Source organism: Mytilus edulis, chromosome 2, assembly GCF_963676685.1.
Source record: "Mytilus edulis chromosome 2, xbMytEdul2.2, whole genome shotgun sequence".
Classification (NCBI taxonomy): domain Eukaryota; kingdom Metazoa; phylum Mollusca; class Bivalvia; order Mytilida; family Mytilidae; genus Mytilus; species Mytilus edulis.
Window position 1 is genome coordinate 100096428 of NC_092345.1, and position 108666 is coordinate 100205093.

The window sequence follows — 108666 nt, forward strand, 5'->3', positions numbered from 1 at the left end:
CAAGATCTCAATATTGACGACTTTAAGTCTAAACCTCCTGATTGCACTTGTGCTAGTTCAAAATTCACATATAATCCTGCTGGCCACGTTATTACCGGTGTCCTCAACATTGTCAATAACACTTCCCTCCGAAATGTGTTATCGAAATGTCCGAAATATCGTGAGCCTAAATTTATCAATTGAAAATACAAGTTCAAAATTTTAATGGATTCAGTCGAGAATTATGCCAGGCAATGGGCTAAGCGCGAGAAGGCAGACATAGACACTCTTTCTGGATGTATTAAGGCTGTTAGGTCGTTGATACAAATCAGAATTCAGAAATTGAATGGGTTTATCAATGCCCATGCTACGTCAATCTCTAGAGAACCAAATGTTGCAAAACACTTATCCTATCTCCATGACAAATATGTTGTTTTCCCCGCAGATAAAGCCTCAAACAACATCGTGTTTGTGTGTAAAACTCATTATATTAACTGCTTGATAAACTAATTAGGTATTGACAATTCATTTGGAAACTCAACATTTACCCTCACGACACTTACGAAAGAGGACATCATGGATAATCACAGGTCTGTTCTCTGTTCCTTTGGAATTTAACCAAAGATGAAGACCTGGATCTTCCATCACTGTATCGGATTCCTAAACTTCATAAGTATCCTTAACAAACAACGGTATATTGCTGGGTCTTCCAAGTGTTCCTTGAAATCTCTTTCTAAATTATTTTAAAACATCTAATTTATCAACAATCAAAGCCGGGCTTCAAAGTTATTGTGAAACTTCCTATTCTACAGGTGGCGTGAATCAAATGTGGATACTAAAAAATTCCAAAGATCTTTTAGAGTACAAGTATAAACAATCTAGCTCTCTTTCATCTTGCAATAGTATTAAAAATTGACTTTTCTACACTTTACACAAGTATTCCACATTCCAGCTTAAAAGACAAATTGAAAGAGTTGTAATTGCTTTGTTTCATAAAAAGAATGGCCAACGTAGATACAAGTATCTTGTCTTAGGGAGGGATAAATCCTCACTCTGATTTAAACAAAAAATGCTCTAAAACTGAAATTATTAAGATGCTTGATTTTTTGATTTACAACATATTTGTTATCCCCCAATTGATACGATATTCCCGTGCGTGCTTCTCCTATCATGACTTTCTTGATAGAGGGTTGCTGCTCACAAGGATGCTATTGAACCAACAGTTTCAAATGGTGAAGTTGAAACCATCCTTTCGTAAATTTTACGGACACCATCACGAGTTGGTTGACCATTATAGAATAACCGTTTCACAAATTATATCGGATATGTTACTTACGTCAAATACAAACCCCTTCCCTTTCATGAATGTGACCTACCGAATTAGACTATTTGCCGGATTTGTAATAACATAAGCAACACGACGGGTTCCACATGTGGAGCAGGATCTGCTTACCCTTCCGGAGCACCTGAGATCACCTCTAGTTTTTTGGTGGGGTTCGTGTTGTTTATTCTTTAGTTTTCTATGTTGTGTCGTGTGTGCTCTTGTTTGTTTGTCCTTTTCATTTTTAGCCATGACGGTGTCAGTTTGTTTTAGATTTATGAGTTTGACTGTCCCTTTGGTATCTTTCGTCCCTCTTTTATAACCACTGGGTCGATGTCTCTGCTAGTGGACATTTTGTCCCCGAGGACATCATCCGCCCAGTAGCAAAACTACAATTGCATGAATTTACGAAGATCAAACAGGAAACTGGCTCGGACGTCGCCCAGTATAAAAAGGTCCGAAACAGACGTCACCATGGACACGGTGTCGTCTGATACGGCAGGTGTCCCCTCATCACCAGATATGACAAATATCACAAACATGACTCATTCAGATCATCGACCTAGTGACAACAGCAATATTACACACATACAGCCATGTTCAGTTCTCCTTAAAGACATTTTGGTTTTTGATGACATAGTACAACACTGTCGCATTTCGAAATGTGAGACCAAAGGCTGCAAAACTTGTGCAATTTTAATTACAGATGCTGAATTCACTAGCAATTTGACCAGGCAGTCATATTTCACCAGAAGTTACGATGATCTGAATTGTAAATCGATAAATGTCGTCTACGGATTTGAGTGCAACCTTTGGGGATTGGTATACGTCGGTGAAACGAAAGGAAGGATAAAGAAACGTATGTGCGGTCATAGATCAGACATTAACCTCAATGCTAACGACATTCTATACCAGCATTTCAATCAGCCCGATCATTCCATCGTTTCCATGACAGTTCGCATTATCGAAAAGATATACCATAGCTCTAACAATCCTAATCTTTCAACGACTCTCCGTAGACAAAAAGAGGACTATTGGATTAGACAATTGGGAACTGCGACACCTTATGGTTGCAATGACAAAATTGATGGTGTAGGTATTCTATCTAGTCCTTCGTGTAACTCGGTGAATGTGATGAATATTTTCAACTCGACTCATCGACGTAGACGCAGTCATGGTCATCGTCATTATACATCACCTTCTCTGCATGATGTATCTATTAATGACTTGCTGCCATTTATACAAAAGCCGTTAGGTATTCATCACATTCGCACGAAACTTTATTCATTACCCCTTTCAAAACTTCATTCTCTGTTCAATTTATGTTTGGAATCCACTGTACAAACCCTCATTCAAACCAATACAAAATTACAGCTATAATTTCGGATATTGCAAGTCACAGACTTTTCAAGCCAGTCCGCATTGGCAAAGATGAAAAAGAGAAAAGATCTTTCCTTAATCTTTCCTGTGCCAACAAAGGTATCGATGGCGTCAACTTATGCAATATCCTTCATCATAAATTAGTTCAATCGAAAATACCTCCTTATTTCAAAGACCAGTCTGTACCAATCATTTCTTATACCTATACCAAACCTATTGCAACTAAAATTTTCAATTACAAACACGTTTTGCAGGATCTCGATATTGACGACTTCAAGTCTAAACCTCCTTATTGCACTTATGCTAGTTCCCAATTCACATATAATCCTGGTGGCCACGTTATTACCGGTAACCTCAACATTGTTAATAACACTTCTCTACGAAATTTGTTATCGAAAGGTCCGAAATATCGTGAGCCTAAATTCATCAATTGGAAATACAACTTTAAAATTTTGATGGACTCAGTTGAGGATTATGCCAGGCAATTGGCTAAGCGCGAGAAGGAAGACGTAGACACTCTTTCCGAATGGATTAAGGCAGTGAGGTCGTTGATACAAATCAGAATTAAGAAACTGAATGGGTCTATCAATGCCCATGCTACGTCAATCATTAAAGACCCAAATGTTGCAAAGCACCTATCCTACCTCCATGACAAATATGTTGTTGTTCCCGCATATCAAGCCCCAAACAACATCGTTTTGGTGTGTAAAACTCATTACATTAACTGCTTGATAAACGAATTAGGTATTTACAACTCACTTGGAAACTCAACATATACCCTCACGACACTTACCAAAGAGGAAATCCTGGATAATCATAGGTCTGCTCTGTGTTCCTTTGGAATTTCAACCAAAGATGAAGAACTGGATCTGCCATCACTATATTGGATACCTAAACTCCATAAGTGTCCTTACAAACAACGGTATATTGCTGGGTCTTCCAAGTGCTCCACGAAACCTCTTTCGAAATTATTAACATCTATTTTATCAGCAATCAAAGACGGGCTTCAAAGTTATTGTGAAACTGCCCATTCTAGAGGGGGCGTGAATCAGATGCGGATACTTAAAAATTCCAAAGATCTTTTAGAGTACATACAATCTAACTCTCTTTCATCGTGTAACAGTATTAAAACATTTGACTTTTCTACTCTTTACACTAGTATTACACATTCCAAACTAAAAGAGAAATTGAAAGAGTTGGTATTGCTTTGCTTCGTAAAAATGAAAGGCCAACGTAGATACAAGTATCTTGTCTTAGGGAGGGATAAATCCTACTTTGTAAAGGATCACTCTGATTCGAACAAAAAATTCTCTGAAAATGATATTATCAAGATGCTTGATTTCTTGATCGACAACATATTTGTTACGTTCGGAGGACGTGTTTTTCAACAGACTGTCGGCATTCCAATGGGAACAAACTGTGCCCCTCTACTTGCCGACTTGTTTCTTTATTATTATGAGGCTGACTTCTTGCAGGAACTTCTTAGGAAGAAAGATAAGAAGTTAACAATATCCTTTAACTCTACTTTTCGCTACATAGATGATGTTCTTTCACTAAATAATTCAAAATTTGGTGACTATGTGGAACGCATCTATCCAAACGAGCTAGATATAAAGGATACTACAGATACAGTTAAGTTGGCCTCATATCTTGACTTACATCTAGAAATTGACAATGAGGGTCGGTTGAAAACAAAACTTTACGACAAAAGAGATGATTTCAGCTTTCCAATTGTGAACTTTCCATTTCTAAGTAGCAACATTCCAGCAGCACCTGCATACGGGGTGTATATCTCCCAACTGATACGATATTCCCGTACTTGCATTTCCTATCATGATTTTCTTGATAGAGAGTTGCTGCTCACAAGGAAGCTATTAAACCAAGAGTTCCAAGAGACCGTTATGGAATAACCGTTTCACAAATGATATCGGATATGTTCCTTACGTCGTAACTACAATCCCCTTCCCTTTCATGAATGTGACCTACCGAATTAGACTATTTACCGGATTTGATATCACATTAGCAAACACGACGGGTGCCACATGTGGAGCAGGATCTGCTTACCCTTCCGGAGCACCTGAGATCATCCCTAGTGTTTTGGTGGGGTTCGTGTTGTTTATTCTTTAGTTTTCTATGTTGTGTCGTGTGTGCTCTTGTTTGTTTGTCCTTTTCATTTTTAGCCATGGCGTTGTCAGTTTGTTTTAGATTTATGAGTTTGACTGTCCCTTTGGTATCTTTCGTCCCTCTTTTTAGAATATCTTGAACATATTTGATCCATTTGATGCTTTCATTTTTCACACTGTGTTGATATTGTGCGATCTTGTAAATTAATGACGACAGTTTGTTTTCGTCTCAGCATAATTTGCACCAGAACGAAATAGTCATGCATTTAATGATGATGTCACATTAACTTTTAATTTTCAAATTTGACTGTATCACTTAGTAAATCTAGTTGGTTTTGAAGATCGCCTTTATTCTCTAACATAATGACGGTATCATCGGCATAAAGTAGTAAACACAATCGTAAGTACACATTCAGATCATTTTTCAAACATTCGGATATGGAGAATAAGCCATTGATATTTGCTATTTAAAATAAACCGTTTGATCATTCATATATATTAAGAAAATAAAAATGACGATAGGTTTTCACCCTGTCTAAAAGATTGAAGATTCATTGTTATATGTTATCCGTGATTTGATACCATTGTACGTTTTTACAAGATACATTTTACCATTGATGTCATTCAGGTTCATTTCATACCCGAGTCCGTTTCCCGAGTTTATCGAATGCCTTCGCGAAGTCGTTCAATAAAAGTGGATAATATTTCATTTAAGACAAACGTGAATAATTTCCCAAAACAGCAAAAGACCGTTATTGGTCTTAAATTATTCGGATCCTCCACATCTCCAATGTTTTATACATAGGATTTATATTTCCAAGTAGTCAACTTTCCGGTATAATCCCAGTATTAAAAAAGTAAATTGAACAATTTCACATATACATTTATCATTTTGTCAGCAGATGATTTTATGTATTCATTAATAATACGGTTATCACCACTAGCTTTATAGTTTTTAACCGGATTTTTGTGACAAAAATGTCGGTTATTGATTTGGGGATGTACGGCGGGCGGCCGGGCATTTGGGCAGTCGGGCAGTCGGGCGGCCGGGCGGTCGGGCGGGCGGCAATCAAATGTTGTCCGTGCATTAACTCATGAACCGTTCAACCAAAGCTTTTAAAATTTTAATATGTTGTTACTGACAACTAAATGAAGGTCAAGTTCGATAATGGCGATTTTGACTTTTACCGTTCTGGAGTTATGGTTCTTGAAAGATTGAAAAATGGAGTTTCCAGTCGTGTCCGTGCATTTACGCATGAACTGTTCGACCAAAGCTTATCAAATTTAATATGTTGTTACTGATGACAAAATGGAGGTCAAGTTCAATAATGACGATTTTGGCTTTTACCGTTCAGGAGTTATGGTTCTTGAAAGATTGAAAAATGGAGTTTCCAGTTGTGTCCGTGCATTTACGCATGAACTGTTCTACCAAAGCTTCCCAAATTTTAATATGTTGTTACTGATGACAAAATAGAGGTCAAGTTCAATAATGACGATTTTGATTTTTACCGTTCAGGAGTTATGGTTCTTGAAAGATTGAAAAATGGTGTTTCCAGTCGTGTCCGTGCATTTTCTCATGAACCATTCAACCAAAGCTTTTGAAATTTTTATATGTTGTTTTGATGACAAAATAGAGGTCAAGTTCAATAATGACGATTTTGACTTTTACCGTTCAGGCGTTATGGTTCTTGAAAGATTGTAAAATGGCGTTTCCATTCACGTTGTTGCATTTTCTCATGAACCATTCAATCTAGAAGCTTTTCAAATTTTAATATGTTGATACTGATGACAAAATGGAGGTCAAATTTGATATTGACGATTTTCACTTTCACCATTCATCAGTAATGGTTCTTGTGATATTGCCAGGACACAAATAAATAATAATAAATCCGGTTTGCTGTCGTTGTGACAGCCTCTTGTTAAGATTTTTTTATACATTTCAAAATCTCTTCAGCTGTAATAATATCATTAATAATACCGTTCGACTCGTTCTGTACATTGGTATCATCATGATCATAATGTTGTGTGTTTCCATTTTCATCGATGCTAGTTGTTTCGTTTAATTCCTTAATGAAATCATTTAAAATTTGTATAGGTATATTCGGCTGTTTTTGTTTATGTCCACCGTTCAGTAATTTCCAAGACTCCGTTTGGTTTTTCGTTTACATATTTTTCATTTTATTTCTCATTTCGATCCTATATTTTTTAATACATTTGTTTAAGGTTGTTATATATTTGTTTTCGCTTTGGTTTTTAATTTTTTTATTTTCTTCTGATTTATATAGTCTGTATAATCTTTGGGTGCTCCTTGTCTTTTTTTGTCTGCATTCGTTGTCAAATATATAAAAGAAGATGTGGTATTATTGCCAATGAGACAACTCTCCACATGAGACCAAAATGACACAGATATTTACAACTATATGTCACCGTACGGCATTTAACAATGAGCAAAGCCCATACCATGGTTTATTCGATTTCCCTTTTATGCGGATCTTTTATCAGAATTTTTTGGATTGTAAGTTATAAACGTATGTTTTGCGGCATTGACAAATATATCCTTTACAGTATCATTAATGTCATTCAGGTTAACATGGTAATCTGTTAGTAGATCCAAAGCATTAGCAATAGTTGCAATTTTAGCAAGATCTAAGTTTTCATTAAATTCAGCCGTTTTAGCTACTAAATTCCATTTCTTAATCTGTTCTGTTGGTTGTTTATCCGTTCGAGGGTGACATGCAATTTAGGTACATGTAGTGTTAATGTTTATAGAAACGTCCAAAGAGCAGTGGGTGTCGGGAAATAACTTACTAAAATGTAGCACATCAGAGTTTGAAATAATATTAAGGAGGTCAAGTGTGGCTTAAAATTGTCAACCGTAGCCGCATTTTGGCTTGTGATTTTACCGGTAATGTTATAATATATTCTTCCGTTAACAATGTACATGTATACACCAGTGTATCTACATAGATCTAGGAGTAATCTGCCGTAATTATGTTTTGTTTTATCAATATTTTCACTAGAAGCAGGACATTTAAGATTGTCAGGTATGTGCAGACTATATTCTCGATTCGGTGAAATATCGTCAAAGTCGTTGTGATCACTTGATACATAATGTTCGAGTTTTCATTATCATTTTTTTTCTTTCAATGCTCGATACTTTACTCGTTAGCTCGGTAAGTTTTCTATCAATGCCTTCTTTTTTATCCGTCCTTTCTTCAATCACACTTAATCGATAATCAAGTTTAATAAGTAGCTCAACGATATCTTCTTCCATATTCTGATTACCAGTATTGAACTCCATCATTTTATTCTAACGTTATAACAATATTTCAGGTTTTTGCAAAATTGAATCAGATTGTCTTACGTTGCTTAGAAAGTTTTAAAGACCAAAAACAAAAATGGCGACGTTGTCGGCTTGAAAAATACTTTTAATAATTCGATAGAAATAGGGAAAAAATGTCACAAAAAACAATCAAATTGATAAATGCTTACTTTAAATTCCTTCTGGCTCTTTCCTGAATCTTCGTTTATCAGTTTTAATACTAATTTTCGGCAGAGCAAATTTTACGCGGCTGCTTTGTTATCTCTCTCCCAATAAAGGACATGGGCTTCCTCTTCTAACAAATCCGTTCATCTATCACAGACTCGATCCTATAAAAGTATTTTTTTAAATCTCCCCGTTTCGTGTCTTATTGGTGCTAATCCACATCGAAATTTGGGAAAATTATTTCTTTGTGAAATTTGATTTGTAAAACAAGTTCTGTTTCAAAACTGTCTTCAAATAAATTATACGTTCGAAGTTTTTTTTCTCACCTTTACCAGATAAAGCTGTCTCTATTTGTAAATTGCATTTCAATTGTTCAAGATATTTACAGAACATTTTATACATAATAGTATTGACAAATGAAGTATCAACATATTCTTTAGTATTACACAAATGTTCTGCATTACACTCAGAAAGTGATTTCCTTAATACATAAAAATTCAAATCTTTATACACATGTTTTTTTCTCATAAATTCTGCCCATATGAAACCTTTGCTGTTTTGTATCTTAGATATCATTTTTGTAAATCAGATTACTCTTAAATAAGTTCTCGAAGATAATTGGATTATTTCCCAACTTTAAAAATTTATCTCCGTACATTTTTTAGTTAAAAAATTAGTACACGATATCCAGTTTTCTTCAGTGATGTTAGGGATATATTTAAAAAAAGAAATATTATATCAACCAAGATCAGATATATTATATATTGTTTTGCCATTTTAACTTAAAAAAGATATATTATACTATTTTTGGCCTTTTTAACTTTTTTGGATTCGAGCGTCACTGATGAGTCTTTTGTAGACGAAACGTGCGTCTGGCGTGTATACAAAATTTAGTCCTGGTATCTATGATGAGTTAATACCAACCGAAAAAGATATATCCTATAAATCAAGTAATCAATTAGTTCTTGGTAATCTTTAATTTGTAATACTTGAAATTATTGATTCTCCGATACCCATTTCCCCTTTCCGACAGCCCTGACCTACAAATTTTAGAAATAAACTTTGACGATCAGTACACTCTTTAACTGTAGGTTTAAATTTATAAAATTCTATTAGAGGTAAAATTTCCGACCCTCTTCAAATCATGTTTGCGTGCCTTGTGGTTTATGTTTTCTGAGACAAGTCAATTGCTGTTAATTTATTTGAGATCTCCAAACTTTTGTTTTGTTTTGCTGAGACTATAACTTTTTGTGTAGTGTTTTGAGTATTATTGTTGATCTTTTCTACACTTTTCTTTATGGCTGTGGTTTTGTCTTGTTAATTTTCAAATGATGATTTTTTATTTCAAAATGGTATTTTCTGTCTCGTTTTTCTGGTAAGCTTGCCTTATAATAAGCTTTTTATGCCATCAAGATACTATTAACCGCTGTTGAATATATGTTTCACAGATGTACACAATTACTGTCCAGTTGTCGTTACCTTGATCCTATCTTCTTGTAGTTGAAATATTGAAGTTTTTATAGAAGGGAGACAATATTTACATATGCATTTGCGTGTTACTTAATAAACTTTATAAACTTATCACCATAAGAATAAGGATGTCATTTCCCACAGACATATATAAAGCTATTTCAAAACAAATTCAGATCATAACATTTTTTCCTGATTTAAATCAATTACAACAAGTATTATCAAATAGTTCGTTTCTATGTATTTTGTTGTTTGATTTTTGTTGTTTTGTTGCAGTTTAGATTTGCTGTTGTTCTGCTGTTTTCCTCATAGTTGATGTGTCCCACTGTTTGTTTGTAACCTGATTTCTTTTCTCTGAACCGATTTGCGACTAAAAAATTTAAAACAGCGGTATAATACTGTGGTCCTTATTATACTACAACAGTTGTCCAGTTACACACAGATAATGTTCCTCCACTAGAAAAATAGACTTTAGGGAAACTACCGCTAAGGAAAGGTAAAATGGCAATCGGAATCGAAATATTTGGGTTTTTTTTTTAATTCAGTACATACCGTATTTCATTTGATATCCATAATCACGGAAACGACAAACTACATTGTCCATGATATATAAAACTTAAGTTAATCCTCATTTAACATTTTGTAGTATTATCACTGTTTACCGATAACAGCTGTTTACTTATGTCGTGTTGATACTTTTATACTTGTTTGCTTTCTGACTATTTTGATCTAAGCGTCTCTGTTGAGTCTTATGTAGATGAAACGCGAGTCTTGCGTATCAAATTATAAGCCTGGTACCTTTGATAACTAAGATAAACTGTTTAATATTTATTTCTCTGTCCTGAATTTTCTTGCATTTATTAGTACTGTAGTCCTGTCATATAATGTTGTCATGTAAGTGTTATATTTAACATTGCTATAAATGTGCGAGGTTAGGCTAGCCACAAAATCAGTTTCAACCCACTATTTTTTTCTTAAAATGTCCTGTACAAAGTCAGGAAAATGGCAGTTGTGATCTTATAGTTCGTTTCTGTGTGTATATATTATCGTTTGGTTTATTGTCGTCTGGCGTTCTAAATTATAATCCTGGTACCTTTGATAACTATTTACATCACTTCGTCCCCTATGGGAATCACCAGCCCAGTAGTCAACACTTCGGTGTTGACATAAATATCAATAATGTGGTCATTTTTATAAATTTCCTGTTTACAAAACTTTTAATTTTTTTTTAAAATAAGGATTTTCTTATCCCAGGCATAGATTACCTTAGCCGTATTTGGCACAACCTTTCGGAATTTTGAATCCTCAATGCTCTTCAAGTTTGTGCTTGTTTAGTTTTATAAATATTTTGAAATGAGCGTGACTGGTGAGCCTTATGTAGACGAAACGCACGTCTGGCGTATTAAATTATAATCCTGGTACCTTTGATAACTATTTAGTGTTTCTGTAATTTCGTTGTTTTCCTCATAAAGGTGATGTGTTTCCCTAACCTGGATTTGTTTTCTCTCAATCGATTTAAGACTTTCGACAGCGGTATACTACTGTTGCCTTTATTTAATACTAATCAACGATTAGTTTCTGAACCGTAAAAAGGAAATGGCTTAAATTGACAATTAACAGACGGATGACATAAATTGGTATTTGTTTTCAAATTATAATAGGATCTACAACATGGTAGAAAATGGGATTTCTTTGTGGGAAACTAAGATCTTTCCTGTTTCTGTTTGTGTAGTTCAGTTTTTAAGTTTCTATTTTGTGTTTCTTACATTGTTGTTTGCATTTTTGGTCGTTTTCGGTTTTTACCATGGAGTTGTCTGTTTTTAGCAGAATTATAAGTTGAATATCCATTTGTTAACCACTCTAGTTTGTGTATATTCAACACAAAACATGACTCGATGTATGTTCTCTAGGACTTATTGTGGAATTGTCTGATATTAATTTCACATTGATACTTGATTTTCTTCACATTTAAAAAAAATGTTTGATGTATTCACGGGGTGAATCATGAACGTCTTTTAAATATATCTTCTACAATAATTATGTATTATGAAACAGAAGAAAAAGAAAACATGGTTCTTGTTCAGATGTTTCTTGCTAGTTACAGTGAAACTACCTTATTTATGAACTTTCGTCTTTTAAGCATATAAGTAAGTACGTTAATAATGTGCAACCAAATACACATTTAAATATAGATGTCCAATTTACTTCTCAATACGAAACAACACGGAATTATATGTAATTAATTGATATTTGCATTCGTCGAATTTTGATGCCCTTAAAATAAATGCGAATTATAATTAACAGTCAATGTATCGTACAAAAAATCATATGATCGATTTCAGCATTTAACAAATGTGGAATAATATATCCACATTCGATTAGGTTCATTGCATTTGTCCGTATATAGTTTAAACAGTTTGATTTTTTTAAGATTTGTGGTTAAACCCCAAAATCAAATCCCGAAACTTTGGTCATGGTCGATGAAGTGAACACTAATATAAAAGCGGCTGTAAATTACTTCTGATGGGTAACTACTTCGTTGGTAGACTCAATTTTCACTTGACCAATGTTAAACTATATAGTATATAAACTATTTCAAAAACTTTTTGATTCAGGTCCGTAAAATTAACTCAGCTTTATAAATCCATGTCAGTTGTGCACATTCAGATGTTGATGTCCTGATTCTATTCCGTATGGACGTAAATGGTATATGTAAAACTCTAATGCGTACATTTTTTGTGGAGGCACATAATGAAAAGATATGGCATAGTCACTTATACTCTCTGTTCCCTGTAAAAGACCAGATAGATTATTAAAACCTCATATTATACATTTTTAAGTGACAATTTTTGTTAGGCAGTTTTATGTCATTACATTTTTCAAGTCTACTTGCCACAGAGAAGGAATCAGGATACGTACATGTATTTGACGATCGCTTATTAGTTGCTTTCCCTAGAGGAATGGACGAGATATTGATTGATACATAGTTTGTTGGTTGCTCCCGTAAATTCAGGAGAGAAGTGAATGATATACTTTAAATGACCGTACTAGACCTTATTATGAAGTCAAAGTCGTTAAACACCTACTTGTAGAAGCACTATACCTGATAGGTTATTAGTTTTCTACTGTTGAGTAATGAAAATGAAACTTATTACTAGATCGTTGATTGGGTGCTCACTAATTACTTGATAGTTAGTTTGTAGGCTTTAATATTAAACATGTGTCTTAGTTGTTTTGTCTGATACGTGACCATTAGCCTTGACAATTTGGCCAACTAAACAAGGTATTTTTTAGTAAGAATGATAAATATTCAAATGTAGCAATAACAGAAGAAATAATGTCGAACTTCGGTTATACTTTTAACTTTCGGGACACACTCATCCGTCCTTTAACAATATCATTGTCTTACTAGCATAACAAATGTCAAAGTAATTACTATTTAGCATATGATTACAATAATATCAGTACTCGATAAAATCAACAATATGGTGCCCTTTTCATTAATCGAAGAAATGGAGAAATAGTTAGTTCTAATTTATATGACCGATGATGCGACTAATTGACGCGACTGTCATACAAGTGAGAGGTTTAGCGCTATAAAACCAGGTTCAATCCACCATTTTCTGCATTTAAAAATGCCTATACCAAGTCAGGAATAAGGGAGTTGTTGTCCATTCGTTCGATGTGTTTTATCATTTGATTTTCCGTTTTGAATTTTCCTTGGAGTTCAGTATTTTTGTGATTTTACTTTTAAATACATGTTTAGGAAAAATGAAAACAATTATTGAAGTGTGGAATTTTACTAATAAGGCAACAGAAGTATACATCTGTTCAATAGTCATAATTCGATAAAGCAAATACAAATCCGGGGATCAAATCATAACCGATGGAAATACATCAACCATAATAGGAAAACAACCGAACACCAGAAATACTACAAGAAAAGCACACGCAAACAGACATAGAAACAGACTGTAGGTAACAACTGCCACATTCATGACTTGGAACAGGATATTTGTTTAGAAAAAATGATGGGTTAAACTTGGTTTTACGGCTAGCAAAACCTCCCGTCAATAAGGTAATGTTAACATAACTGCTAAAATGAAAACACCATCTGACAGGAATACAGTAAACACAAACGCATGAACACTCGGCACACCGGAATACATAAGTAAATAAAATAATAGTACATTACAACATGTAAACCTTAGAATAACAACGAACAACATAACATTACAAACGAAATATAAACTGCGCGTCATATGAATTGATCAACGCCACAAAACTTGGCGTATTTTTCTGACGTTTTTATTATCACAGGAAAATTTCTAAAAATAAAATAGATTTGCTTTATTTATAGTCACAATAATATTAAATTTGGATTTAGTTTGTAATGGTGTTATTAGATGTATTTTATATCCATGAGATGAAAATTAAAATGCAGCTGTGCTTGTTATGGTGATATTATTTATGTTTTATAACCTTGTCGGATTTTCATCTAAATCGAAACTGTGTATAAACAATATAATCCTATGCTAAATTTGCTTTAAACATATAATCAGAAACCTTTCCTTGATTGGTAAACTGTGATTCTAAAATAAATTGCAATATCTTATCTAATTAATGTCATTTCAACTTCCATGTACTAACATCACTATGTAAATCCTAATTATTTTTAGTCGAATAATAACATTGTCATGTTTTATTTACTTATATTTTGTGACAATGTATGTATGCAAAGCAGTATGAACACGAAAAAATCGTTAAATCTAAAAAAAAGAATATTTGAATACGACAAAGTACAACAAATTAAAACATATTAAGTTCTTACAAGGTTCCTACATAAATTAAAAGGTATACATTACTATTAGGATAAAACGCTCCATGGAGTGCAGCTTGACGCAGCCGCAGAAGTCGAACTTTTAACAGTTTGGGCAAGTATAAAAACTTTACGCATTCAAGAAAGACACAGCACTGAATTTGGATTGTGATTAAAAATATGACACAGAATAGATTTCAGCCACAGAATGAGTGTGAACAAGTATTTGGGGGAGGGGGATCTGATATTGGACTAATACCTAATATGGTCCAATATCCAAAATATAAATACACGATCAGATTCGGCATATCTGAGTTCACCAAAAAATTATTTAATTCATTAATAGACAATTTATTGTAAGCTGTTATTAGAAGGAAACCTTTTATTAAATTAATCAATAGTATGTTGGTGTTTGAATATTGCTACAATAGTTATCAAAGGTACCAGGATTATAATTTAGTACGCCAGACGCGCGTTTCGTCTACATAAAGACTCATCAGTGACGCTCATATCGAAATATTTATAAAGCCAAACAAGAACAAAGTTGAAGAGCATTTAAAATCCAAAATTCCAAAAAGTTGTGCCAAATACGTCTAAGGTAATCTATGCCTGGGATAAGAAAATCCTTAGTTTTTCGAAAAATTCAAAGTTTTATAAACAGGAAATTTATAAAAATGACCACATTATTGATATTCATGTCAATTAACACCGAAGTGTTGACTACTGGGCTGGTGATACCCTCGGGGATGAAACGTCTACAAGTGTGGGGTACAGATGGATGTGTATGGTAGTTCATGTTTATTTCTCATCAGGTAGTTATGGCAGTTTAAAACATATTGTGACTTTGGTTTACGGGAAAGGGGAGATAATTCTTTTTTCGTTGTCAAACTTTTTACCTGAAAATTGAAAACTTTGAAATGAAATTGGGTATGAATTGCATATTTTGGTTAATGTGATTTTAATTATATAAGTGTTATGGGTGCTATTTAAATAAGATTTGTGGTTATAGTTAAGATTTGTTGTTAAAATTGTTGCGAACAGTAATATTTATAGGGGTTTCATCCCGCTTTTTCCACTTTTAATTACATGCATTTTTGATTGAAAATTGATTCAATATTGAGATTTAAAAACATAAAATATAATATCAAAAACTATAAATATAATCGAAAAAGAAACAAATGATATAAGAATGTTTATATTTAGATTTTAAACGGACAAAATCTTATAATGAAAACTATAAGTATAATTAAAAAGGAATTAAATGTCATAACAACTATGATAACTGCATAGATTGTATACCTCATTGTAAAGAGGACATTAAAACTATCTGTAAAACATTTCTGAAAAATTCATGGCAAAAAGTTTAGGAAGCAAACACAGACCAAGCATTATTTAAAGTTATTGATAAATTTAATTTCAAATTACTTTTCCCAAATTATCAAGGGACAAAGAAAGATTACTTTTTAAACTGAGAATAGAATATATTTTACATAATAACCATCCAAAAGAATGAGAGTACTTATTTCAAATCTCGGCACAAACTGCTGTCAGTTAGAAAATGTAGAACAGTATATGTTTAATTTTAAATTGTTTAATTTAGAAAGGGTAATTTTATATAGTTCGTTTATGTGTATGTTGACGTTTATTTTTTTATGCACTTCAGTATTTTTGTTGTTCCGTCGTTTTCGTCTGATAGTTGATGTGTTTCTCTCGGTTTTAGTTTGTGACCCGGACTTGTTTTCTCTCAATCGATATATGACTTTTGAACAGCGGTATACTTCTGTTGCCTTTATTAATTTGAAAAACTAAGAAAATTAAATGTTTATGATTTTAATTTACTTAAAGGATATAATCTTATTTCCATTTATGAATGTATATTTACTTCTTAAATGCTAACTTATGTCAACAATTCTGTATAATACTAAGTGCTGTGCAGTTTTGTTTTATTTTTTATTATTTTTATCTTAAGTCATATGAAACATAAAATAAAAAAAATTATGTCCTGTTTTATAAGTAAATGGCTTGTTTTTATTATAAAACTTACGTACATATACTTTTTTTCTTAAAAAAATCTATAATACGTCAAAATTTACTTTTAATTGTTTGCTACAAGTAAACAATTCGCCGATATGTTTTCCGTATGCAGTGAACTCACCGTGTCCCATATGAGGGAAGAATTTATTTGCTGTCCTTGAACAAAACCATTAATGATTTAACATATAAATTTAGCAAAAATAAATTACTATTGTATTTTGTTTAATTTTATATACATATATAGAGAGAGATTATACAAGAATGTGTCCTCAGTACACGAATGCCCCACTTGCACTATCATTTTCTATGTTCAGTGGACCGTGAAATTGGGGTAAAATCTCTAATTTTGCATTAAAATTAGAAAGATCATATCATAGGGAACATGTGTACCAAGTTTGAAGTCGATTGGACTTCAACTTCATCAAAAACTACCTCGACCAAAAACTTTAACCTGAAGCGGGACAGACGGACGAACGAACGAACAGACGGACGGACAGACGCACAGACCAGAAAACATAATGCCCCTCTACTATCGTAGGTGGGGCATAAAAATAGGGGACTACTTATATTAGGACGAATTCATTCATAATATGTGTTTATAGATACTTTTATGTGTTAAAGATTTTTATCATTTAATGTCCTCCTCCATTAATATTTCATATAGGCTGCCTTTACACCATTTCAACTTTACCAAATCAAACAGCACAACAACTTTTTGCCGAAGATATGGACGTAATACTCACCACTGTACATTAAACAGACCACATTAAACAAATTCAACGAAATATTATAACTTTATCTTCAAAGTTTCCTTTTGCCTAAGGTTAATCATTCACCTTTAACGTACAACTACATAACAATTTGTAATTCCACTGAATTTTCGAAACAACGGCTAATTTATATAACACTTCTTCAGTTATGAGTCTACTTCATAATAAGTCTCATTACATATAGACATGTAGATAAGCTGTGCCAACCAGTGGTCGCCCCTGACATGGTAGTCGTGATATACAGGGTATGCAATTGTGTTAAAGTTTTAACCAGTTTGTCAGTGCGTAGCTTGTTAAACAGTGTCTCTTATTTTATAATATCAATAAAAGAGGGACGAAAGATACCAAAGGGACATATAATAAATAAATAAATTACTAGTAATAGTTTTATGTATTTATTTGTATTTATCATTTTTGTCTTTAAACAATTTGGATTTTTGTTTAGGGGGAATATCATAAAACAGTTTTTGCATTGTGTGAGTCAGACATAGGCATGTTTTCTGCCGGACTGATCACCAGTCAGATCACATGTCAATGCCTAGGTCCAGAGTGCAGTTAACCAACACTATCACTGTTAGTATATTCAGTGGGATAGTGCGCATACACTTTCTCCCACGGGACCACTGGTTGGGGCAACTGATCAAACGTTAGTTACATTCATATTTAACCAATACAATAGTTGCATCTGATAATGATAAAAATAAACACAAATAAGCCACACAATATGCCATTTATCATAAAACTCACAACCAATTTCGGATAACACTGCATTTAAATGGAGTTTTGAATTAGGTGGGTTTTTTTCTGTACTTTTGTACTATTCGAACATTTACTGATTTCAGCAAGTCAACATGGCGTCTACTTAGTTACAAAATGGCGGCTACTTAGTTACAAAATGTCAACAGTGGAGTTGACGGTAGCTTACAAGAAAAATTGTAAATTAGAAATGGCAAATGTTGGGTTTTTCTAGCAGTTATTTAAGAAATAGTCTATGCAAGCAACAGATTTATAAGAATTTTTTTAGGTCGTTTGTAAAATTTCCAACAAATCTATGTTCACTGGAAAAAGTAAAATGTACGGAAACTTCGCCATGGGATGTCCACAAAAAGTCATCTCTGAAAAATGTCTAAATAAAATAAGTAACCCGCAATCCTTTCCAAAAAAATGAATAGTAAGCATGAATAAATGTCAAATTGATCTAAAATAAAACAAAAGATCTGTTATTTAATTTCTAAGGATGTGAATTTTAACATGAATGCAATTTAGGTACTCCTCATTACAGAATCATGGATCGTTTTGAGGTCTGTTCAAATTCATTTTTTCTACGAGTCAATAAGGATTGAAAAAGAGCCATATAATTAATAATGATACATCTACAAAACAATCACAGAATGGAAACTTCTATCTACATCATAGATAGATGTAGGTGAAAAAAATCGTCAAAATGGGTGAAATTAGGCTACCCTCACGATATATGTAACTGTGAATTATTCAACATTGCATAAAATCTGCTTTTTGCTTCCTTCGTCAATATAAGTACAAGATCAACGAAAAAATCGAACAACACAATTCGAATAAGTTAGGAATTGCATGTGTATGATAACTTACCTTTTTAGCGCCATTGGCGTCATATTGGTAATACCAATCAGGATATCCACCGAATAAATGAGTTTCTGGATCAAAGCAATGGAATCGGCTTCTTCCTAATGCATCCGTGGAATTGACAGTTTTAACACCAAGATTCTCCATACATTTCCCAAGTTCTGCGTCCTCTGCTCCACCGTCTTGACGACATACGCGTGGGTTGTTGCCCTTAGTTACTAATCTTGTTAAAGCTTCTTTACTCAATACATAACCGGCACCGCCGCTATAATAACCTTGTTTTACAATTGTTTTAAAATGATGCCCAAAATAAACTGGTTCACTAGGTTTGTAATCATTCAAAAAATATCTAAGATTTTCTAATATGACATATGTATCATCGTCTGCTTTCATAAACCAGTCAGCCTGGTCTTTATAATGTTCATATACATATCGAAAAGCTTGCATAGTTTTACCAGTTAGATGTTCCCGTCCCTCTGATATATTCAAACCAATAGTAGGGAAACTAGTATTTGTTACAGAACTTATAAAAATAAGAATGTTGCATCTTTTAGCCCATGTTTTTTTTACATGAATGGCTTTTTTATCTAAATTTTGTGGACCCGTCATGACCCAGCACAAAACTCGAATATTCTTTTCAAGATCCTTTGCTACCGAGTTATTATCTGAAAAACAATAAATGATGTCAGAAAATGATATATAATTACATAATAGCATGCAACTGTCAGAGTACAATTGATATTTACTTCCCTTAGATGATTTTAATAAAAACAAAATGCGACCTGTTGGAAAGCGGTCCTCTTTTGAGTGTTTCGTGAGAAAGTTTATCGAGGTAATATAGATGTCTATGTTATTGTCGGTGGAATGCTGTCTTATCGAAATGTTCCCAACATCTTTAATTATTATTGAATGCACAAAATCGTAAGTTTTATATTGACAAAATTCAGTGAACACTAACGATAGCTTTTTCTTCTTTTTTTCGGGACAATCTGACGAGTCAAGCCAAGTGGTTTTAAGTTTGTTCTTTAGTTGTGTGTTTACAGGTTAGGGAAGGTTGAACTCTAACAAACTTAGCTAATCCGGACGTATTCTGATGTCCCCTTTTCAAGACGTGATCCTGTAATTCAGTGGTTGTCCCTTGTGGCTGTTTCACATTTTGTCATATCGATGACTTTAGACAGAAAGACAAAACGTTATTTGAATATGGCATAGTACAATATATAAGTTCTGATGAGTTCCTTTAAGAATACAAATATACATAACAATTAAAACAAAGCATCATGCACATATATAACATACATGACATAAATACAACTGAATATAGCCACACGTCAATCAAAATAAACAGATTTCTATAGGAACAGCCGGGGCGGATACAGACATTTTTAAAAGGGGGTTCCCAACCCAGGATAAAGGGGGGGGGGGGTACAACAATATGTTCCAATACAAATGTATAATTGATCGTCCCAGAGAAAGGAGGTTCCAACCCCAAAATCCCTCTTCTGGATCACCACTGAGGAAACTTTTATAAATATAGTATTAAACAGTCTGACCATTTACAATTACATCCGATGTGGAAAGCACCTCACTATATTTAGCTGTCTTCGACAACCGACTGTAGAGGTAAAATTCGAAAAGTTTTTAAAACGTTCTAGAAGAAAAACCATTAACAGAAGCTAATTATTTTAGTTATTAGTAATGAATATATTCAGTAAATAATTTAAAATATGTATTACAATTTATAATTTGATTCTTTTTGAAATAAGAGGAACTTGAATTTAATAATTGTTTTTAGTAAAATGCGTTTAATACTACGAACGACAGTCTTTCAAAATAACGTCTTCCTCTCATCCAAAAGTCTCTAAATAACACATCGTGTTGCAAAGCATATATCTGAATGATGGTATTCAAATCTATATAGTAAGAGAGGTAAACACAGAAGGCAACCTAAACCTTGTCTTTTAAATCAGCAGAAATAATATATACTAACCGTGATGAAAATGGCTATCATCAACTAGTACTGGCTTTATAGGTCTCAAGTTTTTATCCATTATATCGTGCATATCCTTTTGGTTTGTCGTCACCTGCATTAACGATCGAGTATCTAGAAACGATCTGAATGTGTTTGATGTATGGTCTATTGTCTTCCTGAATGATGTTAAAGACGTGAAACAGGCCAACAAGAATGATATACCTAATCCAAAGGCAAGGCCAAAGACAAAGGTGAGTCTGGATGACTGTGTTCCTCCAAACACTGAAAATACAATAATAAGTATAGTTTTGTCGAATTAAAGACTGGGTGGCTGTTGCTTAACATCAATTAGAAATCAATGTTTTGGTGGCCTATTCACCGGAATGGACATCCAATTCAATTCTACAAGATGTCGGTTACAAGAATAGTAATGATAAAAGTCTTACAATCCTAATAAAATAACACATTTAAATCAATATATCCGAATAGTGGAAGATTTATACAATAAATACTCCTATAGTATAGAAAATGTTATCATAAAATTGAGAATGGAAATGGGGAATGTGCCAAAGAGACAACAACCCGAACATAGAAATCGGATCATACATGTTCCTAAAATGTGAACACGCTTGAAGATGTGTTAACCATGTTTGCTTAACTTTGAAATGCTAAAAGTTTTTCCAATCATGTATGCTCAGAGATTTGTGTCTTTCAATATCCTCAAAGTTTGAAAATCATCTGTGCTTAGATATTTGTCAATCATGTATGCTTAAACTAGTTAATCATGTATGCTTAAACTAGTTAATCATGTATGCTTAAACTAGTTAATCATGTATGCTTAAAAATGTGTCAATCATTTATGCTTAAAGCTTTGTTAGTCATGTATGCTCTAATTTGTCAATCTTGTATGCTCCAAGATTTATCGATAATGTATGCTCAAAGATTTATCGATAATGTATGCTCAAAGATTTATCGATAATGTATGCTCAAAGATTTGCCAATTTTGTATGCTCAAAACTTGGTCAATCATGTATGCTAAAGGGTTTGTCAATCATGTATATTTACAGCTTTATCTATAGTGCATGCTAAATTATTTGTCAATCATCTATGCTTAGATATTTGCTAATCATGTTTCCCCAAAGATTTTCCAATCATATATGCTTTGTCCATCATGTTTGCTCAGATATTTGTCAAGCATGTATGCTCAAAACTTTGTTTATTCTGTAAGCTAAAGATTTGTCAGTCAAGTATGCTCAAAGCTTTGTTAATCCTGTATTCTAAAGATTTGTCAGTCGTGCATGCTCAAAGTTTTGTTAATCCTGTACTCTAAAGATTTGTCAGTCCTGCATGCTCAAAGCTTTGTTAATCCTGTATTCTAAAGATTTGTCAGTCCTACATGCTCAAAGCTTTGTCAATCCTGTATTCTAAAGATTTGTCAGTCCTGCATGCTCAAAGCTTTGTTAATCCTGTATTCAAAAGATTTGTCAATCACTTCCATTTACACAATACTTCTTACCCTCGAGATGTTGAAGAATACAAGAAGGTACATGCTAGGGAATGTTTTGGAAAATCAGAACATATTTACAGTTAATTTCAAAAAACATTTTTCTAATTTTCATTGTATGATGTGAGCGCAAAAATTTGTCAAGTGTTATAATAAATGCTTAAAAATTTGTCAATCTTGTATGATCAACGCTTTGTTAAAGTCGTAAGAAACCTCAAATTAAAAAAAAAATTATGCATATGTTTTTTATAACTAAATGGATAGTTTTCATTATACAACTTATGTACATATACTTTTTTCTGAGGAAAATTCTTTAATTTGTTCACATTTAGAAGAAGTTTACTTATTTTTGATTGTTTCCTCCAGGAAGCAATTCGCCGACATATTTTCCGTATGCATAGTGACCTGAGCGTAACCCTCCTCGTAAAAATCCGGTGGTCGCAATACGCATGGATCTGTCATTACAATAAACAATTATCTGATTGTTCAGGTTAAACACGTGCCCAATAACCATGCTTTTTGTTATTTGTTTACTATAAGGAGACAATCGGTAAACTTCGGCTTCAAAACACGGCATTTAATGAGTAGTCATATTTGTTAAATCATAACAGACAGAGAGAAAATCAATTGACGATTAAACAATATGTATGCGTAAATCAAAGAGCTGAAAGCTCTGAGGACATATTGGGATATTTTTTATGCAAGTCTTGATTTCCAAATACCGTAATAAGTTTAACATTGCAACATGTCTCGTAAGCATATATTTGATATTCGTATATGCGTGTGTGAAGTGAAGATGACAACTGACTGTTTTTTTTAATACAATGAACAGATCAAGAGTCAAGACTACCTGAATAATCTACAGTATCCAATGACTACTGGCTCTTTTTTTTTGTACAAATAAATAGGTCAAGACTACCTGAATGATCTACAGTATCCAATGACTACTAGTTATTTTTTTGGTACAAATAAATAGGTGATCAAGAATACTGGAATGATCTACAATATCCAATGATTACTAGCTGTTCTTTTGTAGTAATAAAAAGGTCAAGACTATTTAAATGATCTACAATATCTAATGGCTACTGGCTGTTCTTTTGTACATACTAAATAAAGACTACCTGAATGATCTAAAGTACTCTAAGTAATGTGTAATTTTGTTCTTGCAATTACATTTTTCTAAATCGAGAATACAGACTACTATAAAAAAGAAGATGTGGTATGATTGCTAATGAGACAACTATCCACAAAAGACCAAAATGCCACAGACATTAACAACTGTATGTCACCGTACGGCCTTCAACTATGAGCAAAGCCCATACAGCATAGTCAGCTATAAAAGGCCCCGATAAGACAATGTAAAACAATTCAAACGAGAAAACTAACGGCCTTATTTATGTAAAAAAAATGAACGAAAAACAAATATGTAACACATAAACAAACTTTAAGGACAACCACTGAATTACAGGCTCCTGACTTGGGACAGGCACATACACAAATAATGTGGCGGGGTTAAACATGTTAGCGGGATCCCAACCCTCTCCCTAACCTGGGACAGTGGTATAACAGTACTACATAAGAACGAACTATAAAAACCAGTTGAAAAAGGCTTAACTCATGAGACGGACAAAAATACAAGTGGATTAGTATCCTTTCAAACCAAACGAAAAGCCTGTTGTAACAAGCTCTTATACCCCACTAGTCCTATAACATATGACTTCGCATTCTTATTCAATTTTTAACGTTTTTATACTGATATTTTCATTATTTTTTTAAATTTTGAATGCGAAGTGTGACACATTGATAGTAATTTTTTTTTTATCAGAACAGTAAATAGAAATAGTAATTAATGCTCCTGAGGTCATATGTAATACGACTAATTACCCACATGCTCATTAAATAAGTTACTAGTGACATAGTTATATCTGTTACTTGAAGCAAATTATATTCCTGTAGATTTATACAATAGCATAATATTGTTATACTTGCTTTATTTCACCTTGAAGATTAGACAAATAGGGACAGTTGCGGATCCAGAAATTTTCATAAGTGGGGGCCCACTGACTGACCTAAGAGGGGGCCCGCTCCAGTCACGCTTCAGTGATTCCCTACATAAGCAACCAATTTTTTTCCCAAAAAGGGGGGGGGGCGTGCCCCCTGCCTCCCCCCTAAATCCGCCTCTGAGGGGTACTCCTTTGATTTTTTATTTCATGTCTGAGTGCGTCAGGTCCCTTTATATGAAACTTGAAACCACTTATCTGCCATATTGATATTTTATAACAACTCTGCTCAATTTGATATTCATTCTTTAACCATATATCATAGTAAGCTAATTTTTAATTACACTAATCCACAATCTTTCATGTCAAATTTCTGTCTCCATTAAGTTTATGCTTTTGAACCATCATGGTATTAAAACACAATTCCAAGTAATTATGATGTTATATTGGGTCACCATATATTCAACTCGGGTGGCATGCCAGTTATTGAAATTTGTGTCAGATTGGATAATGAACTAGACCTTTAGGAATTTATCTCATTATTTAATATGGAACCATAGTATGGGACCCATACCCGGTAACAAAATAAAACATGTCAAGCGGCAAAATTTATCACCAGAGATTACAAGTCAAGAGAGGATGGATAAGTCTCCAAAATGCTTGCCAAACTGGAACTTCAACAAGATCGCCAGACAAGGACGAACAAGGAGTTGAAGCCAATTTTTTTTTTATTTATGTAAAAGGTAGTTGAGGGGCTGATTTACGCTATTGAACCTGACGAATTTCTCAAAACAAGCATGTTCAAAGAGAACCATAACTGCAGAGAAATTCAAAAAATATCACGCAACAATTATTGTGGAAAACAATGAAAAAGCAGGTAAAGAATAACTCTGACTGTGAGTTTATTGACATTCCACTAAGTAAAACCCCGTACATTATGCAAACTCATCCTTTGTAAGACAGTGATCGCGCCGAATCAGCTATGAAGACACTATTGTGCACGCATCAAACGTAGAGAGCTTCAAATCTGTTCTCCCGCCCCGCCAATAAATCGGCGGCGCTCTCTCAAACCGTTGTATAAAGCCAGCATCTATATCGACAATTTATTCACATGTTATACAGATACAGTCTGTTACTTTGTAAACAAAGATGGATTTCCGGTACTTCGATCTGTCTTATAACCAGTAGAAAGTGGACTAATACGGACTTATTATATTTTCTTATAAAAAAGGCAGTTGTTTGTAAAACGAAAAGACTATCAAGTATTCCCCGATTAATTATATATCTTTAATGTTTTAACAAAGTTTTAGTTTTACTTCACATAATCAATAAAGTTATAAAAATAGATTTATGAGTATCTTAGCTACATTGGTTGGTACACTTCGATCTTTTTGGTAATAAGAAAGATCATAGGTATTTACGCTGGTTCCCGGTTGATTATATTACTACACATGATAATACAAGCAGATTTTAGTTTGTATGTAAAATAGTAAATACGAAACCAAGCGCCGTAGGCGGAGAAATGTAATGGGGAAGAAAAATATACGAAACCAAGCGCGAAAGGCAGATAAATGTAATGGAAGTTCAGGTCAGCAGTATTGGAACAAGACGCTGAAAGCGTCATTTTCCAAAAATGAGAAATTCGTGCACAGAGGACTAAGTTTATGATATATACATGCATTGGTTCAAGAATTGGATAAACATTATTTTTCAACACTCACTCGTTTCATATGACTTTAAATATGTATACTCAAAGATTTTTAATTACGTATGCTCAAAGATTTGTCATTCATATTTTTTTCAAAACTTAACCGAAAACATCTATGCAAATATTGCTCTATACTGGGTTATTTTATGGGATGGTCATAATCTTATAGTACTACTGCGAAACAAAAATCGTTCGCTTTAAGCAAAATTAGACTGTGTAGAATTTTGTTTTCCCTTATAAAACGTAATTATTTTATAGAAAAATCAACAATAATTGGAGGTTCTCCCCTAAAGAGTGTAATCGCAAACACTGGACCATGTCTGAATGCACAAGGCAAAACAATCATTAATTTATAGCAATTTGAGGTGTCAATTATAATGCAACTGCCTACGAAATATCGTTTACATTTCACTATAGGCTCAATAACGAAAACAAGCAATTTATTGTCGCTTCCATCGTAGTAAAGTCTCGTAAACGGATTCTAGTTCAAGGTAAAAAAAAAAATCATATCGGAAAAGTATCTAGTAAAATATAATGTAAACGTATTTAATTTTCTAATTATTTAGTTAAAAATACATACTTGTTTGATTTACCAGGTCGAATGGTTGTTACGGTGTCAAGTCATCTGAAAAATAGGAATTGCTCATTAACATGGTCGGTTCTATGTTCATCTCATTTATCTTAATAATGATTAACAATAATTGTGTAATTTTAATAAAATAATGACATTTTATAGTTGAAAAGTCAATACGAACACAGTCTGTTGTCTTAGTCATATGTTTTTTTTTGTAAAAGTTTTATTAATTTTGATTTGTAAAATGCTTCAAACATTGCCAGAACATAAATTTTTCAATAAATCAATCGGTAGATTATCTTAAGTGGCTGGACCAAAAGAACAAATTTTAATGTTTGATTTATTGAAATAGTTCATGTATATTTGAACGAGAACTTTTATATTGAAAATGGTATACATTCATGGCAGAATGAATTGGAACTCGAATATATGAATGAACTTAATATATAACCTGGATTGTTTTTCTTACACAGAGATTTATGTAAAATTATTTTTTCGATCGTTTATTCTCTTGAGCATCTTATTTTCTCAATGGTTAATTTAATCATGGAAGTAATATTTAAATATTCAATATTACTTCCATGATTTAATCAAACGACTTTATTTCATATTTCAAAAAGAAAAAAAATGGTCCATTAGCATCTCAGTAAGGAGAAAGGGGTCCATAGCAGACAATCAATACACCAACAAAACATCGCTACATTGTACAGGATAGAAAGAAAAATATAAATGGAAAAAAGAGCGGTATGTTTATAAAAAAAAAATGGGAAGTTTGACTGTGAAACCCTTTCAACCATTTTGAGAGAAAGAACATCACAGGCACTTGTCTATGGAATTTTTGGTTATCTGTAAACTTCAATATAACTAGGAATGACTTAGGGTCAGTTGTAAACGGAAATGTATTCATACCAATAAACCGAACACAAAATAATCAATGAAATCCAAGTGTAAATATTTGTATATATTTGTAATATTTAGCCTGTTTTTATATAACAAAAAAAAAAAAAGGAATGTAGTGCATCGTGTTAACTGCGATATAGGACCCAATAATGTTAACAGATTCTCTTGGGCAGATAAGAAGTTAAAGGAGATGTCAACTTCCCACAACAATCTTTAATATACACGAATATACTGCCAATCTGATGCTATACTGCCAATCTGATGCTTAGTATAACATAATTAATACATGCAGCAAATAAAACTACTGATTAACGAAAGGGCAATATGTGGTCCAAATGATATACATCTTTATCATATATTTATTAAAAAAAATAATGTACATCTTTCTTATGCTAATGACGAAAAACACGCATATAGATGAAAAAGATTAAGTATATTAATATATTAATAATTATGATGTACATTTCATATATATATATATTCAAGAATAATAACTACAAAACAATCTTAAACACGATACGTAATTTCCCAGCTTTAGAGAGTAAAACAGATTTATAATTTTAATTCTTAAATTAAATTAAATTCTGAAACACAGACATGGCTCTAAGCCTTGGCAGTTCAGCGAACATTATAACATGAAATACACGATGATATTGATGTAATTACATATATTTTTTTATCAAATGATAATTTGGTTAAACTGCACCAGACATGGTTATTTCATAGCTCTTTAACAAATTTCGAAAAAAATAATAAAGGACAAATTAATATTCCCTTGAAAAAATATATCTTCCCATGGGAAGAATTAGTGTCCCTTTGGGAAGAATAAATGTTCCCAAGGGGAAAATGTGTTCCCATGGGAAGAAAAAGAAGTTCCCTTGGGAACAAAAATTCCCATGGGAAGAAAGTTTCTACTTATGTTCCCATGGACTTTAAATTCTCATGAGAAAAGTACTTTTTCCGATGGGAACTTTAAAATTTCCCATGAGAATTTAAAATATTCCCATGGGAAATGTACTTTTAATCAGCTGTGGTGACAATAGTGACATGTTAAGACATACGGGGAATTTTTTTTTTTTTTAATATCTATCACTTGGCCAATCAATATTTGTCAGATTTGCCAATTCTGGAATGGCAAATTTGTCCCGCACAGTGTTGCTACATTGTACCGTAAAGAAAGAAAAACATAAATGGAAAAAAGGAGTATATTTATGATAAACATGAATTGGCTAGTTGGACTGTGGAACCATTTCAACCATCTTTAGAGCAGGAACATCACAGGCACTTGCCTCTGGAAAAAAATATCTGTTTACTTCAATATAACTTAAGTGTATTGTAATGTAAAAGTATATAGTTGAATAAATTAGAGACAAGCGACTGTGGATAGACTTGATTGGACCCAATGAGACTTGATAACCAAACAACACAATAAAACAATACAAAATATCTCCAATCTCTAGGTCTATAGTATACTAAATAAGAGTCAAAAGGAGGGCTAAGCAGCAGTCTTGTTAGCGGACACCATCTAGATTCAGTTAGTTTTGAGGGGGTTGGTAGGGAGAGCTGGGCTAGCAAATTTGATGAGGTCAAAATACTTTTTTTAAACATTAAAGCGGACAGATTATTTACGTTCATTCCGCCTGAGTCCGCCTTGGCCACAATATTTATTTTCTGATCATTCCCAAATTGACTTCAAATCTGCCCCTCTTCGGCACCCCTCAGCATCAACTGTTCAACCCATTATGATACAGATTACGTTTAATCATTACAAATTGGGTCCTCGAAGATCCTCGAAAGAGAAGTTTCATTATCCAAAATGATAAGCGAGCCTTTTTTTTTTAGATTTCATATACGAAGTTATATTTGTCCCTCAAAACAACAACTAACAATACTTCTTTCCGGATTTTCTGTTTATAATGGAATCCTTAGTAAATGATTACACAAATGTATATCGGGCCAGAATATTTATTTTTCATGTGTGATATGACAAGATGGTTCGTTTTCATCTAAATGGGGGCCAGAATATTAATTTATAAAATCTGCCAGACCCTACTCAGAATCAAATGAGTGTCCCTTTTTTGCTGATTTTGTTAAAGTACAAAAATGTAAAGATTAATACTAACTTAACATTTTAAAAGTGGTAACATTTTGACGAATTATACATCATTATGTAAAAACAGTAATGTCGCCAACATCGAATGTTAAGCTGGGGTCACACATTCACGATTTTTACTGCCGTCCTTGACAGGACCATTCCCGATTAAAATTTGTCAAAAGTCTGATCAAGATACTGTGAATCGTTGATGGAAATTGAAACTTTAATTAAAATTTGGGATAATAATCACGACAACAATCAGATATTGTTCAGGAAGCGTCGATATTCAAGCGTTTCCAAGCGAATTTGTACCGACAACCCCGTTCCCAATCCGCTTCTAATCCGATTTATATCTTTCGCATGGTAAAATTCGACCGAGTCTGTCACGACTGCGTCCTGATTCTACCGAATGTAATCCGACAGATATCAGACGGTGACCAGACAGTGCACCGACGCTGACGGAAGTTAACTGTTGGCATACTCGGAATGATCAGGTACTGTCGGAACGTAATCCTATCAAGGTCCGCTCTATCTCATTGCAAACGGCAATTTGAGGTGTCAATTATAATGCAACTGCCTACGAAATATCGTTTACATTTCACTATAGGCTCAATAACGAAAACAAGCAATTTATTGTCGCTTCCATCGTAGTAAAGTCTCGTAAACGGATTCTAGTTCAAGGTAAAAAAAAAAATCATATCGGAAAAGTATCTAGTAAAATATAATGTAAACGTATTTAATTTTCTAATTATTTAGTTAAAAATACATACTTGTTTGATTTACCAGGTCGAATGGTTGTTACGGTGTCAAGTCATCTGAAAAATAGGAATTGCTCATTAACATGGTCGGTTCTATGTTCATCTCATTTATCTTAATAATGATTAACAATAATTGTGTAATTTTAATAAAATAATGACATTTTATAGTTGAAAAGTCAATACGAACACAGTCTGTTGTCTTAGTCATATGTTTTTTTTTGTAAAAGTTTTATTAATTTTGATTTGTAAAATGCTTCAAACATTGCCAGAACATAAATTTTTCAATAAATCAATCGGTAGATTATCTTAAGTGGCTGGACCAAAAGAACAAATTTTAATGTTTGATTTATTGAAATAGTTCATGTATATTTGAACGAGAACTTTTATATTGAAAATGGTATACATTCATGGCAGAATGAATTGGAACTCGAATATATGAATGAACTTAATATATAACCTGGATTGTTTTTCTTACACAGAGATTTATGTAAAATTATTTTTTCGATCGTTTATTCTCTTGAGCATCTTATTTTCTCAATGGTTAATTTAATCATGGAAGTAATATTTAAATATTCAATATTACTTCCATGATTTAATCAAACGACTTTATTTCATATTTCAAAAAGAAAAAAAATGGTCCATTAGCATCTCAGTAAGGAGAAAGGGGTCCATAGCAGACAATCAATACACCAACAAAACATCGCTACATTGTACAGGATAGAAAGAAAAATATAAATGGAAAAAAGAGCGGTATGTTTATAAAAAAAAATGGGAAGTTTGACTGTGAAACCCTTTCAACCATTTTGAGAGAAAGAACATCACAGGCACTTGTCTATGGAATTTTTGGTTATCTGTAAACTTCAATATAACTAGGAATGACTTAGGGTCAGTTGTAAACGGAAATGTATTCATACCAATAAACCGAACACAAAATAATCAATGAAATCCAAGTGTAAATATTTGTATATATTTGTAATATTTAGCCTGTTTTTATATAACAAAAAAAAAAAAAAGGAATGTAGTGCATCGTGTTAACTGCGATATAGGACCCAATAATGTTAACAGATTCTCTTGGGCAGATAAGAAGTTAAAGGAGATGTCAACTTCCCACAACAATCTTAAATATACACGAATATACTGCCAATCTGATGCTATACTGCCAATCTGATGCTTAGTATAACATAATTAATACATGCAGCAAATAAAACTACTGATTAACGAAAGGGCAATATGTGGTCCAAATGATATACATCTTTATCATATATTTATTAAAAAAAATAATGTACATCTTTCTTATGCTAATGACGAAAAACACGCATATAGATGAAAAAGATTAAGTATATTAATATATTAATAATTATGATGTACATTTCATATATATATATATTCAAGAATAATAACTACAAAACAATCTTAAACACGATACGTAATTTCCCAGCTTTAGAGAGTAAAACAGATTTATAATTTTAATTCTTAAATTAAATTAAATTCTGAAACACAGACATGGCTCTAAGCCTTGGCAGTTCAGCGAACATTATAACATGAAATACACGATGATATTGATGTAATTACATATATTTTTTTATCAAATGATAATTTGGTTAAACTGCACCAGACATGGTTATTTCATAGCTCTTTAACAAATTTCGAAAAAAATAATAAAGGACAAATTAATATTCCCTTGAAAAAATATATCTTCCCATGGGAAGAATTAGTGTCCCTTTGGGAAGAATAAATGTTCCCAAGGGGAAAATGTGTTCCCATGGGAAGAAAAAGAAGTTCCCTTGGGAACAAAAATTCCCATGGGAAGAAAGTTTCTACTTATGTTCCCATGGACTTTAAATTCTCATGAGAAAAGTACTTTTTCCGATGGGAACTTTAAAATTTCCCATGAGAATTTAAAATATTCCCATGGGAAATGTACTTTTAATCAGCTGTGGTGACAATAGTGACATGTTAAGACATACGGGGAATTTTTTTTTTTTTTAATATCTATCACTTGGCCAATCAATATTTGTCAGATTTGCCAATTCTGGAATGGCAAATTTGTCCCGCACAGTGTTGCTACATTGTACCGTAAAGAAAGAAAAACATAAATGGAAAAAAGGAGTATATTTATGATAAACATGAATTGGCTAGTTGGACTGTGGAACCATTTCAACCATCTTTAGAGCAGGAACATCACAGGCACTTGCCTCTGGAAAAAAATATCTGTTTACTTCAATATAACTTAAGTGTATTGTAATGTAAAAGTATATAGTTGAATAAATTAGAGACAAGCGACTGTGGATAGACTTGATTGGACCCAATGAGACTTGATAACCAAACAACACAATAAAACAATACAAAATATCTCCAATCTCTAGGTCTATAGTATACTAAATAAGAGTCAAAAGGAGGGCTAAGCAGCAGTCTTGTTAGCGGACACCATCTAGATTCAGTTAGTTTTGAGGGGGTTGGTAGGGAGAGCTGGGCTAGCAAATTTGATGAGGTCAAAATACTTTTTTTAAACATTAAAGCGGACAGATTATTTACGTTCATTCCGCCTGAGTCCGCCTTGGCCACAATATTTATTTTCTGATCATTCCCAAATTGACTTCAAATCTGCCCCTCTTCGGCACCCCTCAGCATCAACTGTTCAACCCATTATGATACAGATTACGTTTAATCATTACAAATTGGGTCCTCGAAGATCCTCGAAAGAGAAGTTTCATTATCCAAAATGATAAGCGAGCCTTTTTTTTTTAGATTTCATATACGAAGTTATATTTGTCCCTCAAAACAACAACTAACAATACTTCTTTCCGGATTTTCTGTTTATAATGGAATCCTTAGTAAATGATTACACAAATGTATATCGGGCCAGAATATTTATTTTTCATGTGTGATATGACAAGATGGTTCGTTTTCATCTAAATGGGGGCCAGAATATTAATTTATAAAATCTGCCAGACCCTACTCAGAATCAAATGAGTGTCCCTTTTTTGCTGATTTTGTTAAAGTACAAAAATGTAAAGATTAATACTAACTTAACATTTTAAAAGTGGTAACATTTTGACGAATTATACATCATTATGTAAAAACAGTAATGTCGCCAACATCGAATGTTAAGCTGGGGTCACACATTCACGATTTTTACTGCCGTCCTTGACAGGACCATTCCCGATTAAAATTTGTCAAAAGTCTGATCAAGATACTGTGAATCGTTGATGGAAATTGAAACTTTAATTAAAATTTGGGATAATAATCACGACAACAATCAGATATTGTTCAGGAAGCGTCGATATTCAAGCGTTTCCAAGCGAATTTGTACCGACAACCCCGTTCCCAATCCGCTTCTAATCCGATTTATATCTTTCGCATGGTAAAATTCGACCGAGTCTGTCACGACTGCGTCCTGATTCTACCGAATGTAATCCGACAGATATCAGACGGTGACCAGACAGTGCACCGACGCTGACGGAAGTTAACTGTTGGCATACTCGGAATGATCAGGTACTGTCGGAACGTAATCCTATCAAGGTCCGCTCTATCTCATTGCAAACGGCTTTATCTGGTCTCAGTCGTATTGTATTCTGCAATTGTCGGGACTCTGACGTGGGTATCATTGACGAATTTCGTATTAATAACGGGACTGTTCCGGAACGGTTTCGGCAAAAACGGTTCGCAATCGACAAGATCTGGATGCAATCTGGACTCAATCGACAGAAAAACAGCAATGAAAAATTTCTTAAGATCATTCCCCTTCCACAGGACACCGTCCAGAATACACAGAACATTGTTAGGACTTTGATCCGATACAACAGAATCTGTCACGACATAGGCACGATTGATATCCGACTAGACCAAAATCGGTTGATATTCCCCGAATGTTACGGGACGCACCTTACTGTCGGGGTGCTTCGCCGAACTATTCTGACCCTTCCCGACCCGTAGGAATCTGTTTCGAACTTAAACGACTGCGTTCAGACAATGATAGGGCATTCAAGATAATTGAGGATAGTAATCCGACTTTTTTTTCACTTTTCGTGTCGTATCGCTATCTGATCTCAAACGGGAGCAATAATCGGCAATGTTTGAACCCCGCATTAACTAATTACAAATCAATACACAGGAGTGGTAACATTAGTCCAGAACATATGTTCAGAATATTTATAATTTTATATGTGATAAGATCAGATTATTTATTTCTACAATTTGCCAGCCTTCCACCTCAGCATCAAACGGTTGTCCGCTAAAGCTAGGTTCACACTGCCGATCAGACCAACTCGATCAAACTCGATCAAGACAAATTAAGCGATCGGGAGACTGGTCTGTCTTAATCGACAAAAATGTTCGGGGTGGTCTACCTTGATCGTCATCGATCTGACTTTCTACCCGAGAGTTTTTGACATGTCAAAAACATTCGAGTAAGGATCGAGAAGCCAGTCACTCGAGAAGAGATCGAGAATTCGACGAGTAGCGGTCGAATTGATCGGGAAAGGATCGTGTAGAGATTGGATTTGGTCGGAATACAAGTAGTTTACCGATCAGTACTCGATCATTTCGATCTTTGCTCGACTCATATCCGATCATTTCCCGATCAACGACAACCTGTACGATATGTGGTCAAGATTAACTCGACCAATGTCCGATCTCTTCATGATCACTGCGACTTCTATATGTTTTTCATTCCAGACCAACTCGACCAATACCCGACCTCTATGCGACAATATTCGACCACTCTTCGATCTCTACTCGGCCATACTAGAGTATACATGACCGTTACACGATTCTCTTAAAATGTGTGCAGCTCTGATTAACTCTCATAACTTTGCTTCTGCCAAAAATATTTTTTCACTATTTATTTTTAACTGTACACAAATTCCTCCATGTACAGTACGCGTCTGTACTTTTGCAAGGAGGTGTAACACAAATAGAAGTCTACATAACACAAGATAAACCAGGTGCTCCGCAGGGCGCAGCTTTATACGACCGCAGAGGTCGAACCCTGAACAGTTGGGGCAAGTATGGACAAAACATTCAAGCGTGATACAGCTCTGAATTTGGATTGTGATCAAATTTTTGACATTACATGGGTTTTTTTTTTTTACACAAAACAAATGTCAAGATTTTACAAATCAATTAAAGATTTCTTCTTCAAACTTATTTAAATCTAAAATTAAATAGTTGACACAGCATAGGTTTCTGACACAGAATGAATGTGGTCTAATGAACTTAAAAGTTTTTTTTTGCCTTTGAGCAATTCACTATGCTGTTGAATATTAATCCTTTCAAAAAAATGTTTGAAGAAATTTTCTTTTTATTTATGAAATCTGAAATGAGAAAAATTTAACCCCCCCCCCCCCCCTTTTTTTCACATCCCCGTTTCCCTTTTTCCAAAACTGATATCAATTCAAATTTCTAAAGGAGTTTGCAACAATAACTACTCTTTTAAATACATCATAAAATATTAAAATGTAAAATAAAGTGCTTGTTGTCACTGAATGGTAAAGATTGGTTGGTAGTAAAAGTGAATATACATTGTTTATTGTATAAAACAATAAAAAAAACTTCATCAGCAACATTTTATATTGGCAAATTTCCAATGAAGTTATTTACATAAAGTTATTGGCAAATAAAAATAGAAAATGACATCATAGTCCTGTCTGGCAAATTTCCAACATACATTATCTAAAAACATTTTAGATAAGATAAGGAAAAAAAGCTTCATCAGCAACAATTTATATTGGCAAATTTCCAATGAAGTTATTTACATAAAGTTATTTTCAAATAAAAATAGAAAATGACATCATAGTCATGTCTGGCAAATTTCCAACATATATTATCAACTACTATTCTATACAAAGAAAGATAACTCCAATTGAAAATTAATTGCTATTGCACAATATTGTGCAATTAGATATTTCTTGCTATTGTGCAATACTGTGCAATTGAAAATTTCTTGCTATTGCACAATACTTGATATGGAATCCTGATTTGGACCAACTTGAAAACTGGGCCCATAATCAAAAATCAAAGTACATATTTAGATAAAGCATATCAAATAAGCCCAAGAATTTAATTTTTGTTAAAATCAAACTTAGTTTAATTTTGGACCCTTTGGACCTTAATGTAGACCAATTTGAAAACTGGACCAAAAATTAAGAATCTACATACACAGTTAGATTTGGCATATCAAAGAACCCATTTATTCAATTTTTGATGAAATCAAACAAAGTTTAATTTTGGACCCCCATTTGGACCAACTTGAAAACTAGGCCAATAATTAAAAATCTAAGTACATTTTTAAATTCAGCATATCAAAGAACCCCAAGGATTCAATTTTTGTTAAAATCAAACTAAGTTTAATTTTGGACCCTTTAGACCTTAATATAGACCAATTTGAAAACGGGAACAAAAATTAAGAATCTACATACACAGTTAGATTCGGCATATAAAAGAAACCCAATTATTCAATTTTTGATGAAATCACACAAAGTTCAATTTTGGACCCTTTGGGCCCCTTATTCCTAAACTGTTGGGACCAAAACTCCCAAAATCAAACCCAACCTTCCTTTAGTGATCATAAACCTTGTGTTTAAATTTCATAGATTTCTATTTACTTATACTAAAGTTATGGTGCAAAAACCAAAAATAATGCTTACTTGGGCCCCTTTTTGGCCCCTAATTCATAAACTGTTGTGACCTCAACTCCAAAAATCAATCCCAACCTTCCTTTTGTGGTCATAAACCTTGTGCTAAAATTTCATTGATTTCTATTCACTTATACTAAAGTTATTGTGCGAAAACCAAGAATAATGCTTATTTGGGCCCTTTTTTGGCCCTTAATTCCTAAACTGTTGGAGCCAAAACTCCCAAAATCAATCCCAACCTTCCTTTTGTGGTCATAAACCTTGTGTCAAAATTTCATAGATTTCTATTCACTTAAACTAAAGTTATAGTGCGAAAACCAAGAAAATGCTTATTTGGGCCCTTTTTGGCCCCTAATTCATAAAATGTTGGGACCAAAACTCCCAAAATCAATCCCAACCTTTCTTTTGTGGTCATAAACCTTGTGTTAAAATTTCAATGATTTCTATTCACTTTTACTAAAGTTAGAGTGCGAAAACTAAAAGTATTCGGACGACGACGACGACGACGACGACGACGCAGACGACGACGACGACGCAGACGACGACGCCAACGTGATAGCAATATACGACCAAAAAATTAAAATTTTTGCGGTCGTATAAAAACTAAAAACTTAGCAACACGAAACCCAATAAAACCTGGGATGATCGCAGGTGTTTCGGAAGGAAAGTAGATTCTGCATTTTGGACCCAGAGGATTTTTTAAATATTAAAGTAATTGTGCATTTAAATTCATTATTTTTAAAACATATCTGATGACTGAAAGAGGGACGAACGATACCAGAAGGACAGTCAAACTCATAAATCGAAAATAAACTGAAAACGCCATGGCTAAAAATGAAAAAAGACAAATAGACAAACAATAGTACACACGACACAATATAGAAAACTAACGAATAAGCAACACGAACCCCATAAAAAAACTAGGGGTGATCTCAGATGCTCCGGAAGGGTAAGCAGATCCTGCTCAACATGTGGCACCCGTCGTGTTGCTTATGTGATAACAAATCCGGTAAATAGTCTTATTCGGTAGGTCACATTCATGAAAGGGAAAAGGATTTTAGTTACGACGTAAGGAACATATCCGATATCATTTGTGAAACGGTTATTCCATAACGGTCAATCAACTCGTGATGGTGTCCGTAAAATTTACGAAAGGATGATTTCAACTTCACCATTTGGAACTCTTGGTTTAATAGCTTCCTTGTGAGCAGCAACCCTCTATCAAGAAAATCATGATACGAAATGCAAGCACGGAATATCGTATCAATGTAGCCTTCAAAGTTAGTTTTTGAAAACATCAATATTATATTTTAGCTGTTTAATGGGCTATTTTTGTTTGACTGTTCGTATTTTCCGTATGTCCAGAAATTTTTGTAGTATAAAAATAAGAAGATGTGGTATAGTTGCCAAATGAGACTCTCCATAGGACACCAACTGACACAGAAATTAACAAATATATATCACCGTACGGTGGAATGTTAACAAAAACTTTTTTTCCATACGTTTTTTGATACAATTTTAAAAAAAAAAATGAGACGAAAGACAAATGATTTTTTATTTGAATTCGTGATAGATATCTGTAAACAGTTTCAGAAAAGGTATCCTCAAGGGGATTGAAATTTTAGATCTATTTTTGGCCAAATTTTGGGAAAATATGTGACATCTGTTCCCACTTTGTGCAATATTATTAGTAAAAAAGGCAGGTTGTTGCCATGGATACACCAAAAAAGAAATATCTTGAACCATTCAACTACTGGGTATCAGATCTATGGAAAATACCGATTACATGTACAGACATACGTATATGACACAAAAGTAGGCTTAATTTGCAAGAAAGCAAGGAAAAGGGGATGGTAATATTTATGCATATTGCTATATAACATCAGTACTTATCTAGTGAAAAATCTCATTTTGAAGGAAAATGAGCAGTAACTCCCATTACAAATCAACGTCCTACTTTACTTTCAGGAAGTTTTTATTACCATTGAGGTCCTCTTTTTTCCTCCTGCAAGTCTCTCATTACTTTTTATTTTGCCATTTGATTAGAGACTTTCCGATTAAATTTTCCTTGGAGTTTTTTCTTGGAGTTCAGTATTTTTGTGATTACTATTTATACTGCCCACACAGTGGTCGCCTTTTTAGCCACTGCATTATATGATTTTTCGGCAACCTTTTCTGTCTACCTTTTTGTTTGTTTTCTACGCTCTCTTCAACATGTTCAAGCTCTGTCACAGCTATCTAAGCTGTCTATCTAAGCTCTTACCACCTTGCCAAACAATCCAACTGCTTTATTTCCATGTAGATATTTTAAATATATAATTTTAATCAGACCTTCTGTTAACTACCGAATCTAACCAAACAAATGGGGAACGTGTCCATTGGATCAACACAGATAATATCCCAGCTTGCATATAACGTTATAAAGAGTCATTACTCAAGAACGGTAAAGTGACACTACCCAAATTCGCACTTGATCTGTGTTTTATGGTATTGCGTTTCATTTGGTTATGGCAAAATAAAATTAGAGAACGGAAACTTATTATTAGGACGTACGTATATGTACTTACGGACGGGCAAGGGTCATTTAATGCCTCCTCCGCTGCAGCGGGTTATCTTTAAAAAAATCAGATGTTTTTATACTGAAATTGTACATACCCGACCAATGCCCAACTATCCCTACGACTCCCATACGATCAGGTCGATCTGGTCTGGCAGTGATCAGGCTGAGATCGAGTATAGTTGATTGGTCCAGCTAGTCGTGTAAAGATTGTGTAGAGATCGTCAATTGGTCAGAATTATCGAATATGTATTCAATTATTGGTCGGGTTTGAGTCGTGATGGAGTCGTGAATGGTCGGGTTACGGTCGTGCACAGTCGGACAGCAGTCGGGTAGAAGTCGTAAACAGGCCCGATCATGAATTTGGTCACGCTTGGTCGTGAAAATTTGGACAATCGGGATCATTGAATTGATCTGATCGGCAGTGTGAACCTAGCGTTACATACAGTGAATCTGATTTTGTTAAAAAAAAACGATAAACAAATCAATACATGGTAAAATCCGTATCGCATCCTGTATCGATCACCGCTCGACCAATATCAGCCCTCGACACAATATAAAGGCTTTTTTTTTTATCTCGTTCGCTGCGCTTATTCGACTAAAAGCTTCATATTGTGACTCGCAGCTAATATTTTACAATATCAACATGCAGACAACCTGATAATCGGTACGTACAATTCCTTCTGATTTTATTAAAGCAACTTTTTGGGGGGTTCGTGTTGCTTAGTCGATTTGAATTTAAAGAAATTAAGAAATACAAACTTATCAAAGTTTTTCCTTTTTTGACTCAAGTATGTTACTAGTATTTATACCAAAATTGCGTGAGCATGCAAGAATACGAGGAAAGATCATTAAAGATGGTAAGCTGGTTTGATACTTTCGTAAAATGTATATGAATTCCTACTCCTAAAGGATTTTCTTGGCTAAAGCTTAATGTCAAAGTTAGGTATACTTGTAGAAGTTAACGCATTTTTTTACCAGTATCGATTTTTTTTTCTTTTGAGTATAAACGATGATTTCTCTTCAAAATAATCCCGTATTCATAATAATAATATTGGCCAATATTGCATTAACCAGATGCTCCGCAAGGCACAGCTTTATACGACCGCAGAGGTTGAACCCTGAACGGTTTGGGCAAGTATGGACACAACATTCAAGCTGGATTCAGCTCTAAATTTGGATTGTGATTAAATAGTTGACACAGCATAGGTTTCGGATACAGAATGAATGTGGTCTAATGAACTTAAAATATTTTGTTTGCCTTTGAGCAATTCACTATGCTGTTGAATATTAATTCTCTCAAAAAAATGTTTGAAGAAATTTTCTTTTTATTTATGAAATCTGAAATGAGAAAAATGTAACCTCCCCCCCCCCCCCCCCCATTTTTCTTTCACATCCCCCTTTCCCTTTTTCCAAAACTGATCTCAATTCAAATTTCTAAACAATAACTACTCATTTAAATACATCATAAAATATTAAAATGTAACAAAAGGTGCTTGTTATCACTGAATTGGTAAAGATTGTTTTAATTTATCAGTTGGTAGTAAAAGTGAATATACATTGTTTATTGTATAAAACAATGATTTAAGTTGATTCAACTACTATTCTGGACAAAGAAAGATAACTCCAATCAATTGAAAATTTCTTGCTTTTGCACAATATTGTGCAATTAGATATTTCTTGCTATTGTGCAATACTGTGCAATTAAAAATATTTGCTACTGCACAATACTGTGCAATTGAAGATTTCTTGCTATTGCACAATACTGTGCAATTGAAAATTTCTTGCTATTGCACAATACTGTGCAATTGAAGATTTCTTGCTATTGCTGAATACTGTGCAATTGAAAATTTCTTGCTATTGCACAATACTTAATATAATAATTTTGGATCCTGTTTTGAACCAACTTAAAAACTGGGCCCATAATCAAAAATCTAAGTACATGTTTAGATTCAGCATATCAAAAGAGCCCAAGAATTCAATTTTTGTTAAAATCAAACTTAGTTTAATTTTGGACCCTTTGGACTTTAATGTAGACCAATTTGAAAACGGGACTAAAAATTAAAGAAACTACATACACAGTTAGATTTGGCATATCAAAGAACCCCAATTATTCAATTTTTGATGAAATCAAACAAAGTTTAATTCTGGACCCCGATTTGGACCAACTTGAAAACTGGGCCAATAATAAAAAATCTAAGTACATTTTTAGATTCAGCATATCAAAGAACCCCAAGGATTCAATTTTTGTTAAAATCAAACTAAGTTTAATTTTGGACCCTTTAGACCTTAATATAGACCAATTTGAAAACGGGAACAAAAATTAAGAATCTACATACACAGTTAGATTCGGCATATAAAAGAAACCCAATTATTCAATTTTTGATGAAATCAAATAAAGTTCAATGTTGGACCCTTTGGGCCCCTTATTCCTAAACTGTTGGGACCAAAACTCCCAAAATCAAACCCAACCTTCCTTTAGTGATCATAAACCTTGTGTTTAAATTTCATAGATTTCTATTTACTTATACTAAAGTTATGGTGCGAAAACTAAGAATAATGCTTACTTGGGCCCCTTTTTGGCCCTTAATTCCTAAACTGTTCAGCCCTCAACTCCCAAAATCAATCCCAACCTTCCTTTTGTGGTCATAAACCTTGTGTTTAAATTTCATTGATTTCGATTTACTTATACTAAAGTTATTGTGAGAAAACCAAGAATAATGCTTATTTGGGCCCTTTTTGGCCCCTAATTCCTAAACTGTTTGAACTAAAACTCCCAAAATCAATCCCAACCTTCCTTTTGTGGTCATAAACCTTGTGTCAAAATTTCATAGATTTCTATTTACTTAAACTAAAGTTATAGTGGGAAAACCAAGAAATTGCTTATTTGGGCCCTTTTTGGCCCCTATTTCCTAAAATGTTTGGACCAAAACTCCCAAAATCAATCCCAACCTTCCTTTTGTGGTCCTAAACGTTGTGTTAAAATTTCATAGATTTCTATATAAGGTCAAGGATCAGTAAATGAACTAGTCCATAGATTTTTTTAAAATTTAGAACTCGATTAGATATTGAAAATATACATCAGAAAATGTAAAAAAAAGTATATGTCACCGACTTCGTTTTCGAGAAAAAATCATTTTTAAAATGGTCCGAGAGGGTACTTAATTACATTGAATATATAGGGGAAATCTGTATTTTTCTTCTACAATTTTCGGTTTCCGGTATAAATCACGTAAACCGCTCCATAGAATTTTTTTTTAAATTAACATTTTCTTCCTCTTTGTCTTACGAATTAGATGATGTTAAAAAAAAATATGGTCACCGACTTCGTTTTCCCTGTAGAAGCGACGCAAACTCAACATGTTGGCCAAAAAACCATCAAAATTCGTGACGTCGTTATTTTTATTACATAACGTCAAGTTATCATGCTAATTATTTCCAACGTTCTTCGTGTTGATTATGCACGATTATTATGTGTTTCGTATTGATAGATTCTTTTTATCTGGATAATTATCATTAATTTTTATTTTGTATTTCCAATATTCTTTATTCTTTATATTTAGGCACCCAATTATGCTCTTTTTCTTTTTTCTTTTTTTTTGCCTTTTATTCTGCAATTTTTGCCCATTATTCTGTATTCCGTTAACCCCAATCAGACCCTCTTTTATGGAACATTTTAAAAGGAAATTATACGTTATAAAAATATGATACATGTTTGTTCATTATCAATACACATGTCTAAAACAATTACTAATTCAAACAAAAATACATTGTAAGTACATGAACGCAAAAATAGTAAAAACATAAAAATAGAAATCATCAGGTTTACCGTTTACAAGTTGACGCAATAAAAGATGTAATTAAAGCTATAATTTGTAATGCCCCCGCAACTGAAAGTTTGGGGGGGGGGGGGGGTGACCCCTGTCCCTCTGCCCGCCGTCCTTCCCCTATTATAGTTAATCCGCATAACATCTACAGTTTGAATCCTAGAACGTTTTCACTTTGTTGTCTGTTTGTACATATATTGAAGGTGTGCATGTGGTCAGGGTTGTGATCTTTATTAATATTTGCTCTAATGGGAGATTGTTGAATTTTGTCACTTTTTTGGGTAACCAATTTGTAAATCTCTTAGACTATCGTGTAGATCATCTAGATGCATTTTTTCTACGTTCCGAGATATGATTTGGCAAATTTTTGAAAACAACAGTTACTTTAGCAGCGGAACATGTAATAGCTCGTTTGTTTGGTACTATATCACGACAGATTGAGTTCTGTCCATATACTACTGCTTAACATCGCATAAACAAACATTATATCAACGATTCTACAAATTATTGAAAGAGTGTAGTGCGGTTATTTATACATCTACAAGTTAACAATTAAAACACGCAGTCAAACAGACATCTTTGTAAATATTTTTTTTTTGTTCTGCATAAAATTTATTGTATACAAGTCTACAAAAACGTTTTAAAAAGTTTAGTAAATAGTTATTTTTCCATAAGTGTACATGTGTATGCTCGAAGTATATAAAGAATCAGTACATGATGCACAACATGCGACAAAAAAGGGGGTAGTAATAACAGGAAACTAAATTAAACTAATTTAAGGCTTTGTCCGATGTAAACTTCAATAAAACTGGAAGTTATACAAGGGGAACAGGAAAATAAGAATATATTGCATCACTTACGACAACCTTTGAATTGACCAGTGACTTTTTTATTTATTACTGACCAGCCACACCGAGATAATCCAACGAGTTTTTAAGGGTTCATATGAAGTGTTTATACGTGTATCTATTAAAAAGATTGGTGTTCTATTTTTAACATCGAAACTTTCAACAAAATTGCGGACGTGAAAGAAAACACCATTACAAACAAAACACGTCAGAATACAAAATGTAGCGATGGATTAATGATCGTGAAACATCATTTTTGTTTATTTTTCATTTGTTATAGTCTAAAAACTGTTGTATGAATATTAAATTATTGTTCCAACCGTAAAGAAGATTAAAAGTTTAGTATCAATGTCCCAAACTTGCACCCCCTTCTGCTTATTTCCTGCTACACGATGTCTTTTCCCAGTGAATATAGGGTTTTTGTATGGACAGTTTTGACATACTGCATATAGAATACAGGGGCGGATCCAAGATTTTGCAAACGGGGCGAAGTTTTTTAAATTTTGGGACTTTTTTTTTGGGCTAAAAACATAAAATAAGTGTAAAATGCACTTTTTAAACGGTTCTACACGTGGGGTATGTATATTTTATAGTTGCTGTTAAGTGTAAGAGTTTGACATTTTTGATGTTGTCTTCTCCCCATAAATTGTCTATCATAAAATTATAGTATGGGTCAAAAGCTATGAACTGATATATTTGATGTAGGACTTGTCAGTAAAAAATAGACATGGAAAATTCTCGCTTGTACATATGTTAAGTTAGCATAAACTCACAGATTTCTTGTTGTAAACAAGAAACACGCCGCGCTACTCGATGAATTTTACAATACGAGCGACACGAGTTAAAAAAGACAAACAAGCAATTTTTATACAAATGTTTGGTTGATATGTTTTACCCAACACAATTGAAAATTAACCAAAGGCTACGAATGAGTCTGAAATGACAACGAATTTATGAATGACGGTCGACAAATGGAGACATAAGGGACGACATCAAAAGTTCAATGAAGGATAAAAAAAAACTTAATTCACATAGTTATTTCACTGACCCCCACCCCCCCTCTTAACTTAATTTGGGAAAAATTGATTGACCCATATGGATATATGTAAAAATCAATGTCGGATAACCAAATCTTGCAGCCGTTCAACCCCCCACCCCCAAACTATTTGAATTAAGTTTTTTTTTTTTTTTTATCTTACATTGATCTTTTGATGTCGTCCCTAAAGGTCACACCAGCAGGCAGGTTGCAGTCTGATCTTGATAAAAGTATTCAATATATCAGTTCATGCAAATCCCAGTCCCCCAAAAAAATACGCCCGTTTTTTATTCATCATGTTCATTTAATGCTATATTATTCTGTTGGAAATTTTCGTTTCTATCAGCCAAAAAGTGGACAAGATTATTGTTTTCAATCTAAATACGGTCAGACTCTCAAATCTCAGACTGCCTCCTCAAACAAATGGCTCGTACCTTGCACTTTAAATCTATCCAGAGCTTATACTGACTGGGGATAATTATTCAGCTATATTATTTTAAGATAGGCTCGCGCGTTTGGGGTTAAACATAATTTCGTAGGTAAATAATATTAATGTGGAACTTTTTTTCATGAGATTATAATAGAGTATAACTTTCTTTATGGTTGAATTGTGAAATAGAAGTCAATACGTTCTTGCTCACTCCTTTGTCGCTTTGAAGGTTTCATGATTTTTCATGCTCAGAATTGCAAATGTGTTCCTGTAATTTGAATTTCAAATGACTGAGTGACGTTTTTTTCGACAAACTGGTCAACTCAACCATACCGAATCACACTACTGTGATGTGATTGCCATATAAGTGAGAGGTTAAGCGCTATAAAATCAGGTTCAATCCATCATTTTCTACATTTGAAAATGCCTGTACCAAGTCAGGAATATGACAGTTGTTGTCCATTCGTTTGATGTGTTTTATCATTTGATATTGCCATTTGATTAGGGACTTTCCGTTTTGAATTTTCCTCGGAGTTCAGTATTTTGTAATTTTACTTTTGAAATAATCAGTAAATACTGGCGAAAAAAAATCTTTATATGAAAAGAATTGTCTCATAAAAATTAAATTCACGGGAAATGGCAAAGTTCACGAAGTCTAGTCTTATAAATCTTTTTACAAAAAAAAAAGTCCAAGCAAAAAGGGGGGCGTACGCCCTCATGCCCCCTCTGGATCCGCCACTACACGCAGTTACTGACAGCTTGTTCAAAGGCAATAACAACTAATAAAAAAATCAAGCATCTAAGACTAAATTCTTACCAAGATTTCTGTAAATCAGTGTTGATTGAGACCACTGGAAAGAAATGCACCACTATTATTGTGTTTAACAGATTGTCAACCAGATTGATTTCTTTTTTTATTCATTTGAATTTTAAAAGTGTAAGAGAAATTGATTTCTTGTCCAAAAATACCGTGTGTTGCACTTCCTGTTTTTAAAACATGCTAAATGTTTATAATTACATGATTGTGTAAATTTACATTCAAACATAAGATGAATTGCATTTATTTCAAACGTGCCAGAAAACATGCACATATTCGAATAAGCTGACAATAATTCAAGTGAAACAGGGATGGGGATATACAAAGTACTGTAAAAGAAAAGTTATAGAATCTATACTAATAAACGAGAAGACCTAATTTTGTGTGTCGCTTCTCTTTTTTCTACAATGAATTAATCATCATGCCTCTGTGTTCTATATAGGTATAGTCGCATTTGTCATCTTTTCTTATGATTATTCAGTTTGGGTTATTTTGGGAGGAAAACGAAAATAAAGGTGTCAGACCACCAATTAAAAATCCCTATCTGTTCAACCGAATCTTACAATTTTCACAGCTATCTAAATATTTTACCTTAAGTTCACCTTCAAGGAAGTCAGGTATATCCTGAATTGTACATGTATCACCTTTCTACATGTCAATTTTCAACCAATGTTTAAAGTCTTATATGAAATTTCTGATCTTGAAAACACAGATACTACCAAAATAACTCCCTGTTTTCTGGAAATCTTAATTTAGTGTACTATGTAGCGCATTAATCCTGAATTTTTAACGCAAACTCATAGACAAGTGAATTTTGACTCAAAATGGTCTAAATATATTTCCCTTTCACCAGAAGTTTCATTTCTGCATATTAGTTGGTTAGTTTAAGTAAACAATGACATCAACAGTACTATTTTGTGTCAGAGTTCAATATACTGTCGAGACCGCACTGTCATCACAATTATGTAGAAATAGTGGTGAGCAACAGTGATCAAGTTTTCACACTTGTTTTAACTGGTCGGCAGATATCCAAACTCAAACACCTGATTTTCGTTTTGAAGATCGTCTTCATGACTGTTTTCATATTCATTTTCAAAATCCTGTAGCATTTCTTCAATTTTAGCAAACAAGTTCATTCTCCTAGAAGATACATACTTTCCGTCAGATTTACCGTTGTCCCATTGAAAAGTCGCCGGTTGAAATTTTAACATTGCAAAATATGGTCAAAGGGACGTAATTCGTACAAAACGTCGCAATATTTCGCGGAATCCGCTAGACGGCGTTCATTTACTGTCACTTGTTACAGTGCGAAAACTAAAAGTATTCGGACGACGACGACGACGCAAGACGACGACGACGACGCCAACGTGATACCAATATACGACCAAAATTTTTTTTAAATTTTGCGGTCGTATAAAAACCAAAAGCTCCCAAGAGCCGCAATCGCTCACCTTGAAAAATATGAAATGTTGTCTGGTTTGTAGATCTTATTGAGCGGAATATTTTTTGCCTTTTACTGTTTCTGTCTATCTTTCATGCTAGTCACTTTTTTCAAGAATACTTTTACCCAGACCATTATATGTTACCGTGAATATGTACAATCACATATTTTATTTAAATGTCTCAAAAGTCATGAGTTTTGTAAAATCACTGATAAGAAATCCTTCATTTTCACAAGGGATTATATAAAATTCCTGAAATAATTTTGATATTTTTCACAATTTCATTAATTAATTTCAGCGGATTTGTAAATTAACAAATCTTTTTGCCTAAATCTTTTTAAAACTGAGGGGAAACACATACAAAGGATACAAAAAGAAATCCTATTCGGGTATTCAAAACGAGGATTAACCTACTTTTTATTCTATAACATGAAATCAAAGAGACATAAACCAAAAAAAAATCAATTGCACGTGGTTGCTATCTATCTATTTATTCTATGTTAATGTTTATATCGGGCTATGTGAATGTTAGCAGTTTTCGGAGGTCATCTCGATACTTAATTATATAGCGTCTAGACTAAATTAAACACGAACTGCATATACATTTTATCGATTTCACGCATTATTAATTGGTATTTTTTTCAGACTTATAATAATTTTGACATATTACGTTTTAGTATGTCTTATTCAAATATGAGAATTCGAGTCAAAACGCTGGACATGAATAGACATCTAATGCCGATTTAAAACATCTCGTGCATTTTCAAAATATTCCTCTGACGTTTAACTGTTATAAAAATGTTGATCTTAAGGAACATAAGTTGATATTAACAGAAATAAATATAAGAGGACTTTGGGCGACAGGTGTAACTGTTCGCTATAGCCCATTGGGCACACGTGTTTAGATAAGCTAAAAAGTACACAACAAACACCATTTTATCATTTGAACGCATCACTTGAAATAATCATTAATTATAACAAATATTTGTATGATGTGTGCAGGATACATATGTATTATATTTATATAAAAATTAATCATTCATTATATTTTTGTATCTTATACGTACTGAATTTATTTCTAGAATTGATACTTTGAAAGTAAGTACAATATATCTAGAATTGATACTTTTGTTTAGGGGCCAGCTGAAGCACGCCTCCGGGTGTAGGAGCTTCGCGCTGCATTGAAGACCCATTGGTGGTCTTCGGCTGTAGTCTGCTCTTTGGTCGGGTTGTTGTCTCTTACATTCCCCATTTCCATTCTCAATTTTATTAGTAAGGACGATACACATAGAATTGATACTTATTGAGAGTGATACTATACCTAGAATTAATACTTAGTAAGGACGATATATCTAGAATTGATACTTATTAAGGGTGATATATCTAGAATTGATACTTAGTATGGACGATATATCTAGAATTGATACTTATTTTAAGGGTGATATACCTAAATTTGATACTTTTTAAGGGTGATATACCTAGATTTGATACTTATTAAGGGTGATATACTTAGAATTGATACTTATTAAGGGTGATATATCTAGAATTGATACTTATTAAGGGTGATATATCTAGATTTGATACTTATTAAGGGTGATATATCTAGAATTAAAATTTAAAATGGACGATATATCTAGAATTGATACTTATAAAGGGTAATATAGCTAGAATTGATACTTAATAAGGGTGATAAACCTAGAATTAATACTTATTAAGGGTGATATATACCTAGATTTGATACTTATAAAGGGTGATATACCTACAATTAATACTTAATATGGACGATATATCTAGAATTGATACTTTGTAAGGACGATGAACCTAGAATTGATTCTTATTGATGGTGATACTATACCTAGAATTAATACTTAGCATGGACGATATATCTAGAATTGATACTTATTAAGGGTGATATACCTAGATTTGATATGTATTAAGGGTGATATACCTAGAATTAATACTTATTAAGGGTGATATACATTCTCAATTTTATTAGTAAGGACGATAAACATAGAATTGATACTTATTGAGGGTGATACTATACCTAGAATTGATACTTATCAAGGGTGATATACCTAGATTTGATACTTATTAAGGGTGATATACCTAGATTTGATACTTATTAAGGATGATATATCTAGAATTGATACTTATAAAGGGTGATATATCTAGAATTGATACTTAGTATGGACGATATATCTAGAATTGATACTTATTTTAAGGGTGATATACCTAGAATTGATACTTATTAAGGGTGATATACCTAGAATTAATACTTATTAAGGGTGATATATACCTAGATTTGATACTTATAAAGGGTGATATACCTAGAATTAATACTTAATATGGACGATATATCTAGAATTGATACTAATTAAGGGTGATATATCTAGAATTGATACTTTGTAAGGGTGATAATTTATACCTAGAATTGATATGTATTAAGGGTGATATACCTATAATTAATACTTAGTATGGACGATATATCTAGAATTGATACTTATTAAGGGTGATATATCTAGAATAGATACTTTGTAAGGACGATGAACCTTGAATTGATACTTATTTAGGGTGATATACCTAGAATTGATACTTATAATTTAAAGGTTATATACCTAGAATTGATACTTATTAAGGACGATATACCTAGAATTGATACCTATTAAGGATGATAAACCTAGAATTGATACTTATTAAGGGTGATATACCTAAAATTGATACTTATTATGGATGATAAACCTAGAATTGATACTTATTTAGGGTGATATATCTAGAACTGATACTTATTAAGGGTGATATACCTAGAATTGATACTTATTAAGGGTGGTATACCTAGAATTGATACTTATTAAGGGTGATATACCTAAAATTGATACTTATTAAGGGTGATATACCTAGAATTGATACTTATCAAGGGTGATATACCTAGAATTGATACTTATTAAGGGTGATATATCTAGAATTGATACTTAGTATGGACGATATATCTAGAATTGATACTTAGTATGGACGATATATCTAGAATTGATACTTATTTTAAGGGTGATATACCTAGATTTGATACTTTTTAAGGGTGATATACCTAGATTTGATACTTATTAAGGGTGATATACCTAGAATTGATACTTATTAAGGGTGATATATCTAGAATTGATACTTATTAAGGGTGATATATCTAGAATTAAAATTCAAAATGGACGATATATCTAGAATTGATACTTATCAAGGGTAATATAGCTAGAATTGATACTTAATAAGGGTGATATACCTAGAATTAATACTTATTAAGGGTGATATATACCTAGAATTAATACTTTATATGGACGATATATCTAGAATTGATACTCTGTAAGGACGATGAACCTAGAATTGATTCTTATTGATGGTGATACTATACCTAGAATTAATACTTAGGCTTAAATTAAAATATTGTTTGTTTGCCCTTTACCGACCGACCCTATCAATTCGTTCCGCCTGAAAATCTTTTATTTGTATTTACCAGCAAGATTTTATTTTATTTAATTTTTTCGTTCCTACCAAAAATCTTATATTTGTATTTCCCGCTCAAAACTTGTTTACCGGAATCCTCGGGTTTTATCTTTACGTATAAGGTCCAGTCCGTTTGGTATCACCTGAGCGTTTGACATGAACACTTGCATTTGAAGTTTCAAAGCATTTGTTTGAAATCGATGTTGAACGCTTTCTGAAATCATGAAATGAATTACGTTACTCTGTACCTTTAAACTTAAAGAGCAGGGTTCATTTACAAAAAAGTTCGTTTGATACAAAAGTATTAACGTGTGTACAAACTAATTTGTAAAGGGACGTTGTATTCTATGTGGGGATGGCCTTTTGTGATCCGCATATCAGAATGATTATGTTAACGATGCCGCTAAATTATTTATATCTGACATGAACCAAAAGTGACAAAACCCTGTAAAGTGGAGAATATCTGGCAGTAAAATCGTCAATTTTTCCATACAGATCATTTATAAATGTGATGCAAAATACGTGACAATTGAGTTTTAAGTCTTATAGCATTTTTATTGGAAAAAAAGGCACACACGAAATTTGTAACACTCTATAGTATAGGGACTTTTTCTACTAGTAATATATGTCTGCCCGGACATTATCTTACCAGTACAAAGTGATCTCTTATATAATTTTTTTTCAAAACTAATAGTCCCAGCGGAAAACTTATTTGCAAAAACAAAACGGACAAAAAAATGACATTATGCAGATTTTGTATCTATAAAATAAAATATTTTACCTACCTGCCTACCCATGACAAATAATATACCGAGCCAAGTTATTTTTTTGGGGGAAAAAATGAAATATTTTACCTACCTGCCTACCCATGACAAATAATATACCGAGCAAAGTTATTTTTTTGGGGGAAAAAATAAAATATTTTACCTACCTGCCTACCCATGACAAATAATATACCGAGCCAAGTTATTTTTTTGGGGGAAAAAATAAAATATTTTACCTACCTACCTACCCTGTTTCAAAACATAGGGTCGGAAAAGGGCAAACAAACAATATTTAAATTTAGGCCTTAGTATGGACGATATATCTAGAATTGATACTTATTAAGGGTGATATATCTAGAATTAATACTTATTAAGGGTGATATACATTCTCAATTTTATTAGTAAGGACGATAAACATAGAATTGATACTTATTGAGGGTGATACTATACCTAGAATTGATACTTATCAAGGGTGATATACCTAGAATTGATACTTATCAAGGGTGATATACCTAGATTTGATACTTATCAAGGGTGATATACCTAGATTTGATACTTATTAAGGGTGATATACCTAGGTTTGATACTTATTAAGGGTGATATATCTAGAATTGATACTTATAAAGGGTGCTATATCTAGAATTGATACTTAGTATGGACGATATATCTAGAATTGATACTTATTTTAAGGTTGATATACCTAGAATTGATACTTATTAAGGGTGATATACCTAGAATTAATACTTATTAAGGGTGATATATACCTAGATTTGATACTTATAAAAGGTGATATACCTAGAATTAATACTTAATATGGACGATATATCTAGAATTGATACTTATTAAGGGTGATATATCTAGAATTGATACTTTGTAAGGACGATGAACCTAGAATTGATTCTTATTGAGGTTGATACTATACCTAGAATTAATACTTAGTATGGACGATATACCTAGAATTGATATGTATTAAGGGTGATATACCTAGATTTGATATGTATTAAGGGTGATATACCTAGAATTAATACTAATTAAGGGTGATATACATTCTCAATTTTATTAGTAAGGACGATTAACATAGAATTGATACTTATTGAGTGTGATACTATACCTATAATTAATACTTAGTATGGACGATATATCTAGAATTGATATGTATTAAGGGTGATATACCTAGAATTAATACTTATTAAGGGTGATATACCTAGAATTGATACTTATTAAGGGTGATATACCTAGAATTGATACTTATTAAGGGTGATATATCTAGAATTAATACTTATTAAGGGTGATATACCTAGAATTGATACTTATAAAGGGTGATATATCTAGAATTGATACTTATTTTAAGGGTGATATACCTAGAATTGATACTTATTAAGGGTGATATACATTCTCAATTTTATTAGTAAGGACGGTAAACATAGAATTGATACTTATTGAGGGTGAAATATCTAGAATTGATACTCTGTAAGGACGATGAACCTTGAATTGATACTTATTTAGGGTGATATACCTAGAATTGATACTTATAATTTAAAGGTTATATACCTAGAATTGATACTTATTAAGGACGATATACCTAGAATTAATACTTATTAAGGGTGATATACATTCTCAATTTTATTAGTAAGGACGGTAAACATAGAATTGATACTTATTGAGGGTGATACTATACCTAGAATTGATACTTATCAAGGGTGATATACCTAGATTTGATACTTATTAAGGGTGATATACCTAGATTTGATACTTATTAAGGGTGATATACCTAGAATTGATACTTATTAAGGACGATATATCTAGAATTGATACTTATTAAGGGTGGTATACCTAGAATTGATACTTATTAAGGGTGATATACCTAGAATTGATACTTATTAAGGGTGATATATCTAGAATTAATACTTATTAAGGGTGATATACCTAGAATTGATACTTATAAAGGGTGATATATCTAGAATTGATACTTATTTTAAGGGTGATATACCTAGAATTGATACTTATTAAGGGTGATATACATTCTCAATTTTATTAGTAAGGACGGTAAACATAGAATTGATACTTATTGAGGGTGATACTATACCTAGAATTGATACTTATCAAGGGTGATATACCTAGATTTGATACTTATTAAGGGTGATATACCTAGATTTAATACTTATTAAGGGTGATATACCTAGAATTGATACTTATTAAGGACGATATATCTAGAATTGATACTTATTAAGGGTGGTATACCTAGAATTGATACTTATTAAGGGTGATATACCTAGAATTGATACTTATTAAGGGTGATATATCTAGAATTAATACTTATTAAGGGTGATATACCTAGAATTGATACTTATAAAGGGTGATATACCTAGAATTGATACTTATAAAGGGTGATATATCTAGAATTGATACTTATTTTAAGGGTGATATACCTAGAATTGATACTTATTAAGGGTGATATACCTAGAATTGATACTTATTAAGGGTGGTATACCTAGAATTGATACTTTTTAAGGGTGATATACCTAGATTTGATACTTATTAAGGGTGATATACCTAGAATTAATACTTATTAAGGGTGATATACATTCTCAATTTTATTAGTAAGGACGGTAAACATAGAATTGATACTTATTAAGGGTGATATACCTAGAATTGATACTTATCAAGGGTGATATACCTAGAATTGATACTTATTAAGGGTGATATACCTAGATTTGATACTTATTAAGGGCGATATACCTAGAATTGATACTTATTAAGGGTGATATACCTAGAATTGATACTTATCAAGGGTGATATACCTAGAATTGATACTTATTAAGGGTGATATATCTAGAATTGATACTTATAAAGGGTGATATATCTAGAATTGATACTTATTAAGGGTGGTATACCTAGAATTGATACTTTTTAAGGGTGATATACCTAGAATTGATACTTTGTAAGGGTGATAATTTATACCTAGAATTGATATGTATTAAGGGTGATATACCTATAATTAATACTTAGTATGGACGATATATCTAGAATTGATACTTATTAAGGGTGAAATATCTAGAATTGATACTCTGTAAGGACGATGAACCTTGAATTGATACTTATTTAGGGTGATATACCTAGAATTGATACTTATAATTTAAAGGTTATATACCTAGAATTGATACTTATTAAGGACGATATACCTAGAATTAATACTTATTAAGGGTGATATACATTCTCAATTTTATTAGTAAGGACGGTAAACATAGAATTGATACTTATTGAGGGTGATACTATACCTAGAATTGATACTTATCAAGGGTGATATACCTAGATTTGATACTTATTAAGGGTGATATACCTAGATTTGATACTTATTAAGGGTGATATACCTAGAATTGATACTTATTAAGGACGATATATCTAGAATTGATACTTATTAAGGGTGGTATACCTAGAATTGATACTTATTAAGGGTGATATACCTAGAATTGATACTTATTAAGGGTGATATATCTAGAATTAATACTTATTAAGGGTGATATACCTAGAATTGATACTTATAAAGGGTGATATATCTAGAATTGATACTTATTTTAAGGGTGATATACCTAGAATTGATACTTATTAAGGGTGATATACATTCTCAATTTTATTAGTAAGGACGGTAAACATAGAATTGATACTTATTGAGGGTGATACTATACCTAGAATTGATACTTATCAAGGGTGATATACCTAGATTTGATACTTATTAAGGGTTATATACCTAGATTTGATACTTATTAAGGGTGATATACCTAGAATTGATACTTATTAAGGACGATATATCTAGAATTGATACTTATTAAGGGTGGTATACCTAGAATTGATACTTATTAAGGGTGATATACCTAGAATTGATACTTATTAAGGGTGATATATCTAGAATTAATACTTATTAAGGGTGATATACCTAGAATTGATACTTATAAAGGGTGATATACCTAGAATTGATACTTATAAAGGGTGATATATCTAGAATTGATACTTATTTTAAGGGTGATATACCTAGAATTGATACTTATTAAGGGTGATATACCTAGAATTGATACTTATTAAGGGTGGTATACCTAGAATTGATACTTTTTAAGGGTGATATACCTAGATTTGATACTTATTAAGGGTGATATACCTAGAATTAATACTTATTAAGGGTGATATACATTCTCAATTTTATTAGTAAGGACGGTAAACATAGAATTGATACTTATTAAGGGTGATATACCTAGAATTGATACTTATCAAGGGTGATATACCTAGAATTGATACTTATTAAGGGTGATATACCTAGAATTGATACTTAATATGGACGATATACCTAGAATTGATACTTATTAAGGACGATATACCTAGAATTGATACTTATTAAGGGTGATATACTTAGAATTGATACTTATTAAGGGTGATATACCTAGAATTGATACTTATTAAGGGTGATATACCTAGATTTGATACTTATTAAGGGTGATATACCTAGAATTAATACTTAATATGGACGATATACCTAGAATTGATACTTATTAAGGGTGATATACCTAGAATTGATACTTATTAAGGGTGATATATCTAGAATTGATTCTTATTGAGGGTGATATACCTAGAATTAATACTTAGTATGGACGATATATCTAGAATTGATACTTATTTTAAGGGTGATATACCTAGAATTGATACTTATAAAGGGTGATATACCTAGAATTAATACTTATTAAGGGTGATATATACCTAGATTTGATACTTATAAAGGGTGATATACCTAGAATTAATACTTAATATGGACGATATATCTAGAATTGATACTTATTAAGGGTGATATATCTAGAATTGATACTTTGTAAGGACGATGAACCTTATTGAGGTTGATACTATACCTAGAATTAATACTTAGTATGGACGATATACCTAGAATTGATATGTATTAAGGGTGATATACCTAGAATTAATACTTATTAAGGGTGATATACATTCTCAATTTTATTAGTAAGGACGATTAACATAGAATTGATACTTATTAAGGGTGATATATACCTAGATTTGATACTTATAAAAGGTGATATACCTAGAATTAATACTTAATATGGACGATATATCTAGAATTGATACTTATTAAGGGTGATATACCTAGATTTGATACTTATTAAGGGTGATAAAGCTAGAATTGATACTTATTAAAGGTGATATACCTAGAAGTAATACTTAATATGGACGATATATCTAGAATTGATACTTATTAAGGGTGATTTACCTAGAATTGATACTTTGTAAGGGTGATACACCTAGAATTAATACTTAGTATGGACGATATATCTAGAATTGATACTTATAAAGGGTAATTTAGCTAGAATTGATACTTAATAAGGGTCATATACCTAGAATTGATACTTATTAAGGGTGATATACCTATAATTAATACTTAGTATGGACGATATATCTAGAATTAATACTTATTAAGGGTGAAATATCTAGAATTGATACTCTGTAAGGACGATGAACCTTGAATTGATACTTATTTAGGGTGATATACCTAGAATTGATACTTATAATTTAAAGGTTATATACCTAGAATTGATACTTATTAAGGACGATATACCTAGAATTAATACTTATTAAGGGTGATATACATTCTCAATTTTATTAGTAAGGACGGTAAACATAGAATTGATACTTATTGAGGGTGATACTATACCTAGAATTGATACTTATCAAGGGTGATATACCTAGATTTGATACTTATTAAGGGTGATATACCTAGATTTGATACTTATTAAGGGTGATATACCTAGAATTGATACTTATTAAGGACGATATATCTAGAATTGATACTTATTAAGGGTGGTATACCTAGAATTGATACTTATTAAGGGTGATATACCTAGAATTGATACTTATTAAGGGTGATATATCTAGAATTAATACTTATTAAGGGTGATATACCTAGAATTGATACTTATAAAGGGTGATATATCTAGAATTGATACTTATTTTAAGGGTGATATACCTAGAATTGATACTTATTAAGGGTGATATACATTCTCAATTTTATTAGTAAGGACGGTAAACATAGAATTGATACTTATTGAGGGTGATACTATACCTAGAATTGATACTTATCAAGGGTGATATACCTAGATTTGATACTTATTAAGGGTGATATACCTAGATTTGATACTTATTAAGGGTGATATACCTAGAATTGATACTTATTAAGGACGATATATCTAGAATTGATACTTATTAAGGGTGGTATACCTAGAATTGATACTTATTAAGGGTGATATACCTAGAATTGATACTTATTAAGGGTGATATATCTAGAATTAATACTTATTAAGGGTGATATACCTAGAATTGATACTTATAAAGGGTGATATACCTAGAATTGATACTTATAAAGGGTGATATATCTAGAATTGATACTTATTTTAAGGGTGATATACCTAGAATTGATACTTATTAAGGGTGATATACCTAGAATTGATACTTATTAAGGGTGGTATACCTAGAATTGATACTTTTTAAGGGTGATATACCTAGATTTGATACTTATTAAGGGTGATATACCTAGAATTAATACTTATTAAGGGTGATATACATTCTCAATTTTATTAGTAAGGACGGTAAACATAGAATTGATACTTATTAAGGGTGATATACCTAGAATTGATACTTATCAAGGGTGATATACCTAGAATTGATACTTATTAAGGGTGATATACCTAGATTTGATACTTATTAAGGGTGATATACCTAGAATTGATACTTATTAAGGGTGATATACCTAGAATTGATACTTATCAAGGGTGATATACCTAGAATTGATACTTATTAAGGGTGATATATCTAGAATTGATACTTATAAAGGGTGATATATCTAGAATTGATACTTAGTATGGACGATATATCTAGAATTGATACTTATTTTAAGGGTGATATACCTAGAATTAATACTTATTAAGGGTGATATATACCTAGATTTGATACTTATAAAGGGTGATATACCTAGAATTAATACTTAATATGGACGATATATCTAGAATTGATACTTATTAAGGGTGATATATCTAGAATTGATACTTTGTAAGGACGATGAACCTAGAATTGATTCTTATTGAGGTTGATACTATACCTAGAATTAATACTTAGTATGGACGATATACCTAGAATTGATATGTATTAAGGGTGATATACCTAGAATTAATACTTATTAAGGGTGATATACATTCTCAATTTTATTAGTAAGGACGATTAACATAGAATTGATACTTATTAAGGGTGATATACCTAGAATTGATACTTATTAAGGGTGATATATCTAGATTTGATATGTATTAAGGCTGATATATCTAGAATTGATACTTATTAAGGGTGATATACCTAGAATTGATACTTATTAAGGGTGATAAAGCTAGAATTGATACTTATTAAAGGTGATATATCTAGAATTAATACTTAATATGGACGATATATCTAGAATTGATACTTATTAAGGGTGATATATCTAGAATTGATACTTTGTAAGGGTGATAATTTATACCTAGAATTGATATGTATTAAGGGTGATACACCTAGAATTAATACTTAGTATGGACGATATATCTAGAATTGATACTTATAAAGGGTAATTTAGCTAGAATTGATACTTAATAAGGGTAATATACCTAGAATTGATACTTATTAAGGGTGATATACCTATAATTAATACTTAATATGGACGATATATCTAGAATTGATACTTATTAAGGGTGATATACCTAGAATTGATACTTATAATTTAAAGGTTATATACCTAGAATTGATACTTATTAAGGACGATTTACCTAGAATTAATACCTATTAAGGATGATAAACCTATAATTGATACTAATTAATTAAGGATGATATACCTAGATTTGATACTTATTAAGGGTGATATATCTAGATTTGATACTTATAAAGGGTGATATACCTAGAATTAATACTTAATATGGACGATATATCTAGAATTGATACTTATTAAGGGTGATATATCTAGAATTGATACTTTGTAAGGAAGATGAACCTAGAATTGATTCTTATTGAGGGTGATATACCTAGAATTAATACTTAGTATGGACGATATATCTAGAATTGATACTTATTAAGGGTGATATACCTAGATTTGATATGTATTAAGGGTGATATACCTAGAATTAATACTTATTAAGGGTGATAAAGCTAGAATTGATACTTATTAAAGGTGATATACCTAGAATTAATACTTAATATGGACGATATGTCTAGAATTGATACTTATTACGGGTAATATACCTAGAATTGATACTTATTAAGGGTGATATACCTAGAATTGATACTTATTACGGGTCATATAGCAAGAATTGAAACTTACAATGGATGATATAGCTGATATCTCAAAAACTAAAGCATTTAGAACGAATCTGATTGATGAAATTGTTCAATATGATGAAATAAACTCATCATAAATACCAGGACTAAATTTTGTATATACGCCAGACGCTCGTTTCGTCTACAAAAGACTCATCAGTGTTGCTCGAATCCAAATAAGTTAAAAAAAAAAAAAAAAAAAGCCAAATAAAGTACGAAGTTGAAGAGCATTGAGGACCAAAATTCCTAAAAGTTTTGACAAATACAGCTAAGGTAATCTATGCCTGAGGTAGAAAAGCCTTAGTATTTAAAAAATTCAAAATTTTGTAATCAGTTAATATATAAATATAACCATTTCAATGATAATTCATGTCAGCACAAAAGTGCTGACTACTGGGCTTGTGATACCTTCGGGGAAATAAATCTCCACCAGCAGTGGCATCGACCCAGTGGTTGTAAATAAACTCATCATAGATACCAGGACTAAATTTTGTATATACGCCACTGGGTTGCTGCCACTAAATTTGTAATTAAAGGAAATTTCACAGTGTTGGGTCATAATTATCATTGAAAATAAAGATAAATTGTTCACAGCAAAATTATTGTTCAGCAAAGTAAGATCTACGCATAATTTTATTTGACAACAATTGTCAATTGACTCAAAGGAGTTAAAGACAATTTTTCATTATTTATTCATCTAGTTTGCATTCTTGAAAAATCTACTCCTTTGAAACTGTTGAATCAATTCAGCCAAACTTGGGCTGAATGAGTTTCAGAGTATCTAGTGTAAATTTGTATTTTATTTTTTATGTACGTCAAGATACATAGTAACTATGGCTATAATGGAACATAGGGGTACAATGCATATTTTTGCTTTTACAGATACAAAGAACGTGTAAATTGCATATTAAACCACTCTACAAACTATCATTGATTAAAGGTTAAGCAAAAATATAAATATGTCATTTGTATGTACAGGTGAGAGATTCAGGCTCTTGAGGCACTCTTGTTTTAGTCGAATTGAATTTATAGGTTTTTTATTCCTAATCAGATCTAGTTAATTATTTCAGACCTGTCTCTCCCGAAAATGAAGTAACTTTTTAATCATGTCATAGATGTGGGTATACCATCTATGATCAGGTTTATAGATTATTTTTGTTTACCACATGACACATTATCTTCTTCTAAGTTATATTTCTTATCAGTTATTTAGTTTCACCACCTTAGGTTAATAGTACTTGTTTATCCGAGATGAATTAACATAAGCTCCTCAAAATGCTTCTTCAAAGTCAGTCATTGATTGTTAACGTTGTCAAACGTGGGAATCGTATGCATTTGCATAATGTTATGGTCACAGTAGAAAGTTATATACTACCATGATACCATTGAATTTAAAAGAACGTTCGTCATCTTTTATCAACAACTATAAGTCAATGAAAATAATGTACTTGTTGAGTTGAAGACCCACGAGCTTCAGATTTGTCATTGAATTTCGTTTAATTTATTGATATATACACATTACAGTTGATTTATCATGCTGATACACTAATATCTTGTTGTCAGTAACGCAAAAGCAGTCTCTGCGTACAAAATGAGGAATGAAAAGGTATGCAACAAACACGACAAGTAGCCACGCACACAGCAAATCATATACATGTATAATCAAGTGTACATAGCTATTTTTACATGTAAATATTGAACTTTGGCTATTGTAAAATAGGACCAGACAGAATGATCACCTTGTTTTATAAATAATGGCTTGAGGAAATAATATGACAATGTTCTGGTTTGTATGAATGATTTCCCTTTCATTATTACATGGTAAATTAAGCTGACATAAATAATGTCCTGTGAATGAAAACTAACTTTTCCGTTGACTATTTTGTTTCACAAGTACTTTTCAATTTATAATATTAGAAAAAAATCAAGTAATGCATGCAAATTCTTACCCTAAATAATGTGAAATAGATCAATAAATGGTCATAAACGCATTCCTGTCTCGTCATGCCAGATTTGGTACATTTATATACTGTGTGTATTTTTATACTAAGTAGATTGTTTAACTGATGTAGAAAGTAAAAATGCATAACGGATACTTACATCCTGACCAATTAAATCCAATGTTTTTGTAAATACTGTATACTTTCTCATTCAAAATGTGTATTTCTTTTTCTACACATATCCTAAAGACACGTTCATTTGAGATAAGATTAGGAAATGTATGTATGTATGTATAGCGTACACTCACTCATATAATAACATGTATATCTCCTACGGACACTTGTGCATCTTAATCGACTTTAGTATTCATGTTACCGATTTGGAATAAACGTGTCTATAATTGATCACTGGATTTGAAAAGAATCAATGACCTTTTAAAAAGTTTCCGATAATAAATTCACCTGACATAAGACAGGTTTATGAAAGTTTTATCTTAACTCCATTGTATGTACTTATTTAGTTAGAGGTGATTTATTGAATATCTCGGCAACTGAGGATTTAATACTCGTATCTTAGAACAGGTAACTTCAAGGAGAAAACGGAACGGCTTGGAATTAAGCACACTGTTTCGGACGTCTATTTACGTAATTATTTAATGTTCTTAAAAATATGTGTGGTCCAAACCGAATTTTTACAGCTATTGAGATTGGAGATGAACTATAATTGATTTTACGTGAAATAATACTGCTTTTAATCACTCTAGACAATTCATGTCCAAGTTTTGTGAATACATGCAAAATATGATTATCACTTGCTTTAATTACGTATAGATTTAAAAAATAAATCATCATTAAATTCTAAATTATTCATGAAATGGTTCAATAGTATAGGCAACATATCCCTACATTGGTGTTTGTACGTATTAACCAATTATACTCTAATATTAACGTTGTTGCTTTTCCCCAGTATTTACCTTCCAATAGTACACGATCCTATGGTTGTGTTGATGGGTTTTTTTCAGTGATTGTGCTATGGCGGTATTAAAATGTAGTTCCTCTATTCTTACTAACTATTCTATTGTTTCATATAATGTTGTAAATATCAATGCAGTACAATAAAGGTTTTTCTTTATAAGAGAATGAAATTGTCAACGTGACAATACTATTAGTTACATATATATAGTGTGCTAGTGACCTAGGACGGTATGGGGTCAGTAAATTCCATATGGGGTGACAGCGAAGCTCGAATCCCCATATGGAATTTAATGACTCCATATATACTGTATTAGGTCACTAGCACACTATGTAACGAATTTATCTTACCGACTATCTGAAGGAAGTTGCTGCTCCGTTTCAAAATAAATAACTTTCCGTAAAACTAGTATATATTGATAGGGGATTAATTGGGGAATAAAAAAACAAAAAACATATAGGGGTCAATGAGGTTGTTTTAGAGATATTAGCCATTGGAATTTTGGCGGGAAAATGTTCTCTCTTGACTTTTCATAGCTTCATCATCATTGGCGGATCCAGGGGGCTCCGGGGAATGGAATCCCCCTGTTTTTGGCCGATCAATGCATTTGAATGGGGACATATAGTTTGACCCCCCCTTTTTTGTCCTGGGTAGGGACCCCCTTTTAAATGGCTGGATCCGCCCCTGATCATTGACCATTTAAAGTTCTCAAAAACTATTATAAACTAAATAATATTTATAAGACTTTTACAAATGGCTTAAAATTATACATTTAAAAGATTTATAAAAAGAAAAATGGGGGTCCATGGGCAAGTTTTTTTAAGGCATTCAAATGGATAAAACCAGAGGATTTCGAAAATCTGACAAAAATTCCAAAACATGACAAGCAAACATCTTTAAAGTGTGAAATTTAGACTAGTGACCTATCAAAATGAGCAAGTCTTCAATACTGTTAGCATTAAGAAACTACTTCCATTGATCCTACAAAAACAGATACCAACAATAACAACTTGTTAGGTTTAATGTGTTTTATGAATTTATTTCAATCTTAATCATCAATTTCTTCGTCTGTTGAAACCTTAACGATTTTTTCTCAGTACCGTTTTGTTTAGATAAAGGGACGTAACACCACTACTAACCGTGTATGAGATAAGCCCCGCCTCCCTACTAACCAAATATGAAATATCCACGATCTCCACGAGGGCGCTTTTAACCAATCACATTCCTAGAAATGTATAGGAGGTAAGATAAAATCCAATAAGTTCCCAATAAAACATTAAATTGAATACACAAATGACAGGTGTACAGTCACCCCCGGACTTGGAAGATACAATTCTACAAGAAGCTTAAAACAAGCAATGATCAGTCGGGTCAGCTTCGTTTGGTAAATAAACAAACTTTGTATACCAGAAATGAAGAATTATGTCAAACAAAGGACGTTTATACTACTGTCAACATGGACAGCCTTGATCATAAGGAAAACATGTTTTATGCTATGTTAAAGAACTAGGTGTTGACATGAATATCAATTATATGGTCATTTGTTTAAAAATTTCCTGTTACAAAACTATTAATTTTTCGAAAAACTAAGGATTTTCTTATCCCAGGTATAGATTACCTTAGCTGTATTTGGCACAACTTTTTGGAATTTTGGGTCCTCAATGCTCTTCAACTTTGTACTTGTTTGGCTTTATAACTATTTTGAACTGAGCGTCACTGATGTAGACGATCGCGAAACGCGCGTCTGGCGTACTAAATTATAATCCTGGTACCTTTGATAACTATTTCCGTTATCAATTCGATACATCCACGAATATAATAAGCTTTCCACTAGGACTTTTGTAATAAGATGCCTTTCAAATATAAATATTTCTGTAGACAACGTGTACTACCAGTTACATCTTGCTGAGACAACGTGTCCTACCAGTTACATCTTGCTGAGACAACGTGTCCTACCAGTTTCATCTTGCTGAGACAACGTGTCCTACCAGTTACATCTTGCTGAGACAACGTGTCCTACCAGTCACATCTTGCTGAGACAACGTGTCCTACCAGTCACATCTTGCTGAGACAACGTGTCCTACCAGTCACATCTTGCTGAGACAACGTGTCCTACCAGTTACATCTGGCTGAGACAACGTGTCCTACCAGTTACATCTTGCTGAGACAACGTGTCCTACCAGTCACATCTTGCTGAGACAACGTGTCCTACCTGTTACATCTTGCTGAGACAACGTGTCCTACAAGTTACATCTTGCTGAGACAACGTGTCCTACCAGTTACATCTTGCTGAGACAAAGTGTCCTACCAGTCACATCTTGCTGAGACAACGTGTCCTACCAGTTACATCTTGCTGAGACAACGTGTCCTACCAGTTACATCTTGCTGAGACAACGTGTCCTACCAGTTAGATCTTGCTGGTCAATCCTGTATCTGTACTGAGAGCTCGTGTGCAATGTAGTACAATGAAGTAGTCCGACGGATTCGAGGGACTTGAACAATATTTTTTAAAGGATTTCGTTTTAGGATTCATACCAGGATTGAACATACGTGCAGGGACGAGATCGGATACTTTTGAGTTCATATCGAATTTACCACATGTAACTGTAAAAGAGGGACGAAAGATACCAGAGGGACAGTCAAACTCATAGATTGAACATAAATTGACAACGCCATGGCTAAAAATTTTAATAAGAAAAACAGACATTAATAGAATACAGGGGCGGATCCAGCCATTTTAAAAGGGGGGGGGGTCCCAACCCAGGACAAAGGGGGGGGGGGGGGTTCCAGCTATATGTCCCCATTCAAATGCATTGATCGTCCAAAAAAAAAGGGGGGTCTAACCCCCGGAACCCCCCCCCCCCCCCCCCTGGATCCGCATTCGAAGACACAACATAGAAAACTAAAAACTAAGCAACACGAACCCCACCAAAAAACTGGGGGTGATCGCATGTGGTCCGGAAGGGTAAGCAAATCCTGCTGAATCTTATATGTTAATTTGAAATACGGGAATAGTTTAAACCAACAATTCATTTTGGTTTTTACCAGTGAACAAATAACTGATACCTCATATAAAAAAAAACGTAAAAGAAGTAACAATATTTTTTGTTTACTGTAATACATTTAAAAAAAAATAACATTCATCTACAATTAAAAATAAAAAGGATTTAATCAATCATTTACAAAAGAAAAATAAAGCACTACACTTTTTTAACCGACAATACTTTTGCTATTATATCATAAAACTTAATCGCCACAAAAAAGCACAATAGTAACCATAGTAACCATATTTGTTTCTATTGGATACATTAAAGGACTTTACTGTTGATTGTATTTAGACGATATGTTGACAGAATATCTATCGATAAAGAAATCTTAAAAACTCTGATCTATAAACACCTTAGAACGGCCTTGAAAGGAAGGTTATTATTATTGTCTTACAGTAATATGAAAACAACAACCACTGAACTTAAGACAGGCACATACAAAATGTGGCGGGTTTAAACTAGTTTGAAAACACTAATCCTCACCTAACCTACGACAGTGGTGTAACAGTACAACAAAAGAAAACAAGAGTGCACACACTGACATGTCTCGCCTTCTTTATTAATCATTGATATTATGTTGATAGTCCTAAGTATAAAGCTTTATTACAACTGTCACATAAACTTAACATTAACCAAGATAGCTAAACAAAGACCAATGAACCATGAAAATGAGGTCAAGGTCAGATGAACCATGCCAGGCAGACATGTACAGCTAACAAAGCTTCCATACAACAAATATAGTTGACCTATTACTTATAGTTTAAGAAAAATAGACCAAAACACAAAAACTTAACACTGTGCAATGAACCGTGCAATTGAGGTCATGGTCAAATAAAACCTGCGGGACTGACATATAGATCATAATATATTTCCATACACCAAATATAGTTGACCTTTGGCATATAAAATTAGATAAAAAGACCAAAACTTAAAAACTTAACTTTGACCACTGAACCATGAAAATGAGGTCAAGGTCAGATGACATCTGCCCGCTAGACATGTACACCTTACAATCATGCCAAACAACAAATATAGTAGACCTGTTGCATAAAGTATGAGAAAAACAGACCAAAACACAAAAACTTAACTATAACCACTGAACCATAAAAATGAGGTCAAGGTCAGATGACACCTGCCAGTTGGACATGTACATCTTGCAGTCCTTCCATACACCAAATTGCTTATAGTATCTGAGATATGGACTTGACCACCAAAACTTAACCTTGTTCACTGATCCATGAAATGAGGTCGAGGTCAAGTGAAAACTGTCTGACGGGCATGAGGACCTTGCAAGATACGCACATACCAAATATAGTTATCCTATTACTTATAATAAGAGAGAATTCAACATTACAAAAATTCTGAACTTGTTTTTCAAGTGGTCGCTGAACCATAAAAATGAGGTCAATGACATTGAACATGTGACTGACGGAAACTTCGTAACATGAGGCATCTATATACAAAGTATGAAGCATCCAGGTCTTTCATCTTCTAAAATATAAACCTTTTAAGAAGTGAGCTAACGCCGCCGCCGCCGCCGCCGCCGCCGCCGGATCACTATCCCTATGTCGAGCTTTCTGCAACAAAAGTTGCAGGCTCGACAAAAACTGCAAAATAAGTTAAAAAGGTTTAACTCATCAGATGGACACGAATAGAAATACATCTAACAAAAACACAGAGTGGGCGTGGGAAGGTACTTATACATCTCATCAACAAAAATACATTGAGTACATAATATATGACAGTACTCGCAGTTATTGACAGCAAGTTCAAAGCCAATAACAACTTATGGAAAAAAAATATTTATCACTGGCGCTCAGTAATTTTTAACAACCTATTTGAACAAATTTTAAAACAACACTTCCATATCCCCGAATCGCTTTTTTGGATTTACCTTAATCAGGAGAGTTCAAAGCCGAATATTTGAAAGCCAAGGTTGTACAAACACGAAACAGTTAAAGACCTTTGTGAACATACTGGAACTAGAATAATAGCCAAATCCATCTAATGCTGAGTTCACACGTTATTCGAATTCTATTCGCATTAACTAATTCGAATTAGTTTAAATCGCATTCGAAACGTTTAACGTCCTAACGTCAATTCTTATTCGAATTACAATGCGCGTCAAATTCGCTTTACTGACCTAACGACGTCAACTTTTAATTCGTATTAACTAAAAAGGTATTTTTTAATGCGAATTGGTTAATTCGAATTAGCCAATTCGAATAAAATTCGAATTAAAACAGAAGAGTGTGTGAATGCGATTAGCGAATTCGATTCGGGCAATTTACGAAAGGTTTGTTATAAACCACGACTGGCACTGGCGGACCCAGGGGGAGGGTTCCGGGGGTTGAAACCTCCCCATTATATGTACGATCAATGTATTTGAATGGGGAGATATGATTGGAACCACCCCCTCCCTTTTGAAAATTACTGGATCCGCCCCTGTCAGTATGGACTACTGAGCTGATCATAGCCTCAAGTGTACTTTACACAGCTGTTTTGTATTTTTAGAAAATGTTATTTAAATTTGCAATGACGGCTTGTGTTATGTTTTTTATAACAAAAAAATTTAAGTTTGACAGTTTAATGAAGTATATTTTATAGCTTTATTGTATTGCCTTTGAATAAAGTATTAATATTTTGAAAATCCAAAATGACATCTCAAATATACATTCAATACGATGCATTTTTAAAATATCTAATGATGCAATTTTATTGATTTTAACTATCAAAACTATAGTGGAGACAATATAGTGGATATTAAACTAATTAAAAACTTGTTTTCACGTATGTATAAAAAATAAAGTAATTTGAAACAAAAAAGTATTCATTATTTGTGTACCTGCTAGCAAAACATGTGACCACTTCCAAACACCATTCAATTAAGTTTAGAGAGAATTGAAGAACTATCCGAAATCAATACTTAAATTTGAAAATGTTTTTCTGTCAATTTATATGTTATATTTATGAAGTAAATAATATTTTAAATCTATCAAGTTTACACATCGTATGACTTATGTACTATGATAACTTGTCTGATATTGTTTCTTTACACTTACATATGTATATATCCAGGATTTGGAATCGTAGCAATGCATCACATACATTGTATCTTCACGTCTAACTTACTTACTGGACCTTACATAGACAAATCATCGTGTGAGTCTTATGATGTTTGTTCTATGTCCACGTTTGATAACTATGAAGAAAGCTTAATTTATATTTGAGATTCAGATACAATAGTCTACATCCCTACTTTTCTAATTTATATAGATAAAGGCAGATGTGGTGTGAGTGCCAATGAGACAACTCTCCATCCAAATTAAAACAAGATTTCTACATTTTACCAGTTTTTGTCTGACCTATACTAGTTAATTATCGGAATTTCAAAGAAAATTATTTCTAAAATGTTGTACATCTACTTTTATCCAGATATTATTGCTCTATTAAAACAATTATCATAAGTCTTAATATTATTCTTACTGACATTTTATATTGGTTGAATGTTTACATTTATAGAATCCGAATAACAAATAGTAAATTTGTATATATTTGTGTGTACCTAATACCATATAAGATTATACAACAGGTGGTGTTACATTTACATTGATTTTAGATCACAATCTTATTTATTAAGCATTTTTATTATCTGTATTTACTAATTAATGTTCACACGTTTTGTTGGAGACATTTATATTATAGGGTTATTGCATGCATATTGGGGATTATTGTCCCGAGTAGAATTTTATATTGCACGAGCTTGCGAGTGTAATATATGTTCTACGAGGGACAATATTCCCCAATATTCATGCAATAACCCTTTTATTGTATAGCAATATAATATTTGAAAGTAAAAATTGGTTTAAAAAGAGTTTGTCGTTGATGACGTCATAAAATTTGAAGATTTATTGCACTAGTGCAATATTAGAATTTATTGCACGCTAACTTTTGGTTACTTTCTGTGGAAAATATTATATATTGCTATGCAATAAACTGTTTTGTTGGATTTGAATATAAAAGAGCGTAGATAAAATAAATTCGCCTGTATCTGAGAGACAAGCTACATAACCTTACTTATAATAGTGTAACTTTAGTATTTGTTGATCAGACAAGGTGCTTATGTTTGAGAATTTTCTTGCTTTTTTTGATAGTGTCATGAACATGTATTTAATTGTCTTACTATTTTACATCAACGTTTAAAATGTGCTGTGTTAAACTGGTTTAAACAATGACATATTTGTTTTCGGACATTTAATTTTTTGTATTTTACAGCTTCTTTAAATACCGGGCTGCTGTTCGGATTTAACCCCGCGACATATTGCATTTTCTATTGCTTTTTTATCTTCAGATTCTAATAGTGTATATGTAGGTTTAACTGTACTTTTTGTATACGATTTTATATATAATGTCGTAGCCTTTTTGGAGGTTATATTGTAACTGTTTGCTCAATCAAAGTAAAGCAGTCCATGAAAATAAATATATCAAAGAAAGATATTAAAATCCCTATCGTTATAGATGAATACCATAAAAATATTTACTAAATTTAAAAGTCAAATGGCAAAATCAAAGGTACTTTATTCATATGATTTGCACCACGTGACTATGGTCCTTTTGGTTGAATTACTTCCCTTAGTTTAAGATTGAAAATGTGAATTATGTCAATTTTGAGGATAATCCAGTCATTTTCCGTCATGAATCTTAAACTAACGTGTCTTTGAAAACTTCATTTAGTTTAAACATATTTATTTATAGTGGATTGGGAAACAAGTTTTGCAACTTATATTAATCCCTTTCCACTATGCGGGTGCGAGTGCTGCCTTGTAGCGGCATTAGCCTGCTCTTTTTCGAAATCTACAAGGGTGTCTAACGTGCAAGAGATATGGCTCTCTCTTTACACGGTTCATCATTTACGTCCCCTTCCGACGGACTATCATCGTTTCCTCAAGACCATACTCGCAAATGGTGTCAAGGAGAGCCGAAAATTAAGTCCCTGAAATTCTCATCCCAGACGGGAATCGAACCAGTAACCTTTGTGTTAGTAGTCCGATGCACTAACCACTACACCACGGCTCTCTTAAAAACTTCCTTTGGCGGATGTTTACAAAAATCTTGTGTAATATTCGAAGGGAAAATGCTTAAAATTTGACTTTTTACGAAATGAAATGGTTGAAATCATCATGGTATTGAAGGAATTGGCCAAAAACTTAAGAAAGCAGGCAAGTTAAAAGTAATTTAACTTTAAAATTCAACCTACAAGGTGTTTCCCTATATGCGGACAATTCATGGACAACAAGAACGACATCCACTTATTTATTATTATTTTTCAACTGAATTGAGAAGAATCTTTACCGAGTCTGATACAAAAAACAAACAATACGAATCTTGCTTTTTTACGATTTTTCGTCATTTTATATAGAAATTAATTAGTAACGCTCCCGATTTTCAAACTAAAATAGCCGAATGATTTCAAAGTAGACAATGTTCATTTGTACACGGTCAGACGCCTAAAACATGTACTATTCACCTATATGCGGACAAATTATTGATTCGATATAGGAATTGGCATATTGGCATTTTTATTTAAGGGGTATATTTAATCCTATTGTAATAGTTGTCGTCAAGATAAAGCAAAATGGCCCGGCGCTATGCAAATTAGCAAAGGACCCGAAATTTTGCCATATGTTTTGAAATTTTTAATAAGTTAAATATAAAACAAAACAAGTTAAAAATAAGAAGAATGTACGATTTATTGAAAAAGAAGGTAAACGTCCGTTTGACTTTTGATTGATTTTTCTATTCTTTTGGGTCACTTTTAATCATATATAGCTCTTAACTTTTTCTACATGCTATTACATCCTGGTAGTCCATCAGCTAGTTATCAAAAGCGCTCTAGTTAAGGAGTTTGTGTTACACCCCAGGGTACCGCGATTGTTTTTGATAGAATTCAACTTCATTATCTTATTGATAAAATACAAGGTGTTATACTTAAAAAAAAAGTGTCCAAAAGAGGTTTGAAAACGTCCCTTTCAAAAGGTCCTCTCATTTATTAATCACAACCAAGTAATTTTTATTTAAAATTTCTAATATAAAGCGATTAAAAAAAATAAACGTATTGGCATAAACATCCAAAACAGATATAAAACTATCATATTTAATGTTACACTTTAGATTTTTTGTTTTAGAAAATTGTTTATTCACATTACAAACAATCCATTTTTTTTTGGTTAAAATTAAGGCATATATCTCTCATTTCTTTATGAAATTCGTTATACAATCACCCGTTTTTGTAAATTAAACTTTAGAATTGATTATTATGCAATGTTTAAACTATTTGCAGTATTTATATATCGTCTAAAAGAAATTATTTAATAAAACATATGTACGTGCAAATACTCGTGAAATACCTGTAATCATCACATTACCGTCTTCGATTCAATATACAACATGTACAATGTATTCACACATAAGCATTATCAATTTGCAACTAAAAACAAACATTAAATTCGATTTATGGTTTTTTTTTGTGAGACAAATCATTTTATAAAGTGAATGTGTAACGAAATATTTATGAAAAAATACAAATTAAGGATAAATATTTGCGTTCAGAAAAGGTGCATTCTATCGAACTCAATAAAGGTGTGCTTGATAACATTTTGTGTTTTAGCTCTGTGGTGAATGAGTTAAGATTGTTAAGTCATTCAATCGACAAACATCGCTTTAGATAAAGATTCTGTTAAACGTTGGTTGTTAAATGCACACGAAAGAGCTTCAATATCCTTAAAATGTTGCGATTTGGTAGGAATGGTTAACCCTGAAACATCCGCATAAAAAGAACTTTGAAAAACTCGAATGAAGCGAAATGAAACTGATGTTTTGAAATTGTTTCAGACACTGCAAAGCTGGCCAAATCCATTTGAAACATCTCAGCAGTTATATGGCTTGTCCTCGGGTTCTATGGCTTTGGAATTAATGTGCGACCTTCTAAACGCGTATAAAAAGGGAAAGTTTGATTCAGAAATTTTCATTATGGAATGGCTTATTCAAAAGTCAACCGAAATCTTCAAACCAATCAAATGAAAATCACTGCTTACATTTTCAAAAAAGGAAACGAAAGGCAAGCAGTTAATGGCTGTTAAGAACAACAAAACATTAAAAGCAGATACAAATCTTTTTTGTCTCCAGCTTGTCATAGCCCAAAAAAGACAGTTGGTTATGCGAGAGGTTCTCCAGTTTGAAATAGATCCTCTTCCATGGTCATTTGCAAACTTTGAAGGTACACATGTAAAGAAAAACAAATCTGTCCTGGGTCTTTTAGAAAAGGGCCATTCATGAGGAAAGCATGGGTATATTTGATGGCATGGCAGTCGTTCAATCCATTATTAGGATACCAAGTAGTTTTTCTTTTTTGACAATTGTTGTTTTTAAAAACCAACCTTTTAGTTTCAAAAAAGAGTTCCCCGCATTGATTTTGTCACTGATAAGTATCACACAATATCCATAAAAAAAATTAGAACGGCAGTTCCTTTGGAGGGTAAATCATTGCGATAAATTCTAGATCATCACAATCGTGTCCTTGGCAATGGAAGAAATGTTTGTCAGTTGGGAGAAACAAAGTTGCTCATGTTGAATTCTTTGTGTCGGAATAGAGTAAACAATCCTATAGATTTACACTTGAAGATATAAATTTATTTGTATCACATGGAAGTATGTGCCACAAAATATATGTTGAAAATGAAATAGTGTAGAATGTTCTAAGCTTCTAAGCAAACAGGTAGAAGCCGACTAAAAACTGTTTCTTCATGCAAAAATACGCAACAGACAAAGGTTTCGATTCTATTGTTATAAAATCTTTTGACACTGATGTGGAAGTATTGGCCTGCTATTTTCACAGTTGCATCAATTCTAATATTGTTAGTCTGACTTGTATTGTACGTCTTCCAAATAAAGATTATCTAATGTGCAATCAATGTATGCGAAATTGCTGGAGAATGTTTGTAGAACACTGGTAAATGAAAAAGCATAGCATCGGCGTTTTGACACGTTCTGTGAAGTTTTCAGAAGGTCTAACCTGTCTTGGTGAAAACTTTGAATAGGTAGGCGAAGAGTTGTCGAACACACTCGAGAGGTTTTTGTGTTCTATATATGGCTACGAAATTATTAACATCGATGAATTAAGATTCAGAACTTTTTGAAATGCAAAAAACATGCATTGTCATCTACTGTCCCTAACAAAAGATGAAATGTTGAAGCATATGCAACAAGCCAACTTTCAGATGAAGATTTGGAAATCCGCTCTTGAACACAACACTGGTCCGTCGCCAAACAACTATGGTTGGATTGTTAAGAACGATTTGTTCAGTATGAATTGCCTAGACTTACCACCAGCGTTATATGCTTTATTAATTCTGATAAGCTGTTCATGTGCAGCTGGTTAATGCGCCAACAAAAGATGTTCATGTGTTCGTCAAGGTTTATCCTGAACAGATAGCTGTAAATGCTCGAAAGCTTGTAGCATGAAGGATTATCAAATCGTTGGTATTGCTAAAGATGACGACGAAGATGATGGAGATGATGATGATGATAATTCGGTAGATGCAGGTGACCAAACTGAAGATGATTCTATGGATTGACCTTCTTCGTGACCTTAAAATACGGTGATTCTGTTGTTAATTTTTTTTTAATAGAGATCTAGAAACCCTGACAGTTTTGAGTTATTTCATGAATGTGATGTATAAATACGTGACAGAATAGTGCATTTCTGGTTGCTTAAGTTTGTGTTTGTCGTTGATTCTATGTTTTTGTTTCTAACCTTTGAATGTTTTTCAACAGCCTTTAGTTACTTGATGCTTTATGTTTCAATGTAACAAATATACAATTTTATCAAGAAAATTAGTACGTATGCTTTTTTTTTATTCCAAATCATGAACTTTAGAAACTACCCTCCCCTTTTTTACTTGGTCCTCTATGATTTAAAAATTAAATAAAAATTAGCCTGCGTTTTAATAAGACATGATTTGTTCCATCTTATAAGAAAAACAGCACTGAATACATGGTAATTTTTACATATTTCTGTACATATTTGTAAAACAAATTTTTTGATATACTCTTATATAAGTCCCCTTTTAACCCCTTTTGAACATTTTTTCAAAAGTATTACACCTCTTAAAATATTCTTCAGACATTACTCTTTAGATTTATACAAAATGATTGCGGTACCCTGGGGTGTAACACAGAACTGAAATTTTACCCTACCAGCTGATGGACTATTAGATTTGGTTTTAGTACTGCAACTGACATCGAAAAAGACGCTTAGTTAACGAGTTTAATGGTCCGGAATAACACACGGCTGCAAATTGTTTTAAATGATAGAATAATATCTATATTTTAATTTCCGTCGGGTCGTAAAAAGTTTCTGTGGTCACATTTTTGTATTTTATCCCTTTAATGGGGGTACCCCTCAATTTACGGTTTTGGGTAGTTACCTTAAAATCCAAAAATATATTTTTTGGTTAAATTTCCCGCTATTTTCGTAAATATTTTCTATGCACATATCATCAAGGATCATCGGAATGATGAAGACATAAATATAATACCATCTCCAAGTAAAACTTTCAAACTTAAAGTTGGCTGATTTTTTAGATAGAAATTTAACGCGTTTTTCTTTGAAAACGAGAAAACATATGATTCAAAAACAGTATTTGACATTTGAGAGGACAAAAAATATTATTGCGATACTACATGCAAATTTTGTTTGGCAAATTCCAAACAATTTTGTCAAAAACTCAAAAATAAAAACATCATTTGTACCTTTTTTAATTACGGAAATTTCCTTTCCGTCAATCAGCTCCACCATTTTTTTTTCCTTCACAACCAATTTGATAGTTTCGATGTGATTATGTAGATTTTGTAGGAGAAGTTAATTTATTTTTGAGTGATTTGAATATATATAGTAGTTCTTTCGTGTATTTTCTGTAAAAAAGTTATATTTTTGTTAATAAAATTTTGACTTTATATAAAAGTTAACCAAATCCTTCGGATAAGAGGTTTTTCCGGATAATGACTATAGTTTACATTGTGTGAAAATACATTGTATGTCAATGTTTAACCTCAGAACAATTAATATGCATGCAAGTGGTCGGGGGAAAAGTACTATTGAAGTTTCGCAGAGATTTGGTGTGTGACAAGGTGATGCTAAAACCAACTTCTCTTGAAATTCTGCTTTCCGTGGGCGAATCATCAGTGATGTTATGAGACTTGCACCAGAAGGCAAGCTTGACCAGTGTGCATCTTTAAATTAGATTGATTGATTGGTTGTTGGTTGCTTAACGTCCAGTGGCAAATATTGCATGCATGTTCAGGATGAGAACAAGTTAACAATAAAAACAATAGGTAGCTTTTGTCATAATAGAGGCCATTCGGGATGATGGTCGGGAAAATTTAGACTGCCAATGGAAAATGATGGTATATTGGATTGGGACAGAAATTGTCCATTGCAACATGCCACCTACGGACCCCTCAAAGAGTTGATGCAAGGGTTTTTAACGTGCAAAGAACGTGGCACTCCCTTTACACGAGGCATCGGATTTAATGTCCCCATTCTGACCGGACGTGACTGCGAACTTGATACATCCCGCACAGCCAAACGGACGCCCCACTTCGTTTTACTGCCGGTCGGGGGAAGACCAAGTGACCATATTTCGTTTCCCCAGTCACCCTTGGGGAACTTTAAATTATAAACAACAGAAATCCATATATGTGATCAAACTGATCGACATGTATCCTTACAACCTGACACTTTTATACGATCTCACGTCAGTTTCTTCCTTGTAGTTTGGATATGAAAACAGGTTTTTTGTGTAAAAGAAAAACCTTTAAAAAAAGCAACAGACAACTACGCAAAACTGAGTCCTTTAAACGTGTTGACAGTCTTTTAAGTTGTGCTTATTAATGTGAGTAATCATTTATCCATGCATAACCAAGTACTTATTGAAGTCAACACCTGTGCAATTAAGTAAAACAGTTTCTGAAAAATTAGAATTTGAACTTGCTATCAGTTCATTAATAACGATTGTTAGTGATGTGATTTGTTCTTCCATAAGAAAAAGCCTTTCTCATGTAGCACATCCTCTATATATACCGATCAATTTTATCCAAGATTGTCTCTAATGCTTACCAAACTGCCAAACTCCAGAACTAACTAGATATTGTGACACCTTACAATTCAGACACAGTGGGGCCAAGGGATATGAAATATAGAGTTTAGCTCTGAACTCAATTTAGGGGATGCCATATCTGCTGCAGCAAAATTGAAGTCTATGTTAAGACTTTCAGAATTACACCAAGGTGTGTCTGAAGGTGTGTCTGAAAATATCAAGGATACATTAAAAGAAGAACAATTACTTCACCCTGCCACCAGTGCTCTTATGAGCTATGTCCTCGTTTTGGTATTTCTATTGAAATAATGCCCGCATAGCTTGTTAATAGATATAGGAAGATGTGATATGAGTGCCAATGCTACCAGGTCACGGTCTTCAACACGGAGCCTAGGCTCAAAAATTAATTTGTTAGTTAATTGATTAAAAATAACACAAAGGCGCTTCTGAACCGTATATTGTCCCTAAAATAACAAAAATTCGTAAACGTATGGCTATTACAAAATCAATCGTTTCTGTAGCAACATTCGCCCCATTACATTTGGGATTGGCAGTGCAGATACATCATGCATATGCATATGGGAATATGGGTCACGAACATTGATCGAAACTTCGTACTCACATTTCTTTTGTGTTTCCTATGCAAAGGTAAGACTATATATGACGAGTTTGACCAAATCATGACGGTATTTACGCTCCAGATAGCATTTGTACTCAAAAACTGTGTTTGCGTTGAACAAACTCTGTCCTGCGCCTAACTTGTTCTTATAAAAAAGGGACCTCGCATTCGCCTCGGATGACTATAGTATATTTTGTGTTATAACTGCTCTGTCCAGACTTTGCAAAAACACAATATGTATTTATCTATAACTAGATACTAATTTTCACAAAATACACAACCTTTAAGATGCAAAATTAAAAACACTGTTTCAGCGCTTGAATTTTGTTTTTTTCAAAGATAGAAAAAATATTGAAATAATTTGATAACGTGGTGTTTTAAACTTTAGAAAATAATTCTGTAATATACTATAGTGAAATACTATACACAATATGAAAGTTTATGGATGTGAAAAGGTCAAGGCCACTTCTTCTTTTGTTATGTCTTAAATGGAAAAAAATCAGAAGGCTCCAAATCAACGCCATTTTGTAATGGCAGCTCTTCATATAAGTAGTCAAATTTGTCGTTTTAACATCGTTTATAGCATATGCTTATGATTGAATCGTTTTTGTAGCATTCTATTGAATAAATATCAGAATATTTCTCCTTTTTGTCCTTGTGGTTGAAATATTGATATTTTTAGGTCTGACCTTTGACCTCAATTTCACAAAATTGTGACCACTCTGGGTTTTTACGACCCAACTTTTCTTATTGTACACGTTTTCCTCTTTCCATCGATATATAATTTAGGTGTGTGTTCTTCCGGACCATTAAAGTTTTAAAAAATGAACTCTGGTTGCAGTACTATTTGGTTTGAGCGTTCCTAGTGAAAGTAAATCAAGAAAAGGCGCTTCGGGCGCACGAAGTTTATAAAATGTAATCTTCTTTTATCAGCGCCGCTGGGCCGTTATCACTGCTGTTGGACTGATAGTCCCCTATGGAATCGTCAGCTCATTTATACTGGCATAATTTCCTTCAAAAGATTTCCCGTGATAAGTTAAACAGATATTTTGAAACTAAGGTTCTATACCTCCCTCAGGCAAGTTTGGTCTTAGATTTTGAAACTAAGGTTCTATACCTACCCCAGGCAAGGTTGATCTAAGATTTTGAAACTAAGGTTCTATACCTACCCCAGGCAAGGTTGATCTTAGATTTTGAAACTAAGGTTCTATACCTACCCCAGGCAAGGTTGATCTTAGATTTTGAAACTAAGGTTCTATACCTACCCCAGGCAAGGTTGATCTAAGATTTTGAAACTAAGGTTCTATACCTACCCCAGGCAAGGTTGATCTTAGATTTTGAAACTAAGGTTCTATACCTACCCCAGGCAAGGTTGATCTTAGATTTTGAAACTAAGGTTCTATAACTCCCCCAGGCAAGGTTGATCTTAGACCTTGAAACTAAGGTTCTATACCTACCTCAGGCAAGGTTGATCTTAGACCTTAAAACTAAGGTTCTATACCTCCCTCAGGCAAGGTTGATCTAAGATTTTGAAACTAAGGTTTTATACCTACCCCAGGCAAGGTTGATCTAAGATTTTGAAACTAAGGTTCTAAACCTATCCCAGGCAAGGTTGATCTAAGATTTTGAAACTAAGGTTCTATACCTACCCCAGGCAAGGTTGATCTTAGATTTTGAAACTAAGGTTCTAAACCTACCCCAGGCAAGGTTGATCTTAGACCTTGAAACTAAGTTTATAAACCTCCTTCAGGCAAGGTTGATCTTAGAGCTTTAAACTAAGGTTCTATACCTACCTCAGACAAGGTTGATCTAAGATTTTGAAACTAAGGTTCTATACCTCCCTCAGGCAAGGTTGATCTTAGATTTTGAAACTAAAGTTCTATACCTACCTCAGGCAAGGTTGATCTTAGATTTTGAAACTAAGGTTCAATACCTTCCTCAGGCAAGGTTGATCTAAGATTTTGAAACTAAGGTTCTATACCTACCTCAGGTAAGATTGATCCTAGATTTTGAAACTAAGGTTCTATACCTACCTCAGGCAAGGTTGATCTTAGATTTTGAAACTAAGGTTCTATACCTCCCTCAGGCAAGGTTGATCTTAGAATTTGAAACTAAGGTTCTATACCTACATCAGACAAGGTTTATCTTAGATTTTGAAACTAAGGTTCTAAACCTACCTCAGGCAAGGATGATCTTAGATTTTGAAACTAAGGTTCTATACCTCCCTCAGGCAAGGTTGATCTTAGAGTTTAAAACTAAGGTTATATACCTCCCTCAGGCAAGGTTGATCTTAGAATTTGAAACTAAGGTTCTATACCTCCATCAGACAAGGTTTATCTTAGATTTTGAAACTAAGGTTCTAAACCTACCTCAGGCAAGGATGATCTTAGACCTTGAAACTAAGTTTATAAACCTCCCTCAGGCAAGGTTGATCTTAGAGCTTTAAACTAAGGTTCTATACCTCCTTCAGACAAGGTTGATCTTAGATTTTGAAACTAAGGTTCTATACCTACCTCAGACAAGGTTGATCTAAGATTTTGAAACTAAGGTTCTATTACTACCTCAGGCAAGGTTAATCTTAGATTTTGAAACTAAAGTTCTATACCTACCTCAGGCAAGGTTGATCTTAGATTTTGAAACTAAGGTTCAATACCTCCCTCAGACAAGGTTGATCTAAGATTTTGAAACTAAGGTTCTATACCTACCTCAGACAAGGTTGATCTAAGATTTTGAAACTAAGGTTCAATACCTCCCTCAGACAAGGTTGATCTAAGATTTTGAAACTAAGGTTCTATACCTACCTCAGACAAGGTTGATCTAAGATTTTGAAACTAAGGTTCAATACCTCCCTCAGACAAGGTTGATCTAAGATTTTGAAACTAAGGTTCTATACCTACCTCAGACAAGGTTGATCTAAGATTTTGAAACTAAGGTTCTATACCTACCTCAGGCAAGGTTGATCTTAGATTTTGAAACTAAGGTTCTATACCTACCTCAGACAAGGTTGATCTAAGATTTTGAAACTAAGGTTCTATACCTACCTCAGGCAAGGTTGATCTTAGATTTTGAAACTAAGGTTCTATACCTCCCTCAGGCAAGGTTGATCCTAGATTTTGAAACTAAGGTTCTATACCTACCTCAGGTAAGATTGATCCTAGATTTTGAAACTAAGGTTCTATACCTACCTCAGGCAAGGTTGATGTTAGATTTTGGAACTAAGGTTCTATAACTCCCTCAGGCAAGGTTGATCTTAGATTTTGAAAGTAAAGTTCTATACCTACCTCAGACAAGGTTGATCTAAGATTTTGAAACTAAGGTTCTATAACTCCCTCAGGCAAGGATGATCTTAGATTTTGAAACTAAAGTTCTATACCTACCTCAGACAAGGTTGATCTAAGATTTTGAAACTAAGGTTCTATACCTACCTCAGGCAAGGATGATCTTAGATTTTGAAACTAAAGTTCTATACCTACCTCAGACAAGGTTGATCTAAGATTTTGAAACTAAGGTTCTATACCTACCTCAGGCAAGGATGATCTTAGATTTTGAAAGTAAAGTGAGTTTGAATGACCCTTTGATATCTGTCGCCTCACATGTTCAAGTTATGTGTATCGGTTGCTGGTTTATCTTCTCTGTTCCATATCTAATTATGTGTATTTACTCATAAATGTTCATCGTTTTTCGAAATGCGAATCTCATAAAATGCTCCTGTACTCAACTGTTGGTTTTACGAGGAACATGTAGAAGAGAGACGAAAGATACCAAAGGGTCATTCAAACTCACAAGTCGAAAATAAAATGTTGGTTTTACAAGGAACATGTAGAAGTGAGGCGACAGATATCAAAGGGTCATTCAAACTCACAAGTCGAAAACAAACCTATACCTACCTCAGACAAGGTTGATCTTAGAGTTTGAAACTAAGGTTATATACCTCCCTCAGGCAAGGTTGATATTAGAGATTGAGACAGGTTCTATACATAATACCTCCCTCAGGCAAGCTTGATCTTAGAATTTGAAACTAAGGTTCTATACCTCCCTCAGGCAAGGTTGATCTAAGATTTTGAAACTAAGGTTCTATACCTACCCCAGGCAAGGTTGATCTTAGATTTTGGCTATTCTTTGTGATCACTTAGCTTCTTACGTTTCCTACGTTATTTAATTTATCTTTGGCTTTCATTTGGTTATATTTAATCCATCCGCGTGAAAGTTAATCCAGAAAAAAATGTTATTTTTCTTTTATTGAAGCTAAACCTACGTCATCCTTATCAAAACCGATTCATCGACTAACTTGGATCAGTTTTAGGCATTTTGGATTATTCCCCTTGGTACACACAATCTACTTTATCTATATAACAAAGAACTTATTGAATACATTTCATACTATTTTACTATTATCCTAAACTATGTTTTTTAATTTGATATAGTTTTTGTTCATATTTTTAGAGATTTTTTATGACTTACTTCTATGTTTAATTTCTTGTTGCTGATCTTTAAATAACATATATGCACATGTAGAAGAGAGACGAAAGATATCAAAGGGTCATTCAAACTCACAAGTCGAAAACAAACAGTTGGTTTTACGAGGAACATGTAGAAGTGAGGCGACAGATATCAAAGGGACATTCAAACTCACAAGTCGAAAACAAAATGTTGGTTTTTCAAGGAACATGTAGAAGAGAGACGAAAGATATCAAAGGGTCATTCAAACTCACAAGTCGAAAACAAACTGTTGGTTTTACAAGGAACATGCAGAAGTGAGGCGACAGATATCAAAGGGACATTTAAACTCACAAGTCGAAAACAAAATGTTGGTTTTACAAGGAACATGTAGAAGTGAGGCGACAGATATCAAAGGGACATTCAAACTCACAAGTCGAAAACAAAATGTTGGTTTTACGAGGAACATGTAGAAGTGAGGCGACAGATATCAAAGGGTCATTCAAACTCACAAGTCGAAAACAAACTGTTGGTTTTACAAGGAACATGTAGAAGTGAGGCGACAGATATCAAAGGGTCATTCAAACTCACAAGTCGAAAACAAACAGTTGATTTTACAAGGAACATGTAGAAGTGAGGCGACAGATATCAAAGGGTCATTCAAACTCACAAGTCGAAAACAAACAGTTGGTTTTACGAGGAACATGTAGAAGTGAGGCGACAGATATCAAAGGGACATTCAAACTCACAAGTCGAAAACAAAATGTTGGTTTTACAAGGAACATGTAGAAGTGAGGCGACAGATATCAAAGGGTCATTCAAACTCACAAGTCGAAAACAAACAGTTGGTTTTACAAGGAACATGTAGAAGTGAGGCGACAGATATCAAAGGGACATTCAAACTCACAAGTCGAAAACAAAATGTTGGTTTTTCAAGGAACATGTAGAAGTGAGGCGACAGATATCAAAGGGTCATTCAAACTCACAAGTCGAAAACAAACAGTTGGTTTTACAAGGAACATGTAGAAGTGAGGCGACAGATATCAAAGGGTCATTCAAACTCACAAGTCGAAAACAAAATGTTGGTTTTACAAGGAACATGTAGCAGTGAGGCGACAGATATCAAAGGGTCATTCAAACTCACAAGTCGAAAACAAAATGTTGGTTTTACAAGGAACATGTAGAAGTGAGGCGACAGATATCAAATGGTCATTCAAACTCACAAGTCGAAAACAAACAGTTGGTTTTACAAGGAACATGTAGAAGTGAGGCGACAGATATCAAAGGGTCATTCAAACTCACATATCGAAAATAAACTGTTGGTTTTACAAGGAACATGTAGAAGTGAGGCGACAGATATCAAAGGGTCATTCAAACTCACAAGTCGAAAATAAAATGTTGGTTTTACAAGGAACATGTAGAAGAGAGGCGACAGATATTAAAGGGACATTCAAACTCACAAGTCGAAAATAAACTGTTGGTTTTACAAGGAACATGTAGAAGAGAGACGAAAGATACCAAAAGGACATTTTGGATTATTCCCCTTGGTACACACAATCTACTTTATTTAATATAACGAAGAACTTATTGAATACAGTTCATACTATTTAATAAAAATGAGAAAGGAAATGGTTACAAGAGCGCAATTATTCGTAATGCATTTTCCATAGGGTACCACTAGTGTTCCGTATTTTTTACCTCGAAGACTACACACAAACTGGGGAAAAACGGGTAGCAGTTCCTGTTACTAGAAATGCCAGTGTTGCATTACAACCAAAAAAATATATAGGGTCATGCGGCTCAAATTGACTTAAAATGCAGTTGAAAAAGATCGTCTAATTTTTTCGCTTAATGAAAAAGGCATATTTTTAATGGCTCCGACGTGCAGAAATGGAAGATATTTTCTATACTTCGTAAAATGTGAATATTATTTTCGGCAATTTTTACACCTACTTGCATAAACTTTCGATTAAATGTAATTCCAATCCTGTATCAACCAATCAGAAGCCGTATAGGATTCTAGTCTGAGTACCATCTTGCCGGTAAAATGTAATAAAAAATTGCGCTCTTGTAACAAAATGGGGAATGTTTTAAAGCGACAACAACCCGACCATAGAGCAGACAACAGCCGAAGGTCACCAATGGGTCTTCAATGTAGCGAGAAACTCTCGCACCCGTAAGCGTCCTTCAGCTGGCCCCTTAAAAAAATGTATACTAGTACAGATATAATGGACGTCATACTAAACTCCGAATTATACACAAGAAACTTAAATTAAAAATCATACAAGATTAACAAAGGCCAGAGGCTCCTGACTTGTGACAGGCGCAAAATTGCGGCGGGGTTAAACATGTTAATGAGTTCACAACCCTCCCCCTATACCTCTAGCCAATGTAGAAAAGTAAACGCATAACAATACGCACATTAAAATTCAGTTCAAGAGAAGTCCGAGTCCGATGTCAGAAGATGTAACAAAAGAAAATAAATAAAACGACAATAATACATAAATAACAACAGACTACTAGTAGTTAACCGACATGCCAGCTCCAGACCTCAATTAAACTGATTGAAAGAATATATATTTGTCATCATCATATGAATATCAGGCACCATCCCTCCCGTTATGGGTTTAGTATCAAACTATCATAAAATATATGAGAAGAACATAACCCGTGTCATACCAACAACTGTTTTTTAAATAGATGTGTTTAGTTCCGATGCAAAGACCCTATAAGTGAATCAATATTAAAGCCAACATATGCAATCTTTAATGACCAGACAACAGTATCGTAACTATATCCCTTCTTAATAAGTCTGTTTAAAGGTTTTGTAAGCTTTTGAGGTGAATACTGATATTTTTGTGCTTTGTAAAGAATATTACCATAAAAGATTGGATGTGAAATACCTGAACGTATAAGATGTCTGCATGTTGAGTTATATTTACGAATTATTTCCTTATACGGATGATAAAATTTAGTAAATGTTTTGACTAGTTTGTGATATCGAAAACCCTGGTGTAATAATTTTTCAGTAATACATAAATTTATCTCGCTAAAATCTAATACGTTGTTACATACACGAGCGAATCGTGCAAGTTGAGATATATAAACACCATAAGATGGTGACAAGGGAACTTCACCATCTAAAAATGGATATTTAACGATAGGAAATGAAAAATCATCTCTTTTATCGTAAATTTTGGTATTAAGCTTCCCGTTAATGATATAGATATCAAGATCGAGGAAAGGGCAGTGGTCATTGTTAGTATTAGCTTTATTTAAAGTAAGTTCAACAGAATAAATTTCTTTAGTATACATACTGAAGTCGTAATTATTGAGAGCCAATATATCATCCAAATATCTATAAGTATTGTTTTTTTTTTTGTATCAAATGTTGTTTCGATGGGTCTTTGCTAATTTTAGTCATAAATTGTAACTCATAACAATACAAAAACAGGTCTGCAATAAGTGGTGCACAGTTAGTCCCCATTGGAATTCCAATAACTTGACGATATACGGAATCTCCAAAGCGAACAAAGATGTTATCAAGTAAAAATTCAAGCGCATATATAGTATCAAAGCATGTCCAATTGACATAGTTCTTTTGTTTTTTGCTACTAAAAATGACCTAAAAGAGTTTGAACATATGTACTCGCATTCTGACTTTTTAAATGCCCAGTTAATTAGGGATGTAAATTGTTTCTTAATAAGAATTTGAGGCAAAGTGGTATATAGGGTAGAAAAATCAAAACCTTGAACAGATTCAAAATCACCAATATATGCATGCAATTTATTAAGTACTTCCAACGAGTTTTTGACAATCCAAAAATAATTAATTCCACTATTTTCAAAAGCTTTATTTGAAAAATTTATTATCAGGTTTTTTATTGTACCAAGTGTACTAGTAAGTAGAATAGACAATTTAGTAGTGGAACAATGGCTTGAAGATGAAATAAATCTATATTTGTAAGGTTTTTTTGTGTAGCTTCGGAAGCCAGTACATAGTTGGAACTTCCACTGTATTTGGTTCTGCATGTAAAAAAGTAGCCAAAAGTTTGTGTTTGTTACAGATGTCGTTTTCTGAAAATGAAATCAGTTGGAATGTTGGTGAATTAACCATTATCCTAACATATTTTTTTTTAATTTAATTGAGTTTTTGTTCATATTTTAGGGGATTTTTTATGACATTACTGCTATGTTTACTTTCTGGGTGCTGATCTGTATATTACATAGATACACATGTGTATGTCCCCCCTCTTTTCTCTAACAATGTCCAAGTTTTGTGTATCGGTTGTAACATATATCTGGTAGATCTTCTCTGTTCAATATCTAATTATTATGTGTATTTACTCATTAATGTTATTTTTTTTGAGATGCGAATCTCATGAAATGCTCCTGTACTTAACTGTTGGTTTTACAAGGAACGTGTAGAAGAGAGACGAAAGATACCAAAAGGACATTCAAACGCACAAGTAAAAAATAAACTGTTGATTTTACAAGGCACATGTAGAAGAGACGCTAAAGACACCAAAGGGATATTCAAACTCACAAGTCAAAAATAAACTGACGACGTAGACATTGTCTTTTATATTGAAAATCTAAATGAATAATGTGCTTTAAGACAGATGTTTATGATTTGATTTTCGCACTTAATGTCTGATATTCCAGAGTGTGGTTGTGTAGAGATTTTTTATTTGTCATTGGAGTTTTGCATTTCATGACAGAGAGTACCTAGCATTTATCAGGATGTAATTTCATTATTCATTTTTCTTCCCAGAGGACTAATTTATCTAAATGTTCATTGAGTGTATATTACTCTGATGTTACATAAATGTCTGTAATGAAGTCACCTGCAAAGAGCCCCATACCCTAGACGATTTATGTTCACTTGCATGTCATTTACGTAAAAGAGGAAGAGGCTGTGACAAGTACAGATAATTGTGGGTACTCATAGACTCTAAATCGAGGAACTCAGATGTTTCCCCTTCTATCGGTACTTGCTGAGTATTTTCGATAAGAAAGCTCTTGATACGGTTGTTTGTTTTCCTTGTTATTCTGTAGTGTTGAATCTTGTAAATTAGAAGAGTATGGATAATCTTGTCAAAGCCTTTGAAATATCCATGATCAGGCAGTCAGTAGGATAATCATAGTCAAGGTTGTGGATCATACAGAATGTTGTTTCTTTCTTCATGACATATTATATGGCTGGTAACTATGTGCTCCATTGTTTTGTTCACACAACTTTGTCAATATAATCCGAATTAAAATAGATCTTAATTAAACAATGAACAATGGAATTTTATGCGACTGCCAAACAAGTGAGATGTTTAACTAGCTAAAAAACAAGTTTTAATCCACCATTTCCTATATAAGAAAATGCACGTATCAAGTTATGAATATGACAGCTGTTATCCATTCGTTTGATGTGTTTGAGCTTTTGATTTTGCCATTTGATTAGGGACTTTCTTTTTTTAACTGTCCTCGGAGATCAGTATTTTAGTGATTTTCTTTTTGCAACATATGTAGCTTTGTGATATTGATCTGTTATTTATTGGTTTAAACTTTTGCCCGCTTCTTTTTATACTGGTCATACTTTTGCTGTATTCCAAGACCTTGGTACTATACCCCTGTGTCGTGAGATCCTCTAGAGAAAAATTATAACAGCATCTGAAATCACCCCCAGTTTTTTGTTGTGTTCGTGTTCTTTACTCTTTAGTTTTCTTTGTTGTATTTTATGTACTACTGTTTGTCTTTTTCTGTGTTTAGCCATGGCGTTGTCAGTTTATTTTCGATTAATGGGTGGATTTTACATATATAAACAAATAAAGGCAACGTAGTATTAGGCTGTCCGAACGTCATAAATCGATTGAGAGAAAACAAATCATACGGGTTATAAACTAAAACTGAGGGAAGCACATTAACTATAAGAGGAAAACAACGATACAACAGAAAACTCTGAAATACAACAAAAACCAAACGACACACACACACAGATATAAATGTATGTTGGAACTGTGAAATTTTTATGTTAGCTTTATCAGTTGAGATATCGTGTAGAAATCCTGTTGATTTTATTGGTGATAAACTGACGGTTTACTGCATGTTCCATATACATATATATCGTAGAACTTGTTTCTGTTCTTGAGCCATTCCATTGAACTTGAGATCAAAGATAGATAAAGCAACAGTAGTATACCGCTGTTTGAAAGTCATCAACCGATTGAGAGAAAAAAAATCCGGGTTGCAAACTAAAACCTAGGGGAATACACCAACTTTTAGAGAAAAACAATGAAATAACGGAAACATTAAAGTTAAAAAAAAAACGACAATGCAACACACACACAGAAACGAACTATAAGATAACAACTGCAATTTTCCTGACTTGGTACAGGACATATTTAGAATAAAGGGTAGGTTGAACGTGGTTTTGCGGCTAGCCAAACCTCGCGCTTTTATGACAATGCTAAAAATAACACTAAAAGGACAACATTACATGACAGGACTACAGTATAAATAAATGCAAGAACTTTCAGGAAAGAGAAATACACTAATAAACAATCCAATAATACATTTCGACATGCTTATAGTTATCAAAGGTACCAGGCTAATAATCTAATATTCCAGACGCGCGTTTCATTTACATAAGACTCATCAGTGACGCTCAGATCAAAAAAGTCAGAAAGCCAAACAAGTATAAAGTTAAAGAGCATTGATGACCCAAAATACCAAAAAGTTGTGCCAAATACGGCTAATGTTATTTATGCCTGTAATAAGAAAATCCTTATTATTTAGAATAATTCATACTTTTGCAAACAGTAAATTTATAAAAAAAAAAAAAAACAATGACCATATAATTGGTATTCATGTCAACACCGAAGTGCTGACTAACCACAAAATAAAAACAAACACGTAAAACAACCTAGGGTAGTACATTAAACAGCATAACATAATCACGCATTGTCTATTACACGACTGGAATGACGCTAAAAAATGACGTCACAGGTAAATTTCTAAAAATATTGATATACAAAATGTAGTTCAAGATTAGGTTTGAAATTATCGTATAAGATGTATTTTATTACACTTTAAAAACTTAGTATATAATTGTGTTAGTAATTAGATAATTGTTTGTAATATCTAGCTATTTCTTCTGAATCAAACTGTAAAACAAAAAAATCCTGTACGTTTAGTTGCTTTAAAGTAAAATCTTACAAATGAGTATTTATCTATACTTTAGAGCAGATACAGTCGATTCTGCATCATATCTAGACTCATAGGTCCTTATGGTTTTTTTTTAAAACTTTTTGCGGATCATAGAGATACGGATTTTTCCTATTTTAAAACGTTCGGAATTGCGACCCAGGTTCAGGTCGCACTTATTTCCGAAAAAAATTATTGTTTATAATCAATGATCCATGCAAAGCTTATCAAGACATATAGTTCGTTTTGTTAGATATGTTTCTATGATATGTCGTACCTATTCATATTTGAATATTCATTTCCTTACTATTATCTAATTATTTCCATTTATAATCTGTATAATGTCCTGTCCAACTAGAGCTTCTTTTGTTTTTTTTGTAGGTATTTACTCTTGTCTATGGCTACACGGCTACAAGGTTGTTTGTAGCACATGATTAGTCGAGCTTCTGTTCATCTTATTTGTAGGCTTTTCCATACTAGTTCAGTTATCATATTGCTAACACTTGAACTGTTTCGATGTCAGCTGGTTATCTAACCTGCAGCTCGTATTTTCAAATTTTATTTGTATGGTCGTCCCATACTGTCGTGGCGTATCCAGTTAACGATCTTCCTAATATTTTAGGGCATGATCAATTTGCGCCAATCACAGTTTTTAAAAGGTATCAATTGTGCCAATCTCTATTCTTATGATGGTTTTGATTGTGCCAATAAATGAAATCAAATTGCGCCTCAGTTACCTGTGTATTCCTACTATATATATATCATACGACATGTAAAATATCCACTTTAGATGAAACTGAACACTCGTATCAAAATTAAGAAATATCGCCAATAAATAAAATGATCAGTAATGGAATAGTTTTTTTAAAAACTGTAATGAAGGAGGAGGGGAGTAAATCATTTAGTGAATATATATGTAAAACTCAGATCGACGTCCAGTCTCTAATCGACGTCCAAATTTGACGTAACATTCCAAATCAACAGCCAATCGAATTCCCATCTAATCGACGTCTTCTTTGTTGTTTTGAAATTGACGTTAATTTTTTTGCTTCATTAATCGACGTCCGTTTAATGGACATATCGCAATGAAATCACAACTTTATTAAATCAAGAGTTGTTAAAAACATTATTGGCCGTACGCTTTAATTCTTTCTATTGTTTGAGTCTGCCCTCTATATGTCTTTCGATTATCTTTGTTTTGACAAAACAAGACAGATTATATAAACAAAGGTCAATTCTAATATGACGTTCTTCTTTCACTTCGGTAACAAAGCCATCTTCTATTTACGATTGACATCACAATTGAAATTTGAACGTCAGTTGTGTTTTGACCAACGCCGAAATTTAAATCAAACATTTGTATTCATGTTGCCAGCAAGTAAATTAGATAGAGTCATTCTAAATTTATCTAAAACTAACATGTATCTGTTCATTTTTTAACCGTGAAACGGTTGATTTTCTATAACGTTTTGGCTTCATAAATTCAAAATGAATGCTTTTCGAACGTTATTTTATAGGTCCACTTCGAAGTACAAAACTTAAGTTCAAAATTTTCCTATTATAATCGAAATAGTTCTATCATGGCTTGTTTATGCCTATTTTAACATGTGAATGTATAATATTTGTCAACATTTCACACCTCGCTGACGCTCAGTATAACGGTATTGACAAATATAATACCTACCAATCTTAAGCTGAGCATAGAGCATGGCATTAAAGAATTATTTCATAATTTAAAGATAAATAATTTAATGAAATTAGACTTATCGATGAGAGTCAGTTTTTGTTATCTATTACGTTACATTGGAAGTTGATTAGAGGGTTAAAATATTGGACACTGATCTCAGAACGTGACGTTAGATTTGTACGTCAATTTGAGGAACGGACGCCGAATCGAGACAGAACGTCGATTTGAGTCTAATGTAGCGATTTTAGTTTGACTGTATAAATAATTATTATGTAAGATGTCTTTCTTTTAAATACTTTTGGGTTAAACTAAATTTCTATAGCGCAATGCCCAGTATTTTATTTATCTGAACGGTATCTATATATCATTTAAATTCACCGCCCGGTATCTTAAGAACCGCCCGGTACCCCATCTTTGGAACCGTCGGGGTACCGTCCGGTAACCCCATCTTTAAAACTATCAAGGTACCGCCCTGTAGCCAATCTTTAGAACCGTTGAGGTACCGCCCGGTATCTATAGAACCGCCCGGTACCCCATCTTTGGAACCGTCGGGGTACCGCCTGTAAATATGTATATAAGGGGATGCAAGAGAGAGATCAGAGTGTAATAGAAAGAGTAAGAGATATAATTGAGATTGTAAGTTAGAAGTGTTGAGAGTAGTGAATTAGGACTATTGTTCAACTGTTTTATTATGTCAAACTGATATACATTTAACAGATTACATAGTGATTTGATTTGAAACTTTGTGTTGTGGTTTGTTTTCTTTGTGCCATTTGAGTATGGATTTTACGTAATTTGCGCTACCAAAATAACACATCGACAAACACGAATCCATACAAAAACGACAACGCTACAAATGGTGGCAGCGGTGGTATAGCCATACACGAAGTTTTAAATTCATAATGAAGATAATTGTTGGAATATCAGTGAGACTTAAACTATTTGGATACATTTTAGTGTTTTTTTACTACCTTAAGAGGACGGGAAGAAACATACGTGCACGGACTGTCTTCAGATATCCAAATGAGATGGGAGAGTTTGATAGATAAGATGAAGCTACGAGTTGGACATTCAAACATGGAAGAAATCTATCTGGCAGAGGCAAAACTAAGGAGAAGAAAACCTGGTTAATCATTTAGAGATTTGGGGCAATCTATGGAAGATTTGTACAGGCGTTCATACCCATCCGATCCAGAACTTGTCCAGGAAAATAGTATCAAATCGTTTCTTGACGCTTGCGGTGAGTCAAAGGAAATCCGTATGTTTATAAGGCAACCTAAGCCTAGGACACTCCAAGAAGCTGTTTCAAGTGCCATGCAAGAAGAATGTATTCGAATGAATAAAGGAAATGTAAACAAGGTTAACAAGAGAAATAATGTATATACAGTGGAAAAAGAAAGTGATGTTCTTGAACCGAGTTCAAAGAAGAACAATTATTCAGAAAGTCCTATAAACAACCGAAGATATCAAAATAAGATATATAGACAGTGTACGAATTGTGGAAAAAGAGGACACACAAGAGAGTACTGTTGGAGTAAGACACATTCAAACAATCAGAACATTTCAAATCAGACGGTACCAGAGGAAGACACCGCCCAGATTAGCGGTTGTACCGTCCAGCAGTTAAACAACAACTGGTCGGAGCAATAGGCCCTGCTCCGACCGACGGTACCTGGTGGCCTAGCAGAAGTTTAAGGGAGTGTACCTTGGATAAACAGAGGACGACACGTTCCACTCAAACTGAAAGGGGTGATATGGCGATTGACTTGGATCACTTATTAGACCAAGATTTAACTCCAGAGTATCACATAACACCTAAGCGGTTGAGTGATGGTGCGTTTGTTTATCTGCGAGAGGAACACATAGACAACGAATTATTGTCAGATAATATTGGACAAAATGACGTACGTAGCTGTGTTAACGAAAATATAAAGAAAGGTCGGTATGATGTTAGATAGTAAATAGAAGGACCAGCAATTACTTGCAAGATCGATACAGTTGCAAGATATACTTTTATAACAAAAGACAGCTACCGAAATATTTTGCCTGATAGTAGACCTATGCTAGGACCATTAGATACCAGGTTCATCACAACTATTGGTGATGATTTAAAAGTGTTAAGAACTGCTGTTATGACATTATCATGTGATGAATTTTGTGTTCAATTTGCAATTATTGTTTCAGGAGCAAGAAATCATTTACTTGGTGAAAGTATTATCCAATCCATTCGATGTCAAAGGGACTGGGATTCCTTATTTTTAGAAATATGAGGCAGAAATATTCCATTTCATGACAAAATATGAACTATCTTAATTCTTCTCAAGGTATGGTGCATGTAAGTTTGTTTAACCCAACCAGTGAAGATATTATATTGTTCAAAGAAACACATATTGCTGCGTTTGTACCAGTTTTGAATATCGGCAATTCTGTTGAGGTAGACGATGAAAATGAAGATGTTTGTGGTATTATTGAGCATCGTAATTCGTCTAATAGTTTGTTTCCTCGATATATGAAAAAGATGTACCAAAGCGGTATACAGAATCTTTCAATTAAAGAAGCCGATGAATTTAAAAGGGTATTGCTGCAAAATTGTTGTGTGTTTGCTGACCCTGATGGAGAAACTGGACATATATTGTTGGGAATGCATGAAATCATACCGGAGAAACAGATACCAATCAAGGAACTGTAGGACCATTCTTTATATAAATCATTGGGACCGCTGAACATTTTATTATGAATGAAAAATTGAAACCGCCTGACAATTCTGAGAAAAAAATATTTGAACCACCAGACAATTCTTCAAAATAAAACATTGGAACCTCTTGGAAATAATTTTAATAAAACATTGAATACAAGGTTCGTTACAGCTAATGTTGGTGATTTGAAAGTGAAGTTAGGAACTGCTATCATAACTTTATTATGCATGTTGAAGTGAACATATAACATTGACTTGAGTTGAACTATATTGATTGTGTTTTTAGATATATATATGTAGCTGTACAGTTAGAAGCCTAGTTTTGTTTAATACGACATTGAAATAGGAATTTCAATTGCTAGTTGGGGGGATTGTAGCGATTTTAGTTTGACTGTATAAATAATTATTATGTAAGATGTCTTTCTTTTAAATACTTTTGGGTTAAATTAAATTTCTATAGCGCAATGCCCAGTATTTTATATATCTGAACGCTATCTATATATCATTTAAATTCACCGCCCGGTATCTTAAGAACCGCCCGGTACCCCATCTTTGGAACCGTCGAGGTACCGTCCGGTAACCCTATCTTTAAAACTATCAAGGTACCACCCTGTAGCCAATCTTTAGAACCGTTGAGGTACCGCCCGGTATCCATAGAACCGCCCGGTACTCCATCTTTGGAACCGTCGGGGTACCGCCTGTAAATATGTATATAAGGGGATGCGAGAGAGATCAGAGTGTAATAGAAAGAGTAAGAGATATAATTGAGATTGGAAGTTAGTTAGAAGTGTTGAGAGTAATATTGTTTTAATGAATTAGGATTATTGTTCAACTGTTTTATTATGTCAAACTGATATACATTTAACAGATTACATAGTGATTTGATTTAAAACTTTGTGTTGTGGTTTGTTTTCTTTGTGCCATTTGAGTATGGATTTTACGTAATTTGCGCTTCCAAAATAACACATCGACAAACACGAATCCATACAAAAACGACAACGCTACACTAACATATATAAATAAAAATTAATTCACAGAATATGCGCAATTAAATGCATATTTTATTGAGGCAAATGATACCTATAGTTTTTAAATTAAAGTGGCGCAGAAGTAGCATTGGCGCAAATATTTTTTGACGCAAATGAGCTCATTTTGGCGCAAAAAAGATATCGCCCATATTTTATAAGCATGCTCTTTGATGGATTTTGAGTTGATGCGGAGGTTTGGATGTACGCAACCAAGGCTTCGACTGGCTTGTCCTGTGATGATGTTTATTTGCTCTCCCCTGTCTAGATCATTTGCAGTGGTGCAGCATTGGTATTTAGTTGATGTTTCATGCTCCAGAGTTTGACCGTGGAGTTTGTAGTCTCACTTTAATGGATCCTTATTTTTTTCTGACTGTGTGGACGGTGGAACTCCATTCTCCTAACTTTTGTCCAGTATGGCATTTTGTCAAGGTCTAATTGCAGATTGTGGCAAGTGTTGTCTAAGGAAATGATCAAATGAAAAACAGTAACGTCTGCAAGCAGTCTCACTGTTGAATGTAAAACTTCTGGTAGGTCGTTTATGTAAAAAAAAAAAAAAAGAAAAAAAAAGGCTGGGTCCTAAGACTGATCATTGCAAGTACTTAGAATTATACTTTTACTTTGTTTGATGTTTTGCCTTTAAAAAATCTACTTGTGTTCTGTCGGTGAGAAATTCTTTTATCCATTTTTTTTACTTCGAATGCTATAATGGTTTATGGAGGAGTAAACTGTTGGACACCTTTTCAAACATTTGTATATATACCAGTATTAGAAGATTTGATTGTTGTCCGTTTTTCAGACCTTTTGTGGTATACTTGTAATCGATATATCAAAGGAGTTGTGTTTCGCATGATCTTTTTCTCCTGAAGCCATTTCTTATAATAAAAAAATATCGCGTCCATGCATTGTTCATCGTTTATTTAAGACTTATTGTAATTCGGATATATATTTTAGTATGCTATCAAAATCAAATATGAGAATTGGAGTTAAATCAGTGTATATGAATTTGACAGCTACTGTTGCTTTAAAATAAAGATAACTTCATGATACTATATTATAACAGTGCAATTAAGAATAATACATGGTAGAACAAACAAACTATATTGTATCAAAGAAGACTAGAACTACCTGGTATACAGACAAACGTACCCAAGTCAATGATTTAGTTACAAAACTTGATACTCTACATGAAAATAACCCCAAATTGTTTTGGGAAACTATTAATAAATTAAAAAATAAAACTGTAAAAACTAATCCAATTAGTACCTCTGATTTATATGTTGTTTAATATTATAATTGTCTGTATTTGGATCACGCCTCTATTGTGCTCTTTCCAATAAAATATTGAATTGAATAACAAATTTCAAGCCGGATTCAGACCAGATTACCGTACAACTGATCATATATTTACAATAAAGACAATACTAAACAAATATATCTTTAAAAACAAAAAACAGATATATGCCTGTTTTGTAGATTTTTCCAAGGCATTTGATTCAATTTGGCATGATGGATTATTTGAAAAACTTTTAAAACTGGGAGTAAAAGGACATTTTTTCCAATTACTTCACCATATGTATAATAATGCAAAATTTGTTGTAAAAAAAGATAACACTATTACTGAGCCATCTAAATTAGGAAAAGGTGTGCGACAAGGCAATGGCTTAAGCCCCCTCTTATTTAATATATGTCAATGACATTGATTCAATCTTCCCCCAAGAATCATGTTTTCCGGTGCAGCTTATAGACACTAGAATGAATTGCTTATCATATGCTGATGATTTACTATTACTATCTGAAAGCAAAGAAGGTCTTCAATCCTGTTTAAATTCTCTAAAAACATACTGTGATAGATGGAAGCTGAATGTCAATTTAAATAAAACAAAAATTATGATCTTCAGTAAAGGTAAAAAAGATTTCAAAAAATTTAAATTTTTTTATAATAACAAAGAAATTGAAATTGTTGAGAAATATAAATATCTGGGTATAATCATTTACTTTAACGGAAATTTTAAACATGCTGCAGAACACTTGTACAAACAAAGCCTAAAGGCACTTTTTTCTCTGCACTCGAAGACATTTGGATTCAATACTATAGATCATAAACTAACTTGTTGATACTCTTATAAGTACTTATGGATCTGAAATATGGATTAGTGACTATAATATAAAAGACTCAAATATTGATAAATTACCTTTTGAAAAAATTCATAATAAATTTTGTAAAAATATTTTAGAAGTTCACAAGAGAAGTTCAAATATTGACTGTTGTACCCCTATTTTTGACATTTTTACTCTTTGAGTATGGTTGTTTTGTTCATGCATCGTTGACAATGTAATGGAATTTGATGCGACTGTCATACAAGTGAGAGGTTTAGCTAGCTATAAAACCAGGTTCAATCCACCATTTTCTACATTAGAAAATGCCTGTACCAAGTCAAGAATATGACAGTTGTTATCCATTCGTTTGATGTGTTTGGACTTTTGATTTTGCCTTTTGATTTTTGATTTTCCTTTTTGAATTTTCCTCGGAGTTCAGTATTTTTGTGTATTTACTTTTTTTTCAAACATGGCAGTAAAGTGTGAATTAGGAAGACAACCTACTTTGAATCATATACTAATCCTAGCCCGTAAATATTATGATCGACTTAAACAGCTTCCATCTGACAGATTGTTTAGTGAAACATATAAATTATATCATTCATTATATACTGATGGACACAGATCTTGGCACAAATTTATCTCGAACTCTATTGAAAAATATAATTTAACAGACAATAATCTCAGTTAAAAGAACTTAAAGGAAAATATTAATAACCAACATTCTAATAACACTTTGCATAATCTAGAAAAATTACGTTCAATTGAACAAGACAATAAATTACATTTCTATGCCAATATTTATTCAGAAGAATTTAAATTGCAAAACTATCTATCTTATAAATGTTCTCCTAATATAACAAGAAATCTTACAAAATTAAAAATTAGTTCCCACCCTCTTTTGATTGAAAAGGGTAGATATTTCAGACCAAAAATAAAGAGAGAAAACAGAATATGCTTGAACTGCAATCAAATAGAGGATGAAAAACATTTCCTTATTTATTGCAAAAAATTTGAAAATTATAGAAAACAACTATTTAATAAACTAAATTTTAATTCACAAGATCTGTGCCCTGAAAAAGTTATGAAAACCATTATTAGTTTACTTAATCCACAAAATATTGATGATACAAAAAATATATGCCATTACATACAATTATGCTTTGAATCTTTGTAATTTTATTCATTTGTTACCGTGATTTGATATTTTGTCATACATAATATATATTTATTTATGTGATGTAATATCATGTTAATGTGGGGGAAGACATCATTATACTTGTATTGATTTTCCTGATTTAATAAAAACTTGAAACTTGAAAACTTGATATTATGTCGAATTCATTAATAGAAAGGAATTTCATAAACATACATTCATGTATGTCTATACATGTACTGTATTCTTTTCTGTGGGTGGTATTGTTATTTTAGAATTGAAAAATTAATTTGGAATTTAAAAATTATTTCAGACTTAAAACATAACTTTAGTATTTTTTAAGTAATAGATTAAAACTCCAGATTTTGTTCACGTTATTGTGTACTATTATTGTTTAAATCTGTCACGAGTTTAGTAATTTTGCTGGCACTTTCTACGCAAAAATATCTTAAATGAATAAATAAATAACTTAATAAATAAGTTGCATAACTGCAAAGAAATACCTAGCTGTCTGTCTGTTGTCTGGGGTTTTTAACCGTCATTTTTTTTACCAAAATAATGATGCAAACTGCACTAAGAAATAGGTGATAGTGTATGATTGAATAAATCAGATAAATTGAAAATATTCTATACGATACAATTCGTAATATGCAGACATAGTGATGAGACTAAAGCAACCACCTACATCGATTACTGTTCAAATGTGAAACGTCGTGGTGATCCAGACTGATTAAAGTATGATCTTTATCTTTAAAGAGCTTAATGGCTTGTAGAAGAGCATCATCAACGAAGTCGCTAATTGAGAATTGGAAGCATATTGTCAAAACAATTTACTTCACACAGCGAATATTGTTGATTTGGTTTGGAAAGCTTCCAAACGGATGTTTTCAGTATATTTTTGCGTCGAAGCAATTTAAACTGATTTAAAGACTTGTTTGTAGGTAAATGTAATTCTGAGATATAAAACTAAGGTACACATTACGACTTAACTGGTTTTTAATAAAAGACCAGTTATGTTAATTTTGACTTATTTGTAAATTTGTATATGTTAATCCCAATAGTGTTTCATTTTTACTTTTTCATGACGTTTAAACAAATAAATGTCACATGTTTAGACGTATATAAATACATTATTATCTGTTGTGACGGCATGGTAATTGCAGAATAATCCTTTACTACAGACAAAACTTAGCTGATCTGAGAGATATGATATCTTTCTTACCCCTATCCATCATGCACTGTGTTACTCCATCAACAGACTGCCTTGTTTTGTAACTATAGGCGTTACCCATGTATCATCTCTCATTTCATAAACTTACTTTAACAACAGACAAACAACAGCTGATCTGTAAGCTGTATATTCTACTTTTCACTATAAACGACATTGTTCGACTTAAAAAAGCTATATTATTATATAGCCTAGTGGTTCTTTTTCTTCTTCTTCTTCTTCTTCCAATAATTTGCATACAACCTCTCATGTATTATCGCAAATGAAGGTTCGAGTGGTATACGGCGTTGGGCACATTGATGACGGTTGTCACGACGGCAAAATGGCAGGGCTTCGACTGCTGCCTAGGGAAGAAAACAAATAAGATTTAACGTTATTCGGCTAAATTTGAAACGAATTATTCATGTTAATATTTGATAAAATATTTTTAATAATAATAGAAGTGTTATATTAGTTGCAATCGTTGTGGACAGTACGTTGCTGTGTAAAGACGAGTTCTCACAATTTAACACACCCTACCTCATAGTATAATGAGTCCCATTTTATATCTTAGAATCAGTGCACATGATCTCAAAATAGAAAGAGACAGGTATAAAACATTATATATAGAAAGAGAGCAAAGGTTTTGTAAGAAATGTACTCTAAATCTGGTTGAAGATGAACAACATTTTATAACTAGTTGTTCAGCATACAAAACTGATAGGGAGATATTTTTCAAGGAGATAAACTGTATTTGTCCTAATTTTATACATCTTTCAAATGAGGCAAAATTTGTTTGGTTATTTACTAATGAAAAATTGTCTGTACTTAAATATTTAGGGAGCTATATTATTACATGTCTAGATGTTAGACGAAATGTTAATTGATGTATGTAATAACAATGATAATTGTACTGATTTTATGGTTCTGATCCTGCCTGGAATTAAATGTATATGATTTTTATAGAATGAAGATAATAACATCTGTCTGAACTTTTTTTAATGTTTCATTTTATTATATAAAAAAATGTTTTTCTGTTACAAATCATGATGTATTGTTTTATGTGTACATGTTATGCTGCACATCAAGGGCCCTTGATTGGAATAATAGATATTATTATTCTTATTCTTGTTCTTATAATGATATAGAAAGTTTAATTGGATTTAAAAAAAAACACTCTTACTTGACTTTCAAAATGCTTACAAAAAACGCAAAACCTAAGTGTTATTTCCATTTGATGATTTACAAATTTCTTATAACATTTTGCCGTTTGTTGATGCGCTCTTAAGTGTTTCTCGTTTCACATTTTTTATAAAGATTAGACCGTTGTTTTTCCTGTTTGACTGGTTTTGTACCAGTCATTTTGGGGCCCTTTATAGCTTGTTAGGCATTGTAGGCCAAGGTTCCGTGTTGAAGGCCTTACTTACACCTATAATGATTAACTTTTATAAAGGGGAGTTGTCTCATACCACTCGTACCACATCCATCATCTTCTAACAATGTATAGAATATTTTCTAGCAATTGCAAGATCTTTCCAAATTTGAGATCTTAATGTTTGCTAAGTCAATATTTTAACCAATTAGATGGCAAATTTTAACACTGAATAACTTCTGTAGCAAAGGTTATCAGTATAAAAGTCCCTTAATGGTGTATGTATACAAGCTGTGACTGTGTTTCTATACATGTCACATATTTAGTTCGTTAGAGTACCATGGAAATATTCGGGGGTGTGGACACGTTGCACTATAAAAACATATTAAGGAAAAAAACTTTGAATCTGATTTATTAAAGACATTAACGTTAATTTTTAAAGGTACTGTGAAAGTACTTTAATTCGTGGGTATTAATTTTCGTGGTTTAAGCAATATTTACATGTTCGTGGGTTTTTAAATTCGTGGATTTTAGTTTTCTAGAAAGAAAAAAAATAAAATTAAAGCCTTTAGAAACGGAGGTTACAAATAGTCTGGATTGAAGGAAATTGCAAAGTAAATATCGACCCGTTTAAATCGTAGTGATAACACTAATTAACCCATGGTAAAGTGATCAACATATTAAAGACCATCAAAGGTGTTAATTAGGCCTAAAACATGTCACCTAAAGAAAACAGTAACATAAACAAATGCTATAAAAGTATCTTGAATTATCAAATAATTCTTTTCAAAATCAAGCATAGCATGAAGATATTATTTCCCATATGTACGAGAACTATACAGATATAAAATGAACACTTTATTATACTGGCATATCAATACCGGAAATCTGACTTTCATCGATCAAAAATATTTTTTGTGAGAATTAAAAGATCAAAATTTGTACAGTTGAGGTTATTCAAGATTAAATAGGTATAATCCTACATGCAGTTGTAGTTCTGTGACTGCTATTAAAGTATTCTCAGATTAGGCGTTATTCAATATATTCGCTAGATCATATAAGTAGTCAAACCTACCGATGGGGATCTTTCCATTTCTTGATTTGGAAAATGGTTGTTTTATTTCGTTGGACACTTAAATTCGTGGATAAAGTTATCCACGAAAACCACGAAAATTGGTACCCCACGAATAAAAGTACTTTCACAGTATTCAAAGACAATTCTGATTCCTAGAATAAAACCATCGATGTTTTTATAATAAGGAACATCTTATAATAAGCTTTGGTCTCGAGCATCACTGAAGAGACATTGCTAGTCAAAATGCGCATCTGGTGCAGAAAAAATGGTACCGTTTATGTTAATTTTTATATCTGCATACTTGTGAGAGATTCCACGAAAACACCCATTCTCAAGAAGAAGAGCAAAGAAAAATTCAAGCTATTGAATGTATTTGTGAGATTGACAATAAATGAGAATGGTGTCTTGTCAACCCCGATGCTATAATATGTCCAGTACTCAGTAGTTCTTCAACTTTATACTTGTTTGACGTTCACACTATTGAGTCACTGATGAGTTTTAAGTAGACGAAACGCGCGTCTGATGTTTCAAATTATAAGCATGGTACCATTGATAACTATTTCGTCAAATACACTACTGGTATATTGTCAGTTCTCTGAGGCTATCGTCAGCTCAGTGCTCCTTTTTTGTCGACACCACAGCCAGTATATTGTCAGATTCCCATGTTACTAGTTATATCCTTAGGTGTCCAGTCTTTAGTTGATTTCACGTCTTGTGATCTGTAAGTCAACAAGGCTATGTTATTCACCCACATAACAAATGTTCTGAAGATACATACATTGATGCACTGTCAGACCATGAGCCTTACAGTTTCATCAGCTCCGTCGTCAGTCAGCACTGGTTTTGTCCAGGGTTATCATCCGCCTAGTGTCTCGTATTTCATTGATAGCACTCATGTTGCGCTGCCAGTTATCATTGATTATCATAAGCCATGTATTCTATCTGCCTAGTGTTCAATGTTTTACTCGATACAGGAACATGTGTTCTGTCAGTCCATAAGCCTATCATCATCTGGGTGTTTGTTGTTTCGCAGACACAAATGCAGGTACTAGGTGACATTCGCCAAAGCTATTATTTGCTCAGTGCTCCATTGAAGTCTCTGATCCATACTCCATCATCCACATAGTTTTCTGTGTTTTGTCGATATCAATTCTGATGTTCTGTCAGGTTGTGTAGTGTATATCCAACCATGTTCATTTTTTTGTTGATATATATAGATTCTTACATTGGTATCCAATCGAGATAGTTAAATTATTAATTTTAAAGTCCGAGCCGTCTTGGCGAGGACATTAAAATTTATAATTTAACTATCGAGATTGGATAAATCCGATAATCCACGAGTAACTATGTAAGAATCTGTTTCTCTAATGATTAAAAATTAGTTTTTTCTTTTTTTGTTAAACGAAAATCCCCTTCAAGTGCCTTTCACATTCCACGAAGTTATCGATTTTATTAACACCTGTTAGCACATTTTAATTCATCCAGTTAGCTAAAAAGGTTATAACCCTTAAAATAATCCAATCATCTTTTGAGATCACCGGCAACCACACGTTGATTAAATGTTTTTATACAATGGGTTCGGAAAGGGATAAATTTCCATAGAATTAGAGAAAATTGTTTAGAACCGCCATTAACCTAGTTATCAGGGTTTAGTCGATGCCAGCATTGATGCAATGTCAGATCATGATGCTAAAATTCGTTCAGTTTTCAGTATTCTGTCAATATCATTGATGGCGCGCTGTTTGTCTTGAAACTTTCATATTATTGCCTTTATTCTTCTGTGTAGTGTTAAGTATTTGGCCGGTACCTCAACCGGTGTATTTTCAGTCCCAGAACCTATCATCTGTTAGGTGAGACAGTCTTGTATATGTGCTTATACTATTTACAGTTTTATGTTTTGGTGACACCACTGTCAGCATACTCCTTTATTTAGATGAAATCACCTTCCTATTGTATCGTTAATAACTGTCGTATTTGTAAATACCTATTCCGATTTACTGTCCGTCCTATCATCAGCTCCTTGTTCAATGTTTCTTAGATACTATTGTCAGTATTAAATGAAACTCTATGTTTCCAAATTGATCATTCGTTTTTATAAATAAAGGCAACAGTAGTATACCGCTGTTCAAAACTCGTAAATCTATGGACAAAAAACAAAATCGGGGTAACAAACTAAAACTGTTTAGTTTTAGTTTATAAGTTCGATTATACCAATTCCTTTTCGTTCACTGTTTTATCTTGTGGCTATTAAACGTTCGGTGTTTACCTGTGTAGTGATTCGTACATACTACTGTCGATGTACTGTTATAGTCAACCATCAGACAAGTGAGTCGACTCTTGTTTTTCAAGTGAGTCTGTCTCTGATACAATCGTTCGCCTATTGGTCAATATTTCATCAAAATCCATTATGTTGAACTCTTAATCCCTAGTTCAATGTTAAGTGTTCGGTGAAACCTCTTTTGGTTTACTGTCGATCGGCGAGGTTATCCTCCATACAGTGTGTCTTTGATACTCCATTTGATTTACTGTAGATCCTCAAGGTTATCATCCATTCAGTGTTTGGATGATACAACCTTTAGTGTGCTGATAATCCTCAAGGAAAAAATCTATTAAATAATCATTGTTCGTTAATTCAGTGTTTCCTGTTTGAGTTGATACCTCTTTTTTTTATTTATTTCTTTAGGGACCTTCCGTTTTAAATTTTTCTTGAAGTTCGGTATATTTTTTTATTTAACTTTTTTTACACACCTTGCTGTACTGTCATTCTTGAAAGTTATTATCCGTTCAATGTTCAGTGTTTGGTTTTCCTACTTTGATCATATAATGACCGCCTTCAACAAATTGAAGATTGTGTCACATGAGGACAACATACGACTAGACATAAAGTAATATATATACAAATTAAAATCAAGGAAAAATGAACAATGCAATTAGTTTTATGCAAATAGTTTAAAATTAATGCTTTGTAATTGAAGATTTGAAGGAGTCTGCTTTTTAATTGATGATGTTTTCAGATAGTTTGTTCCAATCGGTTATTATTCTCGGGGGGGGGAAATCTTTTCTGTACAGTGTCGAATTTGAAAGCTGTTCGAATATGAATGACTTATATGTCTTTTTAGTGGAATTAATTTTTAGTTTTTATGTATTACCACCTTTTCGTGTTTTATTTTGTATAGCATTATCAACTGTGTATCTCTTCTTCTATCAGAAAAGCTGTATCATTTTAGGTGTTGTAACATATGTTACCAACGCTTGATATGTTTCTGTATTTGCTGGTTGAAAAAAACATTCAGCTCTTCATTGAAATTTTGCAATGTTATCTATGTTTTGTTAGTTCAAATATATTTATGCATAATGGATTGGGAAACAAATTGTTATTTCTTATATAAATCCCGTTCCACTTTACAGGTGCGAGTGCTGCCTTGTATTGGCATTAACCTTCTCTTTTTCGGAATCTATATATAAGGGTGTCTTTTACGTGCAAGAGATGTTGTTGCTCTCTCTTAACACGGTTTGGCCATTTATCGTCCCCTTCCGACGGACTATCATCGTTTCCTCAAGACCATACTCGCAAATGGTGTCAAGGGAGTGCCGAAAATTAAGTTCCTGGTTTTTTTTCTCCTGCGGACGGGCATCGAACCAGCAATCTTTGTGTATGTAGTCTGATGCGCCCATCACTACTCAACGGCTCTTCATGTCTTGTTGTAAGTATGGATCCAAAACAGAGCAAGCCTATTCACTAGGTTTGCATTCGTTCATTGTTTTGTTGATACCACTTTTGGTGCACTGTCGGTCATTGAGGTGATCAGCTGTTCAGTGTTCAGTGTTTCGTTGATACCACTTTTGGTGAACTATAGATCCTGGGGGTGATCAGGCATCCAGTGTTTCCTGTTTAAGTTGATACTGTTTTTGTAAACTGGTGGTTTTCTAGGTTTTCATCCGTTCAGTGATAATCGTTTCTTTGATATCACATTTTTGGTGACTGACTATCGGTCCTCGCGGTTATTATCCGCTCAGTGTCCAGTGTTTCTCGATACCTCGTCTCGTGTACTGTCAGGCTCCAACGCTATAGTTTGCACAGTGTTTCGGAATTGAACATTTATTTATTGTGGGATTAGGTTTGTAAAACACCGCATTTCATGCAATTCTGAACTCGATTCTTTGGCTAATTGATCAAAATAATATTTGGTTTTTAATAGTTCTACGTGTTTTTATTCCATACTTATGAATCAAACTCTTGACTCATAGTGTTGCAGATAATACTTATCTATAAATTGCGTGGAAGGCTGACAATTCACAGGTTACACCCTGATGTAATTAACTTAAACAACGAAGCATCATTAAATTTGACTTGTTATAGGAGAAAATTAAATCAATGAAGACACTTTCTGGAACACTGAAGATAAAATATGATCTGTGTATCTTTATGTCTGAAATAAAGAGACAAAATTAGCTTGATGATATATATATTGTAGAAAATAGCATTTTGATGAGAAAAAAAAGTCGCACTGTCTATTGGATGCACTGTAAGATCCCGTCTACACTTGTACGAAATTGAAATTGAATCGATCTTAAAAAGATCAGTTCGCGTTGCACAGCAGTGCACAAGCAAGATCGATCGAAATCGATCTTATTTAATCCAATGCGTTTACACTACAACATAAAAAGAACCAGTCTGACCTTATTACCTTATATTTTGTAAACAAGTAATCCTAGAAAAGGTATATTAAATGAAATTTTGCATCTCGCACACACTGCAAAATGATGTGGAAATTAGTTTGCTCATTAGGATTTCGTATGAATTTAATCATTATTATTATAGTTCATATATCACAAGTCATTAAACAAAGACATGTGTATAGACTATCGCTGAAAACGAACGGCCAATGCGTTTGAAGATAAGGATTTGTAGCAAGGAAATAGAACTTATCGATTAAGAAGATAGTCACAAAACAGCGGAATCTATGTTTACTTTTCTTATTCCATCCATCGTTTTGAAACACGTGTGTTTTTGCCGCCAAATATGAGCAGATTTATTTTCGTATCTAAATATAACATTCACCTGAAAAAATATCGATTGCGATCGATCTAAGCGTTTACACTAAAAGAAAGATCGATTCAAATAAGATCGATCATCTTAAAACCACCTCTGGATGTAGACATTTTTAAGTCCGAATGAAGATCGATCCTTCCCGTTTACATTAAACCAAAGATCGAACTTAAAAAATTAAGATCGATCTTTTTAAAGATCAATCTTTCGATCTCAGTAAACTTTGTTGCTAGTGTAAACGGCTCTCGAGTAAACGGGGTCAAAGAGGGCACGAGATTGTTTGATTGAAACTAATCACCACCATGATATGATTAATGCAAAACATAGATTTCAATAAATAAGAGGAGTCGTTCAACAATTGTATCTAACTATAGGGTTTACCGTTAAGCATGAATAGAAGAGAATAGAATAGAATATTTTTATTTCCCAAATTACAGAGCCCATAAAGGGCATAAAATCAGATACAATTGATTTACATAATTGGTAACAACAACAATAGAGGCATATACATATATATTTGGAATATAAGCATGAAAACTGAAGGATATCCAATTACACTTAATGACATAATTGGTGAAACATTTTTATATCACGTTACACTACTCACTGACGGATAAAACGAAAGGATCGAGTTAAATTAAGTCTATGTTATCAACTCATCATAGATACCAATATTGTGTACGTCAAACGGGAGTTTTGTCTTCAAAAGACTCATCAGTGACACCCTAATCAAAAGAGTTAAAAATGCCAAATATATAGCGAAGTTTAAAAGCTTTGAGGACCCAATTTTCCGAAGGAATTTTCTAAATACAGCTAATTGTAATCTACTACTGGGTATATAATCCTTAAGATTTCATAAAAGTTCAGGTTTGATAACATTTGATTTAATACAGAAGTGCTGACTACTGGGCTGGTGAATCCCTCGAGGAGTAAACATCCATCAGCAGTGGATGTACATATATTCATCAAAGATAGCAACATTTGTTTAAATAGTCATCTACGTCTTTTTTCAATTGACGCGAATCGTGTCCAAAATTTGATTTATCCATTGTTAACTGACCATTGTAACAACCATCCTTCACATGTGTTGCAATATATCTTCAAGCAAAAGGAAAATTCAAATCGGAAAGTCCCTTATCAAATGACTAAATCAAAAGCGCAAACACATCAAACGAATGAATAACAACTGTCATACTCATGATATGGT

At 33.0% G+C, this 108666-nt stretch overlaps 1 protein-coding gene across 7 annotated transcripts; it reads right to left on the reverse strand.

The window, feature by feature from the left end:
• Positions 1 to 11833: 11833 nt before the first annotated feature.
• LOC139513673 (glycoprotein-N-acetylgalactosamine 3-beta-galactosyltransferase 1-like) lies at positions 11834 to 63084 on the reverse strand. 7 transcript variants are annotated; one of them, XM_071302374.1, is made up of 5 exons: positions 62972 to 63084; positions 30509 to 30553; positions 20976 to 21239; positions 18992 to 19650; positions 11834 to 12550 (listed from the first exon to the last, which is right to left on the reverse strand). In XM_071302374.1, coding segments are annotated over exons 2-5 (1065 nt in total). In that variant the 5' UTR covers positions 30510 to 30553; positions 62972 to 63084; the 3' UTR covers positions 11834 to 12409. The 7 variants fall into 7 exon arrangements, with proteins under 7 accessions (XP_071158475.1, XP_071158472.1, XP_071158470.1 ...); XM_071302371.1 differs by having other exon boundaries at positions 62824 to 63045; XM_071302369.1 differs by lacking the exons at positions 30509 to 30553; positions 62972 to 63084 and adding exons at positions 26750 to 26794; positions 62824 to 62960.
• Positions 63085 to 108666: the final 45582 nt, after the last annotated feature.

Bases quoted from the DNA above. Each gene is read 5' to 3' on its own strand.
- LOC139513673 (XM_071302374.1), bottom strand. The intron at 19,651-20,975 runs GTTAGTATATAT...ATTGTTTTTCAG, and splicing joins TGATAGCCATTTTCATCACG to ATAATAACTCGGTAGCAAAG. The intron at 12,551-18,991 runs GTAAGTTATCAT...GGTCTTTTACAG, and splicing joins ACGCCAATGGCGCTAAAAAG to GGAACAGAGAGTATAAGTGA.